This window comes from Ambystoma mexicanum, chromosome 8 (genome assembly GCF_040938575.1).
Source record: "Ambystoma mexicanum isolate Mex_15411 chromosome 8, UKY_AmexF1_1, whole genome shotgun sequence".
In the NCBI taxonomy this organism is placed as follows: domain Eukaryota; kingdom Metazoa; phylum Chordata; class Amphibia; order Caudata; family Ambystomatidae; genus Ambystoma; species Ambystoma mexicanum.
In genome coordinates, this window is record NC_090929.1 from 1,400,559,504 (window position 1) to 1,400,703,682 (window position 144,179).

A 144,179-nucleotide genomic window follows, 5' to 3' on the forward strand; every position below is an offset into this window, starting at 1 on the left:
TAGTGCCAACCACGAGGATCGGGCCTATCATGCGAGGCATAGCCATGGCACAGGACTCGTTCTGACCATCGCTACCCTCTGGTTCCACATGTGGCCTCCTCGGTGGTTGGGGGAATACTCCTTGAAGATAAGGAGGGGGTGCATGTACTAGTACGAACTTACAAACAACAGAGGCCATTAAGGACAACCACAGACCAAAATCTATTAAGGGTATGCCGCTTAACACTAATTCACTGACAAAACATGCAGCGGGGGTCGCAGATTACATGAGTGCACATCACATAGATCTTGGTGTGCTATCACAGAAACCTGACTGCATAAAGCTGCTGAACCATCTCTCTTGTTAGCTATCCCAGTAGGTTTTTACCTATTTCGGGTAGATAGACCTCACAGCAAAGGGGGGGGAGAGGTGGTGGCCATTATTGTAACTCCACCTTGAAAGTGCCTGAGGTGGATATTCAGGGACCCTCTGGCTGTCAGCTAATCTACATCAAGGTGCTTACAGACCCAAATGCAATGGTTAATTGCACTTAGTTGTATAGACTGTCCACTTCTATGACAGACTTTGCAGATCAATTACTTAACATGCTGCTTCCATTACTGAAACCAGCCCCCAAGTTTATTTTGCTTGGTGATTTTAATTTTTGGATGGATGGTGTGTCAGATTTATGGCGTCTTTCCTTCAGTCCTCTCTTAATGATTTGGGAATTGATCATCACATACATACAGCAACTCATGTGAAAGGCAATGGGCCTCATTACAAGTTTGCCAGTATCCGGGCGGTAAACCCGCAAGGATACCGGCAGACTGTATTTCCAATACAGGCACTCAGTCCAGCAGAATTATCGCTGGATTAATAGTGATGGTAAGGGTAAATCCCCATCCCATGGAGTCCTATGGGACTCCATGGGGGATTTGCTAGTATTAATGGCACCAGTATTACTGCTGCCGGTAATACTGGCTATTTGTTGCCGGTAGTGTGTTGGCATTCCCTCCAGCTGTTAGCTGGAGGTAATTCCTCCACCCCAGCGGCAAACTTGTACTTTGCTGGTGTGGAACGTGCCACTATACAGTAATACCGGCACTTTAATTCCACACCTCAAAGTTGTAACATGACCCAATGTTTTTGATTCGGGTTGAGACGATTAATGCCAAAATTATGAAGTAGTGTGTCATCCCTGTATTGCGCCTGTACACCTAATGATTTAAAGTAATTAGCTTGATGTTATTGACTGTTTCATAGAAAGGTTTTTATTACCTCAAAAGCCCCTATGTCGACACGTGTTTCGACCGCCTTTGTCCTCTTCAAAATAGGGCCATTAAAATAGGACAAACCATTCCACATTACATATGCGAGTCATTGGAAATTATCCATATAAATAAATAAACATTGATCCATTTTTGTAAATTAATAATTAATCATTCCAGCATTATTATTAATTTCCATTAAAAAAATGTCAAGCAGTCATTGAATTCCTAATATAACATTTGTACATTTCCAATAAAAAAAATGTGTCACAGAAGTCAATTAAGACAGAAACATTGGATTGGCATGGGGAGGATCAGAGACCGGAGAGAGACAAGAGAAAGACAAATTCCATTACTGCAGTACAGTCCCAATGGTATACTATTTGTTCCATATATTAACCTTGCCTCATTAGTGCTTTATTCAAAATGACACCCCTTATTGTGAAGTTATTGCTTCATTACAATTAAATGTTGCCTCTCCACCGCTGCGTTGATAGGTTCTTGCACTATCATGTATAATGTTGGATAGTCCCATTTACCTCTTTTCCTTGTGTGTTATAATGCATAGTGACATTCTGTCCAGCACAAATGTGCTCACCTTGTTATTTGATTAGCTCAAATTAGCTTCCAATGTATTCATCAGGCATTGCACATGAGGGATAAAGCTCCCTGTTGTCCCTGTCATTTTAATAAGTAATGTCTCCTTATTGCACAGTTAACACACCTATACATTGTAGTTTATACCCTCATAGTTGTCTTGGTATTTACTGTGTTTGATTGTTAACAGAAATCAACTATTGTTATGTTCCATAATGGATAAATCTCTCAGGCACACATTAGAATAGCCCTCCTTATGGTCTATTATTAGGTTGGTTCAAGTTATGTAATCAACAATATTTTCAAAAATATACTTGTATTACTGTCGTGGTCAGATTAATAATCGCACACATGCAGGAGATTGGAGTAGTGCTTCTTTAATCACTCTGCATACACAGCACTGGCTTCACACCCTTAAGTACAATCTCAGCATACAGTGTAGTAAGCATCTATATGCATATATGTCACTGCTGGCTTCACCTGCATGCAGGGTAAGGGAGTGGGCCCATAGCAAGGAGGTTGCATGGGGGAGCGTTGGGCTGCCTTCCTTCTTCTGGCTTGCTGCGCTCATAATGTCGTTAGCAGGAAGCCCGCTTGTAATCTTGTGGTCGGTTCTCGCAATACTTGGCACAGGACTTCCTGGAAGTCCTTTACTGTACAATTATTCCTTTCACAAATTAACATAACATTTATGATAATTGGCCTATAGTCATGACCCATTTTTATAGTGTTACGCACATTCTCTATTTACAGCACCTTGGGACATTGGCAATATCCTTAATATTGCAGTTACTCATTATGGACATATATTGCTGCCCTTAATTCCATTTCGGCCATTTGGAAATATATTATTTCACAAATTAATATACAATTTATGATAATTGCTCTATAGTAATTACCCATTTTCTTAACTCTAGCAGTAATGTCCTTCTGGGGTATATATTATTGTCCTACCTATTGACATACATATGAACTGGCCAATTCTATATGTTGTACCTGGAAGTAAATATGTTCCTTCCTGGCAGCTATCCAGCTTAAACCTATCACTCTTTGGCTATAATACCAACATTAGTCTGCCTACCGTGTCGCCTTGCCCATGGTCTGAGCATAGTCCTGTGGTATTTGATATCTTGATAGCTAATTTAGTGAAAAAGACTAAACCCAGCAGGATCTGTAAGTTGTCAAGAAGCATGTGCATGATTACAGCTGAGTCTCTGGTGCAGTTTATCTCTCCACTTGCACAAAATATTGCTAACATAGAATCAGTGAGAGATCTTGCTTTGATTTATCATGAGACTATATAACATAAGGCAGTAGATTCAGTAGCTCTACTAAAACCCTGGTCCTTACCTTTTAAGAAACTGAACATATGGTATTGCACCGAGTTACACAAGCTTAAAATACTCATAAGGAAATGTTTTCAGAAATGGACAAATTCAGGCTCTGCTTGGGATACAGAGGTTTATACCAAATCGGCTAAGGATGATAAACTAGCCATTATTAAGGCAAAAAAAATCAGATGACAACATCAGAATTATTATTGCTGGGTCGGATACAAAATAGTTCTTTAAAATTCTGAAATGGTTGGAAACTCCTTGCTTCAGAGAGGTCGCCATCATAACAAAGCATAATGAGTGGCGTACCTCTATGCAGATGGCTCTATTTAGTATATTGTATAAAATTAAAGAGTATATCATAGCAAAACAAGCCATGATCAATGTTGAAAGCTCATGCGCAGCCGGATATGACCAGGATACAAAATCCTGGAACTCTTTGGGAGCCTCTCAAACACTATTTGAGTTTAGGGCAGTATCCGAGGCAGAAATGACAGTCATCATTTCTCATCTGAACCCCACCAATCGTAAGGGCGATAACTGCCCTGCACTGGCGGTAAAGGCTTGTCTACCGTTGCAAATTCAGCAATAACTAAATTTGTCAATCTATCGTTTACAGAGAGCCAGGAACCAGACTGTGGTAATCATGTGTGGATCATGCTATTACTTAATTAAGAAACCTGGGCTAGATTCCCCAATGCCAACTAACTACAGTGCTTGGACTTCGGTGCAGGAATAGTTAGGGAGAAGGATGTGTCTTATCTTGTGTAGCAGGCGCAGTTGTAGATCGCATGTTTTGTTGGAAGCTGCTATGTGTTGTGTGAAGAAAAGATCGGGGTTCGATGATGAAGTCAAGGGTATTGACAGGTTGGAAGAAGGATATGTTTGGATTGCCTCTCATGAGTTCTTTGATCCAAGGAATGAGTTCACGGTTGTGCCTGTGGGGGCAGATAAAGAGATATTCTGTTTGGAAAGGGTTGCGTTTTAGGAATTGAGGGACAATCCAGGTGGAGATGGAGGAGAGACAGCTTTTGCGGGTGTGAAGTTGTGAAGGGGATACGATTTAGAATTATATGTATGTGTCGTATGTTTATTGGTGTAAAAGGGACATTGTGTTGCTAAAGGTCTGTCTCCGGGATTCTACATATAGGTTGAAGAGGAGTGGAGACAGGGAGGAACCTTGCGGGACTGTGTACTTGGCTGGGGTGGAGTGGGATCGATAAGAGGACATGGGCACAAAGTGTGCTCTGTCAGTGAGGAAGGAGAGGAATCAGTTGAGGGCGGTGCCTGAGAGTTTCATCCCATGGGATCGGATGTTGAGGAGAATGGTGTGGTTGATGGTATTAAAGGATGCAGAGAGTACGATGAGTATAAGTAGGACAGTGGGTCCTTTGTCAGTGATGCTGTGGAGGTCATCGAATATCTGAAGTTTAGCGGTCTCCATGCTGTGGCCATATCGATACCCAGATACAAAGTGGTTGTGGAGATTGTGGTAATGCGTTGTTTGAGTTAAGTTGTGATGAAGGATTCCATGATTCTGGAGAGGAATGCCAGGATAGTGATGGGGTACACATTTTCAGGAAGTCTGGTTTAATTTTGTGTTTTTGGGAGGAGATTTGTTCAGTTATGACTGCAGGGTGATAGTACCATGTGAGAGACAGGGGTTGATGATGTTGAGCCATTGTGGATTGAGGGTGGTGATGCATTTGGATGCATCTAATGATGGACATACATCATCCAGTTAGTGTGCAAGTTTTGCTTTTTTGCTTTGACTTTGAGGGTAATGAGGGTGTCTGTCAGTCGGGTGGAAAATGTCCTATGTGTTGGAATACTTTCGAGCATGGGTGGTAGTGGGACAGCAGAGGGATGGGCTTGTCTGATGTTGTGTATTTTAGAGTCGAAATAATCCATGAGGGAGTTACATAATGTAGAGTTATTTGAGGATTTTGAAATGTTTATGTGTATGATTGGTGGTAGATTAGAGTTATTGGCGGTAGTTTCTGGCTTTGGCATTGTGTATGGCTGTTTAGTATTTGTAGCAGCAATGTTTGATGGGTGTCCAGATGGCTGGGTATGGGTTGTTTAGCCAGGCTCTTTGTAAGCACCTGGCTTCTTGATAGAGAGGAAGTAATTCTGCACCATGGTTTATGGGGATGGGTTTTTGTGATTTAAGGGGCCCATTTTGTTGAGTGCCTGTGTGATGATGGTGGTGTGATTGTTGATAAGAATGAAGGGATGTGTTTGGGGGGATGAGGAGGTCATATGAATGGTGCTAATTATGTGTCTGTAATGTGTTTGGTTTGTCTGGCTGGGAGGATGTTTGGCAGATGGATGGATCTTGTGTGAGAGAGTGAGCATGAAGGGGTTCAAAATGGTCAAACCACGATACCCAGATTTGATTTTCCACAGAGACATGATTTTTGCTTGAAATCAAAAAGGTCAAGGGTATTGCCAGCTATGTGTGTGGGGTAAGTGATGAGTTGTGTGAGGTCATAGGGGAGGAGTGGAGGTATGTGGTTGTTGTCTGGATTGGAACTACCATGGTTGAAATCGCCATTCAAGATATGGTGTCAGGGGTGCTGTGGATGTCAGTAGTGAAGTCAACCCACTTAGTGTGGAAGTTGAAATTTTGCATTGGGGCTGCACATGAGATGGATACATGTGGGTTGTGGGTGTCATGGAGGGGAGCAAGTGAGAGGGAGAGCATCCAAGGAAGTGTATGTGGTGTGTGCATTGTTGATGAGTATGAGTGTGTCTATGGAAAAGATGACAACACCACCTTGTTTGTGCGGGCAGTCTCTGTGGTGGATGAGATAGTATGGGGGAGCATGCCAGAGATAAAAAAAATATGTGCTGTGGTTTGAGCCATGTCTCTGTTAGAAAGAGTATGTCTGGGGAGTGTGTGATAATTAAATCATTAATTGTCTGTGTGTATGTGCAGTGCAGAGTGGCAGTTGAGAAGAATGCAGGTGTATGTGAGTAGTGTCAGTGGAGTGTTGGTCTGCAGTTCAATTTGAATGTTGCATATATGCTTTGTTTGGGGCATGTTTGTGTCACCCAGTGGTCAATAGGGGACAAATAATAAAATCCCGAAAGAAATGAGCTCTGTCCATCCTTTGCTCTGGAAACCTGGGAGATTGGACGCCTAAAGGCAAGTGCCTACATTCCAAAAGTAACCAGGAAGTACTTCCACAGAAAACAGTTATAAGCAGGTAGGAAGAATGCAGTCCTCTTTTAATCTCTCTAAAGCAGCAGCATCATGATTACAGCAATGAGGTAAGAAGGGGGGAAGGGCAGTGAGCTTCCAAAGTACATAATGCGAAAAATAGACACTTCTTAGCATGCGCCATTCAGTTTTATTCACAATACTGTTCTTTGGTTTACACGTGTTCGACCTAAGGGCCTTTTTCAAAACCGGACATGAACTTAACATACAAAGTGAATGTATACCAGTTCCATGTGTGTGCAAGACGGAGATAGAGGGGTTGGATCAGGGGTGGTTTTATAAGGTTTAAGAAAAAATAAATAGAAATACATTTTTGATTATTGAGCAAAAAGTGAGTGAGAAATGAAAAAAGCAATAAAGAGAAAAAAGCGAAAAATGAAGAAGAACGGAGACAAAAAATTGTTATAAATGAAAAGGAAAAGAAAAAATACTCTTCATACATGTCTTAGTATACATTATGCATGTATAGCAGATACAGTTCAATAAGCAATATCTTTGTTCAGCTACTTAATAGATGTTGTGTGACATGTATTCCCTCTCACTTCACACCTTATCAGTGCGCACCTTCTTAGATACTAATTAAGTGCGATCATACACAGAAACTGGATTCAATGGAACTTCCTTTCTATGTTCAAAACAATTGTCAGCATCATGTGCCCAATGTATGAGATATATATGCCGTGTTTGGATATTGTTAATGTTCTAAATTATTGCAGTGGTTTCGTAGATTCCTTATTATTCGACTTTAATACTCACCCCAATGCAGAATCTAAGTCTTGCTGTTGGGTAAAGAGATGTTGATAGATAGTGCAGTCACGCGGGTTAATCCCTGTGCAGTTGTACACCATGTAGCGACTAAACATACCTCAGATTTTCTTTGTACCATTTAAAATCTGATCAACATTTACTCATCCATTTGAACGTCCCCTGTGGTGAATTGCCATGCAATATCATCAGCCACACGACTGTGCTTTTTGCTGCATTTTCTTTGCACTGCCACATACTAATCCTGTTAATTTAAGCATCTGGTGGTTTTTGAATAATTATGCATTGTAAGTAATCTTCACACCATTCTAGTGCTTACAGTTCCACCCAGCAATTTCAAAAATAGAGTGACCTCTTCCCACCACTATGAGTCATGTATTTCACTCAATCGCAGCACAAATTGTTGAAAAACATCCCCACTTTGGTGTATGATTGTCATGTGCTTTCCCAGAGCTAACCGGCAAGTAAGCAAGCCCTAAAAATCCGTTCACTTTGTCTTACCTCAAATCCAGGAGCTAAATTCTCCTCGCGGCTCCGATCCTAGTTAGAATAGCAGCCATTTTAGTTAATTTATGTCTCGCTGGCAGCGCTAAGCTCCGCCCCTTATTCCAATTGTACCAAACTGCAAGGGTGTTCTTGTCCACTTACCCCAGCAAGTAACCAATTCAGTTTAAAAATGACCATTGCACTTTTACTCAAGTGAATTTCTAGAAATACGTTACCCTGTGTATACCATGGACCATGCATTAATCCAGGACTCCTCACTAACACTGAGAAGAAAGGCTTCCAGATTCCGAATTTGCTTCATGTTAAGCCACTGATATGCGCGTCACCTAGATGCACTCATGTATTGGATAATCCATTGTACTAACAAGTTGTTAGCAAAGTGCAGTTAAATATGATTAAACTCTGATAAAAGGTTCTTTTTAAGTTTTGGGACCGAATGTGCAGTGGTGCATCCCTAAAGGGTGCACCATATCACAATACGTGCTACTTGCTGCCTGAACTACAATTCCTGCATTCTGTGAATTACACATTTGTCTTGCCTTGTATATCTATCAGTGTGAACTAGCAGAAAAAAACGGTGGTGCTGAATTACAAACACGTACATATGTCCTTCAAATTCGAGTCCCCATTATGTAATGTTGTTATTAGACAGCCAGTCGAGCCTATGTATCTGTCTGTTTTTACTGGAAGTAACATCACTACAAGGAAGAACTCATTTCGTGATCAAAGTTTAACCCATTGTCAGTTGCCCTAAAATGGCAACTTATTCTGGCTTCTGTCTGCCACAGGAGCCTTTCCTTATTGCCGGCTCTTTTGCTAATGTAACTCTTTTGAGACCAGTGAACCTGATATTAGATGTGTTCTCCATTTGAGGATCTCTCTGCCAATGCACTGCTAACAGCAGTCTAGGATCCTGACTGTGAAGAGATGCAATGTGTTCCCTTATTCTAATTCTAAGAGACCGAATTGTGCTGCCAATTGGATCTTACCCCATGCACAAATAAGGGCATATAGACCACGTACGTCGTTTTACAATTCATAAAATCTCTCACTGCCATCGTAATGCCTGCGCAGTCTGTGAAATTGTTTGTTGTGCTGATACCGCATTTGCTGAAAGCAGTTATAATAGGATTCTACCAGCAGCCCCCTTTGTCTGCTTCCTTAATAACAATTGACGTTTCAGTTATTGAAGTGCACGTCTTTCCTGTCGGGAGAGATTACCCCTTTTTAAAAGTTGAATGTTGTCTTTGGCGAAATTAGGGCGTTTAGTGGCTTTAGTGTTGGTAGCATATAGTTCCTTTGAAAGAAGTACTAGAATAAAAGAATGTATGGTTGTGTGATGGATGCGCTTGGAAACCCTTGAGGTTTTTCTGTTGGCTAGAACTGCCAAGTCGCATTTTTTAGTAACTCTTTGCAAATCCCAGGTATATAATCTAGGACTATCATCAGAAGTGGCAGAGCAAAGGCTTGCTCTGTACAAAGAGTGAATGCGAGGGAACCACAGTGGGAGAGAGACAAGGGGTCGAGGAAGTGAAAACGGCCCTGAAAGACCCACATGTGCCTGGCCTCTCCATAAGGCCAGATTGACTAATGCAAGTTGTGCGAGATGTAGTAGCAGTGTGGTGTCGATAATTCTGTTTGCGCTGCTCATGTGCTGTTCTTGTGTTGTACATCGCTATATTAGAGATGTTGCTCATTTAATTATGCACCCCGAGGGATGCAGAAAAAAACATTAATATAGATATTAATTTCGAGGTAAGGTTGTAAAAGAATGCTTGGCAGGCTAGCTAAGCCTAAGAAATTGCTCTCTTAAGGACAACAAGCTAAATGTGTGCATGCAGGTGCCCATGTGGGACAATGTGCATATTGTATAGCATGTTTTCATAGGTGCAAGCGCAAATTGAAACTTTTTGTGACGTGGACTTTGACAGTCTTATAATGGATCACATTGACTTGTGCTGGTTGGACTGTATGTTTCTTGCCTTTCTTTATTACCATCTTCAATATTTCTGAAATGTCATGTATGTATACATATAGCTTATGAATTGCATTTGCAATATTGTTCGCTCAAACACTGTGACGTTTATTTGTTGTGAAACCTTGTTTGTACTATGGATCCTCCTTCTTAAAAGTAGTGTATGTGAAGGCACGCCCCTGTACGCTCACACCAGAGTAAATACAACCCTCTAGGTAAGAAAGGCTCAAGTCGATATTGTAAGGATAACAAGTTTAATCTCACATGCAGATGAGAGCAACAGCAAAGAACTCTGCTGCTAAGAACTTTCTGCAGAAAAGTAGTGCAATCAGAATCTTATAAAGCAAATCATTGTCATAAGTGACGCAATACATACAGTAAAAACGCATCCAGCTGATTAGATGGACCCTATAGAGGTGCTGCCTTTATCCATATAGGATGACTCATCTTCTCACTTCGAAGGTCAGAAACAAGTTAATTGTTTTCCTACTATACAGCTTGTTTATCACTCATACTGTGCACTTGGCAGACCTTAGGACTGGCACACAGGAGGTTCCAGGGCACTCTAACCTTCACACACACATTTCACTCACTCCCGCCACGTCAAACAGCTCCAAGGTCTCTGCCCTCGTTTTGAACTATAATGCATCCCTCCCAGCACCTCGCAATATAAATCACACGATTGTCGCTTCACTGATACACCCTGTCCTTCCTCTTTGAACATTTCAGGACTTGTTACTTTGGGGTTGGTGGTCAAAGGGCACCTGGTGTCATGGAATTCTGCGTTTGTAGGGTTTAGTCAGTTATATGGGCTATAACTTGTGGTCACTCGGGAATGGGCCAGGTCATACTTTGTTCAAAGTGAGATAACATGCACACCAGGTGCTGGCCTCTGATCGCGGCCTTGTAGGGCACATTCCTCTTGGGTGAAAAACATATCTTTGCAACACCTTCAAGGACAATGAATAAACATTGTAGGGGGCGGGGGTGCAAACTGTTCACATGGGAGCTTAGACATACCTGGAGATTTCTGTGGCCTCATGGATTTGAACCTAGTGCATGTAATGCTGCATTTACTGCACAAGACTCTTCTACCTATGATTATTACTATCTATGTGAAATAGTGATACCACCGCGCCTTGGGCCACAAGATGTAGTTAAACTGTAGTTGGTTATATTAAGTAGTTAGTTATATTAACATGGGGTCCTGCTGGATGGGAAGGCATCCCCCTCACTATCCTCCCTCCCCCCTGGCTCATCACAGTGCCTCAAATACATCATGCCTCACTTTAAAGCACCTAGGGGGGATTGGGCGGCTCCCTTCACAACATTCCCCCCATTTGTTACTTCTACAGTAACAAATTCTGGACTAGTTCTTTGCACCTGCTCTCCAGTTTCTACATCTACATAAGGCTTATTCCTCTTTACTGGCACCCACGCCATGCACACTGATCGCAAACTCTCCCCTCTCCACTCATGCTCCTCAGGTGAACAAGTCATGTAAATGCAATCTCCCTCCCCCGCCAGGTCCACCCAAACCTCTGAGTAATTTTCCGGATCAGGGGGTGGGGAAATAATCATGTGGTATAGAGGATCAACTTCATCTCCATGTGGGATGGGGAACATTTCATACTTTAGGCCACCCTGTGGGACATCTGTTTGTACTTCATTATTTTTTGTTTCTCAAAGTTCTTTTGAACCCCCAATTGATACTATCATTCTTGCACTATCAGGTGCCATAGTGGCACAGCATCAAAGGACCAGCTGGCAAGTATAGAAGATGACCAGGATGAACACAATGATGGGCGTTAAGATCTTCACGATTGCTTCTAGCCATGATGGGGCCTAGTCAAATGTCATATTCAGCCAGTCACTGTCCTGAATTCCTCCCTCCTTCTTCATACGAATGCCCAGGCCATGGTTAGCTGCAAGGATGTGGAATAATGAAGCCTTCTCCGCATCTTCTGGAGACAAGAATGTGCAACAGGAATCATTGAATTCTTTGCAAACCCCACCCTCCATCGCTGTTAACATTCGAGCATGTATCGATTTTGCATTGTCATAAGTCTCAGTGCTCGTAACTCGACCTTCATCATGTTGAACCCATTCTCTGTGTTTTTCACCGAGCTGGAACAGTTCCCACTGCACTATTTGCAGCCATTTGGCATTGGCTGCAGTCTACACCCCCGGCAACAGTAAAGAAGCGAAAAAGGATTCTGCTGAGCTGAAAAGCCAATATTCTTCTGATATTTCGGCAAGCAAGTTGGAAGAGTCTTTAGAAATGTAATTCGATCTTTTCATTCTCTGCAGTTGCTGGAACTGTCCTTTCCCTAGCCAGGTGTGGGGTTTTTGCGTTGGCACCAGACTCTTATCTTCATTCTGCACTCTAGGAAAACTTGTTGGCCCCTCTATAGGCATCACTCACCACTTCAGGTGTTCTTCTGGGATTACTAATAGCGCTGAATGCAATGTGGCCAGCGAACAACAGCCCCTCAATGATGCTGGGAGGTGCAAGTAAGCTTGTCGGCCACAGATCCAGTAGTAATCCCTCAGTGCCGCTATTCCTTTCTTCATGTCTGCGATCAGAAAAGTTTTATTACATTGTTCGTTTGTGCCGACGAAGACTGTGCCTTTGCTGCAAAAGCAGAGTTTATATTCTTCTTCCTTCTGCACTTGCACCGGTTTTTCCATCATTGTAATCCATGTCAATTTGGTGATATACCCTGTCCATATTTGCACATAGAAGTTGACCACTCGTTCTATTTTTTCATGTTAACATGCCTTCTGCCAAGCAAGGTAGTGTGCTGTCCCACAATTATTATTGATATACTTCTGCCCCTTCACCAACAGATAAGGTAACTACACACACTTGATGTTCCTTGGGTCTTCGGCAGTGCATTTCACAAAATCTGGGCCCACCATTTGCAGTTCCACACTGTGTGCCTGGAACATTCCTTTTAAACTGCATAGCGCAAGATGAGCCAGGCATTGTGCCTCTATAATTGGGACTGCTTGTGGGAGCCCCTGACGCGTGCAAAATGAGTGACCACACATAACAGCTCCAATTCACAGCATTTCTCCCCACACCACTCATATCAGAGTTCCATGAATTAGTGAATTTAGGGTGATGAATACCCTCAATCACATCAAAACCCAACCCTTGCTACATATCATACTTTTGTCGTACTCCTCTCTTCATTCTTCTATACGCATTCTCAAGGATGGCCGCTTCAGCAATACTGTCAGGAATATCATTATATCATTTCATAGTGCTCAACAATCCTCTGCTTGTTGTAAACAACCTATTTTCTGCCTTCTTCACAGACATAACCTATGTATTAGAATCATTCAATCCACTTCCATTATTATTACTGTTCACATTAGTACTGATATAGGTAAATCTACCCGTATTACCAACACTTATATTTATTGTTCCTTTTGGATAATATACAATTCTATTTCCCCCACTCCCTCTATTTATAGGACCTCCCCCTATAATACCCTCCCCCAATACACTCCCAGTACTACTAGTAATATCACACACAATCATCTAGCAATTACTGACCCACTATAATAGATATATTTCAACACTCTCTCATTTGGGTCCCTACTTAACAAACTAAGTACATTAGTTGCGTCCTTCTTCTTCTTTCCTGAAATGGAAGCACAGACATACAAGACAGCGAAAAGAGAAAAACGTACAAGACGTACTATAAACACAAAAGAAGAATGAAACTGGAGAGAGAGAGGATAAAGAGGGAGGTGGAGATAGAGAGAGAGACAAAGAGAGAGAGAGAGAGAAAGGGGTAGAAAGAGAGGGCAAAAGAGAGAGAGACAGAGAGAGAGAGAGAGAGAAAGAGAGACAGAAACAAAAGCACTCCCAGAAAAAGAAAAGTATGGAGCTAGCAGCTGAGCTTTGGCCTCCCACTTGAGCGTGCCACCACACTTGTATTGCCACTGGACAGGCCAGTAAGGTAATCAGGGTACTGGTACTGTACCCCCTTATTAGAAGATACCTGTGGCTCCAGTGTGTTTTCTGTAGGTGCCCTATGAACGTCAGAGAGGTGGACCCAGTAGCGCAACTGTTTTACTTTCCCCCTGAGGGGAGTACAAAACACCACCTTGTATATTCCCTGGAACCGTGGATTGTTCCAACAGCAAACAAAATTGCAAACGTAGATATTGATATTGATATTTTATTTGTATTGCGGTTGTACGCAAGTGTTTCACAGCACGACAAGGCAAGGAAGGGGAACAAGGGAGAACAAAAACAATGATTTTACTAGGCCCAGTGACATTGAGAATGCGCAAGTGCATGGGAGAGGGACAGGGGAAAGGTGTATGGAAGGGGGGAGAACTGGAGAGTGCGGAGCAAAGGACAACAGATAAATATTAAAATAAATAAATAATAAAAGGCAACAAACAGGGGTAGTGAAGCCAGCAAGTGGCAAGTGCTGGGTTTAAGGCAGCAATGAAATGAAATGATATGAAATTATATTTTATTTATAACGCGTTCATACACAAGTGTTTCAGAGCGCCACCAGGCAAAAGGGAGGGGAACAGGGGAGAACAAAAACAATGATCTTACTAGGCCCAGTTACATTAAGAGCACGCAGATAGGGTATGTCTGATAAGTGCAGGAAAAGGGGGGGCTGTATGGTTACAGATACAGACCCCAGTGCAAGGGATTTCCCGGAGGCAGTGTGGGTAGGTGGTAGGGTGAGCAGGTACCTGTGCCTGGAAGACAGAGGGTAGGGAGGTGTACTGTGCAGGGAAAGAGACGATCAGCAGGGGAGAGGAGGGGCAAAGGCAGAAGCAAAGAGGAAGGTCTTGAGGTGCTTCCGGAACCAGAGATGGTTCTCCTCAAGTTTCAGAGTGGCAGGGAGGCTGTTCCAGGGGGAGGCCCCAGCCGAAGACAGAGATCTACCCCAGCTAATTTCTTTGAATAACAACTGGCCCTGAGAGAGTTAGAGGTAGAGGAGCAAAGAGCTTGAGAGGGGAGGTATTTACAGAGGGATAGCTGAAGGTATTTTGGACCCAGTCCCCAGAAAGCCTTGTGGACAATGAAGAGGGTTTTGAATTGAATCCTTGCATCCACTGGGAGCCAGTGGAGAGATTTCAGGGCTGGAGAGATACGATCCCAGGGCTTGAGGCCAAGGACAAGACTCGCAGTCCTGTTCTGGATGAGTTGCAAAGGGCGGAGAGTAGAGGCAGGTAGATTTAGAAAGAGGCTGTTACAATAGTCCAACCTAAAGAAAACCAGGGCTCGGGAGGCAGTGAGCTTCTGGTGGCAGCTTCATATGTTCCCCCGGCAGCAGTGGTTGAGTCGTTATATGCTCAGGATCTGTACCCATTGTCTCTGCAGCATTGGGCATCTCTGTACTCATGTTCGTCGGAGGTGCAATCAAGTTAGAGTGGTCAAATATTCCCTGAATTCCTCTCCTAACACTGCTGCAGTCCTGTGTGCATTAGAAACCCTTCTCACCTGCGGGCCTCCATACGCCAGCTAGCAACCACCTCGTAAGGTGATAGATGATGGTCTTTACTTGGCTGCGTGCGTAACCTAAAAAGGGCCAGGGGCAGACAGCACACCCAGTTTTTCTTTAATGTGGTGCACAATTTAGACAACTTGCTCGTAAGAAGGCCATTTATTCTCTCCACAACGCCATTGGCCTGTCGGTGATAAACACATCCGATGCTTGATGCTGAGTAGTGCTGTAACATGTTGGAATAATGCATTGAAGAAGTGTGTGCCATTATCTGACCTTAAAAACGTGCACACACCCAAGCATGGGAAAACCTTCCACACTAGAAACCTTGCAGCGCACTTGGCATCCAGATGTGCACATGGCCCTGCTTCCACTCACCTGGAAAAGAGACAGACCACCACAATGAGGTACCTAGATCCATTACAACGTTCACCCATATCCGTGTAGTCTATGTGTAATTCACAGAGCGGCCCAGTAGGGCGGGGCACACTGCCTCGTAGCATTCGTAGTGCCATCCGTGTACTAAAACCTTGGCATGTGGTGCAATGTATGACCATTTCTGTGATGCTTTACTGGATGTTTGATATAAACCAATCCTCCTGTATCTCTGCGGCTATGTGTTGTTTCAAACTGTGAGATCGTAGTTCGATTGTTAAAATGCTACTGCTAGCATCTCCCGGGGCATCAATGTCTTCTTAGAGCTCTCCTGCCTCCACAACATATCTTTGGGAGACTGGTTACATCCTGTCCGTAACCACAACTCTATTTCCCTCTCAGATGCCCTTCCTAGTAATTCGATAATCTGGGAGATGGCAATGCTGTGTAAGGAACTGGATGATCCCCTGTCGGTGGAGCAGTCACAAGGTACACAGTGGATATTTCATTTGACAAATATGCCATCTTTTTGGCTGCCGCATTGGCGGCTGTGTTCCCCATTGAAATTTTGTCTGTTCCATTAGTGTGGGCAGTGCACTTAACAACTGCCACAATGGATGGCTGTACTAATGCTTCTATCAATATTTCCAGCAGTGCTGCATGCTGCACTTGGGGTCCATCCTCTCTCCTGAACCCTCTCCTCTTCTACGAGATAGACCGTCATGTACCGTTGTTGTAACGTATTCCAAGTCAGAATATATCGTGACATGACCCCCTTGTGATGCTCTCAGTGCTACGATGAGCACCACAAGTTCTGCCGATTGTGCAGAATAATGCATGGGCAACATTTTCCTGACCACCGCTTGTACTCCCCTCCCTTAAGTCATACCACTGTTGCTCATGTCCATCTCTGCCCATCCTCCTGACCAATTGTGGATGACCCATCAACAAAAAGTATATCACCCTCTGTCAATGCACAATTCCTTGCTTTGGGGGTATCATCTTCCTCCCCCTCACATGTGGCGCAATCGTGCACTGTCAAGTCCTTTGTAGTAGGCATGTCTGTTAAAAAGGTGGCAGGATTCACAGTCTTGCACCTAACCACATGAAAATGGGGTTTAGAGATGATAACTTCATATGCCGACGACCTTTGCATAGTCAGGGTAGACTTTGACCTTTCTAGAATGGCAAAAAAACAATATTCCACATACAATGTTACTGAACACCCCATTACGATCCTAGAACTTTTCTCTATGGCAAAGGTAGCAGCTGCTAATACCTGTTCGCATGCAAACAACCCTTGCAACACCTCATCCAGAGTTCCACTATAATAGGCCAATGGTTTGTGGCCAATAGTGTTTTTTTGCGTCAACACTGCTGTTATAGGCTGACCATCAGAATGCAAAAACAAAAAGAATTCCTGTGTGTAATCTGGGGTGCCAAACTAAGGACTTCTTTTAAGTCATCAAACTGTTTGAACATTTCTGCCATCCACTGTAACTTGTGGTCCTTAGTTTTTTGTGTTTCCCTCCGGGCCTGTAAAAGTGGTCTTGTGTATGCCACGTAATATAGAATCCAGGCCCTGCAGTAGATACACAGGCCTAGAAACATCTGCATCTCTTTAACCGAGGCGGGTCTACGGGTGGCGCATACTGACACTGCCCTGTTGGGTAGTATCCTCTTCCCACTCACTGATATGAACTTCCCCAAATCGATTACTCCGTGCTCGCAATATTGTAATTTAGACTTGTCAAACTTGTACCCCTTACAGGCCAGAAATTGTAGGAGTGTAATGAGTCCCTTCGGCACTGTTGTTCACTGTCACTGCACATTAGCAGATCGTCCACATATGGATAACCGTGGTAAGCACCTGAATGTTTTCACGATCAGCATGCAGTGTTTTGTTAAATATACTCTGGCTCTCACAGTACACCTGAGGCAACCTAGTGTATGTGAACCTTATCTGGCCCTGCGTAAATGATGTGAGGTGCCTTGACTCCAGATGGAGGGGAATCGAGAAGAATGCACTTTTAAGATCCACTACAATTAAATATGTAGCTTCTTTGGGGATGCTACATACAATTGTCGCAGGATTCAGGACTACTGAAAACTCTTTCTGTACCTCATCATTCAAGGGTCATAAATCCTGGATCATTCTCCAATTGCTCTCTGTTCATTTTTTAACTGGATATATTGCTGTGTTGCACATGGACGTGGATGGCATGATAATCCCCTGATCCAAGAGGTCCTGTATTGTTTTTCTAATGCCCTTTTCTGCCTCTCTTGACAGAGGATAATGTCTTGCCCTGGGCAGCACCGCACCTGGCTTCAGGATTCTACACACAGGTGTTACATCTTTCAATAACCCTACATCATGTGGATTTGTAGTCCACAACTGCGAGGGCATGTGCTGTAAATCTTCATCATGGAGTTACTGCTGCCATGAAAGGACACTGCCCTCTTTGATACTGTATCATTATGTCACATAGGTTGCAAATCTCCAGTATTATTTCCTCCTCTTTGTCGTTATTCTCGTGTCATCCGTCACCTCTTTTAACTGCACTGTTGGGTCTACACAGAGCACTGTGCACCACTCACACCCATCCCTTTCCATTCCAAATAGGACAATCCTTCTGTCCGATACCAACAGCCCCTGTAGGTTCAGCGATAATATTGTTCCTGCCACCACCTCGTGTGACACAGTTGGTCGAAAAATAAAATCAGTAGGTACTCACCTGCATCGGTTGGCAATCTGGGGAACCACCTTAACAAGCACTGTAATACCATAGATAAACATGTCAGGGTCCACAGGACCACCTCCCTTGTCATTGTATTTATTATCAACATTGACTTTATAGAACACATCCCAGTCGTGGCACAGACTACTCCATAATCTGTGAAGGATATAGTCATGTTTTACTTACTGAGCAGGTCCCTCCCAGTAAATTAACAGGGCAACTCTCGGAATATAGTAAGGGCGCCTGTACTACCTTCCCTCCCACCTTTCCATCCAACTCCTCAGTGCATGAAACCTTGGAAATATCCCCAGAGAATCCCTGCGTGTGGAGATATTTTCCTGATAGTGGAAAGTTTCCTTTCATGATACATGATTTAGTTGCACCAGAGTCCACCATGAATATGAATTACTTATTTCCTATCTCAGACCTCACCAACGGTTCCTATTCAGGATGGATAGTCGTCAACAAGTCCGGACACATGAGTGCTCTCCGTGGGCTGTCTTAATCAGGATATGTGTTTGTTCCAGGGAACGAAAACGGGCTACCTCCTACCATTGCTGCTTCCCCAAAGGGAATGGCAGCCCCGTTTGGCACCCTATTTATTGGGGCAACATTGCCCCGCTGGGTACTCCTGGTTCTGATACCCTTGACCCTCTTGCTGGTACCCTAATCCTTGAGGTCCTTGGGGCCCTTGGCCCTGTTGCTGAGACCCATAATTATACTCCACTGCAGACCTACTCCTGCACTCCCTTGCGAAATGCCCCCACCTTAAACAATTCCGACATTGAGACTGTCCAAACCCAACTCCCCTTGGTACAAACCTTCCTCCTCTTGCTCCTCAAAATTCCCCTCTACCTCGCTGCAGCCCTCCTTGTTGCTACTGTGGGCCAGCATACTGTTGCCCCCTACCCCACTGTCCTTGTCTCCTTCCACCTAGAGCACTGCAATAGTGGCACTCACAACTTGCTCAGTACTCTCGTTCCTTCCACCTGTACTGGCGTTGGCACTGGCACCTGAACTGCTACCTTTGCAAATTTTTTCTCCACCAATTTTGCTTCATCCCCCTGACATCTTTGCACTGTTTCCCTCTCCCGCTCCTTAATACTTTTACAATGATGCACAATTATACGTATTGTGTATTTCTGGCCATCCCTTTGCCTCAATACCTATAATCTTACCCAGCGCCTTCTGCACTTCCTTCGGCAAGCTCCTCTTTATGATAAAATTTAAGAATGGTATTGATTGATCCCATGGCCCTCCAGTCTATGCTCACCATTTCTCTCTTTTAAGAATAAAACTAGCTAGAACCTCATCATCCCCCATGGTATACTGCATTAAACACTGCAAATTGGGAGTATCCAGGGAGGCCCTTCGTGATGCATCCCATACCATTGCCCTAACTCCTTTAAAAAATGCTCCATCATGCGCATCATCCCCCAGGGTTACTACTGGGTATTCAGCCTTAACCCACACCTCCCCAGCCTGATCCCCAATTACGGCAACCAATAGGCGCTTAAGATCCCCTATTGCTAGGGGCACCCCTGCCGTTTGTTTTCCAAACTTGCATATCCACTAACTCACCCATGCTGTAAGCGGTGGGAGGGCCGTAATTTAATTATTCTCATCCATTTGGGGCCAGGACACATACCGAGTCCTCCCTTCCCACTTATGTATTAGAGGCATCTGCATTTTTGCTCTACTTCCCACACCCTTCTTCACAACTCCTCTTCTATTTACTAATGCCATCTGGCTGGCCCTGTTGCTCAGCCTGCCTCCTGCCCATATACCTTCTGCTTGGGGGGTGTTTTCAACCTCCACTTCACCCCTCCCTTCTTCTTGACTTGGATCTTCTGTGAGCGTACAAGCATCCCCTTTCTCCATCCATTTCCTGCTCTCAGGATGTTTCATCTCTTCTGCTGAATGCATTCTGCTTCTCAGCTATACGAAAACCTGTCATTTCTATCTTCCACTTTACTCTGTTTACCTTGGCCATGACCCAAGGTGCCTCGTGTACATCGTGGATTAGTGCTGTACCACTGGCCCACTGGACCACTCCCTAATATTCTCTGCTTTCTAGTTCCTTGTGTTCTAACCTAGAATCTACCCCTTTGTGTACCCCTGATTGTTCTCAAATGCATTTGGCCCGAAGGCTCAGGACTCCTGTTGTGAAAAATCCTACTCTTACTTTCACACAGTGTCAGGCCTTTTTATAGCTATGCAGCATAACAGTTGTCACAAGCGGAATGTTCTCCTCACAGCAACCTACTGAAGGAACCCACGCAGGGACACAGCTGCTCAGGCACACCAGGAGGAAGGTGAAGTGAGCCGCACCAGGACATTTTTCAGACTGGATGCCAATCAATTGACTTCGAGGTACCAAAACTAGACATGCAGTGCAGCATGGCTCATGGAAACCACCATCTTGTTCTGTGACTTGGGGTTGTCTCGGGAAATGGCCCCAGTGTTTTCAACATTAAATTCGGCTTCAGTCTGTGCCAGGTGGAGGCTCAGTATATATAACGTGCATCAAATTCAGGTTGCACACTCAGGGCCCAATTCTGAACATGTTGTTAAGTACCGAAAACGGCGTACAAAGCATTTCCGACATTTTCGGTACTTAACAATTATTCTGACGTTGTCGTATTGTTCTGAAGTCGGAATCAATGTGCAACTTTAGGAATATTTGCGCCGGTTGCTAGCATGGGTGTTAAACCAACCTAGCAACCTGCACTTGCATTTTCGATGAATTACCATGCTAATTCTCGTGGCACTCCTCCACTTTAGTGAAATGCCAAAAAGTGGCCCCCATACACTGGACCTCTTTTGTGGCTTATGTTCCGCTGTTGTGGAGCAGTGCCATGGATGGCAGTGCTAACTGGTAAATATGCGACACGCCTGCCTGTGACAACCCACCAGCTTTGATGGGGCATTGCTCGGTGAAGCTGGGGGCTTTGATCTAATCTGCTCTATGCTCCTTTCCCCAGCCCTCATCTGCACCAGTTTGCATAGTGTGTGTAGCACACAAATATATGTATCACACGATATATATATGATTTATGTATTTTGTCAATTGTAGAGTGCGCTAAGCCCAGAGGCATCAATGCGCTGGTTACATACGAAAATTCAAGTCACAGAAATAATATCACTTATCAAACATAGATATTACGTGTTACATAAGATACGTTTCATGCAGACAGAGTTACATGAGATGCCTAGATTTGGTTGTTACATGAGCATTGAATGTTATTGGCTGATTGCAGAATAGCCATGTTTTTAGGTGCTTCCGGAAGGCCCAATAAGAGAGTTCGGATCTTAGTGAGGAAGGCAAGGCGTTCCAATCCTTTGCTGCAGCACAGGGAAACTGGCCCCGCCAGCCCTTTGACAGTTATATCTTGGGTGGAGAGTCGGCGCAAGTAAGAGGAATGGGTAGGTCTGCTGGATTGACATTTGGTAAACTTGGTAGAGAGATATTTTGGAGCATTATTGGCTAGGCACTTATGGGTGATGCCCAGAGTTTTGAAGCGGATGCGATCACAAATCGGTAGCCAATGCACTTTTCTTCTGACTGCAGATATATGTTCTCTCTTGGGAATGTTTAACGCTGCTCTCAGAGCATTATTTTGAATCACTTGCATTTTTTTGATATTCCGAGCGCAGGTTTCCGCAAATAGTGAGTTGCAGTAGTCTAGTCTAGATCCTAACAATGCTCTAGCTAATGTTATGTAACTGTCTAGTGAGGGGAAGGGTCTGCTATCATTGGTTAATTTCATAGTGTAAGCTGCTGGGGAGACAACTTCATTCACTTGCTTGGTTTGTGACAGGTTAGAGTCCAAGTAGACCCCCAGAGTTTTGACGTCATGAAAGAATGGAATAGTGTTGCCATAATGACGAATGATTTGTACGCTCTGTTTACTTTCTTTAGCTGAGATTGCATACCGATCAGGGTACATCACGTGTAATATATATATATATTTTACTGTTTCATATATATATATATATATATATATATATATATATATATATATATATATATATATATATATATATATATAGTTGTTCGCGGCAGCACGTTCATTAAATTGCAATTAACTTGCTATTTAACGCAATTGCTGCCCAGACTTTCAATCCACCCTTTATCTATAAAAACAGTCGGGTTGCAGACATGCCCCCTTCAGAATAAGTGTGGTGCCTGGGCATCAGGGAAAGGTGCAGTAAAGCGTGCTAAACAGCACGCTCACTGCACCTGGTTCAGAATCGGGCCCTCAGAGACCACACCAACCATTGGACATGATGACTAACTGCCAGTGGACCCAGAAAACATGGCAGGTGCATGCTTTTCATTTCTGTCAGCGAGCATATTGTCCTGAGAGCAGGTACATACAGGGAACACCTTGCTGTATGCACCTTGAGAAACAAAAGCAGACATGAGTCACTAGAGAGCATGTGTGGGAGAATGGCATTTGGAGCACAAGCTGACGGACATAGTAAGGTGCACCTATGCATTTGGGAAGTTTCGGATAACAATTCAGCTGGCTGTGTTGTTGGACACATTTAAAAGTGGCAAGGAAGAGCCCATATTTCAGAACTCTGGTTGTCATGTTAATGCTTTTAGTTAGCTTGCTTTGTTATTTCATTATCGTAGTTTGTTATGTTAATGGCCCGATGAGGCCATGGAGCAACCGCCATACGAAATGTTTGGGGGACCAATATGTGCATTCAGTATTGTAGCATTGGAGCTTTTTAGCAGCACTACTTCACTAAGTTATTCTGTTATCGCTGTTGCAAAGTAAATTAGCTGCATACTGTGATATGAGTGCAGCCTGCAGGAAGGAATGAAGGAACTATCCATCATCTATAGGAAGGATGGATTCCTGCCTGACAGTTATGAAGGATAAGATTTTGAGATCGGTTTTTACCTGTCGAAAACATGAGCTAAGTGTATTCCCCAATATCCATGGACTATAATCTGAAAGATTGATGATCTATAGGAGTTTGCCAATGGATAGAGAATCATCACTTGTAGGGTTGGAGTCTGGAGATTTGTTCATGGGCAAACTATCTTTTACCCAAAGGGGCGGATGAAGTCTGGGCTTTCTCATCAGGACAAAACATAACATTGTACCTCTAAGAAGTAAAGAGTTTACCCATTATCGCAGGGAAGAAACAGTACATACTCGTAGGTCCCGTCAACTTTCCTCCATACTCTATGGGTGTCCCTCGCTAGGGACGGGACAGGAACCTTTTTTCCCCAATCTCCTTTTCCACACTTACGGGAACACGCTGACGGGAATAGACCCAGCAGTGCAGTTGCTTTCTCTGCTTCACTTTTGTAATTATTCACTGGCCTCCAGTGCCTCACTTTCTCCAGCCCATGTTGTCACTGGCGGGCTTTAGCAGGGGTCCTTCCTAAGACAGGTCTTTTCCCACATCGGATCCGCACCGGCTGCATCCAGCGCTTAGGAGCTGATCATGGTCGATCGGACAGTTGCATCACCTGTGACTAGCTGATTCCACACTCCCTGAAGAACAGGTTGTCTCGGTGGAAGGAGATCTTCTCAAGGTACCCCCGGAGCAGATCAGAAAATGTGTGTGACACAAGACCAAGGAGAAGGTAAGTTCTCTGTCTTCTAAAGCACTCTGTGAGGGTGATTCCTTTGCAGGGAATCTGCCGAGCGGGAGGGTAACATCAGATCCTGTTACCAGTCGGGATTGCGAGGCTCACAGAGCTACCTGCCCTAGGGCCGAGGGGTCTTCGGGCCCTCCTGGGACCGACTGAGGGTCTGCAAGGTACTACCATGGTATGCGCCCCAAGGGGCAATCTTTCTCTGATACCTGTCCTACGCCCGAAGGGACGTCTTCAAGTACCACAACTACCGGGCACAAACCTGAGAGCGCTAAGCCTCCTGGGGCATCCCTTGAGGTCAATACCAGTATCGAGCAACCACTTGAGAATCTACTGGGCCTAAACCTCCAGGTGCTGTGCCAGACATAGGATTCTTGTGCATTCCTGAGGAAATCAAAGCATGCAAGATGGCATTGGGAAACAAGATGGCACCCAGCCGTGACACGTCAGCTTAGCAGCAGGGTCCCTCTGCAGGAAATGGATCCCTGTCCGTGGGGTCGGGTCAATTGGCCCCAAGCCCGATACTGGACTTCACCCCAAGAGTGCAATGGTCCACTTCACAGTAGTACGTGGTGTACTACTTAACTCACTCTGTCTACCTTGTTAAGGTAGACGGAGAGTGGGCATGCGCGGCAAAGACAAGGATCTTTGAGGCCTCCAACAGTATACATCGCCGGTGACGACTCAACAACAGGTGGCCCACCCTGCATGCAAAGAAAGTTTCTTCTAAAAGTTTATGTGCCTCATGAGAGCACATGATGTGATATGATAAATCATTTATAACGCACCTGTACACAAGTGTTTCTGGCATCCTGGAAAATTTTATCATGGTGGTCGTCACTCAGGGCCAGGTGACAAATAAACAGGCAAGGCCTATTCAGCCAACTCCAATCCAGCCTCCCGCATGTCCAACCCTTACGACTGTGTCAACGTATGCCCTGCCAGTCCAACAGGGCAGTATACCTGCTACAGAGGGGTTGCTGCTTCCAGCATAGCCTGCTTTAGTGCAGGCAGTTTCAGCTCCAAGCCAGACAGTCATGACTGACCAATGAGAAGAGCCACACCGAAGGGTATGGACAATCCAGACATAGACAAGCAAGACACTGATGAGAAGGAAGATGTGGATTTCTCTGCCTCAGAAAAAGCATTCCATTATAGAATGGTACAGTTGGCGGAGTTCCTAGGGGTCTCCCTGCCCCAGCTGGAATAACCTGAGTATAGGATGTTAGCTGAGATTTTGAGTCTGCGAGCCACCAATAAATCAGGTATTCTTCTTCAGACGGACGTGGCAGCCCTAGCAAAAAAGGGTTGGATCAAGTGACACTCGACACAGCCGGTATATAGGAGGCTGGATGCTAAGTTTAGCAATCGTAAGGGGAGGTGGTTCTTGTATCTTCCCATCCACAGCCGCCTTCCCCTGTAATAGTGGCAGTATCAATGTATGCCAAACCGGTATTAGCATGCCTGATCAATAAACATTTGACCTTTTCGATTTGACCGATTTTTTTGGGATTGTTTTTTTTCGGTCAAATTAAATGAAATATATATATATATATATTTGAGGAGTAAGGGAATAGGTTATGGTGGGTTGAAGTGGTTGAAGTGTCCGGGTGGCGGGGGGTCTCCCCCACGTTTTCAATTAGGTAAATTTGGAAAATGTCAACAATATTTTCCACCAAGTAGACCTACATCGGTCAAACCACATGCACCAGCAGCCACTTCTGGGTCCTCAGCAGGGTCTCTCTTATCCAGAGAGGACAAGTTACTGGCGGCATTCGGTAAAAAGGTGTATGTAAACACTGGGCTTCATCTTCTGCAAGTGAATGCAGACGCAATCCTGGCAGCTGCCAAACAAAAGCTATGGCGGGAGATTGCAGACTTCCTGCCAGATCTCCCTGTCCATAGGCAGGCAGCATTCAAAGCGGGCCTAGCAGAGGCCAAGGTCATTGCGCAGGACCTGATGGAGTCAGTGGCTCACATTGACACGCTAGGAAGGGGCCCATGCGTAGCCACGAATATGCGCAAATGAGTGTGAATGCATGCTACAAAGTTCAATGCGGATGTCTAGGAGTGCATCTCAGACCTTCCTTTTGAAGGGGTGTGTTGTGGTGTTAATACCTGCAGGAATGTAGAATGTTAATATGTCACAGATGGAATGATGGGAATGGGTTAGAGAATGTACAATGCAGATCGGGCAGTTAATGAAGATATAATAAAAGACACTGTTTATTCAGTGACGGTCTCCATTGTAAATAATATTGTAAAGATAAAACAATGGCGATGAGGATAAACGTGGCATAGAGGAATAATTCACATAAAGTGGCTATGAGAAGCTGAGAAGATACTGAACGTAAGCACTAGAAAGTTGAAAGAGGCCGGAAAGCTGAACCCAGAGGACGGAGAAACGGCACAGAAAAACATACACAACTGGTAGGGCGTGATCGATAAGTAATACTTGATGAGTAAGCAATTTTAATATAAGCGGCATCAAAGTGAGTAGAAAGGAAGCGTTGCATCATTCAAATAACTTAAAACTAACCTACGCAGCGCGAGGCAGAGCACGAACTTCGAAGCTGCTTACTGACGCGAGATCAGTAAATGCGCATTCGAGAAAGGCACCCAAAAAACATGCCGAAACGTACCACCGCCATTTTGAATACTGTGTTACAAAGGAAATGTTGCTATGGCAACCCGGTACCGGACGGCATATGTTAAAAGAAAGATCAATAAAATGAGAAAACGTGGCCTTAATAACACGGTACGAAAGAAATGCATGTAATACCAAGAAACACGTCAATCATAGTAATCGGCTTGTAGTGACAACGAGTAAAGGAAATCTAAACAGAGTTGGGAAACAAAAAAAACAAAGACACCAAGGAAAAGTAAATAAATTACATAATATGATATAAAGAGACAATATCAATACAAATATACGGCACATGTAATATTGCATAAAAATACCAGAAAGATGTCTTCTGATAATGCAAGTGGGGACACAAGTGCCTATGCACAAGGCGCAATAGGAACACCAGTCATATCATCAGATCCAACAAATTATCTGAGGAAACCCACTCCATTCAACCTAGAACCTCAGGATGATCAAGGACAGAGATGGCAGGAGTGGCTAGATGAATTTGAGGAATTGTTGAGAGCAGTAGGAAATCCAAATGCTGTTAATAAATTGGATATTTTTACAAACTTAGTAGGGAGAGAAATGAAAAGTGTTATTAAAACAATACCTACAGAAGAAAAGACAATTTACCAATTACTGATAGCAGCAATTAAATGCAAGGATCATTGTGCCACCGAATCGAGACTACAAGCGTTACATCTTTAATCAATGCACTCAAAGCCCAAATGAGACCTTTGCACAATTTGCCCTACGTCTGCAACGGAAAGCGACGTATTGCGACTTCTCACATTTTAGTGATGATGAAGCGATTAGACTGAGGATTATTGAAGGTTGCCTATCCTCCCAATTCAGGAAACATCTACTAAAAAAGTCCCTCCCATTAAAAGAAGTACTTGAGCCGGCACAAATTTATGAAAGAGTAGATACACATGCAGCTAACATAGAAAATCCCAAAGGACTGGACACCATTGCTGTTATAAATCAGAACCAAGGCACACAATGGCAAAGAAGGATGCCAAATGAATCATATTGGAACAGCAATCGTAGAAATGTTGGAGAAAGACAAGAAAGACAATGCTACAGGTGTGTGTTTGAATTCCTGCATAAAGGTCAGTGTCCAGCTTTAGGCCACATGTGTCTACAATGTGGTCAAGAAAAGCACTTTTAAAATATGTGCAGAGAAAAATTGCCCTGGACACCTGCGCAGAGGTCAAGCGGACAAATGATCCCAACTCAAAGCTATGAGAATCAAAGACAATTCAATACAAAAACAAACACAGAAAGACTGAATGGAGGTGCGAGACCAGGTTCAAGTCAACCAAATTTTCGGCCAGGATTTGTACGAACAATGGATGCTCTGGAAATTGAGGAGACCAGACAAACAGGATCTGAACAAATGCTCTTCTCACAGACAATCAATCAAGAATGCATCAAAGAAATACATAATGATCCTTATGAAAATCCTCCAGTAGAGGACAAAAGAGATGGAAACATGAATGTAGACATGAACAATGAATATTTAGACTACGATATGTACAGAAAGGAATATGTAAGACTGATATACGGAACATCAGATGAAAACAGAGCCATAAAGGTAACCATAAGTCTAGGAAATCAAAGCATACCTTTCTTGATGGACACTGGTGCCACAGTAAATGTAATGAGCAGCAAGATATACGAGAAAATTGCACAATTATACCCATTACGGCCGTTAAGAGCTAACATATTCCAGCGGGGGCTATAAGACCATTGGCTGTGAAAGGGAAATCACATGTGACTTAATATATAAAGATACTCGCATACCTGTTGAAATGTTTGTTATGGACAGTCCTGTAGAAGGAAGATGTCTTATCAGCTGCAAGACTGCAACGGGTCTGAGGATCATTAATGTGAACTATAACAAATTTGAGATGATAAAGGGTATACCACCACAAAGACAGGACATACAAAATATAACAGAAGGCACAATGAACATAGAAATGCTTAAGGAGAAATTTCCCAATTTATTGAAAGGAGTAGGGAAGTTGAAAGGTGATGCAATACATCTTCACATTGACTCGCGAGTTCAGCCGGTTCCCCAACATCCAAGAAGGATAGGGTTCCATCTTCAGGAAAGGGGGTCTAAGGAATTAAAGCAACTCATTGACAATTATATAATTGGAAAGGTAGAAAGCAGTCCCACACCATGGCTGTCACCATTGGTGGAGGTTCCAAAGGCTGATGGATGCATTTGTTTATGTGTGGACATGAGGATCCCTAATGTCGCTATACAAAGAGAAAGACACCCGAGACCTAGCATTGAAGATATGGTCATTAGATTGAATCGAGCAACAAGATTCACAAAGCTTGATTTAAATCAGGGATACCACCAGCTGGAAATTGATCCTGAGTCTAGATATATAACTACATTTACAACTCATGAGGGTTTGTATGGATATAAGAGATTAAGTTTTGGAATATCATCGGCAGCAGAAATATTCCAAGACGCATTTAGGAAAATCATTGCACCTGTAAAGAATGTATTTAATTACAGTGACGACATATTAGTGTATGGTACCACTCAAAAACAACATGATGAAGCATTAGAGGAAGTATGTGCGGCTTTACAAAATAGTGGACTGAGTCTAAATGAATCCAAATGTGATTTGAATAAACAAAGTCTGTGTTTCTTTGGACATGTATTCTCCAAAAAGCGAATAAGAGCAGATTCAAACAAAATGGACACCATTCTCAATCTGAAGCCGCCAAGGGGTGTAACTGAATTAAGATCATTCTTGGGAATGACTGGTTATTGTGCTCGTTATGTGCCTGAGTTTGCAACATTAACGGACCCTTTGCGACAACTGTTGAAAAAGGAAACAGCGTTCATATGGGACAAAAAGTGCAAAAACAGTTTTGAGGTGATAAAGAAGGAACTTACTAATAGTCGACAATTAGCCTACAATAATCCAGAATGAGAAACAGAAATTACTGTAGATGCAAGCCCTGTGGGACTGGGAGCCATTCTGGTGCAAATGGAACCAGGAAAGGAATGGAAGGCATGTTATAATGTATGCCAGTCGGGCATTGAACAAAATTGAACAGGCATATTCACAGGCAGAAAGAGAAAGTTTAGCTGCAGTATGGGCTTGTGAGAAATGCCATCATTTCATAATTGGAAGACCATTCACGCTCATTACAGATCATCAGGCTTTGATATCGCTATTTGAACAATCCGAGAGTTAGAATTCCTCCAAGGATTGAAAGATGGGGGATTCGCCTGCAAGAATATGATTATGTTATCGTGCATAAACCTGGAAAAGAGGCAAATCCGGCTGATTATTTATCTCGACATCCAACAAAGGAGAATGAAGATAAAATGCAAATGGAGGCCAAAAATTACATGTCATATTTATCTGCTAAGGCCTTACCACCAACAATATCGAGAGTGATGTTTGTTGAAAAAAGCAAGACTGATCCGACCATTCAAGCAGCTATACCTTTGACCGTGGCTGGTCAATGGAAAAGGATGTAGAAAGAACAAGAGGTTGACAAAGGAGTAGACATAAAAGAGTTGCAGAGACTGGTGAGAATCAGTGGAGACCTGGCATCAACAGATGGCGGCATGCTCCTGAGGGGAAATAGGCTGGTGGTGCCTAAACGCTTAAGGAAAATGCTGCTGATGTTAGCACATGAAGGCCATAGAGGAATAACAAATACAAAGAAAATATTGAGGAATCAAGTATGGTTCCCGTGAATGGATGTAATAGTTGAAGACATTGTGAAGAAGTGTTTTGCGTGTCAGGTATCTACATCTGATAGCAATGTTTGTCCACTTCAAATTGTTCCTTTACCAGAAGCACCTTGGAGTAGACTATCTATGGATTTCTATGGGCCTTTTGAAGAAGGGGGATATTTGTTGGTAATATTGGATGAGTATTCCTGATTCCCTCTGGTAAAACATGTGATGTCAACGGCTTTCCATCATGTGGTTGTAATTCTAGATGAAGTCGTCAGTGAATGGGGAATTCCCAAAACAGTCAAGATGGATAATGGTCCTCCGTTCCAAGGACATCAGTTTGTGTCATGATTCCTGCCCCTCATGTCCCTAGCCCTCCAAGATGTCAGGCTGGAGCCAGGCCACGATCACCTACATGGCCCTCAAGGGCCTCTCCATCCCTCCAAAGACCCACTTGGAGTCGGACTTGGCGCTTGTGGCACCAGACTCACTCACTCCCATAGGATAACATTGCGGATTGGACTTGTAGTGCATTGATGGGGACAAGATGGATGCCCCCACATATTTCAGTTCCCAGAACTGCATGTGCGGTCTAGTCTTTTGGGTGTGGTTCAGCCCAGAGGCACCTGGGATACCCAGAGACTATTTAAGCCACACCCAGGCTGAGAAACATGCTTTGCATTTTCTGCACCTGCAACGTGACACTCACCGTGTTCGGATCGGTCTCCAGTAGGCCTGCATCTTTCTTCTGCGCTCAGCTCTTGCAAGAACAAGAACACCGTTAGGAACAGCCTTACCTTGCGGCGCTTCTGCCCATCAGTCATCGCTCCTTCTGTTCTGCGGGCATCTTCGGCGGTGTCATTCCCATCCCGGCACGCCGCTTCCTAAGGAAAAGGGAAAAGAACAGAAAAAAGGCATTAGTAAGCATTCTGCAAATTTTCGCTTATTTTTAAATACTTTACGAGCTTCAAACGCTTACCTGAATCCAAGCTGCTCTGGGAGAACTCTGTCTCCGGAACTTCTCATTATCTGCAAGAGGGAAAAGACACTCCAGGTTAGCGTGGAAACATCTAGAGGCGCCGCATACCGCGCTTACCCACCGCATTTGTTCTTCATAACCGGCATCCACGCTGAAAACGTCGCGGCACCTAAAAGGCACAGAAAAAGAACTCAGTTCAATGCAAATACGAAAGGGGTGCATCGCGCTCTCACTCACCTTCAGTGCTACTCATCTCAGCAGCACGCTGCCATCCCCGGACGCCGGCCATCATCTAAGGTAGGAAAGGAACGAAGTTAGAGAACTGTTCAAAAGACTCATTATACTTACCTGTCAGACTCTTGCCAGTGAAGTAACTAGGCAGCAACGAGCCCCCATCAATCAACGCGCCCCTGCGCTGAAGGCAGGACAGAGAGCACACTATCAAAGAAAACAAGGCCCAGTCTCCAGTCGAATAGGCTCTAGGGAAGGGTTTGAGGTCGTAAGAGGTCAGAACAGGCTGAGTGACGTCCCCGTGGATACCAGGTGAGCGTTACAGTTTGAGAGATTTGCAGCATATTTAGGATTTAGACACCAGAAGATTACTCCATTATGGCCACAAGCTAACAGATTGGTCGAGAAGTTTATGCTTAATCTGAAGAGAACGAGACAAAGAGCATTGGTGGACAACATGTCAATGACTCAAGCAGTGTCACAAATGCTTAGAAGCTATCGGAATACTTTGCATGAGATGACGGAGTACTCACTGTCTGAACTAGTGATCCGATACAAACCTTGAACCCGTATCCTGCAATTTAATGAATATACACTGGAAGAAGACGAAGAGATAAGGAAACGAGATGAAGTAAAGAGAAAGAAAATCAAAGAATGGACTGATTACAAAAGAAGAGCACAAGACAAGATTGAGGTAGGAGAACGTGCACTGGTGCAGCAAAGAATGTGCTCTAAATTGGATTCAAGGTACAAACCGATGGTTTGGAAAGTGAAGAGAGTGAAGGGACCCATGATCACTGCCGTGGATGGAGACAATCGTGAAGTAACAAGGAATGCATCGTTTTTAGGAGGATGTTTCAAGAGGACCTTGGTGGTGATGCTGAGAGTGAATCAGGATGTGGTTCTGATGATGACAAAGTAGTTGACAATTCATTGTGGGATGGTATTTCTGTGAACCCAGGAGATCCTCAAGACAGTGCAGAAGCAACTAGACCTGAGGGTGGGGATTATGGTGGTGGTTTGGGTTCTGTGGCCGACGTATCACATCCTGGTAATTTAGGATGTGGTGCAGAATCTGATTCCAAAGCCACACAGGTGAGGAGTCGTCCGCATCGAATGGTGCGTAAGCCAGACCGGTTAATTGAGCAAATGTAGATGTCAATTCAGCAACCTGTAAGTACAAAAGTAACAATGTTATATACCCAGTTGATGAAGCAGTAGTTAATGGAGTTTAGTATTTTACATTAGTAATACATTGGATAATAACTAAGGGTTGATTGTTGCAGTGTTAATACCTGCAGGAATGTAGAATGTTAATATGTCACAGATGGAATGATGGGAATTGGTTAGAGAATGTAGAATGCAGATAGGGCAGTTCATGAAGATACAATAAAAGACACCGTTTATTCAGTGACGGTCTCCAGTGTTAATAATATTGTAAAGATAAAACAGGGTGGAGCTCTTCCACTCGTCCACCAATGAGGAGCTTAACAAGAAAAAGACAAGCTCCCAAATTGCCAAATCACTGGCTATAATAGTAAAGCCGGCTGCCGAAAATTTCGGGCAGGCACAGGGCGGAACAGACCAAAGACCTAGGGCGTTCAGTGGTTTCAGGGCTTTCAGGACAAGAGAGCCAGACAGCCTGACAGGTCACAACGCCTTCAGAGGAGCAATAGGGAGACTGTGAGGAGGCAGAGTGAGATGGGTTAGTGGGGCACTGTGACAAGGAAGGGTGAGGTGGGATAGGGGGAGACCACGATGAGGAAGAATGAGAGGGGTATTGGGGGACTGTGATGAGGAGAGTGAGGTGGGGTCATGGAGAATGTGATGAGGAAGAGTAAGGTGGGACTAATGGGGACTGTGATGAGGGCAATTATGGTTGGAGTACTGGTGGATTATGACAAGGAAGAGTGAGCCAGGACAGTGGGGGGCTGCGATGAGGGTGAATGAGGTCAGGATAGTAGGGGGCTGCGAGGAGGACAAATGAGGAGTGATAGTGGGATACTGTGATACCGAAGAGTGTGTTGGGGTAGTGGGGGATTGTGATGAGGAAATGTGAGGTGGGGTAGTGGGGGAATGTGACAAGGAACAGTGAGGGGGGTAGTGGGGGACTGTGATATGGAACAGTGAGATGGGAGCAGTGGGAGATTATAACGGGGAAGAGTGAGCTGGGGCAGTGGGAGACAGTAATGAGAAAGAGTGAGGGCGTATGGGGGATTATGACGATGTAGAGTGAGGTGGGTAGTTGGAGACTGTGACAACAAAGAGTGTTTTCGTAGTAGTGGAGCAATGTAATGAGGACAAATGAGGTGGGGTTAGTAAGGGACTGTGACAAGGAAGAGTGAGATGGTAGTTGGGGAATGTGAAGAGGAAGAGTGAGGTGGGGTAGTGGGAACTGTGATGAGAAAGATTGAGGTGGGAGTAATGGGCACTGTGACAATGGCAAATGTGTTGGGAGTACTGGTGGACTGTGAAAGGAAGAGTGAGGTGTGGTAGTGCGGGGCTGTGATGAGGGTGAATGAGTTGGGGTTAGTAGTGGACTCTGAGATGGAAAAATGAGGAGGGGTAGTGGGGGACTGTGACAAAGAAGAGTGTGGTGGGGTAGTGGGGGATTGTGACGGGAAGAGTAAGGTGGGAGCAGAGGGGGGCTGTAATGAGCAATAGTAATGTGGGGTAGTGAGGGACTGTGATGTGGAAGAGTGAGGTGGGGTAGGGCACTGTAGTGATGTACAGTGAGCTGGAGATAGTGGAAACTGTGATAAGGAAGTCACAGGTGGAGGTAGTGGGGGAAAGTGACAAGGAAGAGCAAGGTGCGGTAGTCAGGGACTGTGATGAGGAAGAATGAGATGGGGTAATGGGATACTGCAATGAGGAAGTGTGAGGAGGTGGGTAGTGTCAGACTGACAAGGAAGAGTGAATGGGTAGGGGTAGGGTGTGGACTGTCATGAGGAAGAGTGTGGTGGGGTAGTAAGGGACTGTGATGATGAGGAGCGAGGTGTGTGTATTGGGAACTGTGATGAGGAAGAATTAGGTGGGAGTACTAGTGGACTATGACAAGGAAGAGTGAAGTGAGGGTAGTGGGGGACCGTGATGAGGGTGAAAGAGGTGAGGTTAGTAGGGGACTTTGAGGAGGAAGAATGAGGAGGGGTAGTGGGGGACTGTGACAAGAAAGAGTGTGGTGGGATAGTGGTGGACTATGATCAGGTGTAAGGTGGGGGTAGTGTGGGACTTTGATGAGGAACAGTAAGGTGGTAGTTGCGGACTGTAACAAGGAAGAGTGAGTTCAGGTTGTGGGGACTATAGTGAGGAAAAATGCAGTAGGAGTAATGAGGACCATGACAAGGGCAAGTGTGGTGGGAGTACTGGTGGAGTGTGACGAGGAAGAGTGTGGTGGGGTATTGGGGGACTGTGATGAGGAAGAGTGAGCTGCGCTAGTGGAGGACTGAGTTATGGAAGAGTGAGGTGTGGTTACTAAGGGACTGTGCAAAGGTAGAGTGAGGTGGGGTACTGTGGGACTGTGACACAGAAAAGTTAGGGGACTGTGATGAGGAAGAGTGAGTTGCGGTAGTGGGGACAGTGATGATGAAGAGTGAGGTGGGGTAGTGGGGGACTGTTACAAAGAACAGTGAGTTTGGGTTCATGGGGACTGTGATAAGGAAGAGTAAGTATGGTTAGTGGAGGACTGTGATGAGGAAGAGTGAGGTGGAGTTATTGGGGGAATTTGATGAGGATGAGTTAGGTGGGGAAGTCGGGGACTGTGACAAGGAACAGTAAGATGAGAATTATGGGGGACCATGACAAGGAAAAGTGAAGTGGAATAAGTGTCGGACTGTGAAGAGGAGCAGCAAGGTTTTGGTAATGGTAATGGTGGAATGTGACAAGGAAGAGTGAGGTGGGCTAGTGGAGGACTGAGTTATGGACGAGTGAGGGTGGTTACTAAGGGACTGTGCAAAGGTAGAGTGATGTGGGGTACTGTGGGAATGTGACACGGAAGAGTTAGGTGGTAGTTGGGGACTGTGATGAGGAACAGTGAGTTGGTTGTAGTGTGGACAGTGAGGTGGGGTAGGGGGGGATTGTTACAAAGAGCAGTGGGTTTGGGTTCATGGGGACTGTGATAAGGAAAAGTAAGTAGGGTTAGTGGAGGACTGTGATGAGGAAGAATGAGGTGGAGTTGTTGGGGGAATTTGGTGAGGATGAGTTAGGTGGGGAATGTGACAAGGAACTGTAAGATGAGAGTTATGGGGGACTATGACAAGGAAACGTTAAGTGAGGTAATGGGGACTGTGAGGAGCAAGAGTGAGGGTGGGGGAATGGGGACCTTGATGAGGATGAGTGAGGCATCAGTAATGGGGTACTGTGATGAAGAATTGTGAGGCGGGATTAGTGCAGGACTGTGACGAGGTAGAGTGAGGTGGGTAGTGACAAGGAAGAGGAAGGTGGTGATAAAGGAAGGATTACTAATGGGGTAATGGGATGAGGAATAGGGAGGTGGGGGCAGTAGAGGACTTTGACAAGGAAGAGTGAGGTGGAGTTAATAATGAACTGTGACAAGGACGAGTCAAGTACAGGGACTGTGATGAAGAAGAATGATGTGGGGGTAGTGCAGGACCTTGAGGAGAAAGAGTGAGCTATTGGTAATAGGAAACTGTGACAAGGAAGAATGATGTGGGGAAAGTTGGGGACTGTGATGTGGAAGAGTGAGTTGTGCGTTGCAGAGGACTGTAATGAGAAAGGGCAAGGAGCGCTTAGTAGGGGACTGTGAGGAAAAAGAGTGGGGTTGGGTACTGGGGGACTGATGAGGAAGAGTGAGGTGGGAGTAATGGGTACTGTGTAAAGAAGTATTGAGGTGTGAGAAATGGGAGACTGTTAGGAGGATAAGTGGGGTGGGTAAGTGGGGCACTGTAACAAGGAAGGGTGAGGTGGGATAGGTGGAGACTGTGATGAGGAAGAATGAGAAGGGGTAGTGGGGGATTGTGATGAGGAAGAGTGTGGTGGGGACATTGGACTGTGATGAGGAAGAGTACGGTGGGACAAATGGGGACTGTGATGAGGGCAAGTATGGTTGGAGTACTGGTGGAGTGTGACAAGGAAGAGTGAGCCAGGGATAGTAGGGGGCTGCGAGGAGGAAGAATGAATAGTGGGATACTGTGACACAGAAGAGTGTGTTGGGGTAGTGGGGGACTGTGATGAGGAAATCTGAGGTGGGGTAGTTCGGGAATGTGATAAGGAACAGTGAGGTGGGGGACTGTGATGAGGAACAGTGAGGTGGGAGCAGTGTGATATTATAATGAGGAAGAGTGAGCTGGGGGGGTGGGGTCAGTAATGAGGAAGAGTGAGGGGGTTGCAAGGGACTATGATGATGTAGAGTGAGGTGGGTAGTGAGAGAGTGTGACAAGAAAGAATATGGTTGGGGTAGTGGGGGACTGTGACGAGGAATAGTGAGTTAGTGATAGTGAGTGACAGTGACAAGGAATAGTGAAGTGGAGAAGTGGCAGACTGTGAGTTGTGGAAGTGGGGGCTGTTGAGGAAGAGTGAGATGGGGATAGTGGGGGTCTGTGACAAGGAGAGTCAGGTGGGGTAGTGGGGGACTGTGATGAGGAAGAGAGAGGTGGGGATAGTACAAGACTATGATGAGGAAGAGTGAGGTCAGGGTATTGGGGGCTGTGATGAGGAAGCCTGAGGTGTGAGTACTGAAGGACTACATAGGATAGTGGGGGCTGTTGAGGAAGAGTGAGGTGGGGATAGTGGAGGTCTATGACAAGGAGAGTGATGTGACGGTAGTAGGGTACTGTGATGAGGAAAGTTGGGGTTAGTGGGGGCTGTGATGAGGAAGAGTGAGGTGGAGTCCTTGTGGGACTGTGATGAAGAAGAGAGGGATGGGGTAGTGGGGTACAGTCTGAAGGAGCAGTTGAAAGTCATAGGAGGCTGGGACAAGGACGAGTGAGTGGGGAACTGAAGGGATTGTAATGAGGACGAGTGAGGTGGAGGTAATGTGGGACTGTGACAAGATCGAGTGAGGTGGGAGTACTGGTGGACTGTGCTGAGGAAAATTGAGGTGGAGTTAGTAGGGGACTTTGAGGAGGAAGAATGCAGAGGTGTAGTGGGGGATGGTGGCGAGGAAGAATATGGTGGGGTAGTCGGGGACTGTGATGAGGAAGCCTGAGGTGCGGGTAGCGGGGGACTGTGAGAGGAACAGTGAGGGCTAATTGGGGGTTGTGATGCTGAAGAGTGAGGCGGGAAGTGTGGGCTGTGATGAGGAAGAGTGAAGTGGGGTGGAGGGGGACAGTGATGATGAAGAGTAAAGTGGGACTAATGGGGACTGTGATAAGATCAAGTGTGGTTGGAGTACTAGTGGACTGTGAAATGGAAGAGTGAAGTGGGGTAGTGGGGGACTGTGATGAGGAAAAGTGAGGTGTTGCAGTGGGAGACTGTGACGAGGTAGCATCTCACTTGTCTTGACGGCTTAGGTGATTTCTTCATCTCTTTATACTTGGTTACTTCGTTACTTGGACTGCACCTTCATTTTCTAAGTCACTGTACTCTAATCTGTTTGCACATACAGCTCTTCTATGTCTAATGGTGTATGCCAACATCCTTCCACCACTTCAGTGCAAGGGTACATTTGATACGTCTGTTTGAGTGCATAACGTCTCTGATTCACTCAGTGTGGTATTGGGACGATACCTTGTCCATGCATAGAGTCTTCCTGCTTTGCTTCCAGTATGACGAAGGTGAGGGGCGAGGACTAGAGATGACGTAACCTGCTCCTCTACAGTGAGGAAGTGGGGGCTGTTGAGGAACAGCAGGAGTGGGATAGTGGAGGTCTGTGACAAGGAGAGTGAAGTGGTCTCATCAAAGACTGTGACAAGGAACAGTGAGGTGGGGTAGTGGGGTCTGTAACATGGAAGAGTGAGGTTGGGGCTAGTAGGGGACTATGATGAAGAACAGTGAGGCTGGGGTAGTGTGGAAAGGTAAGTGGGGTTAGTGGGGGGCTGTGACAATGAAGAGTGAGATGGGGTAGTGAGGGACTGTCACAGGGAGCATTTGAGAGTTAGGGGGACTGTGAAAAGAAACAGTGAGGTGTGATACTGAAGGACTGTGATGAGGATGAGTGAGATGGGGCAATGAGGGACCATGACAAGATTGAGTGAGGTGTGAATAATGGGGGACTGTGAAGAGGAAGAGCGGGGTGGGGCCAGTGACAGACTGCGATGATGAAGACAATGGTTGTGGTAAAGGAAGGCTTAATGATGGGGTACTTTGGTGAGTAATAGGGAGGTGTTGGTATTGATGGCCCTTGATCAGGAATAGTTAAGTGAAGAGAGTGGGGGACGGGAACGAGGAACAGTGAGGTGGGGCAGTGGGGGAGGGTGATGCGGAAGAGTGAGGTGGAGGTAGTAGGGGATTGTGATGAGGAATAGTGTGGTGGGGTAGTGGGGGACTATGATGAGTCAGAGAGAGGAAGAATGAGGTGGGGGTATCCGGTGATTCTATCAAATACAATGCATCGAATGGAAAGGCATCGAATACAGAAGCCTCGAAAAAAAAAAAAAATTTGGTAGGTAAAGTTTTTTTTTTATTCATTAAAATGGGTTTTAAGGGGTAAAAAAACAGGGGTTGGGAGGACCCCCCCCCCCCATTAAAATAAATGAAAGAAAAAAAATTTGATGGATTTTTTTAGGCTTTTCCCTTTGATGCTTTTGCATTCGATTCTATCACTATAAACCGAGGTGGGTAGTGGGGGACTGTGGCAACAAAGTGTGTTGTGGGGGTATAGTGAGGTAGAGGGGGACCTTCAGGAGGAACAGTGAGGTTGAGTTAGTGATGGACTGTGAAGAGGAACAGTGAGGTAGGATTAGTGGGAGATTGTGATGAGGTAGTCAGAGATGGTGATGAGGTAGTCGGACCCGGGATTCGAACCTGAGTTGCTCTGTGTCGTCTTGCTTCCAAGGCGAGCATGTTGCCGCTGAGCTATCCTCGGTGGAGTTAGTGGTGAACTGTGAAGATGAAAAGTGGGGTATGGGTGGTGAGGGACTGTGATAAGGAAGAGTGAGTTGGAGTCAGTGGAGGATTGCAATAAGGAAGAGTGAGGTTGGGTTAGAAGCAGACTGTGATGAGGAAGAGTGAGGTGGGAGTAATGATTACTGTAAGTAAGTAAAGTCAGGTGTGAGTAATGGGGGGCTTTGATGAGGACAAATTTGGTTGGATTAGTGGGGGACTGTGATGGGGAAAGGTGTGGTGGGAGCAGTAGCCAACTGTGAAAAGGAAGAGTGAAGTGGCGTATTGGCAGACCTTGATGATGAAGGGTTAGGTGGGACAAATGGGGACTGTGATGAGGGCAAGTATGGTTGGAGTACTGGTGGAGTGTGACAAGGAAGAGTGAGCCAGGGATAGTAGGGGGCTGCGAGGAGGAAGAATGAATAGTGGGATACTATGACACAGAAGAGTGTGTTGGGGTAGTGGGGGACTGTGATGAGGAAATCTGAGGTGGGGTAGTTCGGGAATGTGATAAGGAACAGTGAGGTGGGGGACTGTGATGAGGAACAGTGAGGTGGGAGCAGTGTGATATTATAATGAGGAAGAGTGAGCTGGGGTAGTGGGGTCGGTAATGAGGAAGAGTGAGCGGGTTACAGGGGACTATGATGATGTAGAGTGAGGTGGGTAGTGAGAGAGTGTGACAAGAAAGAATATGGTTGGGGTAGTGGGGAACTGTGACGAGGAATAGTGAGTTAGTGATAGTGATTGACAGTGACGAGGAATAGTGAAGTGGAGTAGTGGCAGACTGTGAGTTGTGGAAGTGGGGGCTGTTGAGGAAGAGTGAGATGGGGATAGTGGGGGTCTGTGACAAGGAGAGTCAGGTGGGATAGTGGGGGATTGTGATGAGGAAGAGAGAGGTGGGAATAGTACAAGACTATGATGAGGAAGAGTGAGGTCAGGGTATTGGGGGCTGTGATGAGGAAGCCTGAGGTGTGGGTACTGAAGGACTATGTAGGATAGTGGGGGCTGTTGAGGAAGAGTGAGGTGGGGATAGTGGAGGTCTATGACAAGGAGAGTGATGTGATGGTAGTAGGGTACTGTGATGAGGAAAGTTGGGGTTAGTGGGGGCTGTGATGAGGAAGAGTGAGGTGGAGTCCTTGTGGGACTGTGATGAGGAAGAGAGGGATGGGGTAGTGGGGTACAGTCTGAAGGAGCAGTTGAAAGTCATAGGAGGCTGGGACAAGGACAAGTGAGTGGGGTACTGAAGGGATTGTAACAAGGACGAGTGAGGTGGAGGTAATGTGGGACTGTGACAAGATCGAGTGAGGTGGGAGTACTGGTGGACTGTGATGAGGAAAATTGAGGTGGAGTTAGTAGGGGACTTTGAGGAGGAAGAATGTAGAGGTGTAGTGGGGGATGGTGGCGAGGAAGACTATGGTGGGGTAGTCGGGGACTGTGATGAGGAAGCCTGAGGTGCGGGTAGCGGGGGACTGTGAGAGGAACAGTGAGGGCTAGTTGGGGGTTGTGATGCTGAAGAGTGAGGCGGGAAGTGTGGGCTGTGATGAGGAAGAGTGAAGTGGGGTGGTGGGGGACAGTGATGATGAAGAGTAAAGTGGGACTAATGGGGACTGTGATAAAATCAAGTGTGGTTGGAGTACTGGTGGACTGTGAAATGGAAGAGTGAAGTGGGGTAGTGGGGGACTGTGATGAGGAAAAGTGAGGTGTTGCAGTGGGAGACTGTGACGAGGTAGCATTTCACTTGTCTTGACGGCTTAGGTGATTTCTTCATCTCTTTATACTTGGTTACTTCGTTACTTGGACTGCACCTTCATTTTCTAAGTCACTGTACTCTAATCTGTTTGCACATACAGCTCTTCTATGTCTAATGGTGTATGCCAACATCCTTCCACCACTTCAGTGCAAGGGTACATTTGATACGTCTGTTTGAGTGCATAACGTCTCTGATTCACTCAGTGGGGTGTTGGGACGATACCTTGTCCATGCATAGAGCCTTCCTGCTTTGCTTCCAGTATGACGAAGGTGAGGGGCGAGGACTAGAGATGACGTAACCTGCTCCTCTACAGTGAGGAAGTGGGGGCTGTTGAGGAACAGCAGGAGTGGGACAGTGGAGGTCTGTGACAAGGAGAGTGAAGTGGTCTCATCAAGGACTGTGACAAGGAACAGTGAGGCGGGGTAGTGGGGTCTGTAACATGGAAGAGTGAGGTTGGGGCTAGTAGGGGACTATGATGGAGAACAGTGAGACTGGGGTAGTGTGGAAAGGTAAGTGGGGTTAGTGGGGGGCTGTGACAATGAAGAGTGAGATGGGGTAGTGAGGGACTGTCACAGGGAGCATTTGAGAGTTAGGGGGACTGTGAAAAGAAACAGTGAGGTGTGATACTGAAGGACTGTGATGAGGATGAGTGAGATGGGGCAATGAGGGACCATGACAATATTGAGCGAGGTGTGAATAATGGGGGACTGTGAAGAGGAAGAGTGGGGTGGGGCCAGTGACAGACTGCGATGATGAAGACAATGGTTGTGGTAAAGGAAGGCTTAATGATGGGGTACTTTGGTGAGTAATAGGGAGGTGTTGGTATTGATGGCCCTTGATCAGGAATAGTTAAGTGAAGAGAGTGGGGGACGGGAACGAGGAACAGTGAGGTGGGGCAGTGGGGGATGGTGATGCGGAAGAGTGAGGTGGAGGTAGTAGGGGATTGTGATGAGGAATAGTGTGGTGGGGTGGTGGGGGACTGTGATGAGTCAGAGTTAGATGGGGGACTGTGAACATGAAGAGTGAGGTGTTGATAGTGCGGGAATGTGAAGAGGAAGAATGAGGTGGGGGTATCCGGTGATTCTATCAAATACAATGCATCGAATGCAAAGGCATCGAATACAGAAGCCTCGAAAAAAACAAAACATTTTTTGGTAGGTAAAGTTTTTATTTTATTTATTAAAATGGGTTTTAAGGGGTAAAAAAAAGGGGGTGGGAGTGGGAGGACCTCCCCATTGAAATAAATGAAAGAAAATGCATTTTTTCGATGGATTCTTTTTTTAGGCTTTTGCCTTCAATGCTTTTGCATTCGATTCTATCACTATAAACCGAGGTGGGTAGTGGGGGACTGTGGCAAGAAAGTGTGTTGTGGGGGTATAGTGAGGTAGAGGGGGACCTTCAGGAGGAACAGTGAGGTTGAGTTAGTGATGGACTGTGAAGAGGAACAGTGAGGTAGGATTAGTGGGAGACTGTGATGAGGGAGAGTGAGATGGTGGTAGTCAGAGATGGTGATGAGGTAGTCGGACCCGGGATTCGAACCTGAGTTGCTCTGTGTCGTCTTGCTTCCAAGGCGAGCATGTTGCCACTGAGCTATCCTCAGTGGAATTAGTGGTGAACTGTGAAGATGAAAAGTGGAGTATGGGTGGTGAGGGACTGTGATAAGGAAGAATGAGTTGGAGTTAGTGGAGGACTGCAATAAGGAAGAGTGAGGGTGGGTTAGAAGAAGACTGTGATGAGGAAGAGTGAGGTGGGAGTAATGATTACTGTAAGTAAGTAAAGTCAGGTGTGAGTAATAGGGGGCTTTGATGAGGACAAATTTGGTTGAATTAGTGGGGGACTGTGACGGGGAAAGGTGTCGTGGGAGCAGTAGCCAACTGTGAAAAGGAAGATTGAAGTGGCGTATTGGCAGACCTTGATGAGGAAGGGTTAGGTGGGGTCAGTGGCAGACTGTGATGATGAAGACAAAGGTGGTGGTAAAAGAAAGCTTACTGATGGGGTACTTTGACGAGTAATAGGGAGGTGTGGTTATTGGGGACCTTGATCAGGAATAGTTAAGTGAAGTTAGTGGGGGACTGTAATGAGAAACAGTGAGATGGGGTAGTGGGGACTGTGATGAGGAAGACTGTGACAATGAAGAGTGAGGTGTTGGTAGTGTGGGAATGTGAAGAGGAAGAATGAGGTGGGTAGTGGGGGACTGTGGCGAGGAAGAGTGTTGTGGGGGTAATCAGGGACTGTGATGAGGAACGGTGTGGTGGGCTAGAGGCAGACTTTCACGAGGAAGAGTAAGGTTGAGTTAGTGATGGACTGTGAAGAGGAACAGTGAGGTAGTGGTAGTGAGGGACTGTGATGTGGAAGAGTGAGTTAGAGTCTGTGGAGGACTTTAATAAGGAAGAGTGAGGTGAAGTTAGTATGGGAATGTTAGGAGGAAGAGTGAGGTGGGGGTAGAGTGGACTGTGATGAGGAAGAGCCAGGTGGGAGTTGGGGAATGTGATGAGGAAGAGCAATGTGGGATAGTGGGGACTGTGACAAGGACAAGTGAGGTGTGAGTAATGGGGGACTGTGATGAGGAAAAATGAGGCAGTGTTTGGAGCAGTGTGTCTGGTGTTACTGGCAGAGAAATTTACTTTTAAAAATATAAACTTTGCAGCGTCTTGGTGCAGTTTTGCAAGTCTTTCTACGCTGTTCTCTGCAAGCCCTGAGGCGGACCCAAAAGAAGCAGACCCATAAAACACCTACACAGGTGCAGAGTGCGGCGCTGTGTGTGAGGCATTGTGTCTGGTGTCTGGTACCCACGGCTTGCGGCTTGCTGTTTGTTTACAGTGCGGAGATAGTTTTCCCCTTTGAGAGGAGTAAATGCGCTGCATTGACCGTTTATTTTCCTCTCTTTTTAATTTAAACTAACGATCTTACAACAGCGCCTGGACACATTCACTGGTCTTTACCATATTGATTTAGAGCGTATTTACTTGCACTGCCCTGCTAATATCACCTGATTATCTCAGCGGAGAAAGACTGTCCAATGTCTGATACTTACAGACGTTGACTGGGAAGTGCCTGTGGGCTTTTGGCCTTCGAGCTTCTCGCATCAGGTCTTGTGTTAGGTCTCTCTGAGTCCTTCTCTTTGCTATCGGGGACCTTTCATTCATCTGCTGACCTCACAAATCTAATACTATACGAGTCTGGAGGTGCCTGGGGAGCAACTGCGGACCTTGGTCTTTGAGCTCCCTGGTAATTTTCCATTGAGGCTCCTTTCTTTGGACTCTACATTTTGCTCTTCTACCTTCTGTCTACAACCCTTCTTGAAGTCTCTGCTTGGGGGAGTAACTGCGGGCCATGGCCTTTGAGCTCTCCCAAGCAGCACTTATTTTGGAAATCACCATATAAAATGCTTATTTGGAGGTCGCAGAAGAGGGTGTAGCTGCGGAATACGGCGTTTGAGCTCCTCAACTTATACCCTCCCAATTGTCCCTTAATCAGGAAATATATCTTAATAAACTGAATCTATTTTTTTGGCTGCTTAATAGACTCTGCACTTTAGCACTTTTTTGGGTAACTGTTAACACTGGGAAAATCTGAAATTTGAAACCTTGTGATTATTGTGGATTTTATATGAATTTGAAACTGTGAATCAACTGTTAATGTAAATGAAATTTGATAGATTTTTGTATTTGTGTATTTACATTTGTGGACCCTAAAATCTATGTTCTACATGAAATCTAACCAACTATAGTTTTAAGAAATAGTTTTAAGAAATAGTGGAAGACAAGTTTTTAGAAAAGGGTCTTCCGTCTTTCTTTTTTTTTTATCTTTGTAGTGCCTATCGTTGGATCTTAAAACTCTATATTGTATACCGCATAGCACCATTTTACCTTAGAGTGTTTTATTAAGGATTGATTCCTGTGATTGTTGTGGGGCGTGCCGGTTTTGGTGCCCCTCACCCCAGCGAGTTGACTGTGTTTTATCTCTTAACTCTGTTTCTTTGAGACATTACTACAACCCATATTGCAAGCATCTGTTGGAACAAACCTTCTATTACCTGTCCCCTCTCTATTTATAAAATTAATATAAGGGCGCCTGGCGGTGTCCTGATATACCCAAGGGGGTACATATAGAAAAACCACAAGAATCAGGATGAGAGATCCTACAAGCAGAAAGTGTGATTCTGAACAGATACATTTATATCAAGAACACATGTTTGAATTTTTAGTTGGTTTACACGACTTTCGATAAGCACGAAAGCGAATGACAACGGACAGGTATAATTGTATACAGTGGAAATACAAGGTAAGTATCAACTTCTATGCTGTTGAGGTAAGAACTACACCTAAGGGCACAGACATATATGACAGTTAGAGAGACCTAAACTTAAACGAAGTGCACCCAGGACACGAAAATGGTCCAGGGCCGTGGTTAACACAGGGTGTACACAACAATATCTACAGGACATACACAAAGAAGGGTTTTTGCAGTTGTGTCAAGGGGGATCGACACAGGTGTGTTTCGGCCATGGGAGGCTGGATTGTAGCCTGTCTTGGTGTGGCCTTCATCAGGATTGGCACCAGTAGTGGTGCTGTCCGTATTATCTGTGGGTGAGATAAGGCTTGTAAGGATCTCGGAAAGTGGTTTTGTAATTTATGAATTAATAAATAATGGCTTAGTGGAGCCGTGATGATAGATCACGAGGTGTATCAAAATACAGCTTACCTGCTGCTAAGATAGCAGGGGGGCTGTATGTGGACAATCCTAGGTGAGTTGCTGGATTGTAGGTGCAGAAATGCACTGGTTGCACCGTGGGATCCTGATGTCTAGATTGGGTCAGGATTCCGGGGGCTTGAAGAGGGTCTGAAAAGGTCACTGATGTGCAGAATAAATGGACCATACGGGGTATGGCATAGAGCTCTTTTCTGGGATGATGGTATTCGTGAGCCTAGTTGATCTTTTGTAGAGGACATGGAGAAAAATAGACACAGTGGTAAGTGCTAGGAGGGGTGGTGGTGTGCCTTAGTTTAATGCCTGTGGTCTGTGGAGGTATACTTATGGGCAAGCGTTGTGTTATGATGGGAAAACCATCACAACACAAGTTCCAAAGTGGGTACATTGTGGTATCTTGGTGGCATAACTGACAAAATTGAGTGTGAGATGCGCGCTGCTCTTTACTAAGAAGCACTGTGTGGCAGGTGCACGAAGCAGACAGGTTGTGGAGAGACTGGACCGGAATGTCCGTTTTCATTCAAGTGCAAGCATGGGTCTGTTGTTGAGAGTGAAGTGGTCTCATCAAGGATTGTGACAAGGAACAGTGATGTGGGGTAGTGGGGTCTGTAACATGGAAGAGTGAGGTTGGGGCTAGTAGGGGTCTATGATGAAGAACAGTGAGGCTGGGGTAGTGTGGAAAGTTAAGTGGGGTTAGTGGGGGCTGTGACAATGAAGAGTGAGATGGGGTAGTGAGGGACTGTCACAGGGAGCATTTGAGAGTTAGGGGACTGTGAAAAGAAACAGTGAGGTGTGATACTGAAGGACTGTGATGAGGATGAGTGAGATGGGGCAATGAGGGACCATGACAAGATTGAGGGAGGTGTGAATCATGGGGGACTGTGAAGAGGAAGAGTGGGGTGGGGCCAGTGACAGACTGCGATGATGAAGACAATGGTGGTGGTAAAGGAAGGCTTAATGATGGGGTACTTTGGTGAGTAATAGGGAGGTGTTGGTATTGATGGCCCTTGATCAGGAATAGTTAAGTGAAGAGAGTGGGGGACGGGAACGAGGAACAGTGAGGTGGGGCATTGGGGGATGGTGATGCGGAAGAGTGAGGTGGAGGTAGTAGAGGATTGTGATGAGGAATAGTGTGGTGGGGTAGTGGGGGACTGTGATGAGTCAGAGTTAGATGGGGGACTGTGAACATGAAGAGTGAGGTGTTGGCAGTGTGGGAATGTGAAGAGGAAGAATGAGGTGGGGGTATCCTGTGATTTTATCAAATACAATGCATCGAATGCAAAGGCATCGAACACAGAAGCCTCGAAAAAAAAAACATTTTTTGGTAGGTAAAGTTTTTATTTTATTTATTAAAATGGGTTTTAAGGGGCAAAAAAACAGGGGTGGGAGGACCCCCCCATTAAAATAAATGAAAGAAAATGCATTTTTTCGATGGATTCTTTTTTTAGGCTTTTGCCTTCGATGCTTTTGCATTCGATTCTATCACTATAAACCGAGGTGGGTAGTGGGGGACTGTGGCAAGAAAGTGTGCTGTGGGGGTATAGTGAGGTAGAGGGGGACCTTCAGGAGGAACAGTGAGGTTGAGTTAGTGATGGACTGTGAAGAGGAACAGTGAGGTAGGATTAGTGGGAGACTGTGATGAGGGAGAGTGAGATGGTGGTAGTCAGAGATGGTGATGAGGTAGCCGGACCCAGGATTCGAGCCAGAGTTGCTCTGTGTCGTCTTGCTTCCAAGGCGAGCATGTTGCCGCTGAGCTATCCTCGGTGGAGTTAGTGGTGAACTGTGGTGATGAAAAGTGGGGTCTGGGTGGTAAGGGACTGTGATAAGGAAGAGTGAGTTGGAGTTAGTGGAGGACTGCAATAAGGAAGAGTGGGGTTGGGTTAGAATCAGACTGTGATGAGGAAGAGTGAGGTGGGAGTAATGATTACTTTAAGGAAGTAAAGTCAGGTGTGAGTAATGGGGGGCTTTGATGAGGACAAATTTGGTTGGATTAGTGGGGGACTGTGACGGGGAAAGGTGTGGTGGGAGCAGTAGCCAACTGTGAAAAGGAAGAGTGAAGTGGCGTATTGGCAGACCTTGATGAGGAAGGGTTAGGTGGGGTCAGTGGCAGACAAAGGTGGTGATAAAAGAAAGCTTACTGATGGGGTACTTTGACGAGTAATAGGGAGGTGTGGTTATTGGGGGGCCTTGATCAGGAATAGTTAAGTGAAGTTAGTGGGGGACTGTAATGAGAAACAGTGAGATGGGGTAGTGGGGACTGTGATGAGGAAGACTGTGACAATGAAGAGTGAGGTGTTGGTAGTGTGGGAATGTGAAGAGGAAGAATGAGGTGGGTAGTGGGGGACTGTGGCGAGGAAGAGTGTTGTGGGGGTAGTCAGGGACTGTGATGAGGAAGGGTGTGGTGGAGTAGAGGCAGACTTTCACGAGGAAGAGTGAGGTTGAGTTAGTGATGGACTGTGAAGAGGAACAGTGAGGTAGTCGTAGTGGGGAACTGTGATGTGGAAGAGTGAGTTAGAGTCTGTGGAGGACTTTAATAAGGAAGAGTGAGGGGAAGAGTGAGGTGGGGGTACAGTGGACTGTGATGAGGAAGAGCCAGGTGGGAGTTGGGGAATGCGATGAGGAAGAGCAATGTGGGATAGTGGGGACTGTGACAAGGACAAGTGAGGTGTGAGTAATGGGGGACTGTGATGAGGAAAAATGAGGCAGTGTTTGGAGCAGTGTGTCTGGTGTTACTGGCAGAGATATTTACTTTTAAAAATATAAACTTTGCAGCGTCTTGGTGCAGTTTTGCAAGTCTTTCTACGCTGTTCTCTGCAAGCCCTGAGGCGGACCCAAAAGAAGCAGACCTATAAAACACCTACACCGGTGCAGAGCGCGGCGCTGTGTGTGGGGCATTGTGTCTGGTGTCTGGTACCCACGGCTTGCGGCTTGCTGTTTGTTTACAGTGCTGAGCTAGTTTTCCCCTTGGAGAGGAGTAAATGCGCTGCATTGACCGTTTATTTTCCTCTTTTTAATTTAAACTAACGATCTTACAACAGCGCCTGGGCACATTCAGTGGTCTTTACCATATTGATTTGGAGCGTATTTACTTGCACTGCCCTGCTAATATCACCTGATTATCTCAGCGGAGAAAGACTGTCCAATGTCTGATACTTAGAGACGTCGACTAGGAAGCGCCTGTGGGCTTTAGGCCTTCGAGCTTCTCGCGTCAGGTCTTGTGTTACGTCTCTCTGAATCCTTCTCTTTGCTATCGGGGACCTTTCATTCATCTGCTGACCTCACAAATATAATACTATACGAGTCTGGGGGTGCCTGGGGAGAAACTGCGGACCTTGGTCTTTGAGCTCCCTGGTAATTTTCCATTGAGGCTCCTTTCTTTGGACTCTACATTTTGCTCTTCTACCTTCTGTCTACAACCCTTCTTGAAGTCTCTGCTTGGGGAGTAACTGCGGGCCATGGCCTTTGAGCTCTCCCAAGCAGCACTTATTTTGGAAATCACCATATAAAATGCTTATCTGGAGGTCGCAGAAGAGGGTGTAGCTGCGGAATACGGCGTTTGAGCTCCCCAATTTATAAGCTCCCAATTGTCCCTTAATCAGGAAATATATCTTAATAAACTGAATCTATTTTTTTGGCTGCTTAATAGACTCTGCACTTTAGCACTTTTTTGGGTAACTGTTAACACTGGGAAAATCTGAAATTTGAAACCTTGTGATTATTGTGGATTTTATATGAATTTGAAACTGTGAATCAACTTTTAATGTAAATGAAATTGGATAGATTTTTGTATTTGTGTATTTACATTTGTGGACCCTAAAATCTATGTTCTACATGAAATATAACCAACTATAGTTTTAAGAAATAGTTTTAAGAAATAGTGGATGACAAGTTTTTAGAAAAGGGTCTTCCGTCTTTCTTTTTTTAAAATCTTTGTAGTGCCTATGGTTGGATCTTAAAACTCTATATTGTATACTGCATAGCACCATTTTAGCTTAGAGTGTTTTAGTAAGGATTGATTCCTGTGATTGTTGTGGGGCGTGCCGGTTTTGGTGCCCCTCACCCCAGCGAGTTGACTGTGTTTTATCTCTTAACTATGTTTCTTTGAGACATTACTACAACCCATATTGCAAGCATCTGTTGGAACAAACCTTCTATTACCTGTCCCCTCTCTATTTATAAAATTAATATAAGGGCGCCTGGCGGTGTCCTGATATACCCAGGGGGGTACATATAGAAAAACCACAAGAATCAGGATGAGAGATCCTACAAGCAGAAAGTGTGATTCTGAACATATACATTTATATCAAGAACACATGTTTGAATTTTTTGTTGGTTTACACGACTTTTGATAAGCACGAAAGCGAATGACAATGGACAGGTATAATTGTATGCAGTGGAAATACAAGGTAAGTATCAACCTCTATGCTGTTGAGGTAAGAACTCCACCTAAGGGCACAGACATATATGACAGTCAGAGAGACCTAAACTTAACCGAAGTGCACCCATTAAACGAAAATGGTCCAGGGCCGTGGTTAACACAGGGTGTACACAATAATATCTACAGGACATACACAAAGAAGGGTGTTTGCAGTTGTGTCAAGGGGGATCGACACAGGTGTGTTTCGGCCATGGGAGGCTGGATTGTAGCCTGTCTTGGTGTGGCCTTCATCAGGATTGGCACCAGTAGTGGTGCTGTCCGTATTATCTGTGGGTGAGATAAGGCTTGTAAGGATCTCGGGATGTAGTTTTGTAATTTATATATTAATAAATAATGGCTTAGTGGAGCCGTGGTGATAGATCACAAGGTGTATCAAAATACAGCTTACCTGCTGCTAAGATAGCAGGGGGGCTGTATGTGGACAATCCTAGGTGAGTTGCTGGATTGTAGGTGCAGAAATGCACTGGTTGCGCCGTGGGATCCTGATGTCTAGATTAGGTCAGGATTCCGGGGGCTTGAAGAGGGCCTGAAAAGGTCACTGATCTGCAGAAAAAATGCACCATACGGGGTATGGCATAGGGCTCCTTTCTGGGATGATGGAGTTCGTGACCCTAGTTGATCTTTTGTAGAGGACCATGGAGAAAAATAGACACAGTGGTAAGTGCTAGGAGGGGCGATGGTGTGCCTTAGTTTAATGCCGTGGTCTGTGGAGGTATACTTATGGGCAAGCGTTGTGTTATGATGGGAAAACCATCACAACACAAGTTCCAAAGTGGGTACATTGTGGAATCTTGGTGGCATAACTGACAAAATTGAGTGTGAGATGCGCGCTGCTCTTTACTAAGAAGCACTGTGTGGCAGGTGCACGAAGCAGACAGGTCGTGGAGAGACTGGACCGGAATGTCCGTTTTCATTCAAGTGCAAGCATGGGTCTGTTACTAGTAAGAGTGCGCTATTTTTCTGTGCGGGCAAAGTGGTGATTTAATCGCAGTGTGAGAGAACACTAAACGAGTCCTTCTAAAGTGCGTGACTCTAGGTGGCAACCGGGTGCAGGTGTAAAGATAACTTGTGACATTGCTATCTAAAACGACAGTTGTGAGGCGTGTCAATCAGGTTAAATGAGCAGTGGCTTCTAAATACGAGACTGTGCGTGGAGACACACACATGCTGGGTTTTAAAACTTACCATGATCCGTGAAAGTGCGTGCGTCACCGGGGGATCCACAGCAGTAATGGTTGCTGTGACATGGGGTAAAACTAGCATGGTAATAAAGTAGTCCCCGTGTGAAGCGTTAGCCAATAGCACTGGGGTGTGTATGTACAGACCAATCGCGATGGTCCACAAGGCTACAATGAGAAAACGCCCAATGGGGAACGGCCCCTGGAAGGAAAGTGAAAGCAGAAGCCTAGGGGGGTATGGACTACTCGGAACCCTCGGAATCATGAGAAATGTGGTCTCATTAATGCGTTTGATGGCATGCGATGAATCGCGAGTTTTTGTAATGGTGGTGGACATTATTCGTAACTAGCAGTGGTGTGTTGTGTGGTGTACAGACAAATCAGGCATGTGACCAATTCAAATACTGGTGAAGGACTCATGTCATTATGAAATCAGCATTTAGAACAGGAAGAACAGGGCTTATGTGCCCCCACAGTACAGTAGTCTGCAGTGATTTGCTAGTTTCGGATCAACGAACTGTTACCAAAAAATATAATTACAAAATCAGCGTTTAGAAAAGGGCTAATGTGCCCCCACAGTATATTTGTCTACTAGTTTCGCCTAGTACATATAGTAGGATAAACAGACTGTTAGACACGCACGTGTGCCGGTCCTGTGTTACTTAGAAAGCACAATGCGTGTGTCCCAGGTCAATACATTGTGAAAACATTGAAACTTTTAGTGTTGACATTTGGCACACTGTAATGCTGGGTTGTGAATACCTGTGGATCCATGTTTTAGCTGATCTTGCATGACAGGTGTTTTACATTAGAAGCGAAATGTAAATGCACATAGTGTCTAAATAGTCATGGAACAAATTACCACCCCCTGGATGGATGCGGTCAGGGAGAGACGGGGGAGCTTGTGTAGCGGGCTACTCGGAAGTTGTTTGAATAAGGTAGGAAACAAGGGCAGTTTATCACATGTGTGGGTGGAGTTTACTCCCAGAAGTGTTTCCATTCCACAGTGATGTTAAAGCCATGACGGACTGAGTCCAGTTTGTGGACCCACCTTTGTCCCAATTTAATGAGGGCCAAATCCATGTTGCCACCACATTTTTGTGGCTGTAGTTGCTGTAACACCGTCCAGGTGAATTGCTCGTCTGTATGGCCTTTTCTGGCAATGTGACGGGCCTAAAACCGAAGTCCAGCTTCACCCCACCCCCCATACCATCCCAGGGGAGTTTCAACACTTTCAAGAAAATAGTCATGCAAACTATTACCAGCGGACTGGAACAGAAAAACCTCTACCAGGACTATTTGAACAAAGAAGAAAGACAATCCCACAATGACCCGAATGCGGACAAAACCATAACCATTAAACCAGCCGACAAAGGCGGTGGCATCGTGTTCATGAACACCCAAGAATATAACAAGGAGTGCCACCATCTTCTAGATGACAGCACATCGTACAAAAAACTAACCAGAGACCCCACGCAACGCCTACAAGAGGAGATCAGCAGTCTCACTAAACACGCTGAAGAAGAAGGGTGGATCTGCCCTGATGAACACATTTTTCTCAACAAAATGCACCCCCGTATACCAGCATTCTACATCTTGCCTAAAATACATAAACATGCAACTAGACCACCTGGACGACCCATTGTCTCGGCGTGTGACTCCTTTCTGGAACCTCTATCACTATATAGGGACCACTTTAGGAAACCTTTCATTGGCAAAATGCAATCTTAGATGGATAGCACTGAAACCATCAAGATCCTAGACACCATCAATTTGACCACTGACTCCATCCTAGTCACTATGGATGTTGAGGCTTTATACACCTCTATCCCTCAACAAGATGGACTACTAGCTCTGGCAACCTGCCTCGAAAAAAGGACAGATGTCACAACTACTCCCACCAATTTCATCTTGGAATGCATCCGCATAGCCATGGGAGAAAACTTTTTCCTTTTTGGACAACAGCTATACCAACAAACCAAAGGCGTCAGCATGGGGCCACATTCGCTCCAGACGTGGCGAACCTCTACATGGCCCAATATGAGGATGATAACATCTACCATGACAACAACGCTCATATAAAAATATGGCGTTGTTACATCGACAACGTCTTCTTGATTTGGCAAGGAAGCAAGGAATTATTGTTAGACTTTCACCATTGGCTGAACTTGCAAAATACTCACATCAAGTTCACCATAGACTGGACTTTCAAGCCATAACCTTCCTCGACCTGCACATCTACCGCTCTGGAGACCTATTGAAAACTGAACTTTACAGGAAACCCACTGACAGAAACAGTCTACTCCATTTTTCAAGCTACCATCCGCAAGGGTTGAAATATCCGCAGGAATTGCATGAACAAAGAAAAATTCGAACTACATGCGAAACAACTACAGACACGCCTAGGACAAAGAGGCTACCCGAAGAAATTAATGAAAATGGCCAAGAAAAGAGCGGCGAACACCGACCGATCCATCTGCCTCACCACAAGAAACAAAGACCCATAGACATGACCGTCTGTGTCACCACTTTCAACCCAGTGAGTAACCTCATCAAGACAACAATCAAGAAACACTGGCACCTGATTAAAAACAAGGGCAGTTTGGCAAAAAAAATACTATTCGCCTTCAGAAAAAACAAAAACCTAAGAGACACTTTAGTCCACACCTTCCTGGAACCCACAAAGACACTAGCTACATTATGGAACCTACCACCAGTGTGGGACATTACAACTGTGGCCGTTGTGTCACATGCCGCTACACAACCATCAGCAAAACCTTCACCCATAAGGATTTCACATGGAACATGAACAACCATACCAACTGCGAAAGTAAATATGTCATCTACGTCATCAAATGCCCGTGCAAAATGATATACATCGGCAAAACCATCAGACCCGTCAAACAGAGGATCAATGAACATAGATCGTGCATCAGGAATCTAGTACAAGACAAACCTTTAGTTGAACATTTCAGAAGAAAAGGCCATACACACGAGCAATTCACCTGACGGTGTTACAGCAACTACAGCCACAAAAACATGGTGGCAACATGGATTTGGCCCTCATTAAATTGGAACAAAGGTGGGTCCACAAACTAGACTCAGTCCGCCACGGCCTTAACATCACCGTGGAATGGAAACACTTCTGGGAGTAAACTCCACCCACACATGTGATAAACTGCCCTTCTTTCCTACCTTTTTCAAACAACTTCCGAGGAGCCCGCTACACGAGCTCCCCCGTCTCTCCCTGACCGCATCCACCCAGGGGATGGTAATTTGCTCCATGACTATTTAGACACTATGGGCCTCATTACGACCCTGGCGGTAAGTGAAAAACGATGGCGGTAAATGGTTACCGCCATCGTTTTCTGCCAGGTCCGATCATGACTCCTGACCGTAAACTACGATGCCAATAGCGGCATCGTAGTTAACGCTGCCGCTAACTGCGCTAAGGGTGCGCGCACGCGACCGCCCACACCGTACTTAGCGCCATGGCGGAAAGGTACGCAAATGCCGACCCAAGCGGACATGCACCTAACGCCATCACCGAGGCCGCTAAGTACCTTACCGCCATGGTGCAAATAACGCCATCGCGAACCAACCGTAAAGGGCCAATTCAAGTGAATGCAGCTGCCACAGGTGCACAGAAACAGCACAGGTGAAGGCAATACAGACTCAGGGGAGTACAAAAAGAGCACACCCCACCCCTACCCACACCCAGTCACACTCCACAATGATGCCAATACGACTAGCAATGTTGGGGCTGGAGGAGCTGATAGCAATGCATGTGCTACTACAACAGCAACAACAACAACAACAGGCAGCACAGAGGAGACGCAGGAGGAGAAGGAGGGCAAGGCAGGCCCAGCAAGCCCCACCAGCACAGCCAGTGCCACCACGCAGGCAGCCCCCAATCCCACGCATCAGAGCCAATCCAAACAACCTCACTGCTGAGCAGATCCACACCCTGTACCGTTTGGACCGGGACACCATCACCGCCATCGTAGACATGACACACGACGACATCGTCAGCATGATAGAAAGTCCAACCGCCATCCCCCCCCTACTGAAGGTAGTGGCTGTACTCCACTTCCTGGCCACAGGCACCTACCAGCACACAGTGGGGCACCTGCATGGCATTTCACAACCATTATTCTCACGAACACTCATCCAAGTGCTCGATGCCCTCCTCAAGCACACAGACGACCACATCTCATTACCACGGACTGCCCAGGAGATTGCAAACACCAAAGTGGGTTTCCATGCACTAGCCAGCATACCCGGTTGCATTGGTGCCATCGACTGCACCCATGTGGAATTGGTGGTTCCACGTGCCATGGAGGTACCGTACCGCAACCGGAAACAGTTCCACTCTATCAACGTGCAAATGGTCTGTGACTCCAACAAGATCATCACACATTGTTGTGCCCGATTCCCCGGATCAACCCATGATTCACTGGTCCTGAGGAACTCCACAATACCACGCTACATGGAGCGACATGCAGGCCCAAGATCCTGGCTACTCGGTGAGTGCAATGTCATGGAAGTGGGCATGGGAATGACGTACCAGTGCATACTCCACCTGGCAGAAAGGGGGGGGGGGGATGATGCATACTCCACCTGGCAGAAAGGGGGGGGGTGATGCATACTCCACCTGGCAGAAAGGGGGGGGGATGATGCATACTCCACCTGGCTGTGAGTAACACAGAGAACGGATACAGAGGAAGGGCACTCACAATGCACAAAACCCCTCTGCATACATAGGGTGATGGCATGCAAAACAGGCCATGGCAGCAATGAGCATATACTGGTTGCATAGTGTGAATCAATTAGTGCATGTAGAAGTGAGCCAAGGTAACAGTTCCATGCCAGCCATGGTGGAACATCATGTTCCTGATCAGACAACATGACTGACACATACATTCTCGCCTACATACAGGTGATGCAGCCTATCCCCTGAAGAGGTGGCTCCTCACGCCAGTCCGGAACCCGCAGAACCAGCACGAGGAGGACTTCAACCGTGCACATACACGTACTCGTGTGGTCATAGAGCAGACATTCGGCCTCCTGAAGGCACGGTTCCGAAGCCTCAGCAGGTCTGGTGGGGCACTCCTGTATGGCCATGAGAAGGTGGCAAAGATCGTCATGGCATGTGTCATGCTGCACAATATGTGCGTCAGACGGAATGTGCCCCTGCCCCCTGACGCAGAACTGCAACCACCTGACGATGAGGATGAGGAGGGTGCAGATGGGTCGCCACCACATGGAGGAGGCGATGCACAGGAGGGGCGTGCCATGCGCCAAAGTATCATCGACCACTGCTTCTAGCACACACGGCTGGTGTTCATCGCATGGAGACTGCACTTGGGGCACTGTGTGTCTCTGGGACATGCACACTGTGGACTGTACACCAATAAAGCACACATACGCAATGAAAATGTCCACACATTTCTTTTTTTGAAAGAAAAAAGTGTATTGGAACTATGAACTGTCGTGTCACACCCCCTCCCACCTCCCCCCTGCACACCCCAACACACCCCCTCCCACCTCCCACCTCCCCCCTGCACACCCCAACACACCCCATGTAGCTGTCAACAGATGCCTGTGACAGTGTCCACAGGCCGTCACAAGCCCCCTCTCCCGGCCCCCGGGGCACCCCTGGCTGTGGAGCGCAGGTTGCGTCCGGAACGGCGCACGGGGCTGCTCTGCGCAGAACTGGCAGTGGAGGATGTCCCTGGCTGCCCCTGTGCATGCTGCTCCTGTACTGTGTGGGTGAGGTCAGTGACCGCACGACGCAAGCCCGCAAGTTCGGCACAGATGTCCCTGGACATGGCCTGCATGGCATCCCTCAGGGTGGCAGTGCTCTGCGCCACTTCCGCCCTTAGTGTCTCCGTGGTCTGTTCAATGCTAAACCTAGCCCCCACACATTCCGCGGCATGCTCATCCAGCATTGCGGACAGTTGATGCTGCCGTTGAGTGATGTCCTCGAGGGACGGCTGGCCGTGCTGGCCCATGGCCAGTGCAGGTGGAGTGATGGAGGGGCTGGTCCCCTCCTGTGGAGTGTGGACAGGGCATGGGGTGGAAGGCCACTCCTCTGCCTCAGTGTGCCCCTGTGTGTCGCCCTCATGGGGGCTGGCGTCTGAGAAACAGGGGGAATGTAGTTGGTCAGTGGGGCTTCTGACCTCCTGCTCCATGTCCGAGTCAGAACATGCAGCTGTTGCAGCTGTCTCCCCGATGTTGCTGCTGGCCGCTGACCCCCTGCCTTCTGTGGCAGGCAATGTCGGTGGAGGTGGAGCAGCTGCTGCTGGCCTGCTGCCAACAGGGGTGCTTGCCTTTGGGACCTCCGGTATGCCTGCAGTGGGACCTGCTTGTCGTGGGGTCTGCCTCACTGCAGCTGAGGTTGAGGGTGCAGGGAGGTTGTTGTTGGACTTCGCTCTCTTCGGCGCAGGGGTGTCCTGGTCCTCTGGGTGTGATTCTGTGCCTGTGGTGGAGCAAAGGTGGGAGGGCGTTATTGATGGGTCTACGGACTTTTGAATGACAATGGTTGACATTATTTTGGCCAGTGGATGAGGCAGATTTCAAGCAGTGCCATGCAGGTTGTCTCCTTTTGGTGTGGTATGTGGATGCAGGTATGCGGGTGCCAGCAGTGTATGTAGGGTGGTGCTCGCATGTGGCTATGGGCAGTATTGATTTGTGTTGCATTTACACTCTAGGGCAACCTTGTGCTACACATGATTGGACTGCTGTGACTATGGCATGTCTTGTATGAGGCACCTACCTTCATCGCCTGATGTCGGGGCTCCCCTTTCCATCCCTCCAACGCCTTAGATGGATTCCATGCCGATGGTGGTAGCACAGATCTCCTCCCACGGTTGGAGTTTCAGGGGGGATTCCGACCCTCCACCGGTTCCCTGGGCAAGGTTGCGGTTTGCCGAGATGACGGCTCTGACCCGTATGCGCAGGTCATCCCAGCGCTTCCGGCACTGCTGTGGGGTGCGGGGTACGGTCCCCACCGCGCTGACGCGCTCAGCCACCAGGGCCCAGATGGCCTTCTTCTTCCCGATTGCTGTCCTGGTCATTTCAGGGGAGAAAACAACACCTGCGTTGTCCTGCAGGGTCTCCGCTAGCATGCAGAGTTCCTCCCGGCTGAATCGCTCCTGGCGCTGGCGGTCACATGCCTTTTTCACGGATTTTGGCATTTTCGGGAACTTGGATGGGTGGGTGTTTGGTTGGGACAGGTGTCAGGGTTGGGTCTGGTGTTGTTTGGTAGGATGGCGATGGATTGTGTTTTTAAAGATGGCCGACGGGCTGCTTCCCGTTCCGGCGCGATGACGCTATTTCCGGTTTGGCCTTTTACGGCCGCCGCTAATTACGGTGGCCGTAAATTACGGTGGCCGCTACTTACGCTGGCGGAAGGGCACCTTGCTCGCTTAGCGATGCCGGTAGGGGCCTTTTCCGCCATGGCGTTAATTGCATTACCGCCATGGCGTAATGCTCGTGCGCGATGGGTCGTGATGTGGCGCTCTTTACGCCATCGTCCCACGGCGTAAAAGCTCATTACGCCATGGCGGTAATGACGGGCGATTACCGCCAGGGTCGTAATGAGGCCCTATGTGCATTTACATTTCGCTTCTAATGTAAAACACCTGTCATGCAAGATCAGCTAAAACATGCATCCATGGGTATTCACAACCCAGCATTACCGTGTGCCAAATGTCAACACTAAAAATGTCAATGTTTTCACGATGTATTGACCTGGGACACACGAATTGTGCTTTCTAAGTAACACACGACCGGCACACGTGCGTGTCTAACAGTCTGTTTATCCTACTATATGTACTAGGCGAAACTAGCAGACAAATGTACTGTGGGGCACATTAGCCCTTTTCTAAACGCTGATTTTGTAATTATATTTTTTGGTAACTGTTAGTTGATCCGAAACTAGCAAATCACTGCAGACTAATGTACTGTTGGGGCACATAAGCCCCGTTTTTCCTGTTCTAAACGCTGATTTCATAATGACATGGGTCCTTCACCAGTATTTGAATTGGTCACATGCCTGATTTGTCTATACACCACACAACACACCACTGCTAGTTACGAATAGTGTCCACCACCATTACAAAAACTTGCAATTCATCGCATGCCATCAAACGCATTAATGAGACCACATTTCCCATGATTCTGAGGGTTCCGAGTAGTCCATACTCCCCTAGGCATCCGCTTTCACTTTCCTTCCGCGGGCCGCTCCCCATTGGGCGTTGTCTCATTGTAGCCTTGTGGACCATCGCGATTGGTCTGTACATGCACACCCCAGTGCTATTGGCTAACGCTTCACACGGGGACTACTTTATTACCATGCTAGTTTTACCCCATGTCACAGCAACTATTACTGCTGTGGATCCCCCGGTGACGCACGCACTTTCACGGATCATGGTAAGTTTTAAAACCCAGCATGTGTGTGTCTCCACACACAGTCTCGTATTTAGAAGCCACTGCTCATTTAACCTGATCGACACGCCTCACAACTGTCGTTTTAGATAGCAATGTCACTAGTTATCTTTACACCTGCACCAGGTTGCCACCTCGAGTCACGCACTTTAGAGGGACTCGTTTAGTGTTCTCTCACACTGCGATTAAATCACCACTTTGCCCGCCCAGAAAAATAGCACACTCTTACTAGCAACAGACCCATGCTTGCACTTGAATGAAAATGGACATTCCGGTCCAGTCTCTCCATGACTTGTCCGCTTCGTGCACCTGCCACACAGTGCTTCTTAGTAAAGAGTGGCACGCAGCTCACACTCAATTTTGTCAGTTATGCCACCTAGATTCCACAATGTACCCACTTTGGAACTTGTGTTGAGATGGTTTTCCCATCATAACACAACGCTTGCCCATAAGTATACCTCCACAGACCACCGGCATTAAACTAAGACACACCACCGCCCCTACTAGCACTTACCACCGTGTCTATTTTTCTCCATGGTCCTCTACAAAAGATCAACTAGGGTCACGAACACCATCACCCCAGAAAGGTGCTCTATGCCATACCCCTTATGGTCAATTTTTTCTGCAGATCAGGGACCTTTTCAGGCCCTCATCAAGCCCCCGGAAACCTGACCCAATCTAGACATCAGGATCCCATGGCGCAACCAGTGCATTTCTGCACCTACAAACCAGCAACTCACCTAGGATTGTCCACATACATCCCCCCTGCTATCTCAGCAGCAGGTAAGCTGTATTTTGATGCACCTCGTGATGTATCACCACGGCTCCACTAAGCCATTATTTATGAATTCATAAATTACAAAACTACATCCCGAGATCCTTACAAGCCTTATCTCACCCACAGATAATACGGACAGCACCACTACTGGTGCCAATCCTGATGAAGGCCACACCAAGACAGGCTACAATCCAGCCTCCCATGGCCGAAACACACCTGTGTCGATCCCCCGTAACACAACTGCAAAAACCCTTCTTTGTGTATGTCCTGTAGATATTGTTGTGTACACCCTGTGTTAACCACGCCCCGGACCATTTTTGTGTCCTGGGTGCACTTAGTTTAAGTTTAGGTTTCCCTGACTGTCAAATATGTCTGTGGCCTTAGCTGGAGTTCCTACCTCAACAGCATAGGTGTTGATACTTACCTTGTATTTCCACTGTATACAATTATACCTGTCCGTTGTCATTCGCTTTCGTGCTTATCAAAAGTCGTGTAAACCAACTAAAAATTCAAACATGTGTTCTTGAAATACATTTATATGTTCAGAACCACACTTTCTGCTTTTAGGATCTCTCATACTGATTCTTGTGATCCCTCTCTATTTATGTAGCGATTTATTATGCCGCGAAAAGGGCTTAGAAACCAATTAACAGCTCACGATTCTGGTGAATATATTACAGACACTGCTGAAACTTTAATTGTGAATTATAAGATACTACAAGGGAAGACAAAGATAGGAGATAAGGTTTTGGCCATTACGGCTCCTTTACCAGAGGTCTCTCCTAAGGAAGTAGTTAATGTTCACTCTTTAAAACAGGGAAATGGCTTTCCTTTAGTCTTAATCCATAATATGGAGGATGATGACATGGCTGAGCATGCCCCTGTTTCTCAACTAGGAGAGGTTTTTATTGAGCAGGTACAAGAGGTAATCTGTAAGGTGGTTGATTCTGCTGTCAATGGAGATACTTCTGCTGTGGATGGAGGAGCTCATATAGAATTAAGGGAAGAAAGATTGGTGGCAGGTGTGGAATATAATTTAGGGAGGTTGTTTCGAAACAGTCTGATATGTATACTCAAAAAGAGGATACTACTGTGACGGATCCTAATCAAGAGATCAGGCGATATATGCCCTCACAGAGAGAGTTAACCCTTAAGGATGATGTACTTGATGATGAGCCCTTAAAAGGGAATGAGGGATTCATTACCCCAAAGCTGAATATTCACCTTAAAAATCGAAGCAACCCACACTGCTTAATTTTCGTTTTCTGGGGCTAACTGGAGGAAGCACTCCAGGTAAGATCAAGCCTTCTACTAACCCAAAGGTTACCCTTCTTGGTAAAAAAAATCAGTTCAAAGACAATCTAAAGCTATCCCTTGCCAACCTATTGCAGGTGTGCAAATTAAGAATTATTTTGTACCAGTACGGAAATTAAATCTGCTGTACCTGGTAGAGGGGTTTGTGAAATTTGAGCATTCAGCAACGGCAGAGGTAGCCAGAAAGCTGGGAGATAATAATGTAGAAGACAATGCAATCAATGATTTAAACATTATTGAATTTGCCAACCTTGCAGTGGAAGATAAAGTATAGGATCTCCCAGAGGGGTGCTCTAATAGCGTGATACAACAGACTTGTGATGCGTCGCACATTGGGTCCCCCTCTGAGCTAACACATTTTATTAATGAATACACTGAAAAGCCAAATTGGTTAAGAGACAGAGGCTTGTTGCCAGAGACCCCAGAAGAACCGTTAGAAGATCCTTCCATTCATCGTACATTACGAGAGGTTGATGATATAATTAGACTGACACAACATACCGTTTCTGCTGTAAATATGGTCCTCAGCTCCTTTGTAAATCTTTATGACAACATGTGGGCAGGAGTTAGATCTCACTCGGAACCCGTGGTTGAAATATATAATAAACTGGAGGGTATTGAAAAACCATGTGGGCTGTGTTTGCATTATAACCACCATGAGGGTCCGGAGAAGCCCTCCCTGGTTCTGAGGAAACAACTCAATTCTAATTATGAAAAACTGACCAACTCGAGTTTAAAGGTGGCCCCGCATCAGGTGGGGGACTTTATGGTACCAGAAGTGAAAACTCCAATGGAGGCTCGGGAGGAGTATCGTGAGGTGGTGGACCCTAGAATGCCGATGGGTAATCTACCACTGGAGCAAGTAACTAATCAGGGATGTCCTATTATAGATTTAACTGAAGACCAGACGCCTAAGAAAGAAGTAGTGCAAGATAGGAGGAATAACACATCACCTGAATATGTAGCTGTCGACTAGTGGCATCCTATAATAGATTTAACTAAAGACCAGACACCATATAAAGATGTAGCAGCTAAGTTTAAAAGTACGAAATCGAAAAATGAAAGAAATACAAAAAACGATATTTAATGTCACGAATATTTCTTCAGAATCTTACCATCCCGAAGACTCACTTGAAAAAAGGAAGTGAGGGGAACTGCTCTGAGAAAAGAAAGACACTGGTTCAAGTAGAAAGACCTGATAATCCAAGACTTAATGAGGATAATTTATCGGAGGAAACTAACCATATGGATGATAATGGGCGAACCATGGATGGAGGGGACTCTACGCATTGTAAGAAACCAAGAACAAAGAGCGGATCAGATCCTATTAGGGTACATATGGGTATTCAGACTGATCAGCTAGAGAATTTATCCACGATATTGAATGAATCTAATAAGACTGGTAATGCTGCTAATTTGGTTGAAATCAGAACAGATGACCATAATAAACCAGTCGAGGCGAGAACTATAACATGTGGGAATCAACGATCTATAAATGTATCTGATCTAGCTGGGACCCCTACTATCATAGTAGAGAAACCAATGCTTAATAATCATCCTACTCTTGTGGGTAACATCCTGACATTAATTGACATTGAACTAGCAAGGAGACTGTTGGAAAACCTACAACCCACTCTGCCACTCCTAGTAGTCGATTCTCCAAAGGGCTGTACTGAAGCCCCAGGTGACTCGGTCTCCCAGGTAACATTTCTGGAGGGAATGTATGTACCAAAACCTATACAAAAGCAATGTTCATATGTTTGTCAGAAGAATTATTTTATGACCCAAGAGCGAAGACTATGGGTTTGGGAAGATTGGGTACTGATAGTATCCTCAGGGGTGCTAAGGGATTCAAAGTACAAACCGAACCTGGGAACTATAGCATTGGAGGGATACCAAAAGATACTCCTGAAATTTCTAGAAGGTAAACCTCCAACCCAAAAATTATACAAATGACGAGCCTCTGATTCCTATTTTCCTTAATCGGGGAAATATTTCAAATTTTTTTCTTCAGAAATACCGAATCTGGGGTGCTTTTCAACATGCGATCTGGATAGGATCCAATTTCCAGATAGAGATTGTTGGGAGATATGTAATGTACACCTCAGGTCCCAGTTGGTTAACAGCTTAGTTATGGGCGAGGTGGAAACACTCTTCAAGCTGGGGTTTGAAATTGTGGAAGAAGAACCAAGATATGGTGAGGAATCGAAAGTCTCTAACTATGAATTTAATTATGATAGAAACTTAAAGGTTGTCTATCATCCAGACAAACATAATCTGTGGCAAGGGAGGCAACATCCCAGAGGAAATCCGAAATTGGGCTCAAATTACCTCTGCCTTATGGAAATGAGCCATCCATTTTAACAAAATCGAGTGCTATAGACCTAGAAAATAAAGAAGATGTTACCCTCAAGCGTCTGTCCTGGAATACTAGGGGGAACTTACATTTACTTACAAACCCTACCACCACTGATATGCTGAAAGAAAATAGTGCTATCTTATTACAAGAGATATGGCATTTAGCCAACCTCTCTGTAGACGGCTGTGAGGTCTACTCACAATTAGCTAAACAGAATAAGGGAGGCAGACCATCAGTAGGTCTTATAATAGCGATTAAGGGTACCCTTGGTTTTTCAGTGAAAGTAGTTCCAAACCTCCCATTAGGTATTCTTGCAGTAAAAGCCTCCTCTCTGGATGGCTCAGTGGAAATCCTCCTTATTAATGTGTTTTGGCATAATGGAATGGCTGATTTGAAGGTATTCCTTAAAATTATTACAATACTAGCGCAAGACTGGCATTGCACCTCCCCAAATGGCAGAATGATCTTGGCAGGAGATCTTAACTCAGATTGTAGAATTGTACACAATGACTGCCTCTATGATCTGGGTGATGAAATGCCACGTGGGAGTAGAGGAGGGGATAAGATAAAGTGTGGAATCTGACGTTGGAGTCTATAGGTCTTGTATGCCTAAATGGAGAACTCAACGTGGTAAAACCCTCTAACCCTACCTGGCATCGAGGAGCGAACTCGTCGACAATAGACAACATTTTATGGACACCTTGTTGTTTAAGCTTAATTCCCGGGGTTTAGATTGTGCCTAATCTGTGGAGTGAGCACAGTTCACTTAAAGTAGAATGTACACTGTCTAAAAAGTCAACTAAAGGAGATCTGACTAACTTGAGAACCATCGGTCAAGGTAAAGGGGCAAGATGGACTACAAGAAATATAGACGCCTTTAATGGGGAAATTAATGAAATGATAAACGAAACTATCATGGAATGGAAACTATGGGCCTCATTACGTGTTTGGAGGCAGCCATGGAGCCATTATCTCCATGGCTGCCTCCAAACCAGGCTCCTTTACCGGGTTCCTGCAATGAGAATAACCGGGTCATTCTGACATAGGAGGACCCGGTAATTCCTCCTTGCAGGAACCATTACCCATTCCCATTTGAGCCCTCATAGGGCGCAATGGGAATGGGAAGGGAGGTAACAACGGGCACATCACAAGTGTCCCGTTGTTACCTCCCTCTTCCCCTCGTGGGACCAGGAAAAGACGTCTGGTTTTACCAGACGTCTGATCCGGGTCCCACAAAGGGAAACTCGTAATTGGCGCTCCCGGAATGAAGGGGGCCGGTTGCGTTCCGGCCCCCTTCATTCCGGGAGCGCCAGGGTCATAATGAGGCCCTATATGTTTTCACCCAGATGGAATTTAACAATTTCTTAGGTGATCTGTTTAATAGAACATCGCCATATTTGAGGATTGGTGCATCTGCACATAAACATAGGCATATTTTTGACAAAAGTTTAGCCAAAGAGAAAACACATCTAAATTAGACACTAAGATCATTACGCTGCTCTGGTTATGACCAACTGGAGAAAAACTCTAGATCTAAAAAGGCAAAACAGAGATATAAAAATTACTGTTGTTCCAGAAAGGCAATTATAATGCAAAAGGATGCAGAATTGATGATGCATACTCTTGTGAGAAGAGATCTTAGGTCCTTCTGGAAATTAACTAACCATCAGGATCTCCCGGCTATAGTCGACCAGTTGAATGCGTCCTCGGAAGCCCAATGTTTTGTTTTTCAGACTTGTATGGGGTTCCGCCACCGACAGAACTAGAGAGCCAGAGAGATCTGAACGTCAAGGAGACAGCATGTTGGGAATTGAATGTCAATTATGAGGATGTAGTGAACATAATAAAAACTGCAAAGATCTCAAGGTCGGCGGGATCAAATCGGTTTACTTACAACACTTTAAAGGGAACCTGGTTGCTTACTTCTCTCTATAAGAGTAATGTTAAGAATGGTGTTATACTAGGTAGTTGGCAAACGGCTTATGTAGTACCCATTTTTAAACAAGGAGAAAGAGACCAAGCCAGAAATTATCGTTCGATATCTTTAATAGATGCAGACTGTAAGTAGTTTGCATCTATTTTGTTAACACACGTGAATGAATGGATGGCCAGTTCCCACTGCCTTAATATATTTCAGGCAGGATTTAGAGTAGGACATTCAACGAACCTCAATGGGCTGGTGATGAGGGCTTTGCAGGAATCCGCCAGGGATATCCTTGGAGCCGAGATATATGTAGCGTCAATAGATGTGTCCACAGCATTTGAGCATGTGATTCATGGATGCCTTTGGGCTAAATTAACAAAATGGGGTATTCCAGGCAGACTGCTGAACTTGATTATGGCCCTCTATGAAAATGCGAGAATGTGTGTCTGGCTTAATCTTGAGGGCAATTTTTCCAGGCAGATTAGGACATGCATAGGTTTAAGACAGGGTTGCTCTTTAGCTCCCTGTCGTTTCTATCTATATGTGTCAGACATTGGGGAGTTTCTGCAGGAGGTAGGTTTGGTGACACCAAAATTGGGGAAACTACGTGTTTCATGGTTGGCCTATGCTGACCATTTCCTGCTACTAGATCGCAACAGGGTAGGGCTGCAGAGACTGATTAATACATTTGCAGAGTATGCTTCCATGAACGGACTAATTGTAAACACTAGGAAGACACATGTTATGGTATTCTCAAGAGATAGTAGAAAGAAAAAACTGGGATGGAGTATGGGTGGATTCCCATAGAAATTGCCTCGAAGGTTTTATACCTGTGTTTTCCACTAATGGTGCAACCATCGAACTGTGAGCTCTGTGTCTTTCTAAAGCAGTAAGCACTTCCTTCAGCTATTCAGTTGATGAAGCTTCATCATAAATTTGTCCGTTTCTCGATCAAATCTGCAATCTCCTTCTATGAGGGGAAAATAGTACCGCAAATTATATATGGAATGGAGCTTCATTATAAGGAATTGCTAGATTTCTGGGAAACCCTGGAGGGTAGGCTGTGGTGAAAGACCCTAAGGACCCCCTGTAATATTCAAATGGTAGGGTTTGAACTCGGTTTGGCCTCGCTGCAGGTCCGAGTTGAATGGCAAATGATGACATTGTTTAGAAGTATGATTGCACCTTTAAAAAACACACTCTATGTAGACTTGGGTAAGCGTGTTCCTGTTTGTGCAATTGGGAATCGTCCCAGCAAATATATGGCCACTAATCAGGACACCTGTGATAAGTTGCTATTGGACTTGGATTTGCATACGGGCAGGACGACCCTGATTAACAACCCTGACAACCCTGATAAAGTAAAACAAATGAAAGGGATTGGATCACAACAACAGAGAAATTCCACATATATCACTATTTATGTAATTTGCATTGGGACCACATAAATTTTACTGACACATTTCCCAAATAGATATTACCACAATCTACTCCTCAAATTATCCTGCCAAGTACAGAAGTCCTCTATAGGGGGAAGTTGGTAGGGTTGGTTAACGCCTGGTGTCGGTATTGTGAGAAGACAGGAGAAACAGAAACAATGAAGAATTTGTTACTGCTACATGCAAGGAGAGCAACCTATTTGGAGAAGTTTGGAAAGTGGGGGATAAGGGGGGAAGAAAATTATATTTGGTCCATATGTATCTCCATTCAGAATATTTCAGAATATTTCAAAGGGTCTGGCGGTAGCATCTTTAATTAAATCTTTAAATCTTTTTATGGTCCAGGATCTGGAAAAATAGACTGGTCTTCTCCTCATGTATGAAAGATTAACAGGTTCCTACAAAGAGAACTATCTAAATCGTTTTTGTGGGAATCATGTTGCCTGAATTCAGCTGAGGTGACATCAGATGTAATGTGAATGTTTATTGATAGGGACCTGTCTCTCACTGAGATAATGTAAGCTTGCTGGACATTAGGTTGTATATAAATGAAGGCCTATCAATAGTAAGTCTTCTACTGGCAATGGGGAAAAGTACTGTATCCTGAGAATCTCCACGGTCTTTCGCAACCACATGATTTGTTGTTTTTAGCATGACTATAGGCACCCTAGATGGAACATTGCCCTGTTTTGATAAATGTGATGTACTGTGTGAAAATTGATGTTTTTTTTATCTGTCTGTAATTGGTGTGGTAAAATTAATGAAGTGTAGGAAATGTATTATGCTAGTTTATTATATAACTCTTTCTGTATATGTTTTAACTGATGATTTGTGTTGCAAAGGTTTCTTTGTGAACCAAAAACAATAATAAAAAATAAAATTAAAAAAGAGGTGGAATTAGTGGGGTACTGTGACAAGGAAGAGTGAGGTGGGGCCAGTTACAGACTGCGATGAGGAGGACAATGGTGGTGGTAAAGGAAGGTTTAATGAAGGGGTACTTTGATGAGTAATACAGAGGTGTAGGTAATGAGGGCCCTTGATCAGCAATAGTTAAGTGAAGAGAGTGGGGCACTGTAATGAGGAACAGTGAGGCGGAGTAGTGGGGGGCGGCAATGAGGAAGAGTGGGGTGGAGGTAGTAGGGGACTGTGATGAGAAATAGTGTGGTGGGGTAAGGGAGGACTCAGATGAGTCAGAGTTAGGTGGAAGAAGTGGGGGACTGTGAAAATAAAGAGTGAGGTGTTGGTAGTGGGGGAATGTGATGTGGAGAGGAAGAATGAGGTGGGTAGGAGGGCTGTGGCAAGAAAGAGTATTTTAGGGGTAGTCAGGGACTGTGATAAGAAATAGTGAGGTGGGGGTAGAAGTGGACTTTCATGAGGAACAGTGAGGTTGAGCTAGTGATGGAGTGTGAAGAGGAGCAGTGAGGTTTGGGTAGTGGGGGACTGTGATGAGGAAGAGTGAGATGGTGGTAGTCGGGGATGGCGATGAGCAAGAGTGAGGTGGAGGTATTGGGGACTGTGACAAGGAAGAGTGAGGTGTGAATAATGGGGGATTGTGACGAGTTAGAACGAGGTGAGTTAGTGGGTGACGGTTACAAGGAAGAGTGTAGTAAGAGTAGTGGGGACTGTGATGAGAAAGTCTGAGGTGGGGTATTGGCAGACTGTCACGAGGAAAAGTGAGGTGGAGTTAGAGATGGACTGTGAAGATGAAAACTCAGGTAGGGGTGGTGAGGGACTGTGATAAGGAAGAGTGAGTTGGAGGTAGTGGAGGACTGCAATAAGAAAGAGTGAGGTGGGATTAGTAGGGGATTGTGACGCGGAAGAGTGAGGTGGGAGCAATGGTGACTGTGAGAAGGAGAAGTGAGTTGTGAGTAATGGGGGGCTTTGATGAGGAAAAATGAGGTTTGATTAGTGGGGGGCTGTGATGGGGAAAGGTGTAGTGGAGTAGTAGCTGACTGTGAAAAGGAAGAGTGAGGTGGCACATTGGCAGACTTTGATGGTGGTAAAGGAAGGCTTACTGATGGGGTACTTTGACAAGTAATAGGGACGTGTGCGTATTGGGGGGCCTTTATCAGGAATAGTTAAGTGTAGTTAGTGGGGGACTGTAAGAGAAAAAGTGAGAATGGGTAGTGGGGGACTGTGAAGAGGAAAACTGAAGTGGAGGTAGTAGGGGACTGTGTTAAGTAATGGTGTGGTGGGGTAATGGGGGCTATGATGAGTCAGAATTAGGTGGGGGAAGTGGGGACTGTGAAAATGAAGAGTGAGATGTTGGTAGTGGGGGAATATGAAGAGGAGGAATGAGGGGTATTGGGGGACTGTGGCAAGAAAGAGTGTTGTGCGGTAGTCAGGGACTGTGATAAGGAATAGTGAGGTGCGGGTGGAGGGGGACTTTCATGAGGAACAGTGGGATGGAGATAGTGATGGACTGTGAAGAAGAACAGTGAGGTAGGGGTAGTGGGGGAGTGTGATAAGTAAGAGTGAGGTGTGGGTAGTGGTGGACTGTGATGAGGAAGAGTGAGATGGTGGTAGTTGGGGATGGTGATGAGCAAGAGTGAGGTGGAGGTAGTGGGGAGAGTGATAAGGAAGAGTGAGTTGGATTGGTGGAGTACTGCAATAAGGAAGAGTGAGGGTGGTTAGTAGGGGACTGTGACAAGGAAGAGTGAGGTGGGAGTAATGGGGGTCTTTGATGGGGAAAATGAGGGTGGATTAGTGTGGGACGGTGAAAGGTGTGGCGGGAGTAGTAGTCGACTGTGAAAGGGAAGGGTGAGTTGGTGCATGGGCTGATGCGGAAGAGTGAGGTGGGGCCAGTGGCAGATTGCAATGATGAAGACAAAGGTGGTGGTAAAGGAAGGCTTACTGATGGGGTACTTTGATGAGTAATAGGGAGGTAGGTGTGGGGGACTGTGATAAGGAAGAGGGAGGTGGGGTTGTTGGGTACTTATGATGAAGAGTGAAATGGCGATAGTCTGGTCTGTGACAAGGAGAGTGAGGTGGGGTATTGGGGGACTGTTACAAGGATGAGTGAGGTGTGGTAGTGGGGGACTGAAATGAATACTATTGAGGTTGGGTTAAAGGGGCTGTGATAAGGAAGAATAGTGGGGTTAGTGGGGACTGTGATGAGGAAAAGCAAGGTGGAGTTAGTGGGGGTTTGTAACAAGGAACAATGAGGAGGGATAGTGGAAGACTGTGATGAGGAAGAGTGAAGTGGAGGTATTAGGGTACTGTGATGAGGAAGAGTGCGGTGCGGTGGTCGGGGACTGTGATGAGGATGAGTTAGGTGGTGATAGCGTGGGACTGTGATAACTAAGAGTGAGGTGGGGTAGTGGGGGACTGTTATGAGGGAGAGTGAGGTGTGGGTAGTAGGGGGCTGTGAGGAGAAATAGTGATGTGGGGTAGCAGGGGACTGTGGCAAGAAGAGTGTGGTGGGGCGGTGGGGTACGCTGATGAGGAAGAGTGAGTTTGGGATACAGGCGGACTGTGAAGAGGAACAGTGAGGTGTCGGAGTGGGTTATTAAGACAAGCAAGAGTATGGTGGGATAATGGGGGACTGTGATGAGGAAGAGAGAGGGGGAGATATTTTGACTTTGATTATGTACAGTGAGCTGCGGATTGTTGGAGACTGTCACAAGGAAGAGTGAGGTAGCAATAGTGGTGTACTGTGACAAGGAAAAGTGAGGGGTGGGTAGTGGTGGACCTTGATGAGAGAGTGAGGTAGGGTACTGGTGAGCTGATGACGAATAGTGAGATGGGGATATGCTAGGTCTATGACAAGGAGAGTGTGGTGGGGTAGTGGGGGACTGTGACGTGGAAGTGTGAGGTGGGGCAGTATGGGCCTGGCGACAAAGAGTGAGATGGGGATAGTTGGGGTCTGTGACAAGGAGAGTGGGGTGTGTGTAGTGGGGGACTGTGACGAGGAAGGGTGAGGTGCGGGTAATGGGGGAATTTGACAAAGAACAGTGAGGCTGGGTTAATGGGGGCTGTGATAAGGAAGTAAATGGGGATAGTGGGGACTCTGATGAAGAAGTGTGAAGTGGGGGTTGTGGGGGACTGACAAGGAAGAGTGAGATGGGGATAGTCTGATCTGTGACACAGAGAGTGAGGTGGGGTAGTGGAGAAGTGTTATGAGGATAAGTGAAGTGGAGTACTGGGGGACTGTGATGAGTAACATTGAGATTGTGTTAAAGGGGCTGTGATAAGGAAGAATAAGTGGGGTTATTGGGGACTGTGATGAGGTAGAGCAAAGTGGAATTAGTGGGGGTTTGCAACAAGGAACAGTGAGGTGGTGGTATTAGGGTACTGTGACGAGGAATAGTGCAGTGGGGTAGTGGGGGACTGCAATGAGTATGAGTTAGGTGGTGTTATTGAGGGGATGTGACACCTACAAGTGAGGTGAGGCAGTGGGGATTGTGATGAGGAAAAGTGAGGTGGGGTAATGGGGGACTTTGGCAAGGAAGAGTGTTGAGGGTGTAGTGGAGTACTGCAATGAGGACGACTGTGGTGTGCGTAGCAGGGGACTCTAAAGAGGAACAGTGAGGTGAGGGTAGTGGGTGACTGTGATGAGGCAGGGTGATTTGGGTTATTGGGGGAGTGTGACAAGGAAAAGTGAGGTGGGTATAATGGCAGACTGTGACAAGTAAGAGTGAGGTAGGGTAGTGGAGGACTGTGATGATGAAGAGTGAGGTGGGGTATTGGGGGAATCCTGAAAGCAAGGTTCCCATTGAGAAAACAGTCCCTGCACGCAAACCGGTATGATGGTCATTTGAATGAAATTCCGGAAGAAACAGGACAAATGAATGAAAGCCCACACTGGTGACGTCACACGACGCAAGACTGACGTTCATAGAAGAGATGCAGCGACTAGAGAATGCAGATATTCTATAGAGCAACAAGAAAGTATTGTAGATAAGTGACATTTCGGGCTCAAGAGAAAGAGGCTTATGTTACAGAAACGTTGAAGATATCAAGTCATTTTACACATGTAAATACGCAAAGAACTGCAAGCAGACAAAATATTAATTTTTTGTGAATAGATTGCGGCATGCGCCAACATGTACATGTATATATTGGAGTCAGTAAAGAATGCTTGTATCCACTACGTACAATAGCAGAGCTGAGCGAACGAAGGAAGGCCTCTTTTCCAGTTTGTCGCAGTTAGAAAACAAATTAATTAAAAGCGAATCCCAGAAAAGCAAGGCTGGATGAGCCAAAAAGCCAAGGCCATATCTGGCTGGGGTGAGCTGACATTAGATACAAATCGTGTGGAAGAATGAAGCTCCTGTTCAAGAGGCATGGACAACGAACAAGAAGACGTCAGAGGTCTATTAGAAAAATAGTATTTTAAAGCACCAAGAGCTCGATTTCCTTGTCTCCAGTCATATGGGGAGAAGTTGGATGAGCATGGTGGTCACACCTACGCATGAGGGCAGAGCGTGCCTTCACTCCCCTGAATTCATAAGAGCACAAAACATTCCCAAGGACAAGTTCAAAGTCCTAATTGACAGCAGGCCACTGGGGTGATGATAGATGATTATTCTAATTGGTGGGAAGCTATTGTTAAGACAAGCTCCCCAGCACCTGGCTGCTCAGCCTGCGTGCTGCTAAACGTAGGTGGGAAGGTACTGATGGAGCCTAGAAATCAACCAATGATAGAGGACCACATGATTAAGGGTCCTCTAGTTTATAACCAATGGGACGTTGTATATTTAGTGACGTTCATAGTGACATGTTTTAGGGGAGGGCTTAGTTGCCCCACCTAATGTTAAGAAACCTATCACCTTCCTTCACCCACTTAGACGAGTATGGATTGTATACTTAGATGATTCCTTAGACCCTATCACATACGCCACTAGGTTTTTGTAGTTTGCCACGTAGGATGACATTAGTAATACGTGGGTTAATGTCACCTATGATGATTTTCTGTTATATAAGCAAGATTTTTTTCAAAAAGGCACTGAGACGTCCGATTGATGTCTGTGTACTCCCCGTTTTAGATAATTGATATTAGAAGAGCTATCCTTTTGCCAACTACCTGAGTTGTTTTGATTATTGATCTTTGAATAATTTCTGCATCCCCATCCATCTCAAGGGTATTGCTACCTCATCTTAAAGGGCTGGGAACACCAGTTCACGTGGTAGCTGAGAGGATGGTTTGATATCCATCAATATAAGTAAGCTTTTGAGGTCCCGGAAATATCGCACAACCTCTTCCATTCGGCTGAAAGGACGTGAGGCTCCCTGTAGATAGCGATTTAGTGTAACGCAATGTCTTGCAAGCCAGCTTAGACGGGTTCCTTGTTTTCATGCAAAATCCCCTCCCGGCGTCTACAGGAAGCTGAACGAATGGAAAGTTGGAGAGGCTACTGAGGAACCGTATGATCACGAGAGTCAGAAGTTGAAAATTCAAATGGTGAGTAAAAACTGAGTGAGCTGGCAAACGTGTGAATGGGCAGTGGGTGAAAAAAGTGATAAGGGAAAAAGGAGTAATGGAGGGAGGTTGGGATAACGTAACTTGAGAAACAGTGAGTGATGAATATTGAGTAAAATTGACTTGAGAAGAGGTCAAACAATTAATAAGTATCGTGAGGCGAGGCCACGATAAAAGAGTATGCCATAAATACCTGCATTTTAAAGAACGGTCAGAAGGAATCGCACCTAGAGCCCTTTACGGGTGACGTAGGAAATGAATCTTGTTTAAAGACAAATTTGAAGAGGTCGATTCACACTCCAATAGGAGTATATTTTAGAGGGTAAGACGGTCTTGGAGAGTAGACTGTGAGAAATATATGTGACAGCTCGAGTGTGTCTGTTTGTCTGTTTGTTTTAGGTGAATTATATATGGTGAAAAAACAACAGAGTAATTGATAGACGCGAAAAAGAAAACACAAGAATTGTGAACCAATTTTCACTATTGATTCGGAAATTGATGGTTTTTAGTGAAAATATAGATCGAATTTAAAATTGTGATATAGAGGGTTTGGAGCCTGCACATATTATTTTGTTTTTCTGAAACGTATCTTTTTGCAAAGTGTAAAGGTGAGTATTAACAGTCAAAGAGTGATATTACTCTGCTTACACATCTCTGCAAGTAGCTACCCAAACACGCACTCAAGCTTAGGCAGTACAGTGCAGAATGGGTTAAGGGTACAGCAGACAAAATGTTCATGCCATGGCCAGAAGGGGATCACTATCGAAGGCAGTTCTGCAGCATATGACAACATATTTACATGCTGCATATACAGGGAAAAAGTTAGATAAGCGACTAGCGAGCTTTGAGCTCTGGAAAATGTACTAGGAGGAGAGAGAGGACCTGCCTCCTGTAGATTGGATACTTAACGTATGCACAGAGGGGTTTGAGAAGCATTCTGCTCCACCCGCCACGCCTGAAGCAGACGGCGATAGTAAGAAGGATGACGGGCTGTACCCGTTAAGGGAGCTCAAGGCAGCAATGGGGTATAGTAACCCGGCATATTAGTCACCTGAGCAAAACAGCGACGAAGGCCCAGAGAAAATTAGCTAGAGAAATGTCATCTCTAAAATCCTGAGGGACAAAGAGAGACATGACAAAGAGAAAAGTGAACAAACAAGTACATCTTTAGATATAGGACGAGAAATAAAGAGATGGAAAGAAGAAAAGGATAGGACTGATGAGTTAGCGCTTATACAGAACGAATGGATGGGAGGTCAGACTTTGCTCAAACTCGATAGTAAGAGCATTGAGGACGCAAGGCAAAGGGAAGATCAAGATGAGCAGGACAAAAAGGATAGTGAAAGAGAGGAGAGATTGCAAGAGGATAGACCAAAAAGAAAGGATAAACAGAGACAGGAACAGTTGTATTAAGAGTAACAACTGAGAAAACAGGAAAGAGCAGACGAGCAGAGAAAGTATGATAACAGACAAAGGGCAATCAAAGAACAAGAAAGACTAGAAAGGAAAAGAAGGGAGGAAGAAAAACAGACATTGAGAGTTAAAAGAATGCTAAGACGCTGAGATGAAGAAATACAAAGGGCAAATGAGAGAAGGGATCTAAAGAGAAAAGAAGGAGACAGGATAAGAGAGGAAGCAAGGTAACAGAGAGAATTTGATGACGAATTAGAACAAAAGAGAAGACAGAGAGCATGCAATGTTGATCGCATGGAAAAGGAGGTAATGGATCCTAATCCGGTAGTGGCAAGGGAAGATTTAGAAGAGTTCTTCCCAACACATGAGCCAATAGCAGGTCCGTCCAGAGCAAATCCGGAGGATGAGTTTGACTCTAGAAACATTGGGGACACAATCGATAAAGTCTATCATGAGATGAAGACGAAGAAAGTGCTGCAGGGGAAGGGTAAAAATGATCGAGTCAAGAGTACGCAGCTGTACAACAAAGAGGGATCGTGATGTAGTTTTGAACCCAATTCATTGACGTGGCTAAATCGAACTAAAGAGTGATCCCATGGTCAGAGGGGGGAATCAACACCATATGTGAGCAGGCTAAGGTCACTGCCAGGTAGTAGGTGGTGCAGAACCATTGTCCCTGCTATGGACAGGCAAACAATGAGTGACGAATGCGAGTTTGGGATTTCACAGTTTCCTTTGTTAGAAAAAGGAGGAGCAAAGCCACAATATATACTTTGTCCACAAATGGATGAAGATAATTTAAGGTGCAAACTCCTGAGTTTAACTTATGGTGCTGGGAAGTGGATACATGAATTAGAAAAAATGACAGGAGGAAACACATTAGCAATAGTGAACATTAAAGGTCTCCTAATTGCCATCCTTAGAGAGAGAGCTGATGATGTTTGGCCAAGAGCAGGATATTCCAGTGTTACTATGATGAACACTGCTCATGATGGAGCACTGTAGGGCGGCAGTCTGGAAAGCGCTTAGAGTACTATATCCGGACATGTCAGATATGGGAGCTATAATGGCGGAAAAGATGCAGGAAGGGGATGACACTCTTGTTTACATTCAGAAATTCCAAGAGCAGTAGGCTTTGGAGACACGGGAGGCTTGGGGAAAATCTATATCTGTATTTTATCATATATTGTGCCAAGGGCTGCCAGACGCAGTACAGACGCAGCTCAAGAAATTTGTGGGAATGGAAGCGAAGCCGTGGTCAGAAATCCAGCTGACCATTGCACATTATTGCAGGCTTTTGCAAGAAAAGAATCGCAAAGAAAGACGATGTTAGGAAAGGCAAAGCAGCAAAGTTAGTGCAGAAAAACCTATCCAAGTACGCCATGGAAGGGGTAATTTTGACTAGTGGAGATGGGTCAGGTTCACAGCAAGCAGCAAACATACCGCAGGTGAATAACCAAAGGCAGTTCGATCAAAACAATAGTGGATTTACACCGCGAGGAAGGGGAGGCTTCTGAGATAGCGGCTTCCAATATAATCAGGGGAAACTTCCAGAATAATCAAGGTGGGTTTAAAAACACACAGAACGATAATCAAGACATGCAGGGGGGAAAGATCAGAAGACCACCTCCTATATGTTGGACATGTGGTATGACAGGGCACTTTTCTCGCACATGTGGAAGTCAAGGATTTGTGCAGAATGGGCACATTTCAAAAGGGGGTACTGCAAACCCGCCTGCGTATTCACAGCAGAATGGAGATGGGTATGCTCAGAATCAAAGGATGCAGCAGACGCAAGCACCGAGAGTGCAACAAGACTTTCAAACACAGCAGTCATCAATGAATCCGCCACAAAGGTAGTCCCAGCAAGCACCCATGCAGATACAGCAACTACACGGGTACAAACACAGGACAATTAATGTCTCCTAGAATAGGGGGTGTTACTGTTGCTTGAGGGAATCCTTTCAAAGGTACGGTAATGAGACTGAAACCACAATAGAACAGCTCACTGGGAGTCTTGATTTGTTCAATACTATCAGTAACGCCTAATCCTCAAGAGGAACCGAGGTTTGACATTAATATAGGAGGCACATCTTTTTCATTTTCAGTAGACACGGGTGCAACACGCTCATGTATACGAGAGGGGACATTTTCAATGTCTGGAAATGCCATGAATACTCAAGGGTTCACAGGAGCTACAAGTAGAGTTCCTTTTACTGATGGACTAACAGTCTCTATAGGAGAGTGTGACATCTCTGTGCCTTTATTATATTCATGACAGACACCTGTCAATATATTGGGTTGAGATTTAATGACCAAATTGAACATGGCAATTTCATTCACTGATGAAGGCATAGTGTGCTCAACACCAGGAATGTATTATTTAAACGTAAGTGAGTTTGTTATGGCATTTGCAGGATAGGTGGCCATACAAGGAGTGCCATTAGAACCAGAAGTTTGGGGGGGCGCTGTTGAGCAGCCGTCAAGATGGCTGCCTAGCTCTTGAGCTCCGTGCACAGCCGCTCTTCATCCGATGACATCTGCGGGCTAATGCAGTGCTGCGACTAATCGACCGACCCACTGGCATCCCTATAGCTGTAGCTACGTGTCGATGTGATCCTGACTCGGATCGGACCTTGGGAACCGGAGATCCACTCTGCGAGACTCTCGGGCCTACCCCGCCGCATCCCTCCACTGGCCCGCCTGCGGAGACGTACATCGCTGGGCCTGTGATCTGTGCCGGGAGCGCCGCGGACTGGGTCGCACTCTTCGCTGGACTGGCGCCCGCTGTTCGGGCCGTGCCCTCTGCCGACCATCCTGGATTTTCTTTGGGCTTCGCTTAGCCCACTCTCCCCGACCGTGAGGCCCGGCACTAGAAGGCCCCTGGCTGTCTCTCCTCCGCGCGACTCGACACTTGGATTGCGCGCCCACTGCTGGGCTTGGCGGCGGCGCTTGACTGGGGCCCGCTAGTCTGACATTAGCGGCCTTGTCGCACCCTACGACCTCCGCTCTGCACCATTGCCGAGATCGGATCTACCTCCGGCGACACCCGAAGACCTGAGAAGCTGCACCTACTTCCCGACTGGACACTTGCGGGCTACATACCAGGTGAGGGGCTGCTGGGTCTGCGGCGCGCTGAGGCCCCCGTTACCGCTACAGACCATCCCCGTCCTGGGCCTCGGTCCCCGCGCCGGGCGGCCCCGGCTGGCTCCCGCGCCACTCTGATCGCTCTCCGGGCCTGTGTCCGCGGCGACCCCGGACTAACACTGGGGCCCACACTCTGGCGCGGCCTGCTGGTCTTCACCTTCATCTTCACGGCCCCATGCAACACCCGCATAAGTACTAAGGCCCATACTCCTGCGGTTGGTACTCTCCATGGTGCTCACTCCGGGCCTGTTCTGGACACCAGCATCACCCTCCAGAGCGGTTGGATCGCGCCATCCCTGCTGCTACTCTATACCTTCCTGACGCCACGGCTCCTATCACCTATGTCGGGATCTGCTTGAATTGGCGAGCTGGACCATTGTCATCTGCCTTGAACCTCTCCTGCTTCTTCCCACACGAGTCTTCACTTTGGCCGCTCGGGGCCCCGCCACGACATTCACGATGTCCAACAGATCGAGGAATAACAATAAAACCGGGGCCATGGACAAATTCGCTAAAGCCGCCCTGAGACCCGACTTGGCCAACGCACCATGCGACCCTGCTGATGAACCGCCGGGCGCGGAGGCACCCACTACGGACCTCACAACGATAATGGAGTCCATGGCTAGAAACTTTGCGGCCTTTCATGAAAAGCTCGATGACATTAATGCCAATGTAGCCTCACTGAGAGCAGGGGGCCCGAATCACGGAGACCGAAAACAGGATTGGCACCAACGAGGATAATATATCTACACTCCAGGGCACGGTGTCCACTCTGGTCTCGGATATGAAGGCGGTCAAAGCCAAATGTGATGATCTCGAATCTAGGTCACGCAGGAACAATATACGCATCGTGGGTGTCCCTGAAAATGCGCTGAAGGGTCGACTGGAACTAGCGGTCGAGGAACTCCTGAAGGAACTACTGGGTAATCCGGACATGTCTCCCTTCTTCACCATTGAAAGGGCCCATAGGGCGCTCTCACCTCGGCCTAAACCCGGCGACTTTCCGAGACCTATCATCGCCAAGGTCCTGAGCTTCAAAGACCGCGACCTAATTCTTCGCCTCGCACGGGAGAAAGGCGAGCTACGCTTCGACTCGCAGGTCATCAGGATCTTCCCCGACTTTTCCACCGGAGTTCAGCAGGAACGTCGTCAGTTCATTGGAGTGAAGAAACTCCTCAGGGAAAGGAACATCCCATATGCCACCCTCTTCCCTGCACGCCTGAAGTTCACGTTCAACGATAAATTATACTTTTTTACAGTGCCTTCTGAGGCGGTTAAATTCATTGAGGCACATGTTCCGCTCCATCCTCCGGCTGATGACAACATGAATAACGAGTGAACTCTATAATTGCCTTGTGATGCCTTGATACTATGCTAATGTGTGGACTGAGTCCCGCCTCTCTCGGTTCGCATACGCGAGCGATCACACCTCTGTATGCAATGCTTTCCTATGTGGGCTTAAGTATTGCTCCTTGAGGAGCAACTGTCACCTCGTCCAAGTCACCCTACCACACTTACTCCTGCTGCTTTCTAATGTGCACAGCTCCCGTGGTCTGGCCGCAACCGTTCCCCTCTATCCACGACCACTAGAAGGTGGTTCCTCTCATAGCTCCGCTTGAGCTGGGTTGCTGAATCTATGTGATATGTGTGTTGCTCGCTGCGCTCCATGGGGCGGGACTGGGGTATCAAAGTATTGCCCGCTAACAATGTTCGTTTTGTAACGGAACCAATGGTTCCTAGCGTGCTCCCGCACGGCAACGGCGCACCCCACTGCGATTGCACTGGTTTTGTATATGCCCTTATTGTGGGCCAGCCCCTGTTGGGCTTTTGCGCAGTCTGGGCCATGTTGGGGTCGGCCCGGCTCTGCACAGTCGAGGGTGGGTATTGTTTACACTGCTGTAGTTGGGTCAGCGGTGAGGGTGAGGGGCGGTGATGGGGTAATTGAAAATAACGGCACACTAAGGCTCACGGCACGCACACTGGCAATACATAAGCGCACTCCCGACCTCAACCCCGACAGTGAACACTGCTGCTACACCTGGGATGTTCATTGATACGGGTACACCGGGATTAGAGATCCGCCATTGACATGTCTACCGTTATAATGTCCTGGAACATTCGCGGATTGAGCAATCACACCAAGGCCCGCAAGATCATGGCCTTTGCTAATAGACATGGCTGCAGGATACTACTCCTGCAGGAGACACACTCCAATGTCCACATTCCGGGCACCATGGCCCCGTCGTGGGGTCCCAATAGATTCTTCACTTCATACTCCTCCCAATCCAGGGGAGTCCTCACAATGATCCACAAATCGATCAAATTCATCCTGCACAAAAGTTACGTGTGTCCCGAGGGTCGCTATATCATATTACACTGCACGATGGTGAATAGAGAATACCTACTTGTTAACACATACTGCCGCAACGTTGACTCTCCTGAGTTCTTTGATGCGATAACTGCCATACTACTGGGCTACGTGGGGGTCCAGATTATATGGGGGGGTGACCTAAACCTTATTCTTGACACTGTCTTGGACAGGACTGGCACGTCCTCCCGAGCCCTTACAAGCGCTGCACGCAGGTTGTGTGGCCATATGCAGACGCTCAATGTCTGCGACGCCTGGAGGACAGTACACCCCGTGTCCCGGGAGTACACTTATTACTCATCGGTCCACGACAGTTCGTCTCGTATAGACCTGTTCTTAGTGTCCAAGGAAACCATGGGAGGGGTCCTGGATTCTCCCCCGCACTTTATCTGACCCCGCTCCAATCGCACTTTCTGTGAGGCTGGGTATACCCACTCCGACTCTGAGCACTTGGCGTTTCAAATCTGAGGCCCTCAGGGACATCGTCTTTAGTGCTGATATACTTGCAGACATTATATCCTTTTTTGACCACAACTCTCTTCAGGACACCTCAGCCGCGGTTCGGTGGGAGGCTTTTAAGGTATACATTAGGGGGATGTCCATCTCGCGGGAGGCTGGGGTACTGAAAGCTATCCGAGCCAGCCTCGATCGCTCTGAAGCTAAACTGAAACAGCTGGAGCAGCAATGCTCCACTGGCGCCGACCCCGCCTTACTTCTCCAAATCAGCGAGGAACTGCAGGCATATAATACGCTCGCTACCAATGAAGTCCAGTACTTCAGCCGCCCACAGGCTGCCAGGAAATATGGCGAGGGGGACAGACCGGGGAAGACATTGGCAGGAGTGGTGAGGGGGGAATTTGGCCGAGCTCAGATCACCTCCATCAAAGATGCATCTGGCAATGCACAGTGGGCTGACCAACAGATCTTGGAGATATTTACTGAGTTCTACAGGTCTCTCTACTCCCAGCCTCCCGAACACTCCGAACGACACATGCGCGAGCTGCTTACTCAGATCCCCACCACCGAAATCTCCCCTGCTACCCGCGACCAGCTGGACTCCCCGATAACGTTGGACGAAATAGTAACCTCCATATATAACCTGCCCAAAGGCAAGGCGCCGGGACCTGACGGCCTCACGGCTGAGTTTTACCAAGAACACGTGTCCGTACTGGCTCCCAAGTTGCTCGAGGTCTGGGTCGAAGCGCTCCGCTCTTCTATTCTTCCCCCGTCCATGCGTGAGGCCGTCATCACGGTACTGCTCAAGCCTGGCAAACCGGACGACGAATGTGGGTCTTACAGGCCCCTTTCCCTCATGAACCTAGACACGAAAATCATTGCTAAGACCATAGCTAACCGCTTTCTCCCCATTATACCATATCTGGTCCACGAGGACCAAGCGGGCTTCGTTCCCGGCAGGTCCACCTCACATAATATAAGAAGACTGTTTAATGTCATGTCTCGTATAAATCAAGAGGCCCAGGCCGTGGCGGTCACTCTGGACGCTCAGAAGGCCTTTGACATGGTCTCCTGGAACTACACGTGGCTGGTGCTGGAGACGATTGGAGTTGGCCCGAACATGATCGGGTACATTAAGCTACTATACGCCTCCCCTGTGGCCCGGGTCAGAGCCAACTCTTTGACATCCGACCCCTTCACACTCTTCAGGGGTACCCGGCAGGGCTGCCCCTTCTCCCCGATCCTCTTCGCCCTCGCAATTGAGCCAATGGCGGATTATGTCCGTGCTCGGCATGCCCGCAAGGGGATACGGCTGAAGGATGATCCCGAAATCATATCCTTATATGCAGATGACGTGCTATTATACATTAGAGAGCCTGCGACCCACATTGACCCCATACTTAGGGACATCACCCGTATTGGTACCTACTCTGGCTTCACGATCAATTACTCAAAGTCGGATATCTTCCCGCTCACGAAATCTACCCAACAACCTACCACTGAGTACCCCCTTCGTTGGTCTCCGGACGGTGTCAGATATCTGGGGGTGCAGATATCCTTGACCAAATCTACTCTGATAACCGACAATTACTACACCGCAGCGCAAACTGCCGAGGCCAAGATGTTAAGATGACGGTCGCTCCCACTATCCATGGCTGGTCGTCTCTCCCTAATTAAAATGATCCTGCTCCCCAAGCTTCTTTACACTTTTAGCAACGTTCCCGTGTGGCCTGGGAAGGCCTACTTCACTAAATTGCATACACTATGCGCTCAGTTCCTGTGGCACTCCGGTGCAGTGCGTAAGAAGTGGTCTGAAATGGCGCTCACCTATAAACAAGGGGGATTCACCGCTCCGAATCTGTTACTCTACTGGACTGCGGCCCATGCTCAACATGCCACCCATTGGTACCCGGGCTCCCCAACGCGACCACATGTCAAGTTAGAGCGACTAGCAGCCGCCGGTACCAACATGATGTCCCTTATATTACATCGCCATTACACACCTGATTCACCCATTGACCCTGTCGCCACGACCATCCACGCATGGGAACGCTTGCTAAGTCCGACGGACGGGTCCCCTCCCTACTACAGATGGCTTCCGGTGTGGCGCCTGCCTGCTCTGGAACCTACACACGATAACGCCCTGGCCCAACACTGGGGAATGCTGGGGTATCAAGCGCTGTCCGATTTCTACCCAGAGGGCAAGTTCATTGAACCCCAAACATGGAAACAGGGCCACACTAGATCCGCCTTGGAGACCCTCCAGTACTATAGGCTACGGGCAGCGTTCCGCACTGCATGGCCCTCATTTCCCGATGAGCCCCCGGACAACCCGGCGATCGCATACATTGCCAACTCAGGCGGCGCCCGTAGTGTCGTCTCTTCACTATATAGGATCCTTCAGGAGTCCATCACAACTCCAGCACTTAGGGCGCGTGACGACTGGGCGAATGAGCTGGGCCTGGAGTTGTCTGATGGCGACTGGGGCGCAATGTGTCTACATACTCAAAAAGTCTCCTTCAATTTCCGCTACCGAGCCATACAGTACAAACTTCTCAATAGGCTCTACTATACTCCACACAGGACCTCGACGTTCGCCCGGGCCGCTACAACCGGGTGCCCTCGCTGTGGATCTGAGGGGGCTGATCACCTGCACATGTTTCTGTTCTGCAGGGAGCTATCTGGGTTCTGGGAATGCATCTTGAAAATGCTTTCTGACATAGCTGACACTGTGGTCGATCCTGACCCCTTGTCGATTCTGTTCGGGGTCTGGAAAACTGATGGAACCAGGCGCCTAGCTAAGTTCCTAAACATAGGCTGTATGATTGCTAAAAAGTGCATACTCCAGAGCTGGAAAAGCCCGCTCCCCCGGCCTTTCAGAAATGGTTGTGCTTACTTACCTGGTCACGCAATTGCGAAGAAGAATACTTGTCCATGCTCCCCGCCCAGTCTCGCCCCAGGAACATCTGGGCTGCATTCAACACCTACCTCAGTATCCGGGACGAGGCCACCCCCGAATCTGGTCTGTCTCCTGCCCCGTCGGGCTCTGATCCCACTGGGTGAGCCCCCACCTTGTTCCCTTGTCTTTGGATTGCTATGCTCCCTCTCAGATACCGCCCGACTGTTCATGTTGTGATTGCTGTATCCCTTTTGATGTGTTGCTCCAAGATGTTAATGCTATGCACCAACTGCCTTGTGTGTGCCTTGTGTACTTCTGCCGTTCAAAAATAAAAGTTTATAGAACCAGAAGTTTGTCACTATGGAGTACGCATTCTGTTGACATGGCTGCCCGGCTTGGTGGGAAAAACTGTGAGAATACCTGACAAATTAGTATTCAGGCCAAAGATACCTATGATGGAAGGTAGAGTTAAAAGCAGCTATAGTACGAGGAGAATTAGCTATGCTTGATGGAGTTGATTATGACGGTAGACGATGGTGTGCCGTGATTGCCATTGTGGAGGGTTACAGATTAACTGATTTCACGGATGAAGACTTGTTTAGAGATCATCAAACAGATAATGAAGTAATCTTTGAAACAAGTATTACTTATTGTGTGAGAGCAATTAAGCGTGAAGTTCCTCAGAAGTGATGTTAGCCCGGAAACACCCTGACTATTACGATGAAGACATGGCAAAGGTGCCAGTTTCATTATGGACAAAAGGCCCCTATGATGTAGGCCTATTGAAAGGGGCTGGGGAAGTAAAGATTAAATTAAAACCAGGAGCAATTTTACCTTGAGCACGACAGTATCCCATGTCTCGAGAGGCAGATGAAGATATTTTTAAGACGATATCTTCTATGATGGAACAAGATATTTTGGTGATGTCAGAATCAGTGTGTAATACCACAATCTATCTGATCAAAAAGGGGAAGTGGGGTCGTGGCATTTAATCCAAGACCTTCGCCCAATCAACCAGATTGTAGAGGCCGACTTCCCTCTTGTTCCTAATCCAGCTATAATCTTATGTAATATTCCTGTTGAGGTACGATATTTTACTGTGATTGACTTGAAAAATGCATTTTTCTCAATCCCATTGCATAATGACTCGCAAGAACTGATGTAATTTACGTTCAGACAAAGTCATCTGAAAAGGAAGGGTGCGGAGGCAATTCATTTCAGATGATAATTATTCTTGCAGACAAAGGATCTAAAGTTGACAAGGAGAAATGACAGTACTGTCAGCAGGAAGTGCTGTACAAAGTACAATTAATCTCAAATGAAGGAAAGAAGGTTACTCCTGAGAGGGCTGAGGCTATATTAAAAACAGTAAAGCCAGTCACGATAAAACACATGCAGAGATTTTTGGGACTATGTAATTAGGTGAGAGCATTGGTCTATGACTATAGTTCATACACAAGGCACTTGTTGCAAGCTCTGAAAAAAGTACAGGTAAATCAGGAAAATATTGTTTGGAATGAGGCAATTGAAAAAGGTTTTGCTGAATTAAAAAAGGCAATTTGCACGGCTCCAGTTTTAGGGATTCCCAATTATGCTGAGGAATTCTTTCTGTTTTCACACACGAATCACACTGTTATGACAGCTGTACTCACACAGAGAACCACAATGGGGTACCAGCTCCTTGCATATTACAGTGGGATTTTAGACCCAGTAATGAGGGGTCACTTCCCTTGAGAAAATCTTTGGCAGCCGCCGCCTTCGCCATTGAGAAGGATGCCATTATAGTAATGGGATGTTCTATGACATTATTTGTTGAACATGCATTGTTTGCCATTTTGGAAAAACCTAAAGGCACGTTGACATCACAGAGGGCTTCTGTGTATGAGGTGGTCATATCGAATCCGGCGGTTAAAATAGTCAGATGTAGAATAGTGAATCCTGCCACATTTGTAGCAGAACCACTGGCAGAAGGTGAGCATGCACATGATGGTTCGAACTACGGGGAGTTCTATGATGAGCTATCAAGGGTGAAGGAAAATACATTGGCAGCTGGGGAAATTCTCTTTATTGACGGTTCTTCTAAAATCGATCAAAATGATGGGGAAGGATATACAGGTGCTGCTGTGGTAAAGCACCTGGGCAATGGAGAGATTGAAATATTGACAAGTGCACGACTACCGTCTCACTTTTCGCCACAGGCTGCAGAATTAGTGGTGCTGATTGTCAGGCTCTAGAATCACACAGACCAGGAAGTAACAGTGTACAGTGACTCCGCCTACGTAAAGTCAACAGTACACGCAGGGGTAGCATGTTGGAAAAGGAGGGGCTGCCGCCGAGAAGACAGCACGCCAGTGCAACATGCAGCCTTATTGGACAGACGCATTAGAGCACTACAGCTCCCAGTAGCCATAGCAGTCGTAAAGTGCGCAGCCCACACTAAAAGAGCAGATTTTTTTTCATGTGGAAATTAAAAAGCAGATGAGGAAGCAAAGCGTGTTGCATGTACAGAAGTAATTATGTCATTTTATACGCCTGATGTGAATGAAAGCATGGTAGTGATGATGAGTGCGCCAAATTGTTATAGTAACTTGTCCACAACTCAGTTGAGAGAAATCCAAGCGGAAGCGCCCCAAGAGAAAAAAGACTTGTGGACGCAGAGAGGGTGTTCTTTAAATCCTTATGAGGCATTGTGGTGACAAGACAGCACTGGTAAACCTGTGATGCCTGTAGCCTTACTAAGGGGGGTGTTGGAGCAGCTACACTACCCTGCGCACACAACTAGAGAGAGCCTCACCACAACAATAGCAGAGGATTAGTTTGTTCCAAATATAGTAGAACACGTTGCATTTTATGTAGTAAATGGTATCGTATGTCAAAAGTTTACTGCTGGGCACACATTGTGCACAATTAGAGGAGTTATCCTGAGACCTAATGGTCCTTTTCAGCATTTGCACATCTACTATGTCGACATTCTACAAGTCTGTAATGGATACAGATATATGATTGTAGTAGTTTGTCCCTTTTGAAGATGGATTAAAGCTGGACCGTGTACACATCCAGATACCACATGTGCAGCCACATTTTTTGTACGAGAAGTGTTTCATAAATGGGGAATATGTGAAGTATTTAGATCAGATAATGGTCCTCATTTTGTCAATGAAGTCTTTGAACAAATAAGTTTGTTGCTTAGTATAAAGCACAAGTTTTCATTGGCGTATCACCCAAAGGTGAATGGTGTCTGTGAGAGATTCAACGACCTGCTTAAGGAGAGAATAGCCAAATAGAATTTGACCCTGAAGAAAGGATGGTTGTATTGCCTACCACTGGAATTGTATGCGTTGGGAAATGAGCAAGGTTCAGACTACCATCTTACCCCTCATGAGATAGTGACAGGGAGGCGAATGAGGACACCTCTCACACCTCTGTCTAGAACTAGAAGTGATGCCCAGCCAACAGCAGAATTGTACGCAAAGGAGTTACGTGATTATCTTACGTGTATGACTTCAAGTATCTCTGTCATTTCAGATCAGCTCAAGCGAAAGGGGGGTGGGGCAACGCAGAACACAGAAGGAGATGCTAAAACAACAGGAGCTGATCAGCTTTGTCTTCCCAAAATTTTCCTTGGAGATACAGTGCTAATCTGCAACTTTACTAGAAGGTGGCAGGAACCTCGCTTTAACAGCCCCTTCATAGTAGGGGACATTACACCATCTGCAGTCAAGGTACAAGGCAAACGCACTTGGATATTCCTCGGCAACGTTAAGATCTATACTGAAGAGCCCGCATCACCCCCACACCCATTGGAAGCAAGCATCGGGGAAGAATCACAGCACGTGCAGACTAGGCCTATGACGAGGAAGAAGGATGCAGAAGCTGTTGAATAAAGATAAGGCGTTCACTGGACTGTGGCTTTTTCAAGGCACTCTTTTCAGTCATTTAAAAAGGAGTTAAGGGAAGATAAATGTTTTTGAGCCACAGGAATTTGTTGACATTGTACTGAGACATGTATAAGTCTTGATCATAAAGGAGAGTATGCCAGATCTGGAGTTCCTTTTCAATGATGGGAAGAGGGAGCAGTTACCCGATTCCTTTCACACTAAAGCTCTTTCCGAAGGTGCCTATGGTGGTGCTCAATGTCAACGTTTCCCTGATCGTTCTTGCTGTTTTCTTGTTCATCTTGCGGGCTTATCCTGCATTGGTGGGGAGAACTACTAACGATCCTTTGTTCTTGCAAGATCCTAAGAATGGTCCAATTGTGAGAAGATTGCTTGCAGCTATTATTGAACAGATCCTCGGCTTCCTGAGTTCAGTAGGGGAGACACAAATGCCCCGTCACCAGATAATGCACATAGATTGGCCAGTGTGGCCTTCTGCTATCTGATAGAGGAATGTCAACATCTTGTTGGGAGACAAGCCGACATCCGAACATTGCTGAGAGATCCGAGAAACAATGAAACGCTCAATGAAATATTGAGGGACATCATAAACGAAGTGAATGGGTACTCTGAGAGAACACTATGAACTGAATGAAACTTTCGAGGAAGAAGATTCAAAAAGTCTACTGATTAAGGAACTTTTGTTTCATGCAGAAAGAAAATCTTCATATCGTCTGATCAGAGGCCAAGTTGTGGCATCCACTAATAATTTGTGTTCATCATTGTATGAGCCAGCCAGCTGAAACTGATCGAGGAACTTTTTGAGCAGACTCACCAGATTCCAGAAGCAGTGCATGATGTTGCCCCATTAAAATTACTTTTTCCTTCCTTAATAGTAAAATGGGCAGCATCAGTAGCAATTTCGTCATGGCAGATCCCGAGAGACGTCCACCATGTGCAAAAAGGTATTGCTATATATGGGCTTGTTTGTGTACAATTTACACCTGTATTTTGTTCATAGTAATAATGCTATCACTTACAGTGCAAACTTCTTATTATGTAGACATAACAGAGTACAGATTCCTGTGTATCCTTCTGTGCAAGAGAAGGATACAGACGTGGCAACTACGAGGCAGCCGAGGCCTTATGTAATTGTTCCTACTCTAGAAATACACACAAGAGCACATGGTCCTGTGATAGATGTACCTAAATTACCTTTTGAAGAAAGGTCACGGATGGGGGTGATGGCAGACTTCATATGGCCATCATTTGCTGTTGCTAGAAAACGACATTTGGATAGGAAAAGGCTTTTAGAACTTTCTCCTAGTCAGATAGCACATGTAGATACACCCAGTCCACTGACAAATATTTCTATGTTTGGTCCAATAAGAAGAGACTATGCTGACATACTCTGTGAGAAGATCATAGAGGCTCATAGGCTAAAAAACAGACCTAAGAGAAGTGCTAGGGAGGATGATCATGTGCTAAATGATTACCTGGACAGTACAGCACATTTGGGGAATAACATATGGTATCAGCATATGAAGGAAGTGGGAAGAAGACCCTCAAAGGGGGAATGCGTTGTATGTGCACTCCTGCATTATAGCATGGGGAAGTCTAAAATCTTCATATCTATTGAAGTAGATGCCCAGACTGCACATTGTCTATCACACATAGCACTCTGCCATACAAGAGGTCAGTTCATGGGTCGAGATGCATATGTATTTGTATTTGCTTTATTTATATAGCGCAGACCAGGCCCAAGGGCAACCAGGCGCATATCTTAGAAGAACGTTACAGGCATGACATATAGTTACAGTGGTTACAATAAATTGTGAACAAAATACAAATGATGTTACAATTCAAGGTAGAAAAACAGAGCAGTAGTGAAGGAGCAAAGCAGAACAGGGACCCAGTGGGCCAGTCATGATCAGAAGAACGGTTGTTAGTGAGATGTGGCTAGCCAGAGCTTGGCTTTGTGTTTAAATAGGTTGAATGAGGGTAGGGTTCTGATAGAGAGAGGTTCGGTGTTCCAAAGCTTGGCCGCCACGACTGGGAAGCTGGCGCCCCCAGCAGATTGGAGCTTGAATCTAGGGATCGCAAGTCCTTGGGATTGTGCAGATCTGAATACTGGAATATGCTGTGTAAATCGTGAGGCAAGGTACGTTGGGGCCTGATGGTTTACAAATGTGTACGTGAGGGCTAGTGCTTTAAGTGAGATTCTTTGGGCGATTGAAAGCCAATTGAGGTTCTTCCTGGTTTCTGAGATGTGAGCAGAACGAGGGATATTGAGGGCCGCTCTGATGGCATTATTGTGGGTAATCTGAAGTTTATTAAGATTACCCTGGTTAGTGCCTTGGTACAGAGCATTGTAGTAGTCCAGTTTGGACATAACCAAGGTCCTGGACAGGGTGATGCAGTTCTGAGTGGTAAGGAATGGGCGACAAGCTGAGATCAATTTGCAGGTGTAAGCAGATGCGGAAGCTACTGCATTGGTTTGCCGAGTGAGAGTCAAGGAGGAGTCCAGATAAATACCCAAAGTTTTAGTATCTTTGGAAACTTTAATTAGGTTACCGTCAATGTTAAAGGAACCGAACAGAGAGATCAGTTTGTTGAGTCTCTGTTGCGTACCTAAAATGAGAAGCTCAGTCTTGTCATCGTTGAGGCACAACTCGTGTTGGGCCATCCATGCTTGGATGACAAGATTGATGTCATTGAGGGCAATGTAGTCACCAGTGATGGGTATGAGTATCTGGGTGTCATTGACGTAATTTGTGTAGGTGACGCCCAGATAGTTAAGCACATCAAATAGTTGTTTGGTGAAGACATTGTAGAGAGTTGGGGAGACACAAGACCCTGGAGGCACTCCACAAGGGACTGGTGTGGGATCAGCCGATGAGGACGGAGAGTAAACTCTCATGTGCCTATTGTCAAGGAATGACCTGATCCAGTTGGATGCATTGTCGGAGCAGTGGGCGGCGGATTTCAGATGCCGACATAGTATTTGGTGAATGACCAAATCGATGGCCGCGGATAGGTCCAGTAGGAGTAGAAGGGCCAGTTTACCGTTGTCTTTGATGTCCTCAATTTGGGTTTTGAGGTCTAGTAGAGCCGTTTCAGTCCCGTGCTTAGGTCTGAAGCCCGATTGTCTTGAGCCAAGGAGGTTATTAGTTTCCAAATAGTTCTGAATCTGCAGTTAAACTGCTCTGTCAAGTATCTTAAGTAAGAACGGTACAGTAGTGATAGGTCTGTAGTTGGTTGGAGTTTCAGGGTCTAGAGTCATTTTTTTCAGGAGAGGGATAACCCATGCGTCCTTTAAGTTACCGTACCAGTTAAGAATGAAGAGTTGATGAAGGTGGTTATAAAAGGAGCGAGGTAATGTGCCGCTTCCTTAATAATAGGTGCTAAGCAGGAGTCACCTTGGCAGTTAGATGTTTTTAAGTTGCAAATGATGTTTTCGACCTCGAAGATGGTGAGTGGGGTGAAGCTAAAAGGGGTGTGAGAGACTTCCGGTCACTTTCTTTGAAATTGTCCAGTTAAACCACCTAAGAAGGTGGTTGGAGCTACTGATAACGATTTATTGACACCTGATTTGGGAAACGACCTAGCCCGACAAGCGTTGGGGTCCGCTTGCCGAGCTTGAAAACTAACTCTTTGACCTCACATTTTGTCATGCCAATGGTGCTCGTGGACCCAAAACAGCCTCAGCAGTTGCATGCTATAAAAGCATACATCGACAGTGGAGCTATTGGAAATTACATAGACCATGAATTGGCTTCCAGGATTAAGCTTCCTCTCCGCCCGAAAGTAACCCAAGATGTCATTACTACAGTAGATGGAACCGAAATAGCCTCAGGGCCTGTAACGCATTCCACTGTTGAAGTGACACTGGTGGGTCAGGATGGACATCGGGAAGCAATCGTGTTTGATGTGATCAAGGCCCCACAATTTCAAGTAATTCTTGGAATTCCTTGGTTAGAAACACAAAATCCCAGAATTGACTGGCGAGCAAAGAAGATACGTTTTCCTGATTGTGAACCAACTTGTTATCCAAGAAATCCAGCTATGGGCCTAGCCTCAGCAACTTCCACCCCTGTACAGCTACCGTTAGAATACCAAGAATTCCAAGACGTTTTTCAGAAAGAACAGGCTAACACGTTACCTCCCCATCGGTCTTACGATTGCCAAATCGATCTGGTACCCAATGCTCAACTACCTTGTAGTAGGATTTATGCTCTTACGGAACCTGAGAACCTGCATTTGCATCAGTATTTAGATCAGTACCTAGCCAATGGTTTTATTCGCCCGTCCAAGTCTCCTGTCTCTTCAGCTCTGTTCTTCGTGCCGAAAAAAGAGGGCGACCTTAAACGTGTATAGACTATCGCGCCCTAAATCAAATAACGATTAAGAATCGTTATCCTCTGCCCCTGATCCCTGAGCTTATCGACCAGGTGAAAGACGCTTGTGTGTACACCAAGTTAGATCTCCGAGGAGCTTATCACCTGGTGCGTATAAAAGAAGGCGACGAATGGAAGACTGCATTCCGCACCAAATTTGGGCTCTTCGAATATCAGGTGATGCCCTTCGGTTTGTGCAATGCACCTGCCGCCTTTCAGTACTTTATGAATGATGTTCTTCGGGAACTTATCGATGTCTGTGTCATTGTTTACATTGATGACATACTGGTGTACTCTTCTTCAGAATCTGATCACAGAAAACATGTTAGGGCAGTTCTTGAGAAATTGCGCCAGCACAGACTATTTGCAAAACTCGAAAAATGCGTTTTTCATACCACAGAAGTTGAGTTTCTCGGATTCATCCTGACACCTCAAGGAGTCCGAATGGACTCGCGAAAGGTGGACGCCATCCTCAAATGGCCATCTCCTAGCTCAGTGAAGGGAGTTCAGAGCATGCTCGGCTTTGCCAATTTCTATCGAAGATTCATCCCGGAATTTTCCCAAACAGTCCAACCCATCACAGCTCCCCTAAAGAAAAACAAACGCTTCGAATGGACTCTTGAGGCCGAACAAGCCTTTCAGGACCTGAAAACCAAATTCACCTCTGCACCTGTATTGAAGCACTCGCACCCAGATCTCCCGTACATTGTGGAAACCGACGCATCCAGTTCGGCCATGGGAGCTGTCCTGTCGCAAAGAGACCCAAAAACTAACCAACTACACCCAGTGGCCTTTTGGTCCAGAAAATGTTCTCCTCCTGAAATCAACTACGCAATTACCGATAAAGAGTTACTGGCCATCAAATCTGCTTTCAAGGCTTGGCGTCACTACCTTCTCGGGGCAAGACACACCATCACCGTAATTACGGACCACAGAAACTTACAGTATTTAAAGACAGCCAAAGCTCAATCTTCACGACAACTCCGATGGGCTCTATTCTTTGCGGAATTTGATTTTGTAATTACCTATCGCCCTGGCTGCAAGAATGGTAAAGCGGACGCCTTATCCCGGATTGGCATGGAAGAACCTAATTCAAGCTTAGAACCTGTGCCCATCATACCTGAGCAAAGAATCTTAGGCTTAACTTCATTGCAAACTATTGAGGACATCCAAACGCAAGTAAAACAACTTCTAGACTCTTCAACTTTACTGGAATGGAGTCAAAAGGGTCTTCATTACACCGTTAAGGATGACTTACCCTACTTCCAGGAGCGGTTGTTTCTGCCAAGTAAAGAATTGCAAGAACTTGTTATTGCCCATCATCATGAATCTTTAATGGAAGGACACCCAGGTATCGCTAAAACGGAGGAAAAAATCAAACGCCACTTCTGGTGGCCTTCTTGGAGAAAAGACATAAAGTCTTTTGTTCTGTCTTGCGGAATTTGCGCCCAAAACAAAGCTCAAAAGAAAAGGCCAGCCGGCCTACTTCAACCCTTGGATATTCCACTGGCACCATGGCACACCCTGTCAATGGACTTTATAACCGACCTGCCTCCTTGTGCTGGTTACAACACAATCCTTGTAATTGTGGACCTATTCTCCAAAATGGCCCACTTTATCCCTTTAAAAGGTTTGCCTTCAGCTTCCACCTTGGCCAAGGAATTCCTGGAGAATATAGTTCGCATACATGGTTTCCCTTCCGTATTAGTCTCGGATCGTGGAAGTCAATTTATCTCCCATTTTTGGAAGAAGTGTTGCCAATTAGCACAAATAGATGTGCGGTTATCCACCAGCCACCACCCTCAGACCGACGGACAAACTGAGAGAACCAATCAGACTCTCGAGCAATATCTTTGGTGCATGTTACACCAATCTGAGTTGAATTGGAAAGACATTCTTTGGATCGCAGAATATGCATACAACAACTCAGTGCATTCTGGAAGCGGACAAACCCCTGTTTATACTTTGTATGGTCACCATCCTCGGACCTCTGACCTAGATCCACCTCTGACCCTGGAAATGCCCGCAGTAAATCATCTGCATTCCACAATAACCCGAGCCTTCAAAGAAGCTGCAATTCATTTACAGCAAGCCAAGAAAAAGTATAAAGAAAATGCTGATTTGCACCGAAGTAAAACTCCTCCTTACCAAGTAGGAGACCAGGTATGGCTAGCAACTAAACATTTACCCCACAAGGGCCCGCGAACCTTCAATCCCAGATTCATAGGACCTTATCCCATCAAGGCTATAATCAACCCAGTGGCCTTTAAACTGGATCAACCGTCCAACATGCGTATTCATCCAGTTTTTCATGCATCACTTTTGAAGCCAGTACAACCAGGAACCCGATTGTCCAAGCCTCCAGATCCAGTTCAAATTGAAGGGGAATTAGAATTCGAAGTTAAAGACATTTTAGACTCCAAGGTGGTAAAGTCGAAACTCTTCTATCTTGTTGACTGGAAGGGATATGGACCTCAGGAGAGATCGTGGGAGCCTAGTAACCATGTCCACGCACCTCGATTAGTACAAAGGTTTCACCGGAGATTTCCGAACAAGCCAAAACCCCTGGAGGAAAGAACCTTGGGAGGGGCCTTGAGGGGGGGTACTGTCATGATGCCTACCTCCAAGGAGCCAGGTCCGACCCAGCAACCCCAGAGGCAGGCATCATTTCCCCCAGGGGAGTGCCAGCGGGCCCAAGCTGGGGCCCTTTGGACACAGTCCTGGCGCCTTAGGCGCCAGGCTCATGTTGGACCCCTGTCCTGGCGCCTTAGGCGCCAGGCTCATAAAGCTAGACATGTGTTCAAGTGTTTTAATGTGCACTCACCTGATGCAGACCATGCTGCTACATCCAGGCCCTCTTGAAGCCTGAATGGAACTACTTTACCTGTGGGGCTACTTTCCACCCGGGTGAGGTCGGGGAAGGATACATACCTGATCGGTGGAAGGATACACACTTGGAACTTCTTCCAAAGCTATTTAAACCACACCCGATCAGCAACTCACGCTTCGCGTTGTTCTGCTCCTCGCAGCTGGATGCTCACCGTGTCAGCTCCTGCATCTGGACCTCAGCCACGCCTGTCAGTATCCTGGGTCACCTGCAAAGGGAGACAAAAGACCTTACCTGCTAAATCAGCACCACGGAGTCATCACACCGACGATCCTGAAAAGGAAGACATCATTTTTAAAAGCATTTCGTTACGATCGCTGCAGCGCTGCATTTCACTCACCTATCCTGGACGCCTCCATCTTCAGCAGCGATCATCCGGATCCACAGCCACTTCCCAGAGCCTAGAGAGAAAAAGACAAGAACAAGGTGAGAGAAGGAAGGGAATAGGAAAAGCTCAGTTTCCTTCTAAGACTTACCTGTTGGGTCATTCCCATTTCATTGCGGGTCTTGCCGCTTCCAGGCATTTTCCGGACCCCGGCCCCTATGGGGAAAAAAGACAAAGACATTGAATGAGCGAATGCAAAGACATTACCCGAGCGCTCATCCAGAACTTACCTGTCATTTACTGGAAATGCACGTTTCACTTCGGGTCGGCGCCATATCTCCGGCATTCCGAACCCCGGCCCCTAAGGGGAAAAAGACATAAGCATTAGCGCTTGCTGCAACAAGACAATGAACATTATTATAAAGCTTGGACTTTAGAACTTGCAACAGAACTTTTACAGCGCCTTACCTGAATAGTCAAGCTTACCAGAACTCCCATCAAACCTCAATCCAGTGAAGTAACTGGGTTTCAACGCGCCCCTGCATCAGAAGCAGGATGGAGAGCTCATCCTTCCTGACCCTAAGGTGAGACTTCACGGGGAATCGTGGAAGGGTATCGTGGAGGGGAGGAAGAGAGTGGGAGGCTTGAGCATAACTCTGTCAGTAGGTAATACTCCGTTTTCACGCACAGGGGAATATTTCTGCGAGCCAGAGAAGCCAGAGGAGAGGGGCCCTTCCTGTCCGTCTTCAGAGTCCTGCGCTTCACCATTGAAGAAGCATCAGCACTCGAAGCCAGACCTGCGCCTCCGTGGGAATCATGTGAGCGTTACACAGGACCTTCACATGTCACACAATAATGTACACCGTCTCCTGGCTGCCAGGTTCTGCAATGGCTGTTGCTGGGTTCACTGTGCAACACCTGACAATGTGAATTGAATGGTTGGACAATATAACCTCCTAGCCAGATGCTTTCTGTGTAGTGACGGTTAATTTGGACCTCTCTAAAATAGCAAAAACGGTGTGTTCTATATATAAAGTTATTGGGAAGCCCATGGTGATTGTCAAACGTTTTCTCAGTTGCAAAAGCTGCTGCTGCTAGAGCCTGCTTGCATGGGAAATGTCCCTGCATTACTGGTTCTAAAAGTCCACTGTAGTAGGCCAGTGGGTTGTGCCGCATGAATGTGTGCTGCGTAAGTGCAGCTGTCATTATTAGGCCATTCGAATGTGAAAACAGAAAAAGACTCTTTTACATAATTAGGTGTTGCTAATACTGAGGCATTACTGATCACATTTTTAAAGTTCCAGAAAACATGTGATTATGTCTCCTTTCCAGGTGATCGTTCCCTTAATCTTCTGTGCTTCATTCAGTCCTTGCAACAGGGGCTTTGTGTAACTGGAGTAACCAAAAATCAAATGACCTGCAATAACTGCACAGCTCTAAAAACTGTTGAATGTGTTTAACAGTAGTTGGTTGGGGAATGCTTTGCACTGCTGCTGCTCTCTTTGGTATTAGGATCCTTCCTGCAGAGGATATTATTTGCCCTAATTATACTACATCTTTCTGGCAATACCCCAATTTCACTTTATCTACTTTGTATCCCTTTTCTGCGAGGATTGTCAAAAGTGCCACTGAATCTTTCCTGCATTGGTCTTCCGTGAGGCTGCATACCAAAAGGTCATCTACTTATTGAATAATTTTGCTTGGTACTTGTATGTTTCCTAACTGATCTGCAAATTGTAAAAGGACTCATGTAGTGTTTTTCTTATGTGATGAACTACATAATGAATGTCAGTGCTGTGAAGTGCAATAGATTCATGTATCTGAGAGGTTCTCTTGTTAGATGTCTTTGTCAAACAGAATGAATTTTGCTGTTTAATTGTCACTTTAGTTAGCAGTGTATTCAGTTAAGTGGATAGACTCCTTAGGATGTTTTTACACGTGTTGTGCTCGGAACGGCTTAGTCTTTTGATACAAATGTATTTTTTTACTCGACTTCACAATCCCCAGCACAAGTTTGGAATTGATCACAACACATATATCTTTATTCACGTATAGGGACAGAATTGTACTCCCACCGAGATGGTGCTGGTCAACACTGTTAATCCATTTGCACTCGCCCATCCCAATACGTGCAACATGAATCACGTGATAATTCACGTGACAGTGCAGAGCAGGCACATAATGTTTAAATACAGCAATATGAGATGAGAATAACTCCAACTCCCTACTCTTATCCTGTTTGAAATTTTCAGGCATTCAGTATTACAGTTATATGAGCATGTTTTGGCTTAGAGCAGGTCAGTGACACTGACTTCAGCAATCTTTTTTCTTCTTTTCTCTCTGATCCCTCCCCATTTTATACAGGTTTTCAAGCTCTGACAACCATTACATTGGTTGCTCCCGTCAATTCTATGTCAAGATCCGGAGACTCATATTATGCTTTACATTTTATTTTACCACTCATGCAGCAAATAAATAAAGTGAAAAAATATCAAAGAACTTCAATTTCCATAGAATACAGTGGGCCTCATTACGAGGTCAGCAGTAACGCGCTGCTGCTACCAGTGGGTTGCCGCCAACCTCGTAACACCGTTTTTGCCACCTGATATCCCGGTGCCACCAGCATTTAACAAGTCCCAACCGCCAGGGATGTCAGGCGTTGGAACTTTAAGTCCCGATTCCCATTAAGTACCACAGGAATGGGGACACCGAAGCACTGGCACCATTGCTAACAATGCTGGTGCTCTGTGGCAACCATTCCTGCAGGGGCCGGTGTTCCCAGCGGGTCAGACCTGCTGGGAGCACTGGCCCCGGCAGGCATAGTCGTAATCTGGCGGTCCGTAAAGGGTGCCGGTACATTTCTACCAGCACCCTTATTTCTGGACCGCCAGACTTGTAAATAGGCCCAGTTTTCTTTGTTAATGAAACTTGACTACTCCTGACCAGGTACATGGCATAAACCCTGTTAATCCTTCCTAATCTTCCCCTTTTTATTGCTGCTCGAGCAGCAGATAAGTTCCTACTTTGATTACTTGTGTGTTTAGATCAGTGCACAGCGCACAGTTCAGGAGCACGCACAAGCACTTTGCTTTCATCCCAGTGAACATGGCTCTTCTGAGCCGGACCAGAATGGCAGCACATAGGTGCCAGGTGCACACGGACACCATTGAGAGTAGAGCGGCAGCCGGCCCTGCGTTACACAGTTCTGGATGACGCTCTATTCTCCTGAGAAATCTGCGCATTGTGCAGAGTTTTATATTTCCTCCGCACTGTTGTCCTTGTAGGCCACCTGCAAACAGCGCTTCATCCTTTCCCTCATGGAAAGAAGCTCTCTGAGATCGCTGCAGCGGGGCAAATGTTTGTTTCCTCCACAAACAAGCGCACCCTAGTGGGGCCTACTGAGCACCACACCACCCTCATTATAGCAGTATCTAACTGCATCAGAACTGGTCTAGGTCCCAAGGTAACTTGAGTATACTCATATTGTTTCTATTGCTGACACATATAGCCTGTGAAGCTCAATAACTGTGGAGAATTATGGCATGCCCAGGTGAATCCTCGTCTGACAGTGGCTCCCCCAGGGCGGGACCCTCCAGAGCTTAGAGGCACGAGCCCACAGAGCAACTTATGCAGACAGTGCTGTCAGGGCTGGGACCCTTGTTGCAGAAGCTGAATTTCATCGACGATTGGGTTTCGTTATCTTAAGGCCCCAGGGCGTTCAGGCCCCCGAAGGAGAGAACCCAACATAAAGGGGGAAACCATGCCAGCAGGCATGAGACATGCAAGGCCAAGAGACCCATGCCTCCCCCGAGGTACAGCTTCTATTCACAAGGTCAGGCATACTCGCCCCAAGGGTCAGCAAATGCAGTCCAGAAGTTGCGATCCAGAGGAGGATTAACAGGGCAGAAAGTCCAATGACACGCCCGGCTACACCGACGATGAAGAATCAGTGGTGACAATTAGCTATGTGGCTATTTTGTGAAAGCAGGGAAAAGCCCAACAAGTGTAAGAGGGACAAGAGTCCAGCAGAGCAGACAGAAGGGGAGTTCGACCCATACTTGTTAGTCCATCCCACATCATCAGAATGGGAGACCCCGGCCAGAGTAGCAGCCAGCAAATGTCTGAAGATGCCATACAACAAAGAGTCACGCAATAAACTGAGGGCTGAGCATCCCAGGCCTCTTCTACCAGACAAGGTGGCCGACACCCCAGTAATGGACACTAAAATGCTAACCTTTATGGCGAAATACGCCAAAGATATCTGCAAAGGGATTGACAGTTCACAGACCTCCTGTCAGATTAAGCTCCTTTACATGATAGGTCCTCTGGCGAAGATCATGGAGATGGCGGAAAAAGCCAAGGAGAAGATCACGGATATAGAGGGCTCTTCCATGCACTTGCACATTCTCAATGTCCTCAATGTCACTGGGCCTAGTAAAATGGTTGTTTTGTTCTCCACTGTTACCCTCTCTTGCCTTGTCATGCTCTGAAACACTTGTGTACGAGCACAATAGAAATAAAATATAAATTCAATTCAATAGATTCACACATGCTGGCAGGTTGGGCCCACTGAGTGGCTTGTTTCATCGGCAGCGCAAACTGTGCCATTGCCATTGAGCAACGTAGGTCAATCCTAGTAAACATTGAGCCAAAATTGGGAGAACTGGGATCTTTGGAGGCCGTCGTCATGGTGAAGGGTTGCCTCTTTTAGGGACCACTTTCTCAAGGACATGACGAAGTTTGTCCACACATTTATGGCCCTCGACAAGGCACGAGCATCCCTCAAGAAGGTCTTTGTGCCTAGAGTTTTTGGGCAAGCCGGCAGAGGGCGAGACTACTGGTGCCATCAAGAGTCCTGGAACCCCAACCCTTTCTTCCCCACGACGGGGGGGGGGGGCAGAGGTCGTGGATGGAGAGGTGCCCCAGCATCCTCCTCAGGTGAGAGCGCATGCTCCCATAGCGAACACAAGCATTTAATTACCCCTGATAGCCACAAGCTTAGAGAGGTGGCAAAAGATCACTGCGGATGCCTGGGTCTTGTCGTCAGTGCAAGGGTTTCGCCTAGAATTCTACGAAGAGCCCAGGCAGGTCAGCCCACCCAGGAGACTAGTCCTCTTGGAAGAAGACTGGGTTGTAATGGGAGAAGACATCACAAAACCTCTAAAAAAAGGGGCGATCAGTCAGGTCAGGGATGACTCAGTTGGATTTATGAGCAATCCTTTGCTAGTGAAAAGATAAGAAAAAGTCAGGGCAGTGATAAACCTCAGAGCCCTCAATGCTTTCCTTTGTTACAGACATTTCAAGGTGGAGGCCATCCATCTTTTACAGGATATTCTACAAGAAGGAGACAGATTATCACGCATAGACCTCAGGGACACCTATCTAGTGAGTACCATCTATGAACCCCACAGATGCTTCCACCAATTCAATTGGGAAGGTTGGATATGTCAGTTTAGCGGGCTGCGGTTTGGCCTCTCCTCAGCTCCCTGGTGTTTCACCAATGTATTGAAGCCTGTGGTGATGGAATTGCACCAACAAGGAGTGAGGCTTATCATCTACTTGGACACATATATCGCAGTCCATTCTACCAAGAGAATAGAACTTTTGGGATTCATAATAGACTTAGTGCAGAGGACCTTGAGTCTACCGTTGAAGAAAGTCAATGACATTAGGACATCAGGAATGGCATCAGGTAGTCCTGGACAAAGAGAAGAGGCTTGCTCTAACTTGTAATCACATACTGTGCAGGACAGTAACAGGTGCTTAATTTAAAAACACATCCCGGGCATTGCTAATCAAGTCCAAAGTAGTGTTGGAAGTCATACAGGGTGCAAATCATTGCTTTTAATGACCCTGTTTAGCAGCTTCAAAATTGTTTAAAAACAAAAGCTAAAACCTTTTAAACTAAAAGTAAAGCTCTGTGTTGTGATGGAGCTGTGTACATCATTTGCTGTGCACTGGGGTTCCTCTGGGGCGTGCTCTTAAGTACTTTGGAGGTCGCAGGAAACCCACTTTTGGGCCAACCGGTTTCAGTGATATTTTGTAGATCTCACCACTTTCTTCAGGGCCGCGGTCCCCTTGTGGCCACCGCACTCCAGTTTGAGGCACAGGCTGGCTCTTGCACCTATAGAGGTGTGCTTACCTTATTTTTCTTCATCCGACTCTCATGTGCATTTGTAAAAGAATTTACAAAGCACCATTCCAGCTGTATTTCATTTTGTGGACTCTTCCGGGTCCTCGTACTTGACCACATGTGCGTTGGAGCCCAATGTTAGCATACTGTTACCAACCCAATCTTAGCAGTTGTTTTTACTAAAAACTGCTAGATGCAGCCTCAGCTGTAAAGCACTTGAATTCATAGAGTAAGACCATCCCTACAGAGTCCCAACCAGCCCCTCTAAAGAACCTCAACTCAGTACGTGACAGCACAACCCTTCATGGACCCCTCCAGGTATGGGTTTTTGACCTGCACAGCAGGCTCATTCACCCAGGTGGGGAGGGCCTTGCTCGACTTTGGTTCACCCGACACCACCCACTCCCTTCCTCCCTAAAGTACATCCTTCCCTTCACCAGCAACAGAGCCCCACATTGCCACACTACCCATCACCCAGCCTAGAGAGATTACACAGCCTATTTATCTAACTACTCTCCTCCCAAACTCCCCCCCACTCTAGCATCATCAAAGAGTCAGCTACCACCACCACATTCATAGGCATTTCGCACTGTAGTCCTAGAACACCAGCCACACCACTCCTTTTCACCCGCCCCCTCTCAGAGTCAGTAAGGCGCTCCAGGCTCTGCTCATGGACTGGCCCACCCCACCCCCAAAGGTCCACTGTGACTCCATCTCCCACCTCCCACTCCCCAACTCTGCAGAGATGCCAGAAACCCACAAGGCCTAAAACACAACCCACGGCAAAGACAGCACTACAGAAAGTCCATATCGCCTCATGTCCTAAAGTGCCTAGCCAACCCACTTTTTCAGACCAACCCTCACAATTAATAGACTTGCAAAAAAGTGTGAAAACTTCAATATCTAATACTAAGGACATTGACCGCATTGATACCACGATACACCGGAAAGGCGCTCTCATCAATGCCATACCACTCACGGACCTCTCCCTTGACATTGCAGACCTTATTAAAACAAATAACCTAGACATCCTCGCTATCACAGAAACTTGGCTCCACACGCTTCAGGTCCTGCCCTCTCCCTAGCCATCCCGGAAGGTTACATGATCTATAGGAAAGACAGGACTACCACCAAAGGAGGAGGAGTAGCTTTCCTGGCTAAAAACATACATAATTTAAGAATATCTGCAGAACATACCTTCGCCTCAGGTGAAGTAATTACCTTGAAAATTGCTCTTAAACACACATGCACACTTACCCTCCACATTGTTTACAGACCTCCAGGTCCAATATCCTCCTTTAATGATGACATTACCTCAACCCTAGCCTCTAACAAAAAACCTCTCTCAAAAATAATCATCCTAGGTGACTTTAACCTAGGCGTGAGTGACCCCCTTGATACTCAGGCATGCCCCCTTGCCAATTCGATGACAGCCCAAGGGATCACACATTGTATCTTCCTCACGACTCATGTAAAAGGACACACCTTAGATTGGCTTGCTGACAACAACTGCTTCAGAGACATTCTTGCTAACACCCCCTGTTCCTGCTCGGACCATAACATTATCCTCTTCGGTACTACCATAATTACCAAACCCACCTAAAGTATCCTCCTTACATCAACTTTACTGTCTAGAAGCCTGAAAAACATGAATCGAGACAACATGCTACCTCTCCTGCTACCAATAACTAACACCACCTATCCCCATGTTGATCCTACATCACTAGTTACCCTTTACAACAAAACCATTCTAGCAGCCATCAACAAAGCAGCTCTACTGAGATCCAAAAAAGCAAAACCACTGGCGCATGCTAACTCCTGGTTCACCAGAGACCTGCAAACCCTACCGGGAAGCCAAAAGGTCAGCTGAAAGTAACTGGAAAAAAATACCATCAACTGCAAATAAGGCCCACTTTCATGCACTGGCCAATGACTATAAGATAGCAACTATCAAAGCTAAAGGTGATTGGTATAACCAGAGAGTTGAGAATGCCCAATCGAGCTCTAGAGAATTGTTCACCATACTTCGTGAGCTGGAGTCACCTGCCCCTACCCCTGTCCACTGCATCAAAGATCAGCAATGGTGTTCCAACGTCCAAAACACCCTAGCGGACAAAATCACTCTTCTTCACAACAAAATGGAAATCAAGAAAACAAAACTCAACCATGACTTCCCCTTTGTAAATGACCCTACCACAGGAAACCAAGCTGCACACAAATTCGCTTTCACAGCTTTGACTACACCTGAAACTATCAAAACCATCAAAGGCTTAAAACCATCAAGATGCAAAGCCGACACCTGCCCCACCACCTTTAACAAAGAATGCGCCAATGAGCTGGCAGCCTTCATCACCACACTTATCAACAACTCGTTTGCCACTAACAAAGTAGCCAACAATTTAAAAGAAGCTTGGGTACTACCATTGCTAAATAAAAACACATTGGACCCTAACATTCCAGCTAACTTCCGACCTATCACTACGGTTCAATTTTTAATAAAAATCCAAGACTGCGTAGCCTATCGACAGATTCCAAAATTCTTGGAATCTAACAATCTTTTAGGTCCTAGACAGTCTGGCATCCACCCTGGCCATGGAACGGAAAACAGCACTCTTGGATCTAAAAACAGAAATGGACCAGTTCCAGGACAAAGGGGACCTCTGCATCCTCCTTTTGCTTGACCTATCTGCAGCATTTGATTTGGTCAACCACAAAATCCTTTGCCACAATCTAGCAACAGCTGCTCACTTCTCCCCTGGAGCTATCAAATGGATTGAATCATTTCACTCCAATCATACTATGAGGGTCTTCTCTGCTTCATCAGCAGCTTCCACAGTCCAAGTCTCATGTGACGTACCCCAAGGTTCATCTGTGTCGCCCACATTATACAATGTATTTACAAAGCAACTCTTGATAAATTAGGCAAATAGGGTATCTTGTATACTAATTACGCGGACGACACCCAAATACTCTTACCTATCACAGGATCCTACGACACTGACTCAAATAGGCTCAACAAAATCTACCTCACCCTCCAGGCCTGGATGACACAAAACGAGTTATGCCTCAATGACGAGAAAACTGAGTTACTCATAATTGAGAGCAAATCCAAACTAAACAACTTATCACAACTCTATACATTTTTCAATATTGACTGCAATACCATAAACGTTGCCAAGGAGATAAAAACATTAGGTGTCTTCCTTGACTCTACACTCACATTAACGAGACAGGTCAGTGCTATTGTCTCATCCGCTGCATACACATCCAAACTAATCAGAACCAGCGGACCTTTCCTCTCTGCTGACAATTGCATCACCTTGGCCAGAGCATTGATCCTCTCTAGGATCAATAACTGCAATTCCCTCTTTGCAGGATCCAATGCTAGAAACATTAGCAAACTGTCTGTCATGGCCACTGGTCAGGGGGCCAGTCCTTCCTCACCCCCAGGGTCCCAATGGACCAACTCCTGGCGCCTCTGGCACCAGGCTCATCAAAAAGTGTTCCTTGCACACTCTGTACCTAAGATTTCCTGGGAGGGGCAAGGTGGAGCCACTAGGCGGGGCTAAAGGGAGGGGCCAGTGGCAGCCTATATAAGGCCAACCCATCCATGTGCCTTCGCTTTGCGTTAGTCTGCTTTCTGCAGCGTAACGCTTACTGCTGCATCCACTTGTTTCCAGCTGCTCCATCTCTGAAGACATCTTAACGGATTCCAGCACCTCCATCGCTGAAGGCGCCCCTTACCTGAATCCAGCTACTCCACCACTGAAGGTGCATCTTACCTGATTCCAGCTAATCCATCGCTGAAGACGCCTCTTACCTGATTCCAGCTACTCCATCTCTGAAGACTCCTCTTACCTGACTCCAGCTACCCCACCGTTGAAGGCAAACCATGACTGCTTCCAGACGCTCCATCGCTGTGCTAGCCTCTTACCTGCATCCCATCTCTATCGGAGTTGGAGCCTTCTTCTTACTAGATCCTAGCGTCCAGCTACTCGGAGCTCTGCTTCTTTTCTTCTCCTTCGCGGTACCTTCATCCTGCAACCGCGGAGCTGCGTCGAGCATCCAGACTTCGCTTTACGCCGCCGGCCATCTCCTGCAAGGGAAAAAGAACACAACAGGTTAGAAATCATAAAGATAACGAACGCTTGGCTGTGCCGTACTTGAGACTAGAGTTCCATCATAAAGGCCAATTTACCAGCTAATTTTACGAGCTCCATCATCCTCAGGGGAATCTCCGGATTTGCTCCACGACTCTGATCCGCATTTTCACACCTATTGGGAAGAGATAAGACATTGCAAGAAATACTCTTAATGATCAAGACAAAGCCATTATAATAAACAAACTATAATCATAATCAAGAGACTTACCTTCTAAGTGGATTGGTTGCAGCCAGTCCGGATCAACACTTCAAAGGACCAGTGAAGCAACTAGGTCCACTCTACGCACCCCTGCTGAAAGAAGCAAAATGGATAGCTCAACATTATGACACAACAGGTGAGCTTGCATTGGAAAATGCTTGCGCACTTCATTTTGGCACTAGAGGGTCGAGGGAAGCCACAACACCACCACGCCATTCTCATTGCCTCTCATCTTCTCTCAGGGGCAATACCAGTATCCAGAACAGCAGGCTTCGCAGCAACTGGGGGGAGAAGCGATCCAGGGGAGCCAAGTTGAAGAAGGGCTTCAACCATGCCCCAACGCCCCCGCAGGGACCAGGTGAGCGTAACACAAACTCCAAGTGGTGCAAAACAATGCAATTAGAGCAGCACCTGATATACCCAAAAACCAACCCCATTTTTGTCAACCAGATGCCACTTTCACTGGCTCCCAGTTCAAGACAGAATAAAATTCAAAGTCCTTTCACTTACCCACAAATGCCTCTCAAACAAGGCCCCAGCATACCTTAGCAACCACATTTCTAAAACCCAATCCAACAGACCTACCCGGGCCTCCTACTCCAACCTAATCTCTACACCGAGATTTAGGAAACAGAAAGCTGGCGGATCAAGCTTCCCAGTGATCGCGCCAACTTTGGAACACCCTTCCCTTAACACTTAGGACTGACACATCCTTGTGGTCATTCCGTAAAGGAGTAAAAACCCTGCTTTTCAATCAAGACTCCCATTAATTGTCCTTGAGCTGAGCTCAAAAACCCTTTAAAATTCTGTACATCTCTTTAAAGTCTCTAAATAATGTATGATAACGTATGTTTATGATTGATTTGTATATAGGATATGACTGCAACCTTTACTTTTGTATTATAGCATATGCTATGCCTGCAAACCAACTAATGATGTATAAGTGTATTATATGCCTGTAGCCAATTTCTTAAGTTGAAGCGCCTATATACCTCTGTGTTGTGTGCACTATATAAATGCTCAAATAAATAAATAAATAAATATAAGTAGACAGATTCACAGAGTAACTAGAGTCTCCATGTTGGAAAAGTCAGCTGCCATTTAGTGACTCAGAGATCATCTGCGCATCGTGATGTCTCTCGTAGATACATGTTCTATTTTGTTAGACTTGTTGTTTCTAATGTATAATCTGATGTTTTTGTGATGAAATAATTTATTTAAAAAGATCTTTGTCACATTTTATATTATTGACATTTAAAAAAAAAAGTATTATTACATTTAGAGCCGCACACCATGGCTCAACCATCCTATAGTGATGCTACCAATGGGGCATCATACCACATGGTTGGCCGTAATACCCATGTCTTGCTGAATGGTCAGGCACACAGCTGTTTCTCATGAATATTCACAGCCTAATGCAGATGTGTAATGCTCTGATTTTGACAGCAGGTGAATCAATAGTGTGCATGAGTTTCCTTAAGGAGCCTGTATAATCCTCATACATGCTAGCTCAGACATCCCTCAGAGATGTTGCAATGTTCAGCATCGTCATTCCCATGTTGTGCTGATGGATTGAGCATATATCACAGGACTCACTCATTACTACAAAATCCCATCCTGGTGCAGATCTGCGTGCCTCTAGGTTCAGCTACGACCAAGCTGAATAGTGCCAATGAGAGCCCTTTTGTGCCACTTAGACAGGATGTTACCACAATGGTAATCATACTGCTGGCTTGTGCCACAGTGACTTGCAAATGAGTGATTACAAAGTGGCTAATGTTTGCCAGCTGGTGTTCTCATTCAGACCTTTCCTGTCTGTGCCAAGGTAGAAGATCCACAGCTGTTCCCTTTTAAATAGGGCCGCATGTAGATTTCGGCCTCTGGCTGGAATAAGGATCTTTTCCACAATCGTCCAGACAAAGTCTGAAGGGCCAGTGCAGTGATTTGTTTGGTTCTGATACACGTACAATGTTCACCCAGACGTATCTTGACTGGGCGTGTTGTCATCCCTATGTATTTCAGGTTACATGGGCAGGTGATGACTTATATTAAATTACTGCTATTGCAATTAGTAAAGAACTTCTGTTGCCAAGGGTATCTCCAAACTATATCTATGGATGTGCTCCTTTTAGTGATTGAGCAGTCACTACATTGTCCACAAGGGGCATGTTTGTTGGTCCCTGTTGGTTCCACAGGGTGTTGGTAATTTGTTATGTGGGTTCTTTATATGTATGGACTAGATAGTCCGAGAGATGTGTTCTCCTCTTGATTGCAAATCTTGGGGGTCCGATATTGGATGTGCCGACATTGAGCATCGGCCATAGCCTGGTTACTTCTTTTTTAATTTGATTTACCAATGGTGAGAAGCTGAAAACTGCTGTAATTGTATCAGGTACATCCGATCTGCGATCATGTTGCTCTAGGGTTGTCTCTCTGGGGATATTTCTAGCATGCTTTCTTGCGTGTTTGACTGTGCATTTAGGATACCCTCGATCTGTTAGCTTTAGTGCCAAGTTGCTCAACTGCGAGTCATAGTCATTCATAGTTGTACAGTTCCTCCTGTACCTAAGAAACCGTCAAAAAGGTACATCTTCTCTTAAGCTTCTGGGATGTTACCTAAGGCACAGGAGTAAGGATTACCTGTCTGTGGTTTTGTGGTAGACTGTACTTTTTATTTTGGCAGCTTCGGCACTCAATATCAAGTCAAGAAAGATGACTTGAGAGTGGCTGTGTGTGTAACTGAATTTCAAGAACCTATTCTTTGAATTTAACCATGTCATAAACTTCGTGAGGTCATCATCAGTGCCCTCAAATATCATCAGGACATCATCAATATACCTTGCCCATAAATACAAAAAAGGTAGCAGGTGCCCCTCTCTCGAAGGAACACGGCATGATAACCTGTTCAGTGGTTATTAACCACTTTGAGAGTTCGCTGAGTCCCCTGAGTTACCTGGGGGCAACCAGACATAGACTCCCTGCTCACTGTGCTCAGAGAGGCACAGCTCCACCTCACTGATGAGGCCCAACGAGGCTGAAACAAGTGTATGGGGTTGCTGTTGGTACTCTTGTTTACAAGGGAATTGCCAAAGCATTTCAGTGCTGGACTGCCCATGTGGGCGGGACAAAGACTGATATGCAAATGGCTATTTCCCATCTGTGAGAGGTACAGTGAGCAAATAGAAGATGGCTGCAAACTTTCAAAGTGGTTAATAACCACTCGACAGGTTATCATGCCGTGTTCTTTCAAGAGAGGGGCGCCTGCTACCTTTTTTATACCTTGCCCATAGTTTGATTTTGTCACAAAATGGTTTCAGGGGGTTGTAGATGTGTGCCTCCTCAATGTACATGCAGATTTGCCAGACTCAGTGCAAAGGTTGCACTCATGGCCGTTCCTTAGATTTGTTCAAAAATATTCTCTTTTAAAAATGAAATAGCTTTTTGTTAATACTATTTCTGCCGGTTGCATGATGAATGTGACTGGGATCTCTATAGCCGGTTGTCTGTCTCTGAGTACACTCTCAATGACGCTCAGGGTGGCCATCTGAGGGATCCTGGTGTACAGGCACTCTATATCCAAGGTCACCAGAATTTGGTGCATTGGGTCAAACTGGAGATATTTTTTGAGGCAAAGTACTGCCATGGTGTCTTTTATGTAGGACTTCATATTGGTCACCTCTGGCTTTAAGAAGTAGTCTACAAATTGTGTTAATGGTTCTAGAATCGATCAAATGCCTGATACTATGGGTCTCTCTGGTGGTGGGTCGACACCCTTATGTATTTTGGGTAGTGCATAGAATGCAGGACATTTTTGATTTTCTGAGAGGAGGAATTCATGTTTGTTTTTGCTGATGTGTTGTCCCAGTAGTGCCTCATCTACAGTGTACTATCAGCTGTCTGATTTTCTCTGTAGGGTCACTCAACAGCCTCCTGTAACCCTTTTGATTGTCCAGCAGTGTTTTTACCATACTCTGTTTGTTTTTTTGTTTATTGAATTTGTAGGGCGCACCGGACCCGAGAGTAGCAGGGTGCAGCAAGGATATGCGGAGCTTACACAAGTTACATAATGTACAGACAAAGTATGAATAAGCACAATACACAAGAGATAATACAATATACAACATAGAGTATGCAAAAACGTTGCACGGTGGAGCAGAGTAAATTACATCATAGAGCATAGGGAAGTACAAAATTTACAAAAATGTACAATCGAGCCACACATCGTACTGGTGTGCAAAAGTTGCACACCAGTACGATAGACTAGTTCTCAATCAGATTGAGGTGGGTGATGAGATTCTTTCTGAAGAAGGAATAGGGGGGGTCAGCTCTTAATTGATGTGGCAGGGAGTTCCAGAGTTTGGCGGCCTTTACTGGGAAACTATTGCCGCCAATCTTGGACGATTTGAATCTAGGTACTAACAAACAGTTGGTGTTGATAGTTCTAGACGGTCTACTGGAGGTTCTTCTAGCTATTCTGTCAATTAGGTATGTCGGGGCGACATTATGTAATGCTTTATGTGTCAGGGAGGCAATTTTTAATTGTATTTTGTTATGGGTAGATAGCCATTTGTGTTGGCGTCTGATAGCAGAGATGTGCACTCTTTTGTTGATGCCTAGTGTGCCTTTAATGGCGTTATTTTGTAATATTTGGAGTTTTTGGATGATGGTTTTGTTAGCACTACTGTAAAGGGCATTACAGTTGTCTAGTCTTGATATAATTAATGCTCTGGCCAGTATAAGGCAGCTATCATTGGTAAGGAAGGGCCTACCTGCTCGAATCAACTTACATGTGTAGGCTGTGGTAGAGGCCAGAGAGTTTAGTTGTTTAGTAAAGGACATTGTTGCATCAAGGTAGAAAACCAGTGTTTTGACCTCCTTGGAGACACTGGTATTGTTCCCATCAATGTTGAAGGAGGCATATTCAAGTCCTAATTTGGAGATGTTGGAGGGGGAGCCGAGGATTATCAATTCTGTCTTGTCGTCATTCAGGCATAGGCTGTGAGTGGCCATCCATGCCTGAATGATGGGATAGATTCTGTTCATCAACGCCAGGTCCCTGCCATGATCCCCAGAAAATGGGAGGAGAATCTGAGTGTCATCTGCATAGTAAGTGTAGGTGACACCCAGAAGGTCCAGATCATCGAACAATGGCTTGGTAAATATGTTGTAGAGAGTGGGGGATACACAAGAACCCTGAAGGACCCCGCACATGGTAGGGGTGGGATCCACAGCTGCCGAAGGTGAGAATACTCTGCTTGTTCTGTCGCTCAAGAATGATTCTATCCACTTAACAGCGCCTATGGAGAAATGGGCTGCTGAATCAAGATGCTTACAGAGGACCTTATAATCGACCAGGTCAAATGCGGCTGAGAGATCAAGTAGTAAGAATAGTGCTTTTTTTCCTTGATCTCTCATCTCATCAATCTGAGTCTTCAAATCTATAAGTGCAGTTTCTGTCCCATGTAGTGGACGGAATCCTGATTGTCGGACCCCTAGGAGATTGTGCTGTTCGAGATGTTTTTGGATCTGCAAGTATGCAATTTTATCTGAAATTTGGAGTAAAAATGGTACCGTTGTAATAGGACGATAGTTGGTCGCGATAAGTGGGTCTAGGGTTTGTTTCTTGAGGAGCGGGAGCACCCATGATTGTTTGAGATTGGCTGGGACGGTGCCAGAGGCAAAGGAAGCATTAATCAGTTTGGAGATGAAAGGGGAGAGGTCTCTCGCAGCCTCTTTTATAATGTGCGCTGGGCAGATATCTCCTTTGCAATTAGAAGGTTTGAGCGAGAGGATAGTTTTTTCTACTTCAAGGGTCGTTGTTTTAGTGAAACAAAATGTGGTATTAGGATCAGGGATATTAGCAGCTGGTAGAGGGTAGTGGTGAGTGGGTTGGGATAGATTCAGAGAGTCTTTTTTGTTTTTTATTTTAGTTTGGATAGTATTAATTTTGTTGCAAGGTAAGTATGATCAGTGAACTGCGCCAATTTTACAAATAATACATCAAACAATTGAATTATATTTTTAATTCCATTCCACAGCCTGACACGTGTTTCGAGCAAAGCTCTTCCTTGGATACAGTTTGTTGCCGGAAGGCTGTCTGCCATAATTAGCCAATTGCAATTGCAAGTAATATTAAGTTCTGGAATCGTTCCCTAGAATTATTAGCGCTATTGATTACTCACCTTGGACGAGGTTTTTGGCCTCAGAGGAAGAGCTTTGCTCGAAACACGTGTCAGGCTGTGCAATGGAATTAAAAATATAATTCAATTGTTTGATGTATTATTTGTAAAATTGCCGCAGTTCACTGATCATACTTACCTTGTTCCTTACTGAGGGTTCTTGGTCTAGGCACCCTCAAATTTTCAGTTGAACGCTGCCGTATTTACTATCATATTAACTGGCATCAGTGCTGGTGGTCATAGAGGCCTTCTAGACCACCTTGTTCTACTGTATTAATTTTGTTGGTTAGTGCTTGTTGTATCTCAAAGCACAAGTTCTTATCTTTGATACAGATGTCGGGTGGAGAGATAGGGGACTCTAGTTCCTTTAAGATTGTGAATAATTCTTTCATGCTAGAGTTGGAGTTAGCTATGCGTTCATTAAAGGAGTTCCTTTTTGCCTGACAGATTTCTTTTTTACAGTGTGATGCAGTGGCCGCTAGCTTCTTTTTGTTCTCATGGGAGGGGCAAAGTCGCCAGTCGGTTTTGCATTTTCTTTTTAATAGTCTCAAGTCCTTTAATTGTGTAGTGAACCACTTGTTGAGGTGTGATTTGGCTTTACTAGCTCTCAATTTGAGAGGGGCGACTTTGTCCAAAGTGGCGAGCATGACCTTGTTATATTCTTGCACTAGAATGCTAGGGTCCAGGCTTTCTGGCAGAGAGTTTAGGGTGGGTAGAATGTTGGGGATCACACTATCCAATGTTATATTCTTTTTTAATCTAGTTAGACTGGGTGGCGCGACTTGGGGAGCTAAGAGTTTCTGTCTGGTAGTGGAAAGTGTCAAGGACACAAGGAAATGATCAGTCCAAGACAGGGGGGAAATAGCAGTAATGGTCGCTATACAGTTATGGTTGGCTACCCAGTCCAGGGTTCTGCCCTTGGTATGGGTGGGAGCGTTCACCTTTTGTAAAAATCCTAATGCATTGAGGGAGTTTGCTTTTTGCAAGGCCTGTTTATCCGACGGATCGTTCAGACTAGGTTAAAATCGCCAAGCAGCAGTACTTGGGATTTGGGTTTGAGATTACTGGCAATTAGGTTATGCAGGTCCTCTTCAAAGGAGCTAATCGGTCCATGGGGTCTGTAAACTACATGCACGGTGAGTGATTGGGAGTTCTTCAGTGGTACCTTGATTGTGAGGGATTCGCATGACTGCAGGTTATATGGGGCAACTAATCTCATAGATAAACTCTCTCTAGATATGATGGCTAATCTCTATCTTGTCTAACAATGGTAGCTAGTGTGAGTGCAGGTCCTGCTGCCTTGTGTAGCCATGATTCAGTTATGGCTAGGTAATCTAGGTTGTTTTCTGTGATGAGGTCAGCTATGTCGATGGAATGGGCCACCACGGGCCTTGCGTTGAGGAGAGCTCCTTTGAGTGGTTGATTATCTTCTTTGATTATGGTAGGGGGAGGGCTATTGGATACTGAAGCCTTGCAAATAGGTGCAGGGGTGTGAGTATCAGGTGTGCAACCCATGGGTAGGGTGGTGGGCCATTTGGCGCTAGTAGGTGTTATGGTGTGGTGGTAGTTGGATTTCTTATTGGAGGGTGGTAGTGATCTGGTAAGAGGCTCGTAGATTTTAGGGAGTCTACTCCGTAGTTTGAGATTTCTGATGTCCGTGGTACAGGGGATTGTATTATATACTCCTGTGGATTTGTGGTTGGAATAGGCAGGATTGCTAGGATTGGGTACCATGCAGGGGACGGATGGAGTGAATGATTTAATCTCAGCTAGGAGGGTGGCGTTGGGGTAGGCTACTAGACTAATGAACAGTTGGAAAGTGAGGAGTAGCAAAGTGAAATATAGTGTGCATTGGCCTGGCATGTTAGTGGTCGGGAGTAGGTCACAGTGAGCAGGTTCAACTTTAGGTAGAAGGGTCTGTAACACAATATGCACATGTACAGAATACTCTAATGCAGATCACAAAAGGCATATTCGACTTTAGCTGAATAAGCTTGAAAACACAGTATGCAAGTGTGCAAAATATTCTTGGACAAATCGCAATAGGTAGATTCGACTTTAGCTGAATAAGCCTAAAAACACAGTATGCAGACATGTAGAATACTCTGAGATAAATCACAATAGACAAGGGTTTAGCTTGAGTTGAGTGGGCCTATGACACAGTGAGCCGGTGCAGAAAATGCTCTAATGCAAATCACTATAAGCAGATTTGGCTTTGGCAGAGTAGGCCTGAAAGCACAGTATGCACAGTGTACATAATGCTCTAAAGTAAATCACATTAGACAAGGGTTTAGCTTTAGCTAAGGTGGCATGTTATACAGTATGCAGGTGCATCAAAGGGCTCTAAGGCAGATCGCAGGCAGCATCGACTTAAAGCACAGACAGCAAGTGCATAGACTGCATGTAAACAAAGCGAGTAGCGGCAAGGCAGTGACCGCGCAGGCTCAAAGATACAGACAGAGGCAAGTCGGTGGCGTGTGGGGGAGGCTAGTATAATCCCAGCATTAGCAGAAAATAATAGCCAATGGCAGTATAGTAGGTGGGCAGGTTGCATATTTATCACGGTTTGCAGTGCCAATCAAGCAGTGTTTGTGCTGGCATCAAGGTAATGTACGGATTCCAGTCTGAAAGCCGGTAGCAACCATGGACAGGGTGTCAATTGCATATGGTGTGAGTGCGGGGTTTTCCGAGACAGTACCTTTGAAATTGTTGCATCCGGGAAGTGAGATCCTCTGTTTGGCGATGCAGCATTTCTGGCAGGTGCCAGGGATTCGGCTGGGACAGGCTTGGACAGGACCGAGCTTTAGAAATAATGGCCTTGGAAACGAATGGCCGGCTCGCGCCTTCCGGCGCCTGGTTGGCTGATTTCAAGTAGCTGGCAACCAATAGTAATGCAGCTACAGGCGAGGTGTCGGGAAGGACGTAGTTTGTGGCCTGGTGCTACAGGGCGTCCATCTTAGAATGGACTCAGCCGTGCAGGTCGAAATGGTACTTAGCAGTATTCATGATGACTGTGGCTCCTCCCCTGTCTGCAGGTTGTATGGTGATATTTTCATTGTCAGAGAATGTTTTGAGGGCCATTTTGTAATTTCTGGAAAAATTCATGAAGCCCCGTGTGTATTCCTTTTCAAGTTCATGTACTTTTTAGATAGACGCTTTCTCAAAGGTAATTGATTCTGTGCTAATCCCATTCGATGGTGGATAAAAGGTGGATTTGTTCTTCAGACCAGTGACACTATCCCCTGAGGCTGTAAAGTTTGCTTTGAAAAATTGTTTTAAACAAATCTTACGCACTAACTGTGCTATTTCAATCCTCGTCTGGAAAGGATCATGTGTGGCATTAGGTATAAAGGACAGTCCCTTTTCTAGGAGAGCTGATTGGTCTTTGTTGAGAACCAGATCTGACAGGTTGACGACCAAAGAGATGGCAATTGCTGGACCATTTTCAATGCCAGCCATATTGTGTTGGTCGGTATGCTCCCTTATTATTGTTGGTTACACCCCGGTCTTCAGCTGTGCATTATTCTGGGCGATTGATTGTGCCTATTATTTTGCCACTTGTTCTTGCCTTTTGCTCTGCCTCGGCCATGGTATAAAAAGGCCCCTGATTGTGGTTATCACTGTTGTTACTCACATCTTGGAAGTGGACTATTTGTCTGGTTAGTTGCTGGCACGATGGTACTCGAGGTGCTTGGGCCACTATCATCCGAGCTTTACCCAAATTGCATTCACACATTACAGGAACAGGTTACGAACTTAGTTGTAATATTCATTTGTGTCCGAGTACATCAGCATATTTCACTGTCTGATGGTTCTGAAAGGGCTATGCATCTTTTCGTCCAGACTAAACCAACAGCTACTACTGTAGCTGGAGGCTGCACCATGGATGCCCTCCTGCAGCAGTGGGGGCATCCACAGTATGCCTTCCACCCCTTCTCAATGATCACCAGGAGTTTGACGCACATGAGGCGTCATATAGTGAATCTGGACCTAGTAACGCCAATCTGGAAGAGTCAGGCCTGGTACCCCGGCCAGCTGGATCTCTCTTGTGACATGCAGGTCTTACTGCCAGACAAAACAGAGATCCTCCTGGATCCCATGGGGCTTTCACAAGTCCTACCGTGAACTCTCAGGCTGATTTCTGGGGTACTTGGAGACAGTGGGTCTTTTGGGAGGAGGTGATCGTATTATCGGTGAATCCTGGGCACCTAAGACAACAAATTCCTACAGGACAGCCTGGGCTAAGTGGCGCAGTTGGAGTCTGGTGAGGAGCATCCATCCTGCTTATGTGGATGTGATTCATGTCGTCAATTTTCTAGCAGCCGTGGCTACCCATGGCTAAGCATATAGAACACCTACAGGTTGGCCATTTCTGCAGGGCACGAGCAGGTATTGGGTGCTCCAATAGGTGAGTATGCGCTGATATCCAGGCTGCTCAAAGGAATGAAGGCCATCCAGCCACCCAAACTGAAATATTTGCGCTTGTGGGATGTGGATGTAGTCATCTGTTTCTTGCAAAGATGACCAGACAACACAGAATTGTCCAGGAAAGACCTTTCCGCGAAACTAGCGATGCTGTTATGTCTAGCAGCATGCAAGAGAGTCTCAGATGTGGGAGCACCTGAGATGGATAGTAAGTCCTTCTCGTCAGAAGGAGGGGACTTTCACGTGAGGAGAAGGACCAAGACAGCATGAGGCAAGGACTAGATGTCCCAGGCTAGTGGGGGAGAGTATTCATCATGCTTTGCAAACCTTTAAAGGCAGCAATGGTGGCCACCCTGGGCCACTGGGTAAAGTGGGTCATGCTTCAAGCTGGCATATATGTGGAATGTTTTGGAGCACATTCGGCGTGTGTCGCAATGGCTTTGAAAGCTTTCGCTTGCAGAGCACGGCTCCAAGATATCATGAGAGCCACGGATTGGTCAAATAATTGATGTTCAAGACCTTTAGTTTCAAGCCAGTTGATTAGGTAGCCTCGTTGGTGGTAGGTAGGCTTTAAACAAGCAGACTATGAGCCTCTGTGTCTTGACATAGAATTCAGAATGTCCATACTAACGTTTAAGAAAGTCATAATTCTATTAAAGACACAGAGGTGAACTATTATCCCACCCGTGCAATCGCTAATAGGTTATAGAGGGCAGGCATAAGCTAAGCCAAACGGTTAACCAACATAGGGCGCAAACATTGAGGCTGGCTGATAGGGTGCAGAAGCAGGTAAGTATGTGATTGCCTGCCTGTTGATTTACTGAGTGTCTATTTATGTATGTTCTCTCCAGGTGCAGATTTTAAGCCGACCAGCTCCAGAGGACCTGAACACAAGTCTGGCGGGGGCATAGACCAAAGACGTGAAATGTGCCACATTGGGCGCTAACAGTGCCTATAGTTCTAGTTGAGCCATGTTGGCCTTTCAGTTACTACAAGAGTTCTGTGAGAGCAGCATCAGAAGGAGACAGATTAGGAAGGATCAACAGGGTTTATGTTGTGTACTGGCCCTGCTTGGTGGGCAGAATCTCATGATGGACATGTCAGGAGCAGTCAAGTTTCATTGGCAAAGAGACTGTTCTATGGAAATCAAAGTTCTTTGATGTTTTTTCACATGAATGAAACGTTTTGCTTTGCTGCTCGAGTGGTAAAATAAAGAGCAAAGCGGGGACCATGCCATCTATAACTGATCCTCACTAAATACACTCTGTCCAGATCTTTATGTTCCTTCAGCACCAATTATCTGTGTGTCAAGCACTTCTCTAAACAGCGAGCTGGTTGCAGATCTCTTTCCACAGCCGGCTCCCTCCTATGGAACAGCCTCCACCTTCCTCTTCCCCTTGAGCTGTATCTCCTCAAATTCCGGAAGGTCCTCAAGACCTTCCTTTTCACCTCCTCCTTCTCTTCCTCCCTCCTCTGCTAAATGGCATAATTGCTGAAATTGATGACCAGGGCCCTTTTGTGTCACCCAGGCCCTGGACTCACACACCCAATCTCTTTCAGCCTCTGCCCCCTCCCTAGCACTCGCCTTGGCACCTACTGGCCTGTGCTACCACAGGCCTGCACTTACTTGTTCATTGGCCTTTTACCACACCCACCAAGTAATTTAACAGCTGCCTACCCACTAGCACTTCCCCCTGTGGTACTCCCAGCACTTACCCACCTCTCTCATCCCCTCTATCTCTGCACTTGCACATTCTGAATGCTCACAAGACCTAGTAGGACCACCTCTAGCTTTCATTGTAATCTTTGCATATCACTCCCATGTTCCCCCCATGTTGCCCTGTGGGCGCTTTGAAACACAATTTACTTGCTGTATGAGCGCCTTACAAATGCACAATAAATAAATAAATAAATAAATAATACTTTGCCTCTGTGTCTTTAATAAAATTATGGCTTTCTTAAACATTAGTATAGAAAATCTGAATTACGGCTACTGAGACGCAATATATTGACTAGTAGTAAGATTACTACATCTAGCAGATTTCCCTCACATTCTTTTACAAACCAAGGCAATTAGCGTAAAGTCATACATTGCATTAATGCATTTTAATGCATTTTTAGGCACAACAAATTACATTGAAACGAAATACACTAAACCGATGCAGAAAGGATGGAGCGACAATAGTCTGTTCAAACAAATCATCATCTTCAGTCTGTTATAGATGTGAAGGCAAGTATGACTCAAATGCCTACCACTCACTGGGATCAGCACACTTAAGTATAATGGCATATGCCCTCCCAAAATAGCACTTGGTGTCACATTTACACAATGTACAGGTTTATATGAATGGCTATCTGCCAACTAACTTAAATTTAAATTCTTTAATGTGATACAGTATGAAATAAATTCAAACTTTACACATATAATTTACATATTACTATTACATATAATACAAACATTACATTATATTCAATTCGAACCGAATTACATATGTACTAATAAAATCATACTTGCAATATAACATCAACATTAAATAGAAGAAAAAAAAAAAAATTGAAAGCTAAAACTAACAGTCTTATATGAGGTCATACCAGTCTACATGCAACCTTTATATAGTTCTATTTGCCCACTTAATTACTGTTGCCACAGGGATTCTCTATGCACTCCCTTAGGCTTCATCCATCCTGTGATAATTCCAGTTCACATTTTAGCTCCAATTCAACTTGTTGCCAGATGTTATATAATGCAATAAATAGGTGCATATTACTGGTATTGGTACAGTACAGCCAGAAGGGCATTTCAGGTATGGTCGCATGATCATGCACAAAGTCCCCCAGATGGCGTACAATCGTGGCTCTCAGTACCAAGCATCCAGTGAGTACATGTCTAGCTGTCTCCAAACATTCTGTGATTTTACAGAGGCGACATATACGTTTATCAACCGGGATTTTTTCCCAAGCGCCTCGCTTATACAGGGTCGGTAGTTGCTCAAATCTAAATAAGGTGATAAAACGTCTGAGTCTACTGGAGGGAGACAGAGATAAGTAAGCTTGTGGCTTCATGTAACTAAACAGGCGATATTTAATAAATTGGTAGGACCTAAGAGTACTTAAATGAGCAAAGTTCTCAAGCCAATCCCATAGATCCACTTTTTTACCAAGTGCATGAAGGATTTCCCTGGAGACCATATCCCCTCTTTGGGTCCATCCAATATCAGTGAGAAATGTAGACATGTCTTTATGTAGGGGTGACGTAGAGTATTCTTTGGTCACCTCCTGGTGGATTACAAAGAGTAGGGGATTAGCAGGGCCATTTGTCATCTTGAGATGGAAGCCAGCTCTTTTCTTCAATCCCATGGCTTTGAGAGACAGTAGGCCCAATTCTAATCTAATCAGGGCCATCGGCACCCCTGGGGATAAACCCAGAATCCGCCTCCAGAACTTGCCCTCCAGTATTTGTAACCATCCAAGATCCATAGTATGCAGAGAATCGAGGCCATATACAATCATGGGTGCCATTACTTGAATATAGAGCTGCCGCGTTCCCCAGAGAGTAAAGCCGCCCTGTTTTTTAGTAAACGAGGCGATAAGCGAGGTAACTTGCATAGCTCTTATACTCCGCCCTTGTCTACAGAGTGAGTAATCACCGAGGGGCTCAATGTCGATACCCAGGTAACGATACGATGGAGCATAGGGTATGATGCTTCCATGTACTATCAGATTTACCCGTGTTGTTTTTTTCCTAGTAAATCTTAGGACCTTTGTTTTATCTTGATTAATCTTCAGGCCATTTAATTTCGCATAGTCCCACAGGGCGGAAGCAGAGCGTCTCAAACCGCCTATGGTATTGTCGAAGATCACCAGGTCATCTGCATAAGCTAACACTATGCAAGGTATCTTGCCAACTTTGGGGGGACAGTTGTTAACCTCGCTCAGAGCTACAGGGATGTCATATACGTAGAGGTTATAAACTAGGGGTGCGGTAACACATCCCTGCTTTACCCCACTATCTTGATTCACCTTACGTGTTGGATTGCCTTCCTGATCAAGTCTAAGGCAAGCCGAAGTATTGTGATGTAGTAATTTTAGATAGTAGAGCAAGCCGGACGGGCATCCCAATTTCTCTAGTTTCGCCCATAGCCTCATTCGGGGGATGGTATCGAAAGCTGCCTGAAAATCGATATATAAAGCATACAGCGGAGGCTGTCCCTTACTAAGCGCCCGCGAGCGAAGTATGTCCATAACCAGAAGATTGTGGGAAGTGGAGAAATCTCGCCTGAACCCGCATTGAAATCTACTAAGAATGTTACACTTGTCCGCCCATTTCTGTAACTCACTGAGAACTAATGAGGATAAAAGCTTGCCCGAGACATCTAACATAGATAGTAATCTGTAGTTATTAGGCTCCATACGGTTACCTTTTTTAAATACAGGTATCAAAATGGCAGTTTGCCAGGAGCAAGGTATTGTCCCCTGCTCTAGGATTTTCTTAAAGAGCAGGGATAACAGATCAGCCCAAAATAGAGGATGGCTCTTGATCACTATGTTAGCTAGGCCGTTTGGTCCAGGTGCTCTAGATGCCTTGAGGGCGGCTATCTTTTCCAATATTGCCTCAGGAGTGACAGAAAAAGGCGGGAATGGGGGTACTATTACCCCAAGGTTCTTTGGGGTTTCTGACCCTCCACTATTCCGTTCCAATAGGAATTTTTCCCACACCTCCCTGCTTATTGGATTAATTAAGGGACCTTTAGTCTTCTCCCTATTCTCATTGAGGAGTGACCAGATACCACGGGAATTTCTAGTGCAGATAGTTTGCACTAGTTTTTAGTACCTATTATTTTTCTCACTGGTCTTGATATTTTTAATCTCTGCTCTATATCGATTTTTGATTTTCCTTATTTTCTCGCGATACATAGATCCAGGTAGATTCATCAATTTCAATCTACGAGTAGCTGCTCTTAGTCCTCTCTTGGCGTCCCTAATTTCCCTGTTAAATGGAGGTGTTACTCCCCCTATTTTTAGCATTGATCGCTTATTTGCCACTGCGTGTTTACATGAGAATCTGGATATCCAATCCTCAATCTCATTGATCGACATACATTCAAAATCATGGAAACCCAGGGTTGCAATAGTTTCAAGTGATTCTTTGGCCCTGGTGACATTTCTTTCTGACCATACAATTCTGGATCCTGTCACATTAGTTTGGATAGTGCCCATGTTCGAGGACATCTGCGGATATAAAGGGATATTTAAAATACACTGCAGTGATGCATGGTCGCTCCATTCATTACGCCCGACAGTCATATCCACTACTCTTGTCTGCAGCTCCGGGCACATAAATATGTAGTCCAATGTGCTGACCGACTTTCCATTTGTCCAAGTGGGTTTCCCTGGCGGTTTTCCCAAAGTTCGGCCATTAATCATGGCCATGTCCCAAGCTCCAAGCAATTGTAGCCAGCCCTGCCCCTCAGCGTCTCTTTTCTCATGGGTCATAATGCACCTACTGTTAAGGTCCGGATTAGGGGGTAAGCGTGTTTCATCGATCATATGGCAGTTAAAGTCCCCCATGATCATCACAGCAGCGTTTCCTGTTTTTAGCCACCAAGATGCCAACAGATCCTGTATCGCTTCCTGTAACAGATCCCGAGCCAACGCTCCTGGGGGGTTATAAAGATTAATTAATAAGTACCGTCCCGGGCCTCTGTCGTCATGGAGTTCGACTTCCACCGCCAGTAGCTGCTCCTCAGCTTTGCACTGAATCTTATGTGACACAATCGAGTTCACAATCCCAATTAATAAACCCCCAAAAGGACGTCCATTGCTACCACGCTTGGCATCTGCTTGATATATGGTATAGCCGTCAAGTAACAACGGATCAAGCGACCATGTCTCCTGAAGACAGATGCAACTGTATTGGGCCAATAATTCTGCAGACCCCTTTGGTCTGAGAAGATGAGAAAATCCTCTGCAATTCCAGGAAAGTATTGTTAAACATCAATGCTTCTTTATCAGTCGCGGGATGGCTTCTAGCAATGTTTTTAGAGCTTGTTGTATTTCAATGAGAGCAGGGTTTTCATCTCCCATAGATTTAGTTGCCATCTCATCTTCCGTAGGTTTAGATGCCATCTCCACCTCGGATGTTGGATTGACTTCTTCTACTTCATGGGCTAATTGCTTTTCCAAAGGGTCCACGTCAATTTCAATGTCCACTGCTATTAGCTCTGTTTTATATTTCTTAATCAATTGGGCTGTGGTCGGAAACATGCAATGTATGGCTGATACATTCGGATTAGGACATCCCAGTGGTTCGATGAACATAAAATCCTCTGTTTTCAGAACACGCAATTGCGGTATATGATATAGTCTTGCAAACAGTTCCGAGCGTGCTAACCAGGGATTTTTACCACTAGGATATAGATTCTTAATGAAGATTATGCGATTGGTAGTTACGTCGTTCTCTATTTTTTTCTGGTCCATTGATACTATCTCCTCGGGGTTTGCCAATACCGATGTCTCGGGTACGCATTCCACCTGTGGTTGTATACTGGACTCCAGGTCTGATTCCTCACACATCACAGATGCTTCATTATCATCCACTTTGATAACCTTCTTTTCAAGTATCAGCCAATCTAACAAGGGGCCCTTGGCCCTAGCTGCCCGTTGGGCTGCTCTCATCATTCTTTTCCTGGCCTTTTTCGACCGTGTCTCCAGTACTGGTTTAATCCCTGCCGTGGGATGTTGAGCATCTAAGGCCGCCAACTTATTCTTCTGTGCCTTTTTTGCACGTCTACGTTGTTTACGTGTGAGAGGAGACCTAGGGCTAGGTTCCTGCTCCTGTTCATCCGCCTCCTCCAAGGATATCTCCAGTGTGCTGATGTTGTTAGGAGCCTCCAGGTCATCTATCTCCTCCCTCTCCACTTCTTGTTCGTTGATCTCATCACCTGCGCATAATGCTGCTGATAAATTACTATCTGCATCTTCTCGGGGAAGATCTTTAGTATCCAAGTACATTGTAATGGCATTCGTGTTAGCCAGAATGCGCCCCGACATCTGCAGCAGTATCTTAAGGGCAAATTGTAGTGCCGCCACCGACGATTGCAGTTCGATTATCTTATTTGCACTAGAGTGAACCTCGATGTTATCGTCCGTCCCATTATCAGGATCATCCTCCATCGATGCCATTACTAAATTAGGTGAAACAGACAGACGTTCACTCCTTCCACCCACCTGGTACACCCCTGTGGTGCTGTTCATGCTATTGTCTTTAGGGGTCGTTATGGCGCTTGTTGGTCTCGGCGAGGTTGGTACCCGCATCCCTCTCTGTATAGTCAGGCAGAGCTCCAACAAGGAGTTATTGTCAATGTCTTCAAAGTTAGTAGTATCAGGGGGATGGTCGTCATTATCTTTAGGTGCAATTGTTTCCTCAATTGCTGTTGAGTTAATGGCAGGGGGCGGATTCACCGGGAAAAATTCAGTTATAGCTCCTTGAGTCACTGGTTGAGTGTGCTTAGCATTCTTTTTGACTTTGCCCACTTTCTTTAAACACTCTTTGGCCTCCTTGGTCGGTAGGCACTTGGGTTTCCTCAAGTTATATATCGAGTGGGGGGCTCTTCGTCCCCGCTGCATGTCTGTGGTATTAATCACAATGTTTTCTAAACCCAACAGATATCTGTTACTCCCAATTTATGGGGTATATGGTACAAGTAGTTGCGTGGCTAGGTAAATTCCCCTAGCTCCACACCAACAGGCAATGTTGTCTTCCCGCCCTTATTTTGTACTCCCCCCTAGATAGTTGGTCAGGGGGCTACCCAAGCCGGATCAAAGGCCAAGGCCCGCAGTCTCCGTGTGGGTTTCACAGATTCCCTCAGTACGGTACTTAGGGTATGCTCTCCCCTAGTTAACTAACCTGGGGGCTACCAGGTCCCATTCGCAGGCAGGCCAGGAAGTCACAATAATATAGCACACGTAATCGTGCAGTCCGCCGAAGCGCCACCTGTTCAGTGTGTGCGCTGGCGGGTTCACTCATCAGCCCCCAGTTCACTGGGCTCGTCAGCTCACCTTAATGTGCAGAATGCGCAGGAGACGGCGCCGGCACAGCAGGCAGCAGGGGCAGGGAGACTATGGCACTGGTCCCCGTGGCTAATTCCAGCTATCCCTCGGCGCCCAACGCCAGGGTCCCAGTCCGGCAGCGGATCCCGCGGTCCGGCGGGTCACAGCTCGCAGCTCCCGCTCGCCGCACGCCGCACACCGCCGGTGTTGCCTTCACCGCCGCTCGCCTCCCCGGCGAAGAGATTAGAATAGAGTACCTCGGGCAGAGCGTGACACGTGACTATCAAGCCGACACCGCTAGAGTACGAGTGATTGTACTGCGGTCGCTTCCGATAGTCTCCGGATTTCACAACACTTTCCAACTAACATTAGCTAGCAATATAATAGTAACACACAAAGACATTCCAAAATAAACACCCTTAATATTTCTAAATCAGTAAGTACCCTTTTGGGATGGCACACAGACACTTCCTACACCCTCAGGTGACTTTAGTAACTAGGACACTATGGACATTAATATATCACTGTTAGCATTTAGAATCAGACTTAAGAGTTTGTTAAGAGTTTGTCAAAGAGAAAGGTTAATAGGATAAAACAAGAGTTCTCCCAAATATTCTGAAAGCAGGTAAGTACTTTTGAGAAACCCCCCAATGCAAAGTTAGTTAACCCCTTCCTGGGAGGAAGACCACACACAATGTAAGAGGGAAGAAGAGTCATTCAGGGAGCCAGGCTGGGACAAAGTCAATTGGGCAAAAGTCTAGGTGAACTGAAGTACTTGTCAGAGGTAGGTAAAAGTCTTGCACAATGTTTTTAGAAGTCTTTGTAGAAAAGAAGAAATCAAAGTAGGGCCACAAGCTGTTTAGGCTTGTGAAGTAAAGAAGCTGTAAGCAACTCTACAGAGCAACCAAGACTGGCTCCCCTCTTATCTTTTTTAAAACTTCTTTTTTTATTATTTCATTAACAGAGAAAAACAAGTATAAGTCAACAGTAACAGAAACATAAACAGTAATCATAACTCCTACACACCCCCTCACCGCCACCCCCGTGGCACAGCACCAACGGTCCTCCCTTCGCGTCCGCCCCCCCAACCGTTTTCTTAACTATAGATGTCCAGTAGTTTAAGTCTTTGAGGGCACCATTATTCTCTAAAGTCCCCTTTCAAGTATTCCAGGGTAACCCCCCAGTCTGCATAGAAGGACTCCAATTTATTGTCCGCGCAATATGTGACCCACTCCAAAGAGACAATGTCCCACATTTTCCTCAGCCAAACCTGCTCCGTAGGGATCGAGGGCCCTTTCCATCTTTGCGCGATGAGGGACATAGCCGCCAACGTGAATATCACAGATGCCTTGGTGCGGCCACGCTCCTCCGCTTCCTCCCCTTGCCCACTCCTTCCCATCAGGATTTCCTGAGGGTCCCGAGGAGCTCCTCCCCCCAAAGCCTGAGATATAGCCCACTTAAGTCTGACCCAGAAGGGTTGCAAAATGGGACAATCCCACCAGATATGTGAGGCCATGCCCCACTCGCCGCAGCCCCTCCAGCACTCCCCCGGGGTAGCAGAGTTCATTGCGTGAAGGCGGGCGGGAGTATAATGCCATCCCACCATGCACTTGTACCAAACCTCCCAAACCTGGATTGCCTTCACAATTTTGGGGATCCGTGCCCACAGCCTCTCTCAGTCGTTCTGCTCCATTCGGACCCCGAAATGCCGCCCCCAATCGGCCATGTGAGTCCAACTAACACACGGGCTGCCTCTCTCCAACTACTTGTATAAGTCTGAGATAAGCCCCCTAGAGCCATCATGGGTTGTTAAGAACCTTTCAAAGTGGGTTAGATCCCTCGTCGCGGCCAACCTTATGCTCGGAGACATAACCAATGCCTGATTTGGAAATACCGAAGCCTCTCCCTTTCTCCCAAATCAAACTCCTTTTTGCATTCCTCAAATGTTTTCACCCTATCCCCAATGAACATGTCCCTCAGGGTTCTGCATCCCCCCTCCTCCCAATCCAGGAACACCCCTCTCTCCATTCCCGGAGAGAAGTCCCCATTATGGAAAACAGGGGTAAACGCCGATGGAAAAGTCATAGTCCCCCACCTCTCTACAGCCCGATCCCAACTATCAACTACACTTTTCGTGATATCACTCAAATAGAGATGTGGAGGTCACAGCCGTCGTGGGAGCCAAAGAACCTCCCCCAAATGATGCTGAGCCACAGCTCTATCCATCTTCACCCAGTGCTTTAGGTAATCCTTCGAGAACCATTCTTTGATTATCCTGAGCTGTGCTGCATCATGGTAGCGATGAAAGTCGGGGAAGGCCAGGCCCCCTCTCTCCCTAGAGGCTGTTAGTAACGGCCTGGATAGTCACAATCTCCCCCCCCCAGACAAAGCCCCTGGTCAGCCCATCCAGCCTCTTGAAGAAGCTCTCCGGGACCCTCAACGGAATGGCCTGGAAGAGATAGAGCACCCGGGGGAGAATCACAATCCTAAGGACAGCCTCCCTGCCCAGCCAGGAGATAGGTAGGACACCCCACCTCCGTAGATCTTTTTTAATAGCTAAAAGAATCGGCTCGTAATTTGCTCCATACCAGCCAGCTAGTGAGGGGGTGATCATAACTCCCAGGTACCGCAACCCAGAGGGGCTCCACTTAAACGGGGACACTTCCCTCACCTCCTTCGCCTCCCCCACCCCTAGAGAGAGATTCATCAGTTCCGACTTCTTGAAGTTAACCCTCAAACCCGAGACTTCACCAAAGGTGGTTAATAACGCTATGCATGCTGGGAGGGACTCCTTCGGGTTGGTTAATGTAAGCAGCATGTCATCGGTGAAAGCCGCTACCTTATGTTGCCCCCCTCCGAATGGGTTCCCCCTGATTTCCACCGTTTGACGTATCGCCAGCAGGAGAGGCTCTAGATAAATGGCATAGAGTAAGGGGGAAAGGGGGCACCCCTGCTTCGTCCCCCTCTGAAGCCTAAAAGGCCGGGACATCTCCCCATTAACCAAGATGCGTGACGTGGGATTTTTATAGTTGGCGGCAACCAGGTTAATGAAACCCTCCCCGAGCCCCATTTTCTCCATCACCTGGAATAGGAACGACCACTCCACCCGGTCGAACGCCTTCTCGGCGTCGAGCGCCAAGAGGATCGCTGGAGTGGCCGTCTTACGGGACTTCTCCACTAGATGAGCCACCCTCCTGATGTTGTCAGCGGTTTGCCGTCCCACTACGAATCCCGACTGATCTTGGTGGATTAGTGAGGGAAGGTGCTTCTCTAGTCGCCTTGCCAAAATCTTTGTGAAGATGTTTGCCTCTGTATTAATAGGGGCAATGGGACGATAAGAGGTACAGTCCTCCGGATCCTTCCCTGCCTTATGAATAAGGGTGATCTTAGCCTCCTCCATCGACTGGGTAATTCCACCTCCGGTGCAAAGCTAATTAAATAACTGTGGCAGATGTGGGACCAAAAGGTGGGAAAATGCTTTGTAAAAGGAGGCGGGATAGCCATCAGGTCCAGGACCTTATTCCAGGAGAGAGAGACAATAGTTGCTCTCACCTCATCCTCCATGATCGGACAGCCCAGCTCCTCACCTACTTGCCTGGATACCTGTGGGAGGGGTAAGCTCCCCAAGAACTCTTTCTGCGGGAGTAGGGCCGGTCCTTGAGAGGAGTAAAGGGCCTCGGAGAACTCCACTAACCTCTCCTTTATCTCTTCAACACGGGTTAGTCGTCTACCCCCTTGATCCTTAAGGGCCGTAATTACTTTCCGTTCCCTTTGTCCCCTCAGGAGGCGGGCTAGGAGAGAACCTGCCTTATTGGCCTTAGCGTAAAAGGTTTGCCTCACCCTAAGCATGGCTTCTTCCGCCTTCTTATTTCTCAATATCCCCATTTGGCCCTCTTCTAGCCTGTACGCCCTAAAAACCTTCCTCATGGGGGTTTCCCGCATTTGGGCTCTAGCCACCTCAACCTCCCGCTCAAGCTGGGTCTCCAAACCTCTCAACACTTTATTCCTCTCCGCCTTCAAGGCGATGAGGTCCCCTCTCAAAGTAGCCTTGAAGGCATCCCACCTCGTACTCAGACTCGTGTCGAGGCCGTATTCCTCATGAAAAATTCCTGAATCTTATCGTCCAGTTCACTACATATCACGGGATCCCTCAGAAGCTCCCCAGGAATTTTTAACCCCACACCCCTGGCTTACGTCTCCCCAGCCTCAGGTTCATTTGTACCACCTTGTGATCGGCAATTCCTAGAGGACCCACCTCCACCGCCTCGACCTCTCCTATTAGACTGGTGGAGACCCAAATATCGTCAATTCGGGATTGTGTCCTATGTACATCAGAAAGGAATGTGAAGCCCTCCTCGCTCCCCTATAGTGATCGGCAGACATCACGGAGGCCAGCCCCTGCCCATCTCTCCCTCAATTGGGGAGAGGCCACCACCCCCCCCCCCTCTTCAAGTCTGGAGCGGTCTCTAACCCTATCCCAAGCCAGGTTAAAGTCCCCCATCAGAACAACCTGGCCCCTGGCGAAATTCTCGATGGTACTCAGGGTGTCCCGTTGAAACTGGTCGTGGCCCACATTCGGCGCGTATATAGACTCAATGGTATAGCATGAGCTCATTATAGTCCCCCTTACCACGATGTACCTTCCGTCGCTATCTCTGAGAACCTCCTGAAGCTTAAAATCGATACTCCTTCCAAAGGCAAGGTCCACGCCAGCCCCTCTTCGTGGAGCCGGACGCGAACCATATCAGGGGAAAGCCCTTAAGACGCAGCCGACCCTGATCCTGCCTCCTCAGGTGGGTCTCCTGCAATGCAAGCACGTCTGGCTTGTGAGACCTAACAAATTGCTCCAGTTTAGTACGCTTAAGGGGGGAGTTGAGCCCCCTCACGTTATGTGTTTGCCACCTCTTTTCTTTTTAACTGCACCTTTTCTGTCTCCTGGGGTGGCTCCTCCTCCCCTTCATTTCCTCTCAACTACGGAGTTCCCCAAGGCTCTGTCCTTGGCCCTTTTCTTTTCTCGCTCTACACCTAATTCTTAGCTCCTATTATCTCCTCTTTTGGCATCTCGCACCACTTCTATGCTGATGACACCCAGCTCTTCCTCTCCTTCTCCTCCTTCTCTCCTGACATTCATGATAAACCCTCTTCTTGCCTTTCTGCTGTTAAATCCTGGATGTCCTCACACTTCCTTACTCTGTATACTGATAAAACTCAACTCCTTTTCTTCCCTGCTAGCACTGTTCCTCCTCCCTACCCTCCCCTCTTCATTCTCTTTCCCCCTACCAGCTCTCCTTCTCTCCCCATTCCCGTAACCTTGGTCTCCATATTGACCCTCACCTCTCTCTATCTCACCATATTTCTCTCACTGCTAAATCCTGTCGCTTTCACCTCTATAACATTCGTAAAATTCGACCCCTTCTTACCTTTCACGGCACTAAACTTTTAATTACTTCCCTCCTCTTCACCAGACTCTTCTACTGTTCCTCCCTTCTCTTCGGACTCCCCTCCTCTCATCTCTCCCCTCTTAAATCCATCTACCACTCTGCCATCCGCTCCTTATGCCTTCTCTCACCTCTTGCACTCCATCTCCTCCTCCCTCACCTCTCTAGGTTGGCTCTCTTTTCACTGCCAACTGAAGCTCAAGTTCCTCTGTCTTGTTTTCAAATATCTCTCCAATACTTGCTCCCCCTTACCTCTCCTCCCTTCTTTTCTTCTACACCCCTTCTCGTCCTCACCGCTCTGCCAATCTTTTCCTACTCTCATCCTCCTCCTCCACCCTGCGCCCCCTCCCGCGTCCGCTCCTTCCAACTCCTTGCTCCTTTCCCTTCACATCCGCTCTTCTCCCTCCTACCCTTCCTTTCGCTCTTCTCTAAAATCTTACCTCTTCCACTCACCTCCCTAACACCCCTGCTTCCCTACCTCCTCCCTTCCCCTTTACCGTTACCTCTTACTCCTCCTCTTCCTTACCCTCTCCATCCCTCCGATCCCCTTCCTCCCTTCCCCCGCTTGATTCTTGTCTCACCTTCCCTGCTCTTCTTCCCTCACATTCCAGCTCTTTCCCCCATCCTTACCTCCTCTAACACCTACTACTTCCTTGCACACCTCCCCCCTCCCACACCCTCCTCACCACTGCAATATTGTAAGTTGTTCTTTATACTGTTATCTGGTTGTGGTTCAATTGTCATCTTATGCTTGCTGAATGTGTATTTGTTCTCATGTAAAGCACTTTGGAGTAAAGGGCTATATAAATTTTATAAAATACCAATACAAAGCCAGGTTTCAGCAGAGAACAAGTGAGGTTACACAATAAGAGGTAAGTTCTCTTAGACTGTACAGTACCTTTGGTTAGAAGAAAAGGGCTTTGGCTGGCATCTGTTCCTGTGCATCTCTGCAGATCCCGTGTTCCTGGGCCTCAGTCGTGGGGACAAGAGGGAGGATGTCTGGAGGACTCCTGCACTGCAACGGGACGGTCGGCGACTGAAAAGGACCAGCTTCTATTCAGTGGCAATTCGTGGGTTCAGCTCCTTGAGTCTTAAAAAATAGCAACACCGTGGACTTCAGCTGTTGAGATGGACTTTCCTTGCACCTGGGGTCCAGCACTCTGTTGAGGTGGCTCAGGCTCAGTCAGCCCTGCTTCCTGGGAGTCCGGAGGATCTTCCTGGAGCTCTTGGCCAACCTAAAAGCAACACACACAATCTGGTGTTCCTCTCCCTGGCTGTTCGGTTCCAGCAGCAACTGCAGTGGAATTTCAACCAGCTCCGAGAGGATGTCCAGTTGGCTTAGATTGAAGTTGATTCGTCCCACCAACTAAAGGGGAGAAGTCGTCCTTACAGGGCTTCTCTAGTTGAAACAAATTTGGAGTTTCAGCACAGCAGCAGGGATTCACCGGGCAAACCAACAGTCCAGGAGTTGCAGCAGACGTTTTTCTTCAGATTCCTTCGTCCAGTGGTCGACTCTGCCTTCCAAGCCAAAAAGGCTCACCTTTTATGTAGGTTTCTCCCATTCATTCCAGCCTAGCTGTTAGTTACACAGCAAGGTGGCTGTCCTTGCCGGACAGTCAGCTGGCCAATCACCTAGGAGTGCATTCCTGTCTCCTGGGAGACTAAGCACAGGGAGATTTGGGCACATCCCTTGCTTCCTACCCCCACTAGACAGCCTCGAGCCAGGGGCGGCCTTCACTTGTGAATCCCGCCAAAGGCAAAGCAAACAAAGGGACCAAACCTGGTTTGGCGCACAGAGTAAATCTCAAGAAGGACCTTCTCACAAAGAAATGGTGAAAGAAGAAGACTCGGCCATTTTGACAAAAATTGTACCCTTGGGTGCTTTACTGCAGCTGCGAACGCAGCCTGCGGTAAATGCACACGACGGTAGTTAAAAGTAAACCACTGCCACCAGCCATTCATCAAGGAAAGGGTTTCATACATTTTTTTACATGAGAAGCTAGACAAAGGGCATACTAAGTAACCCCTCCAGCACCCTATTGTACGATAGTGTATACTGGGTCTAGAAAGTTACAATGTAAGTAAAGTCAATTTCAATGTACTGCTCTTGGAAACAGTAGTTTATCCAAGAGAAGGTATTTAAACCTTGGGGAAATCTGAAAGACTTCCCTGTGTCACTGTACTGAAGGTGCTGTGTGACACAATATAAAAGACGATGCCTATGGAGTTTGTCAGACTCCATAACCTGAAGAAACACAGAGTTCAAATCACATTAAAAATACATGAGAGAGTGGGAAAAATGGTTACACTCTCTCCAGGTTAAAAATTCCAGTCCTCAAAATCTAGCAAAGTTGCTGGGGGTCTCTAAGGTAGAGAGGAATGAGCACAGTTCTGAGAATTCTCCCTAACACTCGCCCCCCCCCCCCAGACTAAGGCACAGGAGGATTTAATACACCCCTCCATGAATCGCATTACTCCAGTCAGTCATACTTTCTGTTGTGACCATCAGCATTTTAGTGATTACACCTTGACCTGTGTTCTATGGTAAAATCAAACCCCTGTAGGCTGATTGACCATCTTAACAATTTAGAATTCTCCCCCTTCATCTGCAATAACCATCTCAAGGGTTGGTGGTCTGTTTGAATTACAAAAGTAGATCCATACAAGTATGGTTTAAACTTCTTCAAAGACCACAGAATGCAAAACATTCATGTTCTATGGTTGCCCACCTTGTTTCAGGGTCCTTCAGTTACCCTCTGATGAAGCATATTGGGTGTTTCCTGCCTTTCTCATCCAGCTGACTCAGAACTGCACCTATACCTGTATTGGAAGCATCAGATTGTATAATAAAGGATTGGTTGTAGTCAGGAGCTCTCAAGACTGCAGCTTGACAAAGGACTTTCTTAAGTCCTTCAAATGCCTTAGTGCACTTCCCATTCCACCTGACCTTCTGGGGGAATTTGGGTGAGGAGATCACATTCAATGGAAGAGCTATGGTCCCATAGTTCTCAAGGAAGTTCCTATAGTAACCTATGAGGCTCTCACTTGGGTCTGAGTAGTAGGGGTGGCACAGTCTTGTACAGCTTGTGCTTTTCTAGGAAATAGCCTTATTTCACCTCCTCCTACCTCATGTCCAAGGTAGACCATTTTACTCGGACCAATCTGACATTTACTTGCCTTTATGGTCCGATTGGCCTGCTCAAGAGCCTGAAAACATATACTAGGTGGGCAAGATGTTCTTTCCAAGTAGGGCTGAACACTGCAATGTCATCCAAGTATGCCACATAGAAGTGCTCCATCCCATTCAGAACAAGATTCACCATCCTTTGGAGTGTAGCAGGTGTCATGATCTCTGCTTCCAAAAGGTCAGGGTTTTCCCAACTCCCTTGGAAGCAGATCCATAACCCAGGTTCCGAGTGCCAACCAGTCCCAATTGGGACCTTTTGGACCCAGTCCTGGCGCCAGTGGCACCAGGCTCATAAATATGCCCAGTCCCAGCGCTGGAAGCGCCGGGCTCATAATGCTTGGGTGGACTTACCTGCAGCAGACCATGCTGCTTACTTGCCTGCCAGTTGAGTCTCTGATCCTCTTCTGTTTGGAACTACTTTTCCTGTTGGGTGGGGCAGGAGCCACTCCCTAGATTCAGAACACTGGAACTCTTCTGGAAAGCAGGAACTCTTTTCTTACCTAGGCGTGGCTGTGGAAGGAGACACCTAAGCACTACAGGAGGCTATTTAAACCACACCCGATGGATGAATCTTGCTTTGCGTTATTCTGCATCCTCAGCAGCAGAACGCTCATCGTGTCTTCTGCATCTGATCCTGGGCCTAAGGAAAAAGGCTTACCATTCTGAATCCAGTCTTCAGCAACACCTATAAAGACAAGAAAGAACAGGTTAGCATTACGGTCTTCAGTGACAGCTCTTCACTTACCTGGTCCATCGGCTGTCACCAACGCCTCGCGCTGCATTCCGGCATCTGAAAGACAAAGGCTTACCTACTCTTCGTGCGCTCCGGAAGTCTTCACACTGCATTCCGGCATCTGAAAGACAAAAGCTTACCAACTCTTCGCACGCTCCGGAGGCCTTCGGCGCTGCATCCCGCATCTGAAAGACAAAACAAGGTGCGTTTAAAGACATTGGGGAACTTTAATACTCACGTGCCATTACCCCTTTCCACATCTAACCCAGTGGGTATTCCGGCACCCTGCAGCCGCCCCGAACTTGTACCTGCAAAATAAAAAGACAGTTAGAGCGCATCGTGAAGCAGGCAACAAGCGCTTACTTACGTGCTTCCAGGCGCTTCTATTCATCACACGGGCTCCATCTTCAACTCACTTCAGCCCGCCATCCGCCATCGCCGGAACCCTGCAAAACAAGAGACATCATTACTAAAGACCTTAAAGACATTAGAATTACTCGAAACTTACCGTTCGTGCAGTAAACGACGGACAGTAGTCCTCTGAAGTCAAGAGGCCTGCTCCCCTTATCCAGTGAAGAAACTGGTTACAGCACCCTGCCTCGAGGCAGATGGAGAGCACGGCGTTCACTTACCTAAGGTGAGAGCGTTAACCTTTGGGGTTCTACAGGAGAAGAGAAAGGGAAGAAGAGAGAGACATTCAATAACCCAGTTCATTAATCCCACATTTTCTATCTGCAGACATCTTACCCTTCAAGCCAGACATACAGTGCACAGAGGTCCAGCCCAAAGAGCCAGCCGTGTGTTACACATCACCTTTGAAGATACGGTATACGCCCAGTCAAGACCGGCGCCTCTACGGGAATCAGGTGAGCGTTACAGCAGGTGCATTCTTTAATCCAAAAGGCATAACCATAAACTGGTAGAGGCCTCCTGGGGTTTAAAATGCAGTTTTCTCCTTGGCATGGTCTGTCAGAGCTATTTGACAATAGACTGAGGTTAGGTCAAATGTACTGAGGGATTTGGATGAACCAAGCTTGTCCACCAGCTCATCTGTCCTAGGTAAAGGAATGGCACCAGTTCTGGTTACTGCATTAAGAGCTCTATAGCCCACACAGAATCTCAACTCCTTGGATCCTGCCTTTGGCTCTGGTACAACTGCACTAAACAATGGACTGGTAGGTGGCTCTATTACCCCGGGATCAAGCATCTTGTTGACCTCCTCCTTTATGTGGGTTCTTACATGGTCTGACATTCTGTAACCCCTGCTTTTGACAGGGAGACAGTCACCAGTCAGAATCTCATGCTGGCCCCAAGGGGTCAAGCCTTGTGAGAGTGAAAACAGAGGGGCAAACTGATTTAACAGAATTTTCCACTCCTCCTGTTGTTCCACTGTCAGATCAGAAGAGAGATGTACTCCTTCTATCTTCCCATCTAAAGGTTGTCCCCTGAGGAAGTGAGGTAAAGGTTCACTCTCCTCCTCCTCTTGAGCAGAGGCTAAGAGCAAAGCTCCTATTTCTGGTCTAGAGACATAAGCCTTTAGGCGGTTGGTGTGAAAGACACTGGGGGCCTCCTTAGGATTGCTTAAGTTCACCAGATAATTGACCTCTCCAAATCTGCCCACAACCTTGAAGGGTCCAATGCATTTGTCCTGTAAGGCCCTCTGCCTTGTAGGTACAATAATTAGAACTAGCTGGTCTTAGTGGGGCCTTTGGGTGCCTTACCAACATCCTCAGGTTTGAAAAAGGATTCATCCACCACTGTGATGCTGGCCCCAGTGTCTCTAATGGCAGGGGTTTCCTGACCATTCACAAGTACACTGTCCTTGTAGTATTCTTTGGTGTTATCTGGAATAGAGTTATACACATCTACATTCTGCTGTTCCCACGAACCCAGCGACACTAAAGAAACACTGGCAGAGACTCCGATGGGGTCTTCAACCAACAGTTGAAAGTTTCCATTTGCAATATGAACTTCTCCCTCAGGGATGAAGGCTAAGGAGGCAGTATGGACTCCTGAAGGTTTACCCTTACATCTGGGACCCCCTTTCACATTGTCAGTTGACCCACAAGCATAACATTTACTAAATGTTTTGACAGATGGGGGCTTCTGCTGACCTCCCTCTGGTTAGGCACCAGAGGTTTCACTAGACTGACCTGGTTTCCCAAATGGCTTATCCTTCTTATGTTTGTGGCCCTCTTTTGGATGGGAGGATTTAGAATTCTCTTTGTCATCTTTCAGGTGCTGTTTCCCCTCATCCTTTTGTGAGTGGCCCCAGAATCCTTGTAAGTGTCCCTGTTGGTAACCCACAAGTCAGCATCTTGTGCATGCTTCTTGGGATCAATCTCTTTAGAGTCAGCCAAGTGCTGTGTCAGTTCAGGAGAGCAGGCATCAAAAATAGATTCAAACAAAAATAGATTTCTCATTCCTTCAAAAGAGTTCACTCTGTAACCCTTAACCCAACTATTAGGCAGAATCACATGCAGTACCCTTTGGGAACACTACACATAATTAAGACTACAAGTGTAAGTACAATTTCACCTTTGGTACAAGCCTATACTACACAGTAATGTGGTAGCAGTGGCTGAGCAGCCAGACATATCTCAAGAGTAAAGTTAGCTGTACAAGAGGTTACACAAAGGGGCAGCAATCAGTGGTTCAAACAAGCACTTACTCAAGGTCTCTTGGTAAAAGAATATACATTTATTTACACAGTCAGTTGGAAAACATTCCACTAGTAAGAGCAGCTCAATATCACAATCTAATATACCACAATACACAACCAATCAGTTTCTGAACAAGTTCAGCTCCCCTGAAGTGGGAGCAAAATGGCACTTCAGTTCATTTAAAAAGGGGCAAAAAGACAAGGGGGGTCATTACAAGTTTGGAGGCAGCCATGGTGCTACTAGCACCATGGCTGCCTCCAAACCCGTGTCCGGGTTCTCAGAATCGGGATTTACTGGGTCATTCCACCCTTGGAGGACCCGGTAGGTCCCCATTCTGAAAACCATTCCCCATTCCCATTCAAGCCCCCATAGGGATCCTGGAGCTCTTCGCCAACTTAAAAGCAACACACACAATCTGGTGTTACTCTCCCTGGATATTCAGTTCTAGCAGCACTTGCCGTGGAATTTCAACCAGCTCCAAGAGGATGCACAGGTGGCTTAGTTTGGAGTTGATTGGTCCCACCAACTCAAGGGGAGAAGTCGTCCTTACAGGGCTTCTCTAGTCGAAACGAATTTGGAGTTTCAGCACAGCAGCAGGGCTTCACCGGGTAAACCAACGGTCCATGAGTTGCAGCAGGTGTCTTCTTCAAGTCCTTCTTTGTATTCCTTCATCCAGTGGTCGACTCTGCCTTCCAAGCCAACAAGCCTTGCCTTTTATGCAGGTTTCTCCCATTAATTCCAGCCTAGCTGTCAGTCACCCAGCAGGGTGGAATGGGCACATTTCTGAGAATTCTCCCTAACAAGAAATCACTACGAATCAATAAGTCATTGATCTATCTCTGCGCATGATACATGTGCATAGGGGAACTTGACAGTTTACAATAGTCTAGTATTATTTAGCATTGTAGGGGTAGGTGCCAGTCTAGTGCCCATGCTGCAGTATTAACACCAATGGCAAGATTATCATTCTCCAGGTTAGCGCTCCAATCTCTCCTTCAGTATACCCCAATAAATGTATTCACAGTTGTGGCCTTGCAGGGGCAAATTCTGGTAACATTTGGGAGAAAAGTCATCACATGTGTGCCCTTAAAGGGGAACATGCAGACAATATTCGGTCGAAGACATCACAAGTTTGTCCTTAAAGCTGGAAATTCTGGCTTTTGGGGGCATATCCATCACATTTGTGTCTTTACAATGGAAATTGCTTTTAATATTAATATATGGGCAAAGACATGACAGATATGTCCTTAGAGGGGCAAATGCTGGCAATGTTTGGCCAAAGGCATTATGATTGTGTTCTTAAAGTAGTATTACTGGGATTATTGGTTCTGCCTGTACTGAATATATACAAAACGTGCATAGCTATCACTTAAAAAAAGACAACTACTCATGAATTAATTGTTTTCTTTTAGTAACATTGCCAGTGGATTCTAAACTAATTAATTAATCATGGTACGCACTACGGGATTTGAAATACTGAAATAATGGTGGCGTCAGAACACCCTCCTTCCACTCATCCAAACCCCATCCTATCATCGCATGGCTCATTGCCTAGAAAAAACAATTGCTCAAACTGTCAAGAGACCCCCACTTCTGAAGCCAAGACAGGATTTCTGGTAAATTTCACTAGGTGTTGGTAATATGTCTGTGTGAGACAAATTCTATTAGCCTTCAAGGGTTGAACTCACACACTCAAGTAGCCACGGCAGACTTTCTCGAACTTGGGTGGGTCTTGATTTTTTAGACAAAGTGAACCTTAGCTGCAGTCCCTAATCAGTGGAGCCCCAAGGTTTTTAAAATAATTCATTAATGGTTGGTTCTTCTTTTATTTTCACCCACACACTTATCTTATACAGGGTAACAGATGCTTACTGCACTGGGGGTGCAACTACCAGCATGCCGGATTATAAATCAGTGGTCAACCAAGACATTAGACCTGTAGCTTCCCCCTGTCAGGCCACTAGCCTCGATGGCCTGGGCTCATGCAGTACAAAACATTCTCTACGTTTAAATGTGCTGTGCAGATTCCAGACCAGCATCTCCAATCAGGCTCGTTTGCTGAGCATTGACAATGCCAAAGTAGATTTGTGGCTCTGCATTCCTGCCACCAATTATATTGGATCCTTGACCTCTGTACGTTCATCGCGTCTGGCCTGCGACAAGGCAGTGTTGGTGGGCCTTTCTCTGGCTGCCAATTAAAGCCTAAAAAAGCTTTTTCTCATTCTCCTGACAGACCTATTACTCGGGCTCGGCCATACGACCGCTTTATATCCACTCCTCAATGGATGCCCTTAAATGCTTGTTTCCCTTCAGGCTCGCCTGTTTAGCTTTGCAGGTAATCACGCGGGCATGTTCAACTATCCTAGCAGCTACATTGCACATCGTTTAGTGTGAGCAAAGCTGCTCCCATCTGTGTCTTGACCCAGCTGTCTCCAGAAAAAGAATCATCTGGTGGCTGGGTCTGGGTAGTCAATTCACCAGGAAGCCACTTCCTGTTTCACTGATGGCAGACACTGCACTGATGGGCAGGGGAGTTGCTAGGTCTGGAAAAGACCCGGGGCTAAGCTGATGTCGGATCTGTTGGGACTGGGGGCTAGCTAGTCTTTTGGCTGTAGCTCCTGAGATTCTATCCGGGGCTACAACCAAAAGATCAGGGGCTATAGCCCCCTTAGCCCCCCCTAGCAACGCCCCTGCTGATGGGCGTCACACACAGTTCCAGACGCTTCTTTAAGGCTCTGCTTGCCACTTACTTTAGATATCCGGATTTCATTACCTTTTCTCCCTTTTTCTAAAATGTCCTTGGGCCTCATTACGACCCGTGCTGAATGGGTTAACGGGTTCCGCTAATGGATGCGGACCCGTTAACACCATTCCGCACGATTACAAGGTCCCCTCGCGGGACACGGTAAGGACGCCTGGCAAAACCAAGCGTTGTTACCGGGTCCAGCGATGGGACCAGGGAGCTATCAACAGGCCGGTCGTAATCAGGCCGTTGTTAGCTCCCTCTCCCATTGAGCCCCATAGGGGCTCAAATGGGAATGGGGAAGGTCTGGGACCAGGTTCCCTGAGGGAGGAATTACCGGGCCTTCCGAACTCGGAATGGCCCGGTAATTCCCCATTCAGGGAACCCGGTAAAGGAGCCCGGTTTGGCGGCAGCCATGGAGCTCATCGCTCCATGGCTACTGCCAAACTCGTAATGAGGCCCCTTGTGTTATTTATTTATTTATTTAAAGTTCTTGTATCCACGTGCCACATGCCCATATGGTTTAGGGCGCGCACACATACGACCACAAGACAAACAACCAGAAATAGACAGTATTAGGAAACGGTAAAAAAAAGGGGAATACCAGGGGCAGACTCAAAGTCAACAGCACCGGATCCAGAGAGGTGAGCAACTCAGACAGAGAAAGTCTAGTCCGGAGGCAGATTAAAGAGGAGCGTCTTTAACTCTTTTTTTAACTTGACTGTTAACTCAACAGCTCTCAAATTTGGGGGCAGCAGGTTCCACAAATGCGGGCCTTGCACACTAAAGCTATGGCCACCGGCCTTTACCACCCTGAATCTGGGTTTGACCAGTCTCATGCGGTATTGGGGCCTAGGTGGGCGGGAAGAAACTTGGACTTGAGGACGTGCTGTGTGATACTGAGGTGCCATATTCGTAACACATTTATGTGTCAGCGTCAAAGCTTAATGCCTGATTCTAGGTTTTACCGGCAGCCAACATAGACCCCGCTGGGCCACCATGACATGGGCTTGCCTAGAAAGACATGAGACAGCCCGCTTTGCACCATTCTGTCAGACCTGTAGGGCTGCTATGAGAGCGTTTGTGCAACCACCGAGAAGACTATTACAGTAGTCCAAACCTGTGTTGATAAGGGCTCGAATCCCGGCAAAGCCAACTCAGCCTTTCATCCTTCCGAGGTTGTTAAAATGAATACCAATTTTGGTTGGGTGATATTGTATGCAAATATGTGCTCTGTAAAGCGCCTTGGATTAATGCGCTATATAAATAACACATCATTATCATTATCATTATTCTTCACATTTGTACACTTTATTTAGGTGCAGAGCAGGATACGGCCACCTACGTCCTGTGCAAGCTCTATGTATAGCGCAGTATATTGTCCGCCACCCTCTTGTGTCACCCGCTAAAATGATGGGCGCCTCAGTGCAGCTGTTTGTCCCCTTGCGGTTTGTTAAACGCCCTGCATTAGCATGTCTGCCTGCTCCTGTGGCGCTTTCATTAAAACATTTGAATACAAGAATGCAAAACATACAAATTGAAAAAAATGAGCCTGGCTCAGAAGACGTCATGGGATCGTACACTTGTGAATCCCGGAGCCTAGGTACAACGCTCATTCAGTGCTCTGGTGTATAGCAAGGGGAGCCCAAGAGTATCTGCTCTCCATTGTGTTGAAATCTATCTGCTTCAACAACCATAAGGATCCCCATTTTAACCTTCAATTAAATCTGCCCTACAAATGGAAGATACTGCAGTACAGAAAAGATCACACTAGTGGACTAACTTAACTATCACAGATTGGATCAGAGTGAAGGGGACACTTCAGTTATCAAATTCGATCAAGAGGGGCACAGAGGACCTCTGCTCTCCGCTACAAAAGGCACCCTGCCACGAGCCAGAAAGAGCAAGCACAGTTTACTGCTTGTCATCCTCTCCAGAATGATGCCTCCCCTGGGCTTGCTGTGGTGTACTTCCCTACCAGCCATCGGAGAACCTTAAATCACTCACTTCCTGAGCAAGCCAAGTGTTGCTATAGAACCAAACCAGCCCCTCCATGAGCAAAATACCTCACAGATGCCGCCAGTGGGGGGGCAATCTGTTTGGCACCAGCAGGGGGCAGATCCAGAACATCTGTGTTAGGTATCATGACATAATTGGATAGAGCGTCTCACCAACTCCTCCCGGTATCAAAGGCAGGAATTCCTCGCACTACATGTAACTCTAGTTCCTTGGCGAGCAGGGAAAGCCCTGAAGGAGGTGCAGAATGTTAGACATAAAAATGCAGAGTGGTTAAATACCTGGACCTGCTGGGCATCAGTGGGGTGCCGAGCACTGTCCTCGGCAGGTTTATATATTAGCAACTCCCTGGGAAAGCTCTGCTTTCCTGGAGCAGGAACTGCACTTTTCATGCCAAATTTCTTCATGCAGAAAAAAACTTGCGGTCAACAGGCTTTAGCCTCTAAATCTTAAATGTTAATCTGTTGCTTTTAACAATGAAAAGGTGTCAGGCAGCTAATACTCTCAGGCGAGGTTCTGGGGAACATATTTTATAGCACAACAATAATACTATTATTATTTGCCGATGATGTTTTAAAATATATACTCTTCATTCTTTCGAAGGCACAAAAGTACAGTTTAAGGCTGGATTAAGAAAAATGTGGTCAAAATTAAATCTTCAGAAAATGAGGGGCATCTATTAATCCAATTGAATATATATCCTGCAAACGGTGGCCCCATACACGAGCACCAAGGAGTTCTTCAGATCCAATATGTGTTGGCTATGGACATCAGGGCTGCACTGGCACCAACTGTTCCACTGTGCGATTAGGAGTGTGTGTGTCTAGATGAGTAACCCAACAGCCACTCCTGGTTCTTTCCGAATGCTACTATGTTGAATACACATAGAGCTACGCAGATCAGTGTAGGGGCAAGAACCCTACCAAAGGAAAAACCACCAGAAAAAGGAAAGTTCAAGTGAACATTCACAGGCATTGCTAGGGGAGGGGGCTGAGGGGCTGTAGCCCCAGGTCTTTTGGTTTTAGCCCCAGACAGAAGCTCAGGGGCAACAACCAAAAGGTTAGCTAGGCCCGGGTCCCTCGACATTAGGGTAGCTCCGGATCTTTTCTTGACCTAGCAACACGCCTAGTCTCACCAGACATCAAGAACCACTGCAGCGAATCCCAGGAGAGCACCAACACAATGGCATTCAAGGAGGCATAGAACAGGAAGAGTGGCGACCTGCCTGCCTTTCTTATAGCGGCTTTTTACGTACTGCTAACAAGTCACCTGACAGGAAACAAACGGTCGCCCACCATGATGGTGTGGGAAACAGCCCATCCATCTATATTTGCAGGAAAGATGACATCATAAATGACCGCAGACATTTTAGAGTGTGGCACAAACACCTACCATAAAGTGAGAGCACTACTGTGCTTTTTGTAAAGAATTGGAATAGGTAAACAATGTATACATTGTGAGTTTTATACATTTGTGATTTATTTATTTATTTATAGCGCACACCTAACAGATAGGTATCTGGGCACATTCTTAGGAAACAGTAGGTCGCAGTGGGAAAATACAATACCTTACATTCTGGAGTACAACATTAGATACAGATGAGTGAGGCATTGTAATACAGTGTGGTGGAACAAAGATTCATAGTATGGTAGGTGTTGCATGTGGGTACAACTACCATGGCGGGCAAAGGAACTCAAGGAATTACTGCTCCTGTGCAAAGAGCCATGTTTTCAGATTTTTCTTAAATGTCCAGTAGGACGGTTCCGCTCTTAGCATCAGCGGCATGGAATTCCAGATTTTCGCTGCTTGCATAGGGAAACTGTTACCTCCTGCTTTTGTCATTTAAATCTGGGTATGAGTTAGTGGTGGGCCTGTGTGGACTGGGTAGGTCTGTTAGTTAAATGGTTTGGGAATTTGTTGTTTAGATATTTAGGAGCAGTATTGCAGGCATTGTAGCAGTCGCATCTCAATAGTATGAGGGCCCTGGCTAGGGTAATGCCGCTAGCTGTCTGATGTGAGAAAGGATCTCCAGGCATTGATACGTTTTGAAGTATAGGCCGTCGCCGAGGCCATCACATTTACTTGTCTTGTTAGTGTGAGGGTCGAGTCAAGATAGATGCCTAATGTTTTCGCTTCTGTAGAGCCATTGATGGTAATGTTGTCAATGTTAAATTATTCTAATTGGTTATCTAATCTCTTTAGTTGGTTCTGCGAGCTCGGTTTTGTCGTTGTTGAGACATAACCGTGGATAGCCATCCAGGCTTGAATGGTCTGATAAGTTTTGTTA